The 144,179-nt window shown below is 42.4% G+C and overlaps 1 protein-coding gene and 1 long non-coding RNA gene across 2 annotated transcripts; both read left to right on the top strand.

The window, feature by feature from the left end:
* The first annotated feature begins 44,144 nt into the window (after positions 1–44,144).
* TMEM47 (transmembrane protein 47) lies at positions 44,145–80,657 on the top strand. The gene is made up of 3 exons (XM_027825542.3): positions 44,145–44,609; positions 63,257–63,397; positions 75,494–80,657. The coding sequence occupies exons 1-3, from the start codon at positions 44,384–44,386 to the stop codon at positions 75,670–75,672; spliced, it is 546 nt and encodes a 181-aa protein (XP_027681343.1). The 5' UTR covers positions 44,145–44,383; the 3' UTR covers positions 75,673–80,657.
* A 15,412-nt stretch (positions 80,658–96,069) lies between these two features.
* Positions 96,070–112,213, top strand: LOC122464049. The gene is made up of 3 exons (XR_006287893.1): positions 96,070–96,208; positions 110,734–110,740; positions 112,203–112,213. It is a non-coding gene; the product is annotated as an uncharacterized LOC122464049 (long non-coding RNA).
* The last annotated feature ends 31,966 nt before the right edge of the window (positions 112,214–144,179 follow it).

The following is a 144,179-nucleotide window of genomic DNA, read 5'->3' as shown; positions in this document are numbered from 1 at the left end:
TGTGTGTGTGTGTGTGTCTGTGTGTATGAATGAACACTACAAAGTCTGGGGGGTCACTTGCAAAATGTGGACCTCAATCTGGGTTTTGATCTGAGCTTTCTGACTGAACCTCTGTCATTTCATTTTTTTTAGTTTGATTTGTTTTGCTCTCTGTTATGTGTATTATTCTCTTAAGAGCTCCGAATTTGTACTATCTACAATGATGGTTAGCAATTATGAAATGGAAATGTATCTTTTTTCCCCCCAAAAATCTTTGACTATGGAGACCAAGTCATCATACTGTAGCTTTTTTCTTTGACATCCTTCTGATAGTGCCCAAATGGGGAACTATGAAAACAAAATGGCTTGTCTTGGAATAAGTTTAATTAACTTGTCCTCCTTCTGCTGACTTGGCAGCACCATAGGATAGAACCTAGAAGGACCTATACAAATGGTGGCTGTTTATTTTGTAATCTCAGTGATATTTTGGTGGCTTTTTTTTTTAAATGTTTGTAGTCCAAATAACAAAGTCCAAGTAAGTTTCAAGGCAGATAGAATTTTTGGCTCTAAAATAATAGATAGAAGCCCTTCAACTTGGATGAAGGATAAATTGTTTATTAGGACATCTCAGAGTCTGCGTTTGGGTGAACTTGATGAAGCTATTAATTACTTTCTATACTTAGTGTTAATAACACTGTCACCATAAGCTTTGTTATTAAAAATGTAAATAGAATACTTAAGCTGCATTAGTACTAAAAAGTTTAAATGCAACAAGGCTTATCACATTCATAGTTTCAATGACCTCTAAAGGACAAATGACAGTGGAAAATGACAAAAATCATAGATTTGATGCAAAAACAGTTAATTGTTTTTGTGTATTAAGGTTTCACACACACACAACTTTTTTCCAAGTCCTAATTTTGTGTTGTTTTCTATGTTGGTGTATTTCAGATGGGAGTGTAAATATATTTAGCAAACAAATACATGTAAGCAGTTTATATTAATGACTAGTCTTCTCAATCCTGTTTAAATTTAAGATGAAGGTAATGTGAATGAAAATAGGGGAGAAGGTGACACGTGGGAGCAGAGGCAGTTAGAAGGAACAGAATAGAGGAAACAAAAGTCTAATTCCTATGTCTAAATCTTTAAGTACAGTCTGTTATTTGATCAAAGACCTTTGGTTTCAGTTGATATAGTATCTTTCTTCATATTGATGTAGCAAAATTTTTTAAAATATTTTTTATTTTATAAAATCCCAGACTTTCAGGGTTTATGTAACATGTCTTTAAAAACAAACACAACAGCAACAACAATAGAGTTTGAAATTTGGCCCCAGTCCAGCAATGAGCTCTGCAGGGGTGGAATCCTACACCCTTTGGCTTCCACAGGACTGTTCCTGGGCTCAGAGGTCTGCCTGTGCATAGCTTATTTTAGGATAAGGGCTTAAAAAAGGAAGAAAAGATTTTTGGGATTTTTTTTTTCTTTACAAACAAACAATCCCTGGATCCACCTCTAATTCAAAAACTCCTGTTCCATTTTCAGACAAAAATCTTGCCACCCAAGAAATGAGAGCATTTGGGTAATTTGAATACACTTAATTAGTCTATAATGGACACTGATGCATTTGGGTAATTTAAAATGCTGTAAAAAATCTGTGGCCTAACTCAACATTGTCATTATACTGCTCATTGTATCTCCTTGGGACATCACTGTGAGCTAGATTAGAACAATCTACCCTAAGTGGCTGCATGTAGGTGCAGGACGGGGTCTGAATTGTGATTGAGTCACTGTCTGGTCCCTGCTTCCCCCCCTTGTGTCATGGGGGGAGTAAATTTTGCAGGCCCTGTTCTTGGCACAGGTTACTTCCCCCTTTATGCAAGCACAGCTGTACCAGCCAGGATGTTCTGGGGCAGGGGATAGAGCGAAGTTTCTACTCATTCCCCACTCCCACCCACCTGCTTCCCTGTCCATCTGAAGGTGGGGGAGTAGCGGCCATGATGAGACTGTTCTCCTACTCACAATATTAGTAGCAAGTGCTGGGGCATCAAGGGTCTCTTTCTTCCCCTTAGATTCCCTGCATGAACAAGGGTCACAATCCAGCCCAGTGGCTGCCAGAATAGACTTCCTATCCTACTGCTTCAAAAGCATGGGTCTCTACACCTTCACCTGATGGAGAATCTCTGTTATCAATATAGAGTGGTGGCATATAGTTGAGAAGCTCTTGAAGTTGTGGGCAGTGGTGCCCATGCTCAAAAGCTAGTAAATTCCAGTGTTCTTTAGGAAGCAGCAGTTAATGCATAGCAATAACTACATTTGCATGTCACTTTATAGCAACAAGCATCCTCTTTGCACTATGCTTCTGATTATGGATGCAGCAGTACTGAGTAATGAATCTAATGGCAGTATTGCTAGGCCACAACTGCACACATTCTTTCCCCTGTACAGGATGGTTATAACAGTGGGGTTAGCAGTTCAATACTGGATCTTTTCTTGTTTTATTCATGCTCAGTAGCAAAGTGCTAACTACTAACATTGCACTTCTAATGGCTGTCCAAAGCTGTTACGAAAACATGCCCAATCCGCTCCCTGTCAGAGCACCTGTAGCAAAAGTTTAACCCACTGGTATGTGTGTGTTTTACCGGTCCACTTCTGTGCCCAATCCTCAAATGACATTAATCTCTTACAGCCCCAGCTACGGGAGCCTTGACGTTTTAGTAGCCCTTGCACCAGATAAATCTTTATTGCTCAAGTGCTTTAGCTCACCTGATATTTTGGTACGTAGCCAACAGTTAAATCAGAAAATAAATTGAAGCCCATGGTCAAAGTCATCTACCTAATAATAATGCACTGGGATGTCTGCATTAAATATCTTACTTGGAAAGCATCAGTTAGAGAAGATCTCTAGGGGTCTCTAGAGCATGAATCAAGAGAGAAAAGTGCTGAAAAATTGGATCTACAAAAGCCAGCACACTAGGTGGTGATTTATGTAAATACAGAATCATTGGACTAGGGGGACTTGGCCCTTGGCCTCCCATGGGGGTGCCCTAATCATCAAGCTATAGAGTTAGTCTCTTTCTCTCTCTCTGATCCAATGACACTTTACTTATTTGTACAAAGTAGAACAGTTTCAACAGACTAAACCGAGGGAGCCTCACATCAGAATATCCCATAGCCCAGTTGTCAGGACACTCACCTAAGAGGTTGGATTCTTCAACTCCTTTCTCCCCATCAGGCGGGGGGCTGGGCATCTTTTAACCTCTGGGTTAAAAGTTATACGGTGGGCACCACCACTTGCTCCTCTAGCCAGATTTTAATGGGGTCTGACGCAGTAGGTGTACTCTGGATTGGGCCCTGCAGAGAAGATATGCATTTGCCTGCCTATCCCCCAGTTTGTGGATCAAACTGGGGCTGAGGTGGCAGATAGACATTTGGATACCTGGAGTGAGGCAGCAGTGCACATGCCCAGAGACAGAAACTTATGCACCTAGGAAACTGTTACAGCAAAAATTTAGGTACCCTGTGAGTTCTGGTGCATACAGGGTTAGGTGGAAGCTGAACTGGGGTTTTCTGGATTATAAACCCCCAGTTCAGCTGCCACCTAAGGTTTGTGCATGCCCACTGGCAGAAAGTCAGCTAGGTCCTGATACTACTAAACAGCTTGCCATGCCTAAACTCTGGTAAGATTCACAAACTAAGCATTCCCCTACCTATCTTTCCCAATCTGCTGGCTGTGCTCAGAGCACACCTATCTGCACAAAAGGCAATCAGTAGTTTTAGGTTGATAGCACTCATTTGGGGGTGTGGTGGGGGGACAGATAGAGGTTTGAATTTCTACTCTGCCTGATTTGGAGCAGAGACTCAAATCCAGGTTTCCTACCTCCCACTTGAGTGCCCTAACCAGTGGGCTATTAGATACCCTGGGGCAGAGATCTCCCAATCTGTCATGTTAAAGCTGTTACACTTTGTATGAAATACTTTAGTAAACATTGGCTGTGAGAGCAATGCTATAGGCTGGCAGCTAGGGCACTTACCTGGGAGGTGGGACACCTAGGTTCAAGTGCTTGCTCCAAATCAGGCAATGTGGGGATTCAAACCTCAGTCTCCCACATCCTAGGTGAGTGTTCTAGCTATTGGGTATATAGGTGCGATAGATTCCAAGGCTAGCAGGGATCATTGTGATCATATAGTCTGACCTCCTGTGTAACAAAGGCCATAGAACTTACCCAAAATATTTCCTAGAGCATCTCTTTTTGGAAAACATCCAGTCTAGATTTGAAACTTGCCAGTGACAGAGAATCCACCACGACCCTTGGTAAGTTGTCCCAATGGTTAATTACAGTCACGTTTAAAAATTTACACCTCATTTCTGGTCTGCATTTGTCTAGCTTCAACTTCCAGCCATTGGATCATATTATACCTTTCTCTAGTAGATTGAAGAGCCCATTATCAAATATTTGTTTCTCATGTAGGTAGTTATAGACGGTAATCAACTCACCCCTTGACTTCTCTTTGTTAAACTAAACAGATTAAGCTCTTTGAGTCTATCACTATAAACCAGGTTTTCTAATCCTTTAATCATTCTCCTGGCTCTTCTCTGAACCCTCTCCAAGTTATCAACATCATTTTTTAATTATGAGCATCAGAACTGTACACGGTATTCCAGCAGGCATTCTCTCAGGTCATCCCAGGTAACTATACAGGGTGCACTGATGTTGGCTTATCAGTTTTTTGTGAACAACCAACTGACTTGGTTAGGCACCTCCCTCCAGTCCAGAGTCGGATGCCTACTTCCCTTTTGAGGGGTTGGGGCTTAGGACACATGCCCCTCTCCTCACCATTGCCTACTAGCTCACTTAGGAAGCTCCCCACTTAATATGCTGGATTTTGTGAATCTCTTTATTAGGCCTATTTAATAATATTAAATTATTATTTAATTCTCCCATACGTTCTATGGGGAAGCTGGGTGCCTAATTCAGGGTTGTGAATTCCACTAGCCAGCAGGGAGTTGCAATGCCTAAATTTACCTTGTGAATCTAGCCCCATCAAACTAAAGCTCATCATTGAAGATATAATGTAATGTAAGATTTAGCTATGTATAAAAATTCAAGGGGTTGCTTTAATGGCTCAGGCCTGGTCTCTCAGGGATTAGCAGTCTAAACTGGAATAAGAGATCTGGGCCTTGATACTCAATCTCCGTGCATTCTTAGGACATGAATAGTACTTCAGGATCTGCATGCTGAGCCCCTCTGAAAGAAAGTGTCCTATGTTGCTCTGCTGTGACTGTTCTGAGGTTTATAGGAACTGTTACAATGAGATCCTAGTAGATCCAGCAGGATTCAGAGGACTTCAGAAGTGAGGAAAATGGAAATATACCTTATTGAATATAAAATGGAAATTTAAAACAAAGTTTAAAATAATATAAGGCTGTGACACAAAACAACACAAACCACAGGATATTTAGGCTGTGTCTTCACTAGAAACGCTGCAGCAGCATAGCTGTAGCGCTTCAGTGTAGACACTACCTATGCTGATGGGAGAGGTTCTCCCATCACTGTCGTTAATCCACCTCCATGGGAGGCAGTAGCAAGGTTGATGGAAGAATTCTTCTGTCAGCCTAGTGCTGTTACGTTGGGGGATAGATTGGCTTAACTTCATTGCCCAGGAGTGTGAATTTTTCACACCCCTGAGTGATGTAGCTGGGTCAAGCTAATTTTTTAATATAGACCTGGTCTTAGAGCTAAAACCTTTAGCACCTAAGCACATCTCAGCACCCCTACAGTCATGTTCTTGGTGTGTAAAGTTGTGTTTAAGTGTTGATGGTCCAGATTTAACTATGCATTTCCTTCATTCTTATTTTGTGCCATTCTTTTAATGTCCTTTTTTTACTGGGTGTATAATAAGTAAACATCAACCATCTGTTGTACATTAACAATTTTAATCTTAGTGCATGCAGTGATGCCTGGCTAAATGGCCTTTTGGACTTGGTTGCCAATATCAGCAGGATGAGTCTGATAATTAATTGACAAGGGTACATAATTGATTGTCACAAGTGGAAAAGCACCAATTATAGTGTACAGTGAGAGAAGCACCTTCAGAGGCTGAGGCTTCTGAGCTGTACAAATGTAAATTTTCTTGGCTTTAAAGGATGCAATGAGAGCCTTAAAACACTGTCAAAGAGTAGCTGAAAGAGGAGAATAAAAACCCAATGAGGAAAATCAAATCGGAGCTGTAGACTGGCAATAAAGTGTTGGCGAATTAGCACTTTTCCAGGCCCAGTTCTCAGCTGCAGCTTTGACAGCATGCAATGAACAATGCAAGAGCCTCAAGTGGAGGCAGGTGCATCTAGTAATGTGTGCTGTCACCATCCAAGTGTAGTGACAGGACTCTTGCATCAGTTGATAGTTGAGGATCAAACACTGTAAAAGAAAGTCTTGACAGCATTGAGCATTACTCCTAAGCTTATTCCACAAGGTCAAGGTGAGGGGAAGCTGGGAAGGACTTCTCCTTCTGGTCTAACTTGAGACACTTGGAAAAGGAGTAGGTAATTCTGTCACAATTTCAATGAAAACTGTGATTAAACTCTCTCACAGACCGCACCTTCTTGAAATAACTGCCTTGTTTTGATTAACTTCATTAAGGAAAAGTGAAAAAGAAGGGAAAGACCTCTCCCATGTTGTGGGAGACCAGGCTCACATGCACCTTTTGCTCCAGCCACAGCCCACTCAAGAAAGAAGTGCAAATGGCAATTTCATGGGGAAAAAACAGAAATGTTTCACCACCACCCTGCTCTTTATCTGCAATGCCATTAATAAAGCTAGAGCAGTAGTACCCATTCCATCCAGAAAACATTCAAAAATTATTATGATCAAACCTTGCAGAATCTATTATCTATTATTTCAGACAAATTACACCTTTTGAGGGAAGCTACCTGCCATTGCCTTGTGGCTACCCGAAATTTCTCCTCACATGTCACCACAGTATCCTCACAGCAGAATGCAAACACAGCAAATTGCAACAGAGGAGAAAAAACAAAAATGCCAGAGGGCCATGCATTCTGCAATTGGGAATAGGATATATATGATTGCTATCTTTTTCATGAATAATGGATCAGTGAATTGGAATAGTGAAGCAATACAAAGGTACATCTTGGGGTACACGTGCAGAAAACTGCAACCTGAATCTAAAGTCAAGGAACAACATGTCCACTGCTTTCCCCTCATCAATTAGATTAGTCAGGCATGACTTGCCCTTGGTGAATCCATGCTGACTGTTCCTGATCACTTTCCTCTCCTCTAAGTGCTTCAGAATTGATTCCTTGAGGACCTGCTCCAAGATTTTTCCAGGGACTGAGGTGAGGCTGACTGGCCTGTAGTTTGCAGGATCCTCCTTCCCTTTTTTAAAGATGGGCACTACATTAGCCTTTTTCCAGTCGTCCGGGACCTCCCCTGATCGCCATGAGTTTTCAAAGATAATGGCCAATGGCTCCACAATCACATCCGCCAAGTCCTATAGCACTCTTGGATGCAACGCATCCAGCCCCATGGACTTGTGCTCATCCAGCTTTTCTAAATAGTCCCAAACCACTTCTTTCTCCACAGAGGGCTTGTAACCTCCCCCCACCATGCTGTGCTGCCCAGTGCAGTAGTCTGGGAGCTGACCTTGTTTGTGAAGACAGAGGCAAAAAAACCATTGAGTACACTAGCTTTTTCCATATCCTCTGTCACTAAGTTGCCTCCCTCATTCAGTAAGGGGCCCACACTTTCCTTTACTTTCTTCTTGTTGCTAACATACCGGAAGAAACCCTTCTTGTTATTCTTAACATCTCTTGCTAGCTGCAACTCCAGGTGTGATTTGGCCTTCCTGATTTCACTCCTGCATGCCCGAGCAATATTTTTATACTCTTCTCTGGTCATTTGTCCCATCTTCCACTTCTTGTAAGCTTCTTTTTTGTGTTTAAGATCAGCAAGGATTTCACTGTTAAGCCAAGCTGGTCGCCTGCCGTATTTACTATTCTTTCTACACATCAGGATGGTTTGTCCCTGTAACCTCAATAAGGATTCTTTAAAATACAGCCAGCTCTCCTGGACTCCTTTCCCCCTCATGTTATTCTCCCAGGGGATCCTGCCATCAGTTCCCTGAGGGAGTCAAAGTCCATTTTTCTGAAGTCCAAGGTCTGTATTCTGCTGCTCTCCTGTCTTCCTTGTGTCAGGATCCTGAACTCGACCATCTCATGGTCATTGCCTCCCAGGTTCCCATCCACTTTTGCTTCCCCTACTAATTCTTCCCAGTTTGTGAGCAGCAGGTCAAGAAGAGCTCTGCCCCTAGTTGGTTCCTCCAGCACTTGCACCAGGAAATTGTCCTCTACATTTTCCAGAAACTTCCTGGATTGTCTGTGCACCGTTGTATTGCTCTCCCAGCAGCTATCAGGGTGATTGAAGTCTCCCATGAGAACCAGGACCTGCGATCTAGTAACTTCTGTTAGTTGCCGGAAGAAAGTCTCATCCCCCTGGTTCGGTGGTCTATAGCAGACTCCCACCACGACATCACCCTTGTTGCTCACACTTCTAAACTTAATCCAGAGACTCTCAGGTGTTTCTGCAGTTTCATACTGGAGCTCTGAGCAGTCATACTGCTCTCTTGCATACAGTGCTACTCCCCCACCTTTTCTGCCCTGCCTGTCCTTCCTGAACAGTTTATATCCATCCATGACAGTACTCCAGTCATGTGAGTTATCCCACCAAGTCTCTGTTATTCCAATCACATCATAATTCCTTGATTGTGCCAGGACTTCCAGTTCTCCCTGCTTGTTTCCTAGCCTTCTTGCATTTGTGTATAGGCACTTGAGATAACTCACTGATTGTCCCTCTTTCTCAGTATGAGGCAGGAGCCCTGCCCTCTCGCACTCTCCTGCTTGTGCTTCCTCCCTGTATCCCACTTCCCTACTTACCTGAGGGCTTTGGTCTCCTTTCCCCGATGAACCTAGTTTAAAGCCCTCCGCACTAGGTTAGCCAGCCTGCTTGCGAAGATGCTCTTCCCTCTCTTCATTAGGTGGAGCCCGTCTCTACCTAGCAATCCTTCTTGGAACGCCATCCCATGGTCAAAGAATCCAAAGCCTTCTCTCCGACACCACCTGCGTAGCCATTCGTTAACCTCCACGATTTGATGGTCTTTACCCCGGCCTTTTCGTTCCACTGGGAGGATGGACGAGAACACCACTTGCGCCTCAAACTCCTTTATCGTTCTTCCCAGAGCCACGTAGTCCGCAGTGATCTGCTCAAAGTCATTCTTGGCAGTATCATTGGTGCCCATGTGGAGAAGCAGGAAGGGGTAGCGATCTGGGTCGAAGGCCTTAAACAGACAATAGAAATGGGCTGGGAGCAATGAGAGTACAGGGGTAATGTTGCAGCAGCCTATCCCACTGAGACTGCAGATGGCTACTTCAATATGAGCTGCTGCCACCTCTGCGTTACTTCCACCTTCAAACCAGATACACCAAGTTAGTTATCAAATTTGGAGATAAAAATGCATGAATTTCTATTGCCAGATCCTTGTCAGCAGTGAAGGGGAAGCATGGATGTTTTCTTCCATCTCCAGTGTGCTAGGTGACAGTTGTCTCTGATGCTACCTGGTCAATAAGGTGAAACGCCAAGCCTAATATGATGCTAAAGCTTTGCACAGCTTTGACAGTGCATTTCTCGGAGGGGAAGAGAGTGACATAGCTAGTTCTTCAGAAATATTCCTTTGTCCAACCAGTATCTGTCTTGCTATGACTGGTTTCTATTCTGTATAGCTTCTTATATCATGTTTGTCATCTGCTTTTCAGGGGCTGATTTTTCTAGATGTTGTGACATCTTGCCAATACAGCCTGCCAGTTTGCTTTGCTGGTATTTGCAGCTCTGTTGATTTGCTTATTGGCATACATCGGATGAGCATGTATTTATTCAAAAGAATGTTTACAGGAAGCAAGACTGTTCAGTGCCAGTATCAGTATTTATTTATGATACAAAAGTATTCACACTGGAAATGCTTTCAAAAACAGTCTTACAAGCTCTTACTTATCTGTGGATAATTTTGCAAATGGGAGGGGAAAAAAAGGACTCCTCCTCTCTAGAAATCATAAGTCATCCAAACAGGGAACAGCTTATATGACCAACCACATGAAGTGAATCATCGGCTAGAATTTATTCGTACAAAGTAATTGATGGATCGTTTCAACTAATGAGCAGATGAAGATCACGACCTGTTTTGGATAACTTGTGAACAGAAAGAACTACTATATTTGTTGGATACATTATTTGCAATAAACAATTCCACCAGTTCTGTCCTGGTCAACCTAAGAAGTGCTTTTTGACAGGCTGAAGACAACTTGGGCATATTGTCCAAATTTCTTTCCAGCGCATTGGAAGCAAAGCAAATTCTGGAATGTTTACTGAAGAGAGTGTCTTTTCTGTGAGTTTATTTTTATTCCTTTTCTTATTCAGTTGTGTTGAAAGATCCTATAATTATCTTTTAGTGCTGATTTACTTGGGGAAGATTGATTAGCACAATCACTCAATGTAAAGCAATTTTCATCACCGAATACTAGATGGTTCCTTTTCCCACTTGATTAGCAGTTCTTCTGCAGGTTACATGGTCAATGTAGTTCTATAAATACTGCTTGCTAAAGTGTGTGTTAAAAGACAAATCCATACCTAAATTTAGTAATCATTAAATATGTATGTGCAATACGTGAGTGTGTGTATTATAAATAAATAAAGTGAAGCTCTTGAATTGTGGCTTAGGCTTTGTATGTGAAGTTAAAGATTTGGAACTGAGGATAAGGTGTCTTTCTCTCTCTCTCTTTCTATACATATCTTTTTGCTTGATCTTATCATCCAGCCCCAGAATAATCAGAAAAGAACACTTTGCTATGAACAGAAACTAATTTACACCTGACAATACAACCAGTTTAATACGTTTTAACTCAGGAATTGTCTCTTAGATTGGTGTTTTATTTGGAATATTTGTATATATGGCTGACCTTACATGCACTGGTGCCCTAGCTTCAGAAACCGTTTGGCACCCCCAACCTACTATCTGACCTCAAAGTTAAAAGAAAACTATATCTGTCTGTATCTCAATATATTTCAAGTTACATGGTAAGTACAATTCATAGCTCATTTTTGGTACTATAAAAACAATAAATAATAGCCTTGCAAAAACTTTTTAAAAAGAATGTTAAGTTTGGTCAGGTAAAGACACATTAGACAATACCCAAGTTAAATGTACAACCTTAACTCTGCTTCGTTGTGAATTTGCATTATCACACAGTTCTTGAATTGTTATGTCCCATATAACACCATATAAGTACAAAGGTAGTGTAGCTGCATTCACAGGAACATTAGAGCTTTCCTTAGGTGGAATTCAGGGACTAGCTAACTTGCTTATACATTTAGATGGGCCAGACAAATTTCACTATCACTCTGTTATACTTGTATGGATTGTTCTTTTAAGTGGTATACAATATACTTTTCATTTAGACATTACTAGCAGAATAGGTCCCTGGTCCCTGAATGGGATCTCTAGGTGCTATTATAATGGAAATAATAGTGTAATTAAAGACAGTGTGCTAATACGTATGTTCAAAAACAGAGTTCAGATTGTGCTGGCAACCTTAGACTTTTGCATTTCCAAATTTCCAGGAGATTATTTTAACATGGCTTTTTGTATGGAATTTCCTATGCTTTAAAAAAATAGATGTTATGGGTAGACACCAGAACATACCTTGCCAAGAGTGCACTGAATGAGGCAAAGTTCCTTCTGTTTGTCCCTCCCCTTAAGTTGCCCTCCTACTTTTCTTCTTTAGACTCTGAAGCACCTAACTCTACTCTGTGTTGGGGTGGAGAGGGATTGCACTCAGATACCCTTCTTCATTGTAGGGGTTGGTTCAAGTGAAAAGTGTCCCTTGTGTCTCACGGAAAAGGGAATGTTCATGATCTGGATAATGTGTCCTAGGGAAATGCAACACACTGATAGCCTTATTGCTATCAGAAAGGGTGGCAGCATTGATTGGTGGAATCTACAGGTTAAAGAATCTGTTGAGGGGGGAAAAAAGGAAACCTTAAAAAAATGGTAGGTCAAGAACTTGAGCAGTGATAAAGTGGTGTACGTGAAGGCAAAAAAGGAGGCCAAAGGAAGTGTTGCATTTGCTATAAGTATGGCCTGTGACAAGCTATATATCTGACTAAGAAGACCAAGAGGGAGAAAAAATTATCAATAGACTAATCAAGGCAAAGGAGAAAATAATGAGGGATGTGAACAAGTTAACTTATGTTAGAAATGAACATGGTATATTACAAATGAATGGAGATTCAATCAAAGTTTGGAATGACTATTTTGAAAGAGTGATGAATGAGGAGAACCCAAGTGAATAACTTAGAAAATGTCAGCCAAATCAGGCGGGATAGACTGTTTATTGGAGGAAGAGGTTGCAGAAGCATTTAGGAAAATGACAAAGGAGAAAGCATCTGGGCCAGATGAAATACCAGTGGACGCTCTGAAGTCATTGGGAAGGGAAGGCATCAAGTATCTTCCAAGTCTGTTCACTGATATTCTTAAAAAAAGGAAAATGCTGGATGAATGGCATAAAAGCTTTGTGCTGCCTATTTTTAAACAGAAAGGAGATACTACACTGTGTGCTAATTATCACCCAATTAAACTGACATCACATGCTATGAAAATATGGGAGAAGATTATTGAAAAGTGTCTGCATGGAATAGTTGAAATTTGGAAGGGTCAGTATTGCTTCATGCCAGGAAGGAGCACAATTGATACTATATGTGGTTAAGCACTGGAATAAATTGCTAAGGGAGGTTGTGGAATCTTCATCATTGGAGATTTGTAAGAGCAGGTTAGAGAAACACTTGTCAAGGATGGTCTAGATAATATTTAGTCCTGCTATGAGTGCAGGGGACTGGACTAGATGACCTCTCAAGGTCCCTTCTAGTCCTACAATTCTATAATTCTATGATCAATATTTGTGCGATGAAGTCTCGTGGAGATGTTCAAAGAAAAGGGAGAGCAACTTGGCATGGTCTCTTGGTACATGATCATACATCTTGTCCAGGTCCACAAAGAACTAGGTTCTTGTTTAGTGGTGTTTTGTATTGGAGAGGTGAGCCACCAGGATACGTCCATGACTTCGGTCGTCAAAATTCAATGGGGCTACAGTAGGGAATTTCCAGTAAATGTTGGCCTACATCGGAGGAGCAATTGTGAACCCCTTTTTGTTTGTGGTTGTCATGGATGTAGCAAGTGAGAATCTACGAAGGGAGCTGCCTTGCAATATGCTGTTCGCTGCTGACTTAGTGATATGTGCAAAAGATTTTGAGACCCTGCAAGCCAATTTTGAATAGTGGCAAAATAGCCTCAGTCTTACCAACATTCACTAAGTCCAGCCTGCTCAGAACTATCATAACTGAGGGAGGAGGACTCGCCATAAAGGATATTACAGGCAAAGAGCTTAGGTCTTCTTTCTTTCTTCTAGGATCAATGGTTGATGATGATGGTGCTCTCCTGAGTGATGCCTGGTATTGTAATAAAGCTGTGTGGAGCAAATGGTGGGAACTGACCGAAGTTCTTTGTGACAAAACAATGCTGATAAAGTTAAAAGGTAGCATGTATAAAGCTGTAATTTGACCCATCCTAATGTCCAGAACACAGACTTGGCCAGCCACTAGAAAAGAAATCAGTATGCTTTCCACCATGGAAATGACAAATGGCCAAATAGCTGGACACTCTATGACACAAAACAAAATGAGGTTGTAAGAGGCCTAATGAGGGTTGCTCCCACTGAAGACAAGTTGAGGGAGGCTAGGCTATGTTGTTACGGGCATATCCAATGGAGACTTGAGTTATATTGGTAGATGGTTCTTGCACTGATTGTGAATGGAAGATGACTAAAAGGGAGACGAAAGACTCAGTACATGGCTGGATATCAGCAGGCCTCATAAAGATCAATCTGCATGACAGCCTTGTGTGCAATCAGGAGTTTTGGAAGAAGGCTATAAAAGTCACCAGTCCTGAATAGGAAAGTGGCAAGAACGAACATATATAAGGCCCTACTTGAATCACACAGCCTATCTATCATCTTCCATCTATCATCTATCTATCGGGCCTACTTGAATCATGGGATGCTCTTTAAATAATTGTGGCTGAGTTTCGGACAAGACATGGAAAATCGCAGAAAAGTAATAATGGACCTTTATTAATAGTGATAGTTTGGAAAAGCCAAAGTAAACCTATTGGTTTAAGAAAAAATTGCTGGAATGATATAAACTCTCAAGTATTATGTTATGCCTGCTAATTTTTTTGATAACCAGACATTTTGCTGGAACTATATTACATTCATTTTAAAAAATAAAGTGACAAGTACAATATAAAATTCAGAAGACTTTAGCTTTTTACATTTTACAGGCATTGCATGTTGGTGTCATACTAATTACATACTCAAAATGTATGCAAAATTGTGGACTGTGCAAAGTAAGCTAATTAAAATCAAAATTGCAGTAGAAACCTAATATTGCATGATCTGCAATATCGCGAATGAAGTAGGGCCTGAATATCCCTAATTTCAGTGAATCCATAAGTGCTGCTATTAGCTATTATTTCTTTTAGTCATGAGCACATAATTATATTATATTTTGACATTGCTTTTAATATCTTTCACAAGATACAACCATACTTTCATAGAGTGCAGGAGAACCTCAGTAATTTGCACTAATGTCTGAGATGAAATTTATATTTACCAGACTACTGTAAATGCACTAATGAAAGCAAATGGATGTTATAAAAGAATACAACCTCACAAAAGATGCATTGTTCAAGTATTTATCAGAAATGTGATTACTAAATTTAAAAAATTTGAAAAAATAAACCAAATTGTAAAAATAAGGTATATATATATTTATGTTTACACACACACACACACACACACACACACACACAATGGGACGAATTTTCAAAAGGAAGGCCTCTTCTTTTGAAGGCACAATTGCGACCTGAAAAAAACTGGTTTCAGAGTAGCAGCCGTGTTAGTCTGTATCCGCACAAAGAACAGGAGTACTTGTGGCACCTTAGAGACTAACCAATTTATTTGAGCATAAGCTTTTATGAGCTACAGCTCACTTCATGAAAAAACTGTACATTCAATTGGATTGCAAGTGCAACTCTGAATTGTTGCAACTGTAATTACCTGATTGTGCATGCATATCAGGTAGTTAGAGGCACAAGCATTTAGATTTGCAGGGAAGAAATGAAGCTGTAAGTTTTATGGGCACAAAATAGGACTGAAAAAAGGGAAGCTGGGGCTTTTGGCCTTTTGAAAATTTACCACACTCTGTCAATATGTCACGAACAATATTATGGCAAAATCATCTTTCTAGCATGCATTTACTATTCATTTCATTCGTATTCTTTAACTTCTGACATAGTCTTCAATCTATTATAGTGGAGCTTAAGCTAACAATAAGACTAGGATCCCTTAGTGAGTCTAGACTACTCAATTTCTTCTTTTATTTTAAAAAAAGCTTTTAGTTTTTATTTACAATAGTACTGACAGCCTCCTAGCAAACACCCTGTAGTATCGTTTGTGAAAGTAATGAAGTTTTAGTAATAGAAACCTTCACTATAGCACTTTGCCTGTTAAATTTATGCTAAGAAAAGGGGCGAGTACAAAAATAAGAATTATCAGATTTCTGCATGAGCAAAATGAGAACTGGCGAGGTTCTATTAAATTGTATGTTTTGCAGTTACAGTATATTTCAGATAATTAAGAGAGTTCACTGTTCTGTCATGCTTTGTGTTACTTACAAAATCTTTGATCAGTGGGTTTCACTAATTTCAGATCTTGCAGTCCAACCTCCTGTGTGGAGCGTGATCTTCCTATACACTAAGCCACTGGTTCTCAACTGTGGTCCACTGCTTGTTCAGGGAAAGCCTCTGGCATGCTGGGCCGGTTTGTTTACCTGCTGTGTCCTCAGGTTCAGCCGATTGCGGCACCCACTGGCCAATGGGGGCTGCAGGAAGGGCGGCCAGCACATCCCTCGGCCCGCGCCGATTCCCGCAGCCCCCATTGGCCTGGAGCAGCGAACCGCGGCCAGTGGGAGCTGCGATTGGCCGAACCTGCGGACATGGCAGGTAAACAAACTGGCCAGGGGCTTTCCCTGAACAAGCGGTGGACCACAGTTGAGAACCACTGCACTAAGCCAACTAGGAATTTATCTAACTTAGTTCTGAACATCTCTAATGAGGGTGACTCAGCTCTTTCAGTAGACAGTTTTATTTTTCCATTTGCTATTTACTTTTTCTGCTAAGAAATGATTTCTTATATCTAACTTGAATCTTTCCATTTCTAATTGCAGGCCATTACTCCTGATTTTGCCCTGTAAAAGACAGAAAAATAGCCACTTCTTTAATCTTCTATTTAGAAGTAAAAAAACTATAAGATTTTCAAAGGTGATTAGTAAGTTTGGATGCCCAACTTAAGACACCTTAAAAGGCCCTGATATTCATAGGGCTAATGCTCCCCTTCACTGTGTCACATGGACACTCCAAAATTGATGGCTATGCCCCCAAATCATCAGTCACTGTAGAAAATCTTGGCTGTAACCTCACTAAGACTATGTCTAGACTAGGGGTGTGATTCCCAGGACACACCAGCACACTCCTGCTATCTTGAACCAAGCTAGCACACTAAAAATAATAGTGCAGCCATGGTAGTACAGGCAGTGATGAGCAGAGGCCTGGTCTAGCTACCTTAAGTACAAACGTGCCAGGCCTCTGTGGGTATGTACTTGGGGCAGCTAGTCCATGCCATTGCCCATGGTACTGTGGCGTTATTATTTTTTCAGGTGCTAGCTCAATGAGAGCTATTGAGAATATGTTTATGCAAGCTGGGAAACACACCCCTACCTCCAAGTGTAGACATAGCCTTATAAGACCAACTAGCTAACCAGAGCTTAAAGCTTTGGATGGGGAACAAGTTCAGCACTGCTGTTCTTGATGCCAATCTTCTGTTGAAGCCAAGGGTTACATTTGGTCTTCAACAGGGCTGAGTTAATTCTTCCAAAACAGGTGTTTTTTTTCAAATATTCAAATTTTTAAATAAAATCATCTATTTTCTTCTAACAAACATACTAATGAACTAGTTTCATTTCAGCTTGAATGTTACCCAAGAATACATTTCACAAAAGCAGGAATTTCAAATTGCATAACTAACCATCAGTTCAAATGCTGAACTGCAGATTTGAATATGCAATGTGAAATGTGTGCTGCATATGATTAGTTGCAGCAGACATCCAGTCAGGGAACAATAACTGTCTGTCTGACTTGATCATGGGGGGAGTTCAAACTTTCGCAACAAACTCACTGAACAGTTGGCAGAACATTAAAGTTTGTTTGCTGAAGAACTTGGGAAATAGTTCTGAACAAGTACATATGAAAATTTAACAAAAAATTAGTTAATTATACTGGTGACAGGACAAGATCCTGCCCGTCTTCTGTCCGGTCTACACAGACTAGTCAGAGACCTTCCGTTGTTAAACACCACGGTGTAGTTTATTTGCACTGCTCTTCCCACCACCTTATCCAAGCTCCATATCATTTACAGCACCCATTGCTCCTCAGCCCTCCACCAAGGAGCAGAAAGGGAAGAGATCTCTTGGTTCTGGCTTTGCTAGCCTGCCTCTCCCACTAGCACTTCCTTCCTGTGCTGTCTTCTAACCTCTGTGTTGATGTGCTAATTAGCTCCTTTGTCCTCCCCAGCCCATTCTAATCTGCTAATTAGGCACAGTCAGGTCCATGGGAGGGAGTAAATTACTTGGTGTTTAAGTGATCAGAGCGCTGGCTTAGCTGATGGTTCCCAGCCCTTGGCACAGTTCACCCCTCTCCCCAACACCTGCCCCTTTTGTGGTATGAGGGAGACCCTGGTGCATATCTATCTCGAGTGCACCAGGTTGCAGCCCCTTTTTTGGCTCCTCCAGAACCTTCTCCTTAGGTTCTGGCTGCACTTTCACCTGCACCTTCTGATTTATGATACCCTCTTCATGAACCTCTTACTGGTGCTGGCCAAGGTGGTCATCTGTTCCACCAGGAGGAGGATGCTGGATGAGGAGCTCTGCAGCTGTGGGTACTATTTTCATTCCTCCCATCAATCATGTGTCTGGGCAGAGTTCCTCTGGGCTGCATCCACTGGCTCCCTACACACCTTTGAGCAGCAGTGGGCACTATTCAAGGTTCTCTGCTTGGTGTCCCCTTCTGGCTCCCTGATTTTGAACCTGTAACCCTCACTCCTGGCCCTGTTTTTCATTTGTTGACCCCGGAATTATTTAATTCCTGTGTTCAGTAGCTCCTCCCCTTAGGATGGGGGATGGGCTTCTATCACAATACTCCACCAAGCTCTTCTCCTCAGCCTCAGAATCATGTTTCACTACACCATGCTTATTTGTATCAATCGGTTTTTAAATGTATCGATAAATCACAACAGCTTTTCCACCAACTGTCTGGCCTCTCAAATCATGGATTCCACTCCTCCCAGATTTCAGATGACACTAAACTGGGAGGAGAGATAGATATGTTGGAGGGTAGGGATAGGATACAGAGGGACCTAGACAAATTGGAGGATTGGGCCAAAAGAAATCTGATGAGGTTCAACAAGGACAAGTGCAGAGTCCTGCACTTAGGACGGAAGAATCCCATGCACTGCTACAGACTAGGGACCGAGTGGCTAGGCAGCAGTTCTGCAGAAAAGGACCTAGGGGTTACGGTGGACGAAAAGCTGGATATGAGTCAACAGTGTGCCCTTGTTGCCAAGAAGGCTAATGGCATTTTGGGCTGTATAAGTAGGAGCATTGCCAGCAGATTGAGGAACATGATTATTCCCCTCTATTTGACAGTGGTGAGGCCTCATTTGGAGTACTGTGTCCAGTTTTGGGCCCCACACTACAAGAAGGATGTGGAAAAATGGGAAAGAGTCCAGTGGAGGGCAACAAAAAATATTAGGGGGCTGGAGCACATGACTTATGAGGAGAGGCTGAGGAAACTGGGATTATTTATTCTGCAGAAGAGAAGAATGAGGAGAGATTTGATAGCTGCTTCCAAAGAGGATGGATCTAGACTGTTCTCAGTGGTAGCAGATGACAGAACAAGGAATAATGGTCTCAAGTTGCAGTGGGGGAGGTTTAGGTTGGATATTAGGAAAAACTTTTTCACTAGGAGCGTGGTGAAGCACTGGAATGTGTTACCTAGGGAGGTGGTGGAATCTCCCTTTTTAAGGTCAGGCTTGACAAAGCCCTGGCTGTGGTGATTTAGTTGGGGATTGGTCCTGCTTTGAGCAGGAGGTTGGACTAGATGATCTCCTGAGGTCCCTTCTAACCCTGATATTCTATGATTCTAACTTTTGCTGCTTTAACTGATGTCACATAGATTTTAAATTAACTGCATTCCATTCTGTTAATGTAGCAAAGAAGAAAATGCCTCGTTTGGTCTGCGAATAATGTCTCCTTTGGTCTTCTGATGTTCAGAAGAAAATAGAAACACTTGAAGTAGACATCAAAACTGTGAGCAATAATACCTAAGCCACCTGAGCTAGGGTTGAGAGTTTAAAAGCTCTTTCTAGTGTTCAGATAAAGGACAATTCTTTGTTACATAGCAAGATTGAAATTTCAGCAAATAATAATAAAAGTTGCAATCTAAGAATACTGGGATTTACTGAAAGAATAGGAAGTGGATACACTTTTGAAAAATATTCCATTATTTTTGGATAGTCTCTTGAATTTTAAACAATTCCCTCCTTTAAAAGTGGTGAAATTACTACATAGTCCCATGATGGGGGTAGATTGTGTAACTCTTGAGCCATTTCAGTGACACTGATGTGATTGCTTGTTTAAGTGCTCACCAGTTGTGACTGAGGGTAGCATCATAGAATTGTAGGACTGGAAGGAACCTTGAGAGGTCCTCTAGTTCAGTCCCCTGCTCTCAAGGCAGGACTAAGTATTCTTAGGAAATTCTGTGAGGCACAGCACAGAATCGAATGCAGAAGGGGCAGCCTTGGCAAGGTCAAAGATGGATTTATGCCACCTTTGTGTCCACCAAATTTTGTGCCAGGCTACAGGCCTTCTCAGCCACCAATGCGACTTAGAGCATCCCGAGGGGTTGCTGTATGTTACTGCAGCCTTCTGTGGCTTGCTGTGGACTGTTCCATTCTGTAGTACGCTCTGACTACGTTCCCTCTCTCCTGCCTCCCTCCCCCCACAAAAGACCATACCCAGCATGCTCTGGGCTGCTCAGGAAGTTGGAATAGGGCTCCTCCGTCCATGAGGGACCCTCTTAAGATAAGGCTTGTTCCTGAGCAGCTCCCTTTGCAGCTTCTTTGCACCACCAGGGGAAGAACTGGAGCACTCTTTGTCTGTCTGTGTAGGGATTACACCGTCAGAATCCGGTTATCTTTTTGATCAGCTGAGGGACAGGGATACAATAGGTCATTATAGACATTCAGGAAAAGAGAGTGCCACTTTTCCAGGAATGATAGGTTCTTATATTGCTGGAGTGTACACCGCCATCTTAGGTTTGAAGATATACACTTAAGTATGTTAGAACATATTTAACACGGAAACTGAAATACCAGCTGTGATTCCAACTAGGATGTGGATGATTGTTCTGAAAGGGCAAAAATAAAAATGCATTTTGCCAAAGATGATGCTAAATGGATGTGTTCTAGACGTACACTGACAACTGCATTTTAGTGATGGATGAGGTGATTCGTGTGTGTGTGTACACACCTGTAAAGCCATTCGGTCCTGATCTTTCTTCCAGTGAAATTATTTGGGGTTTTGCCATTGTTTAGTTACAGCAGGCTTAGGCCCTTAGTTACCATAGGCTAGATCCACAAAGGGGACCTTGGCTCAGCACTGCACCACCTAATTTTTAGGCACCATCCATTAGGTGCCCAGGCTCTTTATATAGTAGCTGGGATTCATAGCCATGCATCCTCTCCTAGAGTTAGATATCTATGGCAGATCACCATTTCCTTGCAAAAACGGTGGTGATGGCAGTGTCCCTGCTTATGTCCAGTGACTAGAGCACTCATCCAGTTCAACTTTCCACTCTGCCAGATATGGAGCAGGGACTTGAATCCAGGTATCTGCCTCCGAGGTGGGTGCCTTGATCCCTGGGCTACAGAGTATTTGGGGCTTGTTTTTTGTCAGTGTCTCCTGTTGAAAAACTTCCACTTTGTATATCTAATTACATATTCATTGGGTCACAGAGACTGTGGATAGCATACTGACATGGGAGAGCTACCACTGTGTTTTGTGCAGGCCCCAATCCACTAGATGTGCTCCAAGGTTCTCAGAGCTCATCTACTGGATTAGGCCCTGCAGGTGATATAGGAAGGGGAATGCCTAGTTTGAAAATCCTGCCAGGGTTTAGGCATGAATTAGGCCCTGGGTGTCAGGATGTACATGGCTATATGCCTGGCCAACAGCAGAAATTTAGGTGCCTATGGGATGCTGGAAGCAGTAATGTAGGTGCTTAGGGAATTTAGGCACATTCAGGGGTAAGCGGCAGCTGAGCATGAGTTATGAGGATCCACATTTGGGATTTAGGTGCCTAAATTCCTTTGTGCATCTTGGTCAAAGTCTAATTATAGAGGTCTCAGAGGGAGAGAGAAATATTGCTGATGTTTTTTTAACTCTAAAAATTACCTAAACTAGCTTTTCTATACCGAACAATGTGATTTTAATGTACAAGATCTTCAGACCTCCTAAAGCAAGAAGCAAGGGCTATCGATCTGTTTGGAAACTAGAAGTCACCTCTTTCCACTAGTATAAATCTCCCACTTAGACTTCAGACCTGCCACTGGTGTAGGACTCACTATTGCCTACTCTGGGCCTCAGATAAGAGAAATGTTACAGGTGATACTTGTGATGAAAGAAAGAGATTTCTCTAGTGTGTGGGTTTTGTTTTTGTTTTTAATGGCAGCTGTTTGCATCTGCTCACAGATTTAGAATGTTATAACAAACCTTGGGGAAATGGACGAAAATAGGCTTACTGATGAGCTAGGTAGTTTCACCAAGAAATTTACAGATCTACAGGTATTGCCACCAAGAAAAATAAACCCTAATGCTGATGCCAACACAGAGGCCTCATTCCCACAAATGCTGCCTTTTTTAAAGGGGATACTTACTGTTGGATTCCAAATGTGGGACACTGAGCCTTCTAAAATTGTTCATTTTTAGAGACATAAATAATAGCGGAAGAAACCTAAAATGAAAGGGTACCCATTTTTCTAATGTTTAATGTCATGCCTAAGCATTTCTGATGCAATCACTGACCATAATAAACTTATGGCAGATATCAGTGCATTGAAGTTAAGCTCAAGTTAACGTTAGCAACAACCTTTGTAATAAATGTTAATTTGCAGGAATAGCTTGAAGTGGTGTACAATATTAGGACTCCTTGACATTAACTATACTAGTACAGAGGTTAAGCTGTTTGTGTGGTCCTCAAAAGAAGTATTCTAAAATTGCTCATTTAAGGCACAGCAACTGTCTTCAGTGACATACAATTGCCCCCTTATTGGATCCAGTTCACATTCTTCAAATGAGTAGGTATGATAGCAACCCTCTGTTACTGCCACTCACAGGGACTAGAGATGGGTGAATTTTTTTTGCCAGATTCAGGTAATCCAAAACACTACATGAATTCATGTCAACTTTGGTAGTATCCTCCCCACCGAACACCCTGGTGATTAGTACGCTCTCATGGGATATGGGGGACCCAGGTTCAAGTCCCTTCTTTAGATCAGGGACTTTAACCCAGATCTCCCATCTTAGGTGAGTGCCCAGACCAGCAGTACAGGGTTTTCGGGGGTGGGTGTCTCTTTGTCTTTCCTGTTGAAGCTGTTCCACTTTGAATCAATAATTAAATATTTATTGGAGCAGGGACTGGAACCCAGCTGCCCCTCCCCTTCTGTGAGTGACCTAGACACCAGATCACAGAGTCATTTTTCACTCACACGCTTTCTCTCTCTCTGGCCCAATGGATATTTAAATACTTAGTACAAAATGGAACAGCTTCAATAGGAGAAACTGAGAGCCCCCCACTATAGCCTGGGAGTTAGGGTAGGTTTCAGAGTAACAACCGTGTTAGTCTGTATTCGCAAAAAGAAAAGGAGTACTTGTGGCACCTTAGAGACTAACCAATTTATTTGAGCATAAGCTTTCATGAGCTACAGCTCACTTCATCGGATGCATACTGTGGAAAGTGTAGAAGATATTTTATACACACAAAGCATGAAAAAATACCTCTCCACACCCCACTCTCCTGCTGGCAATAGCTTATCTAAAGTGATTACTCTCCTTACAATGTGTATGATAATCAGCGACACTGCTATGGGTACCCGCATGGCCCCACAGTATGCCAACATTTTTATGGCTGACTTAGAACAACGCTTCCTCAGCTCTCGTCCCCTAACGCCCCTATTCTATTTGCACTATATTGATGACATCTTCATCATCTGGACCCATGGAAAAGAAGCCCTTGAGGAATTCCACCATGATTTCAACAATTTCCATCCCACCATCAACCTCAGCCTGGTCCAGTCCACACAAGAGATCCACTTCCTGGACACTACAGTGCTAATAAACGATGGTCACATAAACACCACCCTATACCGGAAACCTACTGACCGCTATTCCTACCTACATGCCTCCAGCTTTCACCCAGATCACACCACACGGTCCATTGTCTACAGCCAAGCTCTGCGATACAACCGCATTTGCTCCAACCCCTCAGACAGAGACAAACACTTACAAGATCTCTATCAAGCATTCTTACAACTACAGTACCCACCTGCGGAAGTGAAGAAACAGATTGATAGAGCCAGAAGAGTTCCCAGAAGTCACCTACTACAGGACAGGCCTAACAAAGAAAATAACAGAACGCCATTAGCCGTCACCTTCAGCCACCAACTAAAACCCCTTCAACGCATTATTAAGGATCTACAACCTATCCTGAAGGATGACCCAACACTCTCACAAATCCTGGGAGACAGGCCAGTCCTTGCCTACAGACAGCCCCCCAACCTGAAGCAAAATCTCACCAGCAACCACATACCACACAACAGAACCACTAACCCAGGAACCTATCCTTGCAACAAAGCCCGTTGCCAACTGTGCCCACATATCTATTCAGGGGACACCATCACAGGGCCTAATAACATCAGCCATGCTATCAGAGGCTCGTTCACCTGCACATCCACCAATGTGATATATGTCATCATGTGCCAGCAATGCCCCCCTGCCATGTACATTGGTCAAACTGGACAGTCTCTACGCAAAAGAATAAATGGACACAAATCAGATGTCAAGAATTATAACATTCATAAACCAGTCGGAGAACACTTCAATCTCTCTGGTCACGCAATCACAGACATGAGGGTCGCTATCTTAAAGCAAAAAAACTTCAAATCCAGACTCCAGCGAGAAACTGCTGAATTGGAATTCATTTGCAAATTGGATACTATTAATTTGGGCTTGAATAGAGACTGGGAGTGGCTAAGTCATTATGCAAGGTAACCTATTTCCTCTTGTTTTTTCCTACCCCTCCCCCCAGACGTTCTTGTTAAACCCTGGATTTGTGCTGGAAATGGCCCACCTTGATTATCATACACATTGTAAGGAGAGTGGTCACTTTAGATAAGCTATTACCAGCAGGAGAGTGGGTGTGTGGGGAGGGGGGGGTGAGAAAACCTGGATTTGTGCTGGAAATGGCCCACCTTGATTATCATACACATTGTAAGGAGAGTGATCACTTTAGATAAGCTATTGCCAGCAGGAGAGTGGGGTGGGGGGAGGTATTTTTTCATGCTTTGTGTGTTTAAAAGATCTTCTATACTTTCCACAGTATGCATCCGATGAAGTGAGCTGTAGCTCACGAAAGCTTATGCTCAAATAAATTGGTTAGTCTCTAAGGTGCCACAAGTCATCCTTTTCTTTTTGGAGTTAGGGTACTTACCCAGCATGTACAAGAGCTAGGTTCAAATCCCTGTTTCAGAGTGGGGATCTGAATCCAGCTGTCTCATCTCCCAGCTGAGTCCCCATATCACCAGCCAATTGGCAGTAACAGAATTCCCATGTGCTTTGACTGTAAATCTAGCCTGAACTATCATTTGCTTAAAAAAAAATCCAAAATTGAAATGCAATGTTTTGGGTCAAGCAAAACTTTTCCTTTGACCCAAGAGGAAATGTTTCCCAACTCTTTGATTTGCCAAAAATTCCCAGAAGATTCAGTTTTGAGTTGACCTGAAATGAGAATTTTCCCCCCAGAATTGTCAGCATACCAAAAACAGTTATTCACACACAGAGCTCAAACAGGGACACTGAGATTCCAGTCAATAAGTTCACTCATTTTTCATTATTTTCACATTTCAGTCTGCCTAAGCTATTTTGTTTAGTTGCCTTTACATGTTCCAAATTAACAAATCAAATAATATTTGTATTCAAACAAACAATTTTGCACTGTAGACAAGTTCCTATATCTTCTAATTTATTTATCCTGAACTGTATCAAGGTTAATACAGTTATGTTAAATTCCATTGCCTGTGGATGTAATTATGAAAAAATTAACTTCAGACATGCACTGTTTAACAGGAGCCTCCAGCAGGTGCTGCAGCTGGATGCATGTTGCCATATTAGAGTTGTCCCACTCAGGTATAGCCATTAATCTTTACCAGACTGAAAATGAAACATACGCTTGATGCTGCAACACAGCAGGGCTCACTGAAAGGGGAAAGGATGGAAATATTATTAATATTATTTAGCTCCATAGCACTACACATGTGCATGGTACTTTACAAAGAAATACAGATGCAGTGAGTTCCTTACCAAAAAAGCATACATTCTAAGTTAAGACAAGACCAAGAAGAAGAGAAACTCCCTTGATATCCATGGCATTCCACAACAAATAGGCAAGTGATGGGGTGCTTTAAAAACATAACTCAACAGACTGCTGCTTTTGTAACCCACACACACTGCGTGTAAGAGAGAGAGTGAGAGCGAGCGTGCTCTGCAACCTTAGCTAACAACAGTATGGCTTGTAGCTTATTCAGTACAGACTCGTGCACTCAGCTCCCAAGGTTCGATCCCACCCACTGACAACTGGGGTTTGTTGGTGTTACACTTTGTCTAAACTAATGTCTGTCTTCCTGGGAGAATAAGATTCCCTTCTTTAAAAGGATGAAGATCTTAGCCTTGTGACCCAGCTAATCATGTCCTATTATTGAAGAAAGCCATATCAGGAACTAATTTATTGAGTGTAATTATTCAATACACATGTAGAAAACAAACATGAGCTTCCTAAAGGGTATAGTCAATAAAGGAAATGCCTGTTTAACTGTGAGTTTATAGACATCTCCGTCAGAGACCCAGAATCAAGAGCTAGCACTCAGGAACAGTGAGAATTTGTGGTCCTCTGTGGAGAAAACTTTGGGTCCACAAACCAACAGGGTATGTGTCCTTTTACTTGTGTAAAATAGCTATTATTATTATCAGGTAATAGCTATTACCAGCAGGAGAGTGGGGTGGGAGGAGGTATTTTTTCATGCTTTTTGTGTATATAAAAAGATCTTCTACACTTTCCACAGTATGCATCCAATGAAGTGAGCTGTAGCTCACGAAAGCTTATGCTCAAATAAATTGGTTAGTCTCTAAGGTGCCACAAGTACTCCTTTTCTTAATGGTAATATGGGTAACAGAACAATGCAACATCGGTGCTATGCTTTTAGGAGGGAAACCTCTTAACCTGGTTCCTCCCCTCTTATCCCTGACTTTAGGATAGTTTATTCATATAAAACTGAACCAGTGTAGAATCATATTGGGTCTTTGCACATCACCAGCCTTGGAGTATTTTTTTTAATAATAGTGACAGCTGTTTCAGTGGCAGTTTCATCCATTTAGATTAATTTATGTGTACTGCCCCTCTTTTTTTTCCTGCTTTTCTGAAGATATCTACCCAAGAAATATGGGGTTCTCAGTGATCTGCAGGCTATTACAAAATGAACTTTTTTTTGTTGCATATGCTACACTTTGTCCCTTTCACTTTACAATGTGTCCAGGTGTGGTTGGGTGTCTTGCCTCATCTTCCACAGTAGTTTTGGTGTTTGTTTATTTGACTTTCCCTCCAGTAAATACTCTTTGTCCTCCCACTTTTTAGTTCTAGACGATTCTTATGTTAGGAGGTTAGTCTCATTGCTTGTTTCGTTTGTTTTTCTCATCTTTACTGTATCAGTGTTATCTGATATGGTGCCTCCTGCTGCTAGAATATAAATTGTAGTACTCTTTCTCTATGGTTTCTTGTGCTCTGACTTGAGTTATAGCTTTCACTAGTATCAGATATGGTTTATTGAAGATGTTCTGACAACTTATTATCCCTTACGTGTACAGCTATCCTATCTTTTATTAGTTCTTCTTTTGAGGCTCCCTATTCGCAATGTTCAGCAAGACTGTGAACTGCTGTTATGAAAACGTCAGCTGTTTCCTCTCATTCCTGCAACTTCCTATTAAATTTGCCCTTTTCCTATATAATATTATGCCTACCTATAAATCAGGGATCAAATGCCTCATTCACTGGGGGGAATCTATCTTTTCCACATCAGTGAGGAGTAACAAATGTAACAAATCATCTGCAGCCCGGCCAAAGGCCAGTATTAGGGCATTTAACTGGCATTCTTCTGACTTTTCTATTAAACCATCTAGAATTTTTCAAATCTTTGGATCCAGTTAACCCAGCCATATGAGTTTCGACAATTGAATACTCTGGTGCAGTCTTTTGGACTATGGGTTCCATTGTTGCTATTTTTTTTGAAGCACTAGCAGCTTCTGTGCCTTTAAGTTTGCTGCTATCTTTAGTATGTTATGGAGATAGGTCTTGCCCTTATTTTTTGACTTTGTAGGCAGTCTTGAAGTTGTATTTATTTCTCTATACAGCTTCTGTTCAGGCTCCTTCTTCATCCTTTAGACTTGATATCTGGCTTTCCTTTCCTTTCAGTTCCCACAGTTGAGCATCTTTCTCTTCTTTTTGCTTTAGTTCTCCCTGTTACCTTCCCTGACTTTCAAACTTTCCCCATTAGCGTACCCAGTTGGCAGTGAGGACTGTTCTTTCTTTCTCCATTCTCTCCTTTTAGAGAGAGGGATTCAGTCACTCCTGACACCATGTTGCTGAAGAAGAGAATACTCACACAGATAGCATACTTCTAGGAGAGAAACATCCCCTTGCCCCAGAAGTTCCCCAAATCTTTACTGAAAGTTTCCCTTATTTCCTAGTCCTTTCCACCATTTAGAAGCCAAGACCTTTGTGGTTCCAGGATTGGGTCAGTATCCATTTACCATAGTGGCTACTCTTATGCATTCCCTTATTTTACTTATATAGCAAACAGTGCCGGTGCTAGGCATAAGCAGACTAAACAATTGCTTAAGGCCCCAAGCAACACAAGGGGGCCTCTGTTCACTTTTTAATACAAAAACTTGCCTATTTTTGTACTGGGGGGATATTTTTGCTTAGGGCCCCAAATGGGCTAGCATCGGTTCAAATATCAAATGCAAATAAAACATAATATCAACCAAACACAAATGAACACAGCCAATTAAAACACACAAGTGGAAATGTCTAGAGTGGAAGTCACAGACATTTGGGACAGATGGGAGGATTATTTTGCTGTTTCTTAGATGTCTGTCAGCAGTCACCTCCGAATCTCATTGCCACTTCCTATCCTCACAACAGTCCCATCTCACATGGGAAGCATTGTTCTAGTTCTTTCTTTCTCAAAAGGACTGAGTGAGTTTCCCTACCAGATAAAAGGATAGGAATTAAACTGAGGTCTCCTTCATATCAGTGCAAAGTACTGTCACTAGGCCAGCTCCTTCTACTGTTTTAAGTAAATTTCGTAACTGTAGTTATTAATTTAAGAGCTTTTTCTAAATAAGAAATCATTCTGAAAAAAAATAAATACATTTGGAAACACACCGTCTTTTGCTTCAGCTGGAGTGGGCACAGCAATAAATTTAAAATGACAAACTTTAATTTACATAGTTTTGGAGCCAAGGACATGGAGTGACTCCAGGTAAATATGAAGATGCTAGTTTATTATGTCCATTTACCTTTGTTCATACATAGCACCATCTGATGTGCTAAACAGAAATATCGGCACTAAGGTAAAGTTGTCTCACAGCCCAATGAGGCTTTAAGATAATTATGGCACAGCCAGCTTGGATTTGATCCCAAGCCTCACAGGATAACACAGGGTTAAACATTTTTTATAAAATGAAATTTTAAAAGTTTACAAAACTTCATAAATTAAAAACTTGATCGCTTTAGATCTCCATATTAGATACAGTGTCATTCTTAAGAATGTTAATCAAGAATTATGGAAAACAACTTTGAAATTCATGCTTATTTTCATTGATGATGATAAAGCTATATTCTGAAGTTCTAAAATGTTTCTGTTCTTTGCTAATTTATATTTTTGTACTCTATTGGTTGGTTCCCACAGTGTTCTCTAGAAACTTTATATTTGTTCAACCAGGGTAACCTGTACTTGGTTCACCAAGGCATTTAAGATTGTCAAACTTTAAGCAGTCCCACTAATTTCCCTGGGATTACTTAATTTAGGCACGTTCTTATAAATACCTTGGTGAATGGAGGCATACATTTTCAGTTGTTTCCTACTAGCTGTGGTAACTATAAAAATCTTTCCCCCAAAGCCAAAAGGGGCTATCATTCACTGGAGACTCTGGATTTGATTCTCGTTTCTACTAAGGCCATGGTGGTGGCAAGTTGGGTATGTGTAGCTTCATGCCACAGTGAAAAGCAGGCTGTGTTCACACTGTGGTGTGTCGCTACATGAGGCAGTGAAAAGTTCTGGCCGGGGGAAGGCAGTGGGGAAAGACTTGAGCAGCGTGGAGACAGTGGGATGCTACACTGCTATGTGGGAAGCACTGCTCGGGCGTGCAGAGAGACATGTAGGTTACATACCTAAAGTTTTGGCATGTGTGTTCTCTACTCACCTAGGTAGTGCCTCACCATCTACACTGCTATTTATACCCATGCCATGTTAGTCTGTATTTGCAAAAAGAAAAGGAGTACTTGTGGCACCTTAGAGACTAACCAATTTATTTGAGCATAAGTGCAGACATAGCCTCAGGCACCTTGATGCCACGGTAAGCTGCCAGAGTGGTGCAAAGATACTTGGTTGTAAATAAGAATGTAGCTCTATCTTCCTTTAAGATTTTTGATATCTGTGCAGAAATAGAACTCCATTATCTATTACTTAGTAACACTGAAGAGTTCCATATAAAATGGCTTGTACTTTCCCACCACGCTCTCTTGTACTGCAGACAGCTTTTAAACAAAGTAGTGTGGTTGCACTGAAGCACAGAACACAAGATCAATAACCAGGGTTAATTTCAAAATGAACAGATTACCTTAGGCTTCTGTTCTTAGCATGCCTTTGGATATACTACCTCCGGTCAGGACTCAAGAGAGAGTGCAAAACAAGCAACACTGGTGCCAACAGTTGGCCATGGTCCCAGTGCAGTCCCAAAAGAATATAAAGTTTTAAGGATTAAAAATATATTATTTCTGTAAGTGATAAAGGAAAGGGAACAAACTCAATGCAGACTGGAAATTAAAGAGAATATTTGATGATTCCTTCTATATTAAAAAAATACCAGTCATTTGGAGTCAAAAGTCAAAAATGCAATGATACGGTAGAAATCTTTTCATATTCTCTTCATGCTGTGCTATGAGCCTGATCCTGTATTCCTTGCATGCTCAGAACTGTTTAAATGAATAAGAGTTCATGATGTGAAAGGAATGCAGAGCCCTATCTATGTGCTTTAATTTCCATGCTAGTCATAGTGATTTTTCTTCAATCTATCATATATTCTATGTATCTATAATTTTCTTTCAGTCAATGACTGCCGTAAACTTAGTATATCCAGTGACACCTTTGAAAGCAGATTAGTTACATGGCCCTGGTCTTGTGATACATGTGTGCACTGGAGCATAGCAATTTCCCCTTTTAAATTGGTTTGTACTAAAATTAGTCATTTAATTTCAGATTCTTTGCTAATTGTGTGTTCTGGCTCTGTAAAAGCCAGCTAACTGTTCACCTTGACAAATGTACAATGATGGAGAAGATATCCAAGGGTGCTTTGAATTCTCTCAGTAGACAGGGACTGTGCCTGGCCCCTTTGTTCCTCTATCTGGGGAAGGAAATGAAGGAAAAAGGAAAAATTCCAAGTTGCACTCAGGGTTTTCTTCTAACTTCTGTATTGGGAGGCATGCAGCTTGAACATCCACATACTGCAGGGAGTTCAGCCCCCCCAGGCCAGAGAGACCCGAATAGTCAGAGGGGAGAGAAAAGACTTCTGACTGAAAGCTCTTGCATCCACATAACTGCTCTCTGACAGCAAGGCTTCCAGAAGAGCTGTGTTGTGAGGCATGGGCTCTCCCAGATATTACTGCTTTTCAGTACCTCCTGTTTGTCATTGCTTGGACTGCTTTTCCCTGCAGATTTTGGATGGCACTAAGTGGCCCCCAATTCCAGGCTCTCTTCTTCTGCTCTGTCCTCAACAGTGGAACTGGAACTCTGCAGAGCCCTGGTTGAAGGTTTTTGGCAAACTGTGGTGGAAGGAGGAGCATGGGACAAAAATGAACCTCCCTTCTCCTCCGCACTTCCCAGCTGGGATCTGGACTTGGATCCCAGCCTCTCCCAGAAACGGAAGCACAGGGTTCACTATTACTCAAGTTCTCTTACTTTCTTTCTTTTGTTGGGATAGCAGATTAAAAACTAGTGTGATAATACACTGGCAGTTTTAGATTTGGCAGGTGGGAGAAAGTATGTTGGGCTGGATTGATCACTGCATTAATCCAGTTTTATGTTAGTGCAACGTGGTTGCCTTCAGTGGAGTCACATGAGCATGGTGTAACTGAAGCAGTGCAGCAGTGAATGAATCCCTTTATTTCTTGGGTTCATTGTGACAGTTCTTGAGGTAACCAGGACTGTGTTGACTTGTTACTCCCTGGCTCCAGCATGAGGAAGTCTTGCTTGTGCTAACTGGGTGCCAGCTTCCTAACATCAGCCTTTTAGCCACTCAAGCACTCTCCTCTGGGCTATGCAAGCCCTGTCTTTGCCTTGCAGGTTAATAATAGGTGCACCAGAGTCCCCGAGTCTCCTTGAATCATTCCCGTCTGATATCCAGCCCCTGACACTGGCTACTCAAAGGAGCAGTGTATCCCACTTTATCAGTTTTACCTTAAATCACTGCTCCTGTACAACACACAGCATATGTGAGCACTTATGAAAAACCAAAGTAGGTTTATTTAAGAAAGAATTAAGGTTCAACTTGAAATGAGAGTGCGCTGGAAAAAATGGTTACAATACCAAAAAAATCATAAAACCTAGGGCCTATACCTTATTAAGTTATCTTTCCTAACTAATAAAGTAGGTTTGTCCCTCTCCCTCCTCTCCCCCCCGTCACCCCCCCCCCCCCCAAAATCAGTTTGTTGCAGATCTAGCTGGCTTCCCAGGAACCAGTGTACGTTCTTTCACACTCTAGAAGATGTTTACTCAGTGAAGGGATACAGAGTGCCTCTTCCCACTCTGTATTACACTGAAACAGTCTTTTGTCTGTATTCATAAACAGGGCAATTAATGTTCTAATGTTTGTTTTTTATATCCAAGTGGTTTTGATTGTTTGCAGTTGTCTCTCATGGTTTTCCACTGATAGTCTTGGGATTGAGCACAGCTAGACAATTGAGCCTTGCATTATATCACTGGCTAACCAGGACAGGGTGACAACTCTCTCCTGCTTGAATGGACCATCACTGAGACATAGGCCCTGTGGCTAATTTTTACATCCAACACCATAAAACATATTTTTTCAGTGTAGCTGTGGTATTCCTTAAATATTACTCATACCCACATCTTGCAATGATTGAGTCTTGACAAGTTACACGCTTTCTGTAGATACCTTACTGTGACACTCTGTATCTCGGGGGAACACCCTCCACCCCCATGTTCATCCTTATAATATGATTGTGTGGTATCCAATGCAAAGTTTGTCATGTCGGGTGTCTTCAGCGGGCTCAGGATGCACTGAGCATTGTTGTTATAGTAAAGTTATACGTTATAATTCCATGTATATAGTTAGGAGGCTGAAAATGTGTCCTCATGGCTTAAAACAAGCCCAGGTAAAACTCTCCAGGAACAGTGGGGCAGTTCACACCTCATCAGGGCATGTATGGGACAAACCCAGCCCAGTATCATAGGAACAAAGGACACGGGCCTAGGCAGCAACAAAGAATCTGTTGGACTCTCCAGTGAGTCACCCCCCTTCCCTTGGTCATTCAGGGACTACAATGAGGTAATGCTTACCTGACCCTGAAAGGGGGGCCAAAGCCAAGAGGAAGAGAGAACATGATAAAAGGGAGAGACATTTGCCATGCTCTTTCTCTCTTTTCCACCTCCATCTACTGACATCACCACCAAGTGACTGAAGCGCTGATCAAAGGGGAGAGCCTGGCTGAAGGGCAACCAGCCAGCCTGTGGTGAGATACATCTAAGTTTGTAAGGGCATTGAAAGTGTTAAGATGAGCTTAGAATGCGTTTTGCTTTTATTTCATTTGACCAAATTTGACTTGTTGTGCTTTGACTTATAATCACTTAAAATCTATCTTTTGTAGTTAATAAATTTGTTTGTTTATTCTACTGAAGCAGTGCGTTTGGTTTGAAGTATGTCAGAGACTCCTCTTGGGATAACAAGCCTGGTACATATCAATTTCCTTGTTAAATTGATGAACTCAGATAAGCTTGCAGCGTCCAGTGGGCATAACTGGACACTGCAAGACAGAGATTCCTGGGGTTGTGTCTGGGACTGGAGATATTGGCTAGTGTCATTCGGTTGCACAATCCAAGCAGCTCACATGCTAGAGGCTGTGCGTGAACAGCCCAGGAGTGGGGGTTCTCACAGCAGAGCAGGGTAAGGCTGGCTCCCAGAGTCGAGGGTTGGAGTGATCTAGCAGATCGGTGGTCCAGATAACATCAGGGGAACGTCACACTTACATGTTATCTTTTATGTGTAAATACACTGCAAGATATGTTTGGTGTAGTGATTTTGACAGGTCTCAGATGAGAGTTGTTTGCAAAGAACAGGGGACCCTTTGCCAAGGGGTCTCTGGCTCACACTTGCATTTTAAGGGGTTTGGAAAGGTGATCACTTCAAGGAACTAAAATGATTAAAATACATTTCTAAATGGAACAAGTTGACAACTGCCATCAGTTTCATTTTCAGTGCATGTTCCCTCATATTGCTTCATTCAAAGTCTATGCTAATTTTTAAACAATAATATTTACATATAACACATGGCTATGACTGCTAGAGGGGAATGAGTTTGGGAACATGTTCCACCAAACTTACTTTCCCTACCTGATCCCCTCTTTTAAATAATAATTACAGGATTAATGAATTTCCCCTTCTGGTCTTTGGCATTTTTGATGTGGCTGTTCCATTGATACAACACAGGGATAGATCCTCATTGATGATAGATCAAATGTATCTTTGCTTTATTGATGATACTAGGGGATTCTCCATGGCCAGCTGGAGTCCTTTCCTTTATGAAATGGCTGGAGATTTGAGCTACATGCCTAAATGGACAGTGGAGAACTCTCTTCAGTAAACAACACAAATAAGTTGAGTAGCTAGCTACATGGAAAAATGACTCACACTCATTTAATTTCTGGTTTAAAACCAATTTTGAAATTTGAATTTTGTTGGTAATGTTTAACCCTGAAAATAGAGCCCTTTCTAAAAGACTGATGAGTAATAAAGCTCTTAAAAAGTAGATAGAGATGAAAAAGCATTTTTGTGATCTCATTTCCCTAAAGACAATACTTGCTGAAACTTTGTATTTGATTCTATTTGAAATTTTTCAGGATCTTACAATTTTATCACCATAGATTTTTAGCCACTGTACTGATGATTGCAAATTTCCCTTTACTTTTATTTTTACCACTTCTTATATGACTGAGAGAATCCAGTGGAATCTTGTTTATTAGTAGCCTTACTATGAACAGGATAGCAACTAGTGATGCAATTTACCATTTGTGGACTCTGTCAAAAACATCTGATGACTGTCATGTGGAAGAGGAAGGAGTCAGAAAATAGAGTTGTAGGACTCTTAGTTATCTTATTCCGAATATGCAATGTGTGCAGAAGTGAACTTGATTGATGGGGAATGTAGGGAGACACTGAGAGGAAGACTGACAAGAGGAAAAGTACTCTAAAAAGAAACCTAAGTATTGCTTTCCCTTCCAACTATTCAGTACAGAATTATAGCATCATAGATTCGTAGGACTGGAAAGGACCTTGAGAGGTCATCTAATCCAGTCCCCTGCACTCAGGTCAGGACTAACTATTATCTAGACCATTCTTGATAGATGTTTATTTAACCTACTCTTAACAGTCTCCCAGGAAGGAGATTGCACAACCTATCTAGGCAATTTATTCCAGTGCTTAACACCCCTACTAGTCAGGAAGTTTTTCCTAACATCCAATCTAAACTGCCCTGGCTGAAATTTAAGACCATTGCTTCTTGTCCTATCCTCAATGGTTAAGGAGAATATTTTTTTCTCTCTCCTCCTTGTAACAACCTTTTATGTACGTGAAAACAGTTATCATGTCCCCTTTCAGTCTTCTCTTCTCCAGACTAAACAAACCCAATTTTTTCAATCTTCCCTCATAGGATATGTTTTCTAGACCTTTCATCATTTATGTTGTTCTCCTCTGGACTTTCTCCAGTTTGTCCACATCTTTCCTGAAATGTGGCGTCCAGAACTGGACACAACACTTGAGCTGAGGCCTAATTAGTGCGGGGTAGAGCAGAACAATTACTTCATATTTAGTTTGTGATTCACTATGACCCCCAGATCCCTTTCTGCAGTACTCCTTCCTAGGCAGTCACTTGCCATTTTGTATATGTGCAACTGATTGTTTCTTCCTAAGTGGAGTGCTTTGCATTTGTCTTTATTGAATTTCATCCTATTTACTTCAGACCATTTCTCCAGTTTGTACAGATAATTTTGAATGTTAATCCTATCCTCCAAAGCACTTGCAACCCTTCCCAGTTTGGTATCATCTGCAAACTTTATAAGTGTTCTCTGTATTCCATTATCTAAATCATTGATGAAGATATTGACCAGAACTGGACCCAGAACTGATTCTTGCGGGACCCCACTCGATATACCCTTCCAGCTTGAATGTGAACCACTGATAACTTTCTGGGAATGATTTTCCAACCAGTCATGCACCCACCTTATAGTAGCTCTATCTTGTATTTCCCCAGTTTTTTAATGAGACAGTCAGATGAGACAGTATAAGAAGCCTTATTAAAGTCAAGATATACCAAATCTACCTCATCCCCCCCATCCACGAGGCTTGTTACCCTGTCAAAGAAAGCTATTAGGTTGGTTTGGCATGATTTGTTCTTGACAAATCAAGGTGATAAATAACAGTCAGCATGATTATCTTCTAGGTATTTGCAAATTGATTTCTTAATTATTTGCTCCATTTTCTTCCAGCGTACTGAAGTTGATTGGTTAGTCTCTAAGGTGCCACAAGTACTCCTTTTCTTTTTGCGAATACAGACTAACACGGCTGCTACTCTGAAACTTGACTTATCTGTAATTCCACAGGTTGGCCTTATTTCCCTTTTTATAGATTGGCACTATATTTACCATTTTCCAGTCCTCTGGAATCTTTCCCATCTTCCATGACTTTTCAAAGATAATCACTAATGGCTCAGATGTCTCCTCAGTCAGCTCCTTGAGTATTCTAGGATGTAAGAGTGGGAGTATGTTCCTTATTCCCATTTTACAGATGCAAAGGCTGAGATATAGAAGTGTGAAGGACTTGTCCAGGGCTATACAATGAGTTAGCTGGTAGAGCCAGGAACAAAACTCTAAGCTTCTGGCTTCTATCCATGTCTTGAGAGTAGAGCTGGCTGGAAAACAAGAATTCCGTTTGGCAAGGATATTGGCTATTCTAAGATGGGTTGATCTCTCTCTCTCTCTCTGGTTTTGACCAAAAATTCAAAGTTACATTAAAAAGTTAATGACCAGCTCTAATTGTGAGTCCCCACATAGTACTTTATTCAAGTTGTAAATTTTTTTTCTCATTGCCTTTTACTAGACCACCCTAAGCTTGCAGATTTGAAGGCATTGTTTTTATAAAAACAAAAAATAACAGTAAACAAGTGTGCAGTCTCTAAAAGCCATGCCACCTCTAATAGCAAGTGAACACCAGAAAACAAATGAATTACAGGCAAAAACAGAGCAACATCAATTCAGCCAATGAAAAATACATTTTTGTTCCTGCTTACAGGCACATGAGAAGTGCTGATATATGAGTGAAGAAATGTGCTCTGTCAGAAATACAAATGACAATGACTTAGGGGAAAAGATTTAAAACATTGTGAAAGAAATTCCAACAGGGATCAAATAGCAGAACAAATGCTCTTTCTTAAATGTGCTGACTATGAGGATTCATAGTAATGCACTTGACCATAAGGGGTGATGATATGTCAGGAGATAATAGATTCCTTATAATCACAGCTTCTGCAGAACAAAGACATCAAAATATATAGTAATAGTGCCAATCATCCCCATTATGGACTAACCATAGATATTCACTTTGCAATATGTGTCACTATAATATTCCAGGGTTTAATCCAGACCAGTGAGGGGCTGGATAACCTCAGCACTGCAACCTTGGGTGCCTCACAATTCCTTGCTGATGTAGCTCCCATCTAGGCCACTCACAAACAGCCTTCCAGCATGCAAGTCACACCCTAAGTATCTGTGTGTAGGTGCAGCTTCCCAGCCACTCTTCAGTCACACTCTGGCTTCCATCAGCTTTGGTTACCACATTCAGGGTGACCCCAACACACTCATAGTCCCAGATTTCCCCCACAAAATGTGTGTTCTGTGCTGCTCTGTCCAGTCCTCCCCTTTTGTAATAAAAAATAAATATAAAACGAGCACCGTATACTTTGTAATTCTGTGTTGTAATTGACATCAATATATTTGAAAATGTAGAAAACATCCAAAATATTTAAATAAATGGTATTCTATTATTGTTTAACAGTGCAATTAATCACCATTAATTTTTTAATCGTGTGATTATTTTTTTTAATCACTTGACAAACCTACTTACAAGGCACGTTTTGTACAAAGATTATTACAATAGTGTGTAGGGTGTGAATACAAGGGTGCATTCTATCACAGCCACCAACATAACCATTTCCTATCCTTGCTACAACTTCTGTCTATTTCGGTCATAAGATAGTTCATGCTTCATCTCTTCTTTTCACAAGGTAGCCATACTTTGGCTTCATCATGGTCTTCAAGTTACAGTTCACCTTATGTATTTTTTTCTACTGCCTTCCATGCTCATACTAAGCTAACAATTTTCTATGCTTCTTTCTCAGTATTTCTGCTGCGAGTCACTCTGTTTTTGCTCATATGTCATGGCTAGTAGGACACTAGTATCCAAAACTGGTGGTGGGTTTTTTTTTAATAAGCAAAAAAGGCAGTAGTTCTTCATGACACCATTAAGGGCTTCCCGTCTAGCCTGCAGTGATAGATTCACCGTGGGTAAGAACCATGCCACTCCTTCAGTTGGTAGCATGTTTCCTGTTTGGATGAGGGGGAGGGATAGCTCAGTGGTTTGAGCATCGGCCTGCTCAACCCAGGGTTGTGAGCTCAATCCTTGAGGGGGGTCTCCTGAGGTCCCTTCCAACCCTGTGATTCTATGATGCTCCCTGGCTTAAGAATCTAACGTGGTACAACAAGCGCTAGCAACGTCGGCCACAAATAGTGCTGAACTGAAACACAAAGGCACTTTACGCATGGCACCAGACGTAGGGGAAGACTGTTATGTTAGAATAACTATTCCTACCATCTTAGGGCCCAGTCCTGCAACCCTTATGCATTTGTGCAGTTCTTATGCCAGTAGCCCCTCTGAAGTCAATAGAACTACTTGCATGAGCAATACTTGTGTAAAAGTGGCGAGGCTGGACCCTTCGCAGGACTACTTCTTACAGGCAGTCGTTATACAACGTGTTGATCAGTGGGAATGGAGTGCACTTAGCACCTTACTGGAGTGGACACTAACTGGCAAGTGCTGCTCTCCTGAAGTAAATACGAGTTTTGCTTATGACTTTGATGGGAAAAGAATATCTGTCTTTGTCAGTTTCCCTCTGCAGTGTGTGTATGGGTAAATCACTTCAGCTTTTTGCTGACAGCAGAGGAATATTGACTTAGGATTCCTGGGCTCAAATCCAGGTTCTGGTGGGAGTGTGATATGGTTAGATTCTTCTTCCTTCCTCCCCCCATCCCCGCCTCCAAGCTTGTCTCTCACCCCTTCTACTCCTATCTCCCGCATCATAACTCCTGCCACCCTCTCCTGCTGTCCATCCCCCAACCAGCTTCTGTCTTTCTGCCTATACCCCCTCTGCTTCTATTCTACCCTTCTTTCCCCATCCCTTTGAATTCCAGTGGGTCTGTTTCCTCCATCTTCTCCTGGACACTTCAGGGGGACCCATAGGAAGTACAGGGAAGACTGTTTCCCTACCCTGTGTTCCAGAGCCCCATACCACAGCAGCCCGGAAGGGCGATTGCAGGAAAAGGAGAACCCCCGCAGCCCTGGGTGGAGCATGCTCCGTTGTTCATGCACAACACTATCCAGTCACAGACAGGAGTTGTGAGGGATGGAGTACAGTCAGTGCCTATGGAATCTTCAGAGACTTTAGCTAAACACTAGCAAGTCTCTATGCAGCATGTGCAAACTGAGACTTTTCAAAAACCTTACCACTTGGCCATATTTTCATGGGGATGATAAAAAGCACATTTCTGGGAGAATTTCTCTTTGAAATTTCAAGTCCCTGCACATGCGTGGAGGTGCTGGAGCTTCTCAATGAAACAGATTTTTTTTTTAAACATGGGGATGATAAAAAGCACATTTCTGGGAGAATTTCTCTTTGAAATTTCAAGTCCCTGCACATGCGTGGAGGTGCTGGAGCTTCTCAATGAAACAGATTTTTTTTTTAAACATGGGCAAAACCAATTCCCCCCCACCCCCTAATCTCATTCATGGAAATGGCCTAACCATTTTAACTGAAACTTTAAAAAAAAAAAAAAAGGCAGCCTGAAACAGACACCTGACATGGAAAAGTTCAGTCCAAACTGTAAAAGTTATAAGCAACTCAAAAGAAGGTCTTACAATGGAAAGTGCTAGGCCAACATTTCTCAAATGCGGCCACCAGGAGCTTTTCTTGTGGCCACAGCCTCCTGGGCAGTGACTTGGGGGGGGGATGGGAGGAGGGAGAATGGGGTGGGGAAGGGAGAGAGCAGTGGACCCTCCCTCAGGGCCACCAGCAGGGAATGGACCCTGACCCCTCATGGAGCCACAAACACTGGAGGAGCAGGCAGCCAGTGAGTTCCCACCTTCCCGGGGCAGTGAGGCTCCAGCTTTGGGCTTCAGCTCTGGGGTGGCGGGCGGCAGGCTTCAGTCAAGGAAGGGGCTTTGGGCTCCAGGTGCTGACCCTTAGCTCACCACCACCCCCACATCGCCACTGGCCCCTGCTGTCTCCCTACCCACTTCACCATCCAGGGCTTACTTTGTCCCCTGGTTTGCCTGGGTTGAGTAAATCTGCTGTGAAAATTGATATTTGTATATTAGTTAATATCACTTTTCACTGCCTCCCAGCAAGCTAGTAAGTCTGCTGTGAAAAGTGATATTAACAAATATTACTTTTCACAGCAGCAGACTTACTAACTAGCAAGTCTTTTTAAAAAAGGCAACCAAAGAAGCAAAAGAAACAACAAAAAAAAACCAAGAATGTGCAAAGTACCTTGTTTGTGTTTCTGTTCTGTTTAGATCCAGTAAAGAATAGAGGCAACTGCACATTATTTTTATTATTGAGTTTGCAAAAAGAAAATCTACATAAATAAATTACGATGATTTGGACATGTATATTTGTTTTTCTTAAGTTAATTAAGTATTTTAGGAAAGATTGTCACTCTGAGCCCACCAAAAAATTTGTTGTGAAAACCCCTGAGCTAGGCAACACTAAAGACAGCATGACCATCTCCAACTATAATACATACAATTTCCCTATGCTGCTAACATTTTGCTGACATTTACCCCACTCTCATGAAATTGTGGAGGAAACACTGAGCCGTGATTCTTCATATCATCCCGGTTTGGAACAGTGTGTCTAGCTTGGCCCAAGTACACTCTTCATCCATTTTTAATCCTGTTCTCATTTTCTAATTATATTTCCCATATTCTTTTAATTAATAATTATTATAAGATGAATGTAATGCTGAGGTTCAAGCAAGCTGATTGGCTATTGTATAAATGACTTCTACCTACTAATTGAAACTGCCCCAGTCATTAAAAAAATCCATATACCTATTTCACACTCCCTTCCAACTTCATCCTAAAATAGCAAAATGATTCAAAACAGGGTATTTCCTTGGGATTAATGACTGGCCGAGATTAATGGGCTTCAGCTGTACTTCACAAGGACACAAATTTCTACTACATAGAAGTAAAAATCTTAACAACCTGTTTAAAAAAAAAACCTTTTAATTCTACTGTTATGATTTGGTTTTCACCTTGAGCATTTTGAAATGGATAATGGTATGCTGAGGCACAGGGGAAATTGTAGAGTCCATGAATCTCCTTGAAAATTAGAAATGGTTGCAAAATATGACAATTATATGTACTGCAATGCACCTACATGTTACCAGTCAAGAACCAGACTCCATTGTGCTAAGCACTGTTCAGACCTATAATGAAAAGACTGTTTCTGCCCCCTAAAAATTTAGAATCTGAGTAATATGATCCCCGTCCCTCCATCTCTCTCTCTGGGCTTGACTATAGGAACACCTAGTTCACAGCACACTGGGAAGGAAATCTAACTCGCACTAGTCTGCCATGCACTAAGTGTCTGTGTGGACCCTGCACGCTAAAAGTTTGGTAGTGTGCTTTGATCTGAACGGATTTTGAAACATCTCAAGAGGATATAAATGGAGGAAAACAGGAATTTGGGAGAGGGGGGTTAGGTTGTCATTTAGATTCTGATCTCTTACCTATTATGTCACTGGCAAAATTCCTATGGAGTTCAAAAGAAGCAGGAGGAGGCCTTTTAGAGAAAAAATGGAGCTTTAAAGAAAGATGGATAACTTGCATGCAAAATAATTAGTATGGCCTCGGGAACAGTTCCTTGTATTTAAACAGTCTGATTATTGCTTCCTTGAGGTGCTTTCTCCCACCTACCCATTTTTCATAGTCCTACCTCAAATGTACATATAATGATATACAATCAATATATTTTTAAAAATCTGGAACTTTAATCAGTTTATTAAAAAAATAATCCTTGCTTGACACCAGAAATGTTCCCAGGCTGTTTCCATCTTTCTCCTGTAAGTTGATTTGGAAAGTGAAGTGAATAGGACCAGTATCAGTGTTTAATAATGACTCAAAAACATATGCCCTTGACATTCACAGCACTATAGTGCTAATTAAACACACACACAAATGGAAACAAAACTGCCCCACAGCACCAATAATTTAAGACTGAATTTGGGGTAAGAGATTCAGTTAAAGAGAGGGAAATGGAAAACACTAGCCTACATTTGCAAGAAAAGATTTAATGTTTCAGTTTTTGAAAGCCACACACACACCCTTTGGGGTTTAGAAGAGGCAGAGGGTTTCATCCTTAAAAGAATGAATTATAGTCGACATCCTTCGCTGCTAATCCTGAACCAGAAGTGTTCTTTCATTTCTTTGTTAATATACTTTGCAAAATAATTGTGTTTGAAGTAGGCCTACCAGTTGGGGGCTGTTAGCCTTACTTCCAAACATAGCTTCAAAGACATTCCTCCTCACTCTTGTTTTCGTGCATGTCCGCCGGGTTCATTTCCCTTCCTTCCCGAAAGTGATTCAGACTAGTGTCCCAGAAAAAAAAAAAAAAAAAGGGGGGGGGGGAATCGTCAAATCTGAACCAGACTGTGACAACCCCCCCCCCCAGCATTCTTTAAAAAAACCACGATAGACGGTATCTTTTCAAGTGTGGTTCTGGTGGATTAGTTCTCACGAAATGAAATTTAGGGTTAAAAAAAATCTAACTACTAGATTAGCAACTGCACAATCTCCTTTCACGCATCACAGATGCTTGAGATCATAGGTGTAAATCGAGGTCACCTCCCACCCAAGTTATGAGCGGAGAGTTCCGGGTAAGGGGTGTCTGGGTGGGGTGCAAGGGGAGATCTCGTCTGCACGGTGCTGTACTTTCTTATTTGCACGGTCTCTCGGAAGGGCTGGCAACTTTTCCCAGAGAAACCTTGTGTATTTAATGGTCCCGAAAGGGTTTTGTTTTGTGTCTGAACAGCTTGCTAAACAAATGAATCCGACCAAATTAAAAAGAGAGAAAGAAAACCCCTAGGTGGCGTAAACTGGAAAACGGGATTGATTTGGAAACGGTGCGAATAGATTTCCAAACTGCTCAGGTTCAAATCGCCCCCGGGAGCAGATCTCTAGGGGCTGCCAGGCACAGCCGAGAAGAAAGGGAGCAGGGGACGCAGAGTGGGAGCGAGGGGTGAGCAGGGAGGCTGCCCAGGGTGGGGAAGGGGAGAAGAGCTAAAAGTTCCCAGAAACTTTATCGGGGGGAGGGGATCGCAGCGAACCAGGCGCAGGAGCCGACGGGGGGCGGGGGGGGGGGGGGAGTTAATCTGCGTTAACATCCCTGCACGGCCGCCCCTTTCCCCACCACCACGGCCCTCGCAGGAGCCAGGCAAACCGGCTGGGGCGACTCTCCCCACAATTGGCTGGGGAGATCAGCGTGTGCCGGAGAGCAGGGCAGGGCCCGGCGGCTCGCCGCCTTTCCTTCCCCCGCTCCCTGGAGGAAGCCCTGGGCGTGACGTGCGTGGCTCGGAGGGGGGCCCCGGTGCAAGCTCCCCCCCCGCCCCCCCGCCTTCCCCAGACGAGGGGAGGGAGGAGTGAGCTGGGCAGAGCCGGGGAGCGGGGCTGGGCGCGCTCAGAGAGCCGGGGGACTGGCGGGAGCTGCTGCTGCCGCGGCCGCTGCTGCGCGTGGTGACCGGGGAGGGCTCGGGGCAGGGGTCCAGCTTCCCGCCCGGCCCCGCTCCCCGCCGCGGGGCTCTGGGCTGGCTGCAGTTCACCAGCGCGGCTCCCCCTCTTGCCGGGCCGGTGTAGCGGGCGGCGGCGGCGGCTCTGCCCCGGCCCCCATGGCTTCAGCCGGCAGCGGCATGGAGGAGGTGCGCGTGTCGGTGCTGACCCCGCTCAAGCTGGTGGGGCTGATGTGCATCTTCCTGTCGCTGTGCCTGGATCTGGGAGCCGTGCTGAGCCCGGCCTGGGTCACGGCCGACCACCAGTATTACCTGTCCCTGTGGGAGTCCTGCCGCAAGCCCGGCAACTTGGACAGCTGGCTCTGCGAGTCCACCCTGCACAGCGGTGAGCTACAGCATCCCTGCCTTCCCGCTCCCCGGCAGCTCCCCCTCACGATCCCCCCCTCCAGCCGCCCGTGTCCCCCCGTACCCAGCCAGCACCTCTACCCCAAGTCACTCCGACCTCGCCATCCCACCCTCCACCGACCCGTATCCAGCACCCCACCCTGCAGCCGTCCAGAATATCCCCCCATACCCAGCTTGCCCACCCATCAGATCCTAGCCATTCCACTCCGCCCCTCCGACCTAGCACCACATTCCAACCCCAGCCCTTCCACCCTGCACTGTATCCCCCTCTGCCTGCCTATCTGCCACCATTGTCTCCGAATCCCAGTCCCCCTCCACAGCCAGACTGCATCCCAGTCTCCCTCTCTGCTGCCTGGCCTCCTCGGTGCTGCATCCCACTCCCAGCCCTCTCCTCCCTCTAGAGATGCGTCCCAGTCTCCCTTGTCTCCTTTAGCGCTGCCTTCCAGGTTCCACTCGGCCATACTGCATCCCCGTCCTGCACCTCTGCTCCTCCCCATCCATCTCGCTAGTTCCAAATGGATAGAAAGTGGTATCTGTGAATAATGCATATGTGCAGAGAGCGCCATGTACCTCTCATGCCCTTTCTCTATTTTGTGGTCAGGGAGGCAGGAGCGGGTTAAGAATGGGTAGTTTCTGTAAATCAGCTAGGTGGCTGCATTTGTCTTTGTTATGCCAAAAGGTCCTGAGTTTTGGTTAGTTCTGGTTTTTGACCGGTGGTGGTTGTTCACCAAAGAAGGAGCAGTTCTTGGAGAACAGGGGTTATATCACTTCTCCCCTCCAAAGTGACCAGCAGGATCTGCCTGTAAAGTTGGGGCTTTCAGTCCAGTGATCTGCAGATCAGCCTAGGGTGACCAGATAGCAAGTGTGTAAAACCGGTCTGGGGTAGGGGGGGTAATAGGCATCTATATAAGAAAAAAGCCCCAAATATTGGGACTGTCCCAATAAAATCAGGACATCTGATCACCCTAGATCAGCCTACAAGAAATAGTTTTGCTTTTTTTTTTTTTTTTTTTACTTTATCCTGAGCAGACTCTGGATTCTGTCATCCTTTTGCTCCTCTCTTCCCCCCTGGTTATGTGCTTCCCTTCTTAGAAAGTGTATGTCTTTTCCAGGAAAAAGAATGAGCAGTACTTGTGGCACCTTAGAGACTAACAAATTTATTTGAGCATAAGCTTTCATGGGCTAAAACCCACTTCATCGGATGCATGCAGTGGAAAATACAGTAGGAAGATAGATAGATAGATATATACACACACACAGAGAACATGAAAAAATGGGTGTTGCCATACACTAAGGAGAGTGATCAATTAAGGTGATCACTTTCCTTATTGTGTGTATGGCAACACCCATTTTTTCATTTCCCGGTCTATCTATCTATCTATCTATCTATCTATCTATAGCTATATATCTTCCTACTGTATTTTCCACTGCATGCATCCGATGAAGTGGGTTTTAGCGCATGAAAGCTTATGCCCAAATAAATTTGTTATTCTCTAAGGTGCCACAAATACTCCTCGTTCTTTTTGCTGATACAGACTAACACGACTACCACTCTGAAACCTTTTCCAGGAAAGCTACCCTACCTGCAGGGCCGCCGACAGGAGAGGGGTAAAAGGGGCAGCAACGTTAATGTGCTGTCACTGCCCCTTTTGCCCCCCAAGGGCCACCAACGTGGGGGGGGGGGGGGGGCAAAGTGGAGAGCTGCCCTGGGGCTGGCGATTTAAAAGGGCCTGGGGCTCCGCCCTTTAAATCACCGCCAGAGCTGGACTGGCGCGGACCGGGCAGTGTAGAAGGGCTGTCTGGGGGAGGCTGACCCCCAGCCCCACCCCTTCCGCCCGGAGCCGGGCCCCCATACCTGTATGTCTTTTATTTTACTTTCACCCCTGCCTTTTGTCTCCTTTCATACTCCTTTCGCCCTATTATCACTTCTCTCGTTTTGGTTTCTTGGTGTTTCTTCAACTTTTTGTTCATGGATGGGGGGGGGAGAGGGGACACCTTTCCTACTTAAAACTGCTTGGGATACTCAGAAACGGTCTGTGAATGAAACAAACAAGCTGTCTCTTGGATTTCACTCATTTAAAAAAATCTGCTCTCTTACGGGTTTTTCTAGGCTTCATTGCAAAAACTTCTGGAGTCCCAATGGAAACATTTACAAGTTAAATCAAAATCTGCACAGAAAAAACTGCAAAAGCATCCATTTGGGTCAGTCTTTGCCCTCAGATTTTTGGTAACCATGCAGGGAAGAAATCATTATCTGTTTGCCTGGTTTTGCACTGTATGTTTTTAATGCATGGATTTCTTCTTTTCCTGGTTTCTCTGAAATCTTTTTGTAGTTCTCAGAACCAATCTAAGCTCTGCTTGAAAACAATATTACAGAATTCCCCTCGTTGGTTGTCTTAAATTATTTTATTCATTGTCAGTGTCTGGGGTAACATTTGGTGGGGTTTAGTGTTATTTGTTTTAGACTATGTAATGCAAAAATTACTCTCAAAAATGTCATCTTGGTTCAGTTACCAGGGAATTTAAACAAACTTTGGAGGACAGCTTTCTTTTCTTTCTTCAGTATAAATGTAAATTTATGTAGGAATGTCAGCTTCGAAGTGTCTCCTTAGCAACGTGAATCCTTTGCCCCTTCTCTGTCTCCTGAAATAATATCCCCTTGATTGCATAAAGACTTTTCAGATGGCTTTATCTCCCCCCTTTTCTTTCACTGTGTGTTTGCCCCTTCCCCACAAAAGAATGTGGAGAATTAAAAGAAGCTGGACAGTGCAAAGCAGCATTTGAGGGTTGTTAATCTGTCTCTAATTGCTTTGTCAGTCATCTACCTTTTCTATTTTTATGGAAGACAGAGGGAGGCAGGTGGGTGGAGAAAGGGGGATGGGTTAGGATGTCAAATGCAGTCTTGCTGGACAGTGCATGTTAAAAATTAGGACAGATCTGCTGCCCTCGCCTGACCCTTTCTCCACCCCTTGCAAAAATTCTTGACTGTTCGATTCTATTCCAGTTCTTTGAAACAGCTTTGCTCATTTTCCTTTAAGGAGAGCCAGGTTTCACAAGCTACTGGGGAAGAAGTGAATGATTGTTTTATTTGAGGTGACTAGAACAAGACCTTTACTTTCCTCATGTTTGGCACATGATCCTATTCTCAAAGGGAACCTGAAATATGAGAAACTGAGCTGTTCTTTCTGCCCCGCTTCTCTTTAGAGCCAGATACAACTCATTAAGGTCAATGGAAAGGCTCCTGCTGAATTCAGTGAGAGTTAGATCAGACCCATATTCCATGACATCATGTGTTCTTGCTTAATATTTGAAATGCAATTTCTTACTACGTGAAGAATATTAAGCAGTATAGTTTGGAAACTTTTGTCATAACTAGACTTAGGGTTCCCAACTGCTATCAAAAGAGCAAGTTTGTTGTGTTTGTAGCAAGGAATTTACTGAGAGTGATTGCATGGGCTGTAGCTGAAAATAATCCCTTTTGCCTGTTTTCATCCATGCCAATGCTTCCATCACTTGGCATACAGTATACATCTGTTCTTGAGGATTTTTTTTTTAATAATTTTAACCAAGCACCCCATGTCTTTCTTAGCATTGTTATACTTAGAGCTTTGTGAATACTTCCTAGTATTGCCAGCCCTATGTGTTCAAAAATCATGAGTCAGGCCAACAAAATCACGAGATTGGCTTAAAAAGTATGAGATTTTTAAAAAATGTAAATACATTTTAGGGTTCTTTGTATTTGCCTCCTGGCTTTTGAGTCTTTAGGGTTCACTTGGGTGATGTTTTCAATTTTTTCTCAGCAACCCTGAGGGCTAGAACCTTAATTTAGTTTTCAAATGAAAGTTGATATTCTTACCTAATCACACATCTCCAGAAGCTGGGGCTTTAAGGAAAAGTCACAAAGTATCACAAGACTTGCAATACAATTGCAAGAGTTGGTTATGCCAATTTAGTATTTTAGGAGTTGTGCTGGAATACAAATTTTGTCTGGGGCAAAAACTTAACATGCAGAGTTTTGCCTATGTGCAAATATGCCTGTAAATTTTTTTTAAAATTCATCCTTCTGATTTTTAAATATGTGGGACTAACACCAAGGATTTACAGGATTTGGATGCTTTCTTTGGCTTTATTTTTAAACAGAATCTTGCAGATTATTATTCTGATGTGGGTTAGGCTCTTTTTAAATTGTAATGTGTTTAAGGCAAAAGAAGTCCATGTTTAAATAGGGGTTATTGACCATGCACACTTAATTTTTCATGACTTTTTATATAATTAAATGCATCTTATATAAAAATGGTATGGTATGTCTAAATAGCTTGTTCTGCAGAACCATGAGATACTTGGGTTTTTTTTTTTTTTTAACAGTAGACCTTAGCCAATATAGTCTGTCAAATCAAAAATACATAAATATGAACTGGTAAATAGATCAGTTCTGAAGGAACCATTTATAGCAGGTAAACATTGTGTATTTTGGTTTAAATATAGACACATGTATTTCATAGACCAAAATGGCTCATTGGGGAGCATTATGGCTTATTGCATCAATAATGCACATAAAACTGTTTATGAATATAGTTAACAAGTGTAAAGCCATATATATTCTTTTTAGTAAACCACCTAAATACACATATTTGCCACATTTAATTTCCCTTAAGAAAATTATACTCTTTACAACTTTCCATGAAGGTTTAAAAGACAAAACAACCCCAAGGGAATAAATACAACAAGGTCTTTATAGATCTTTAAATTTAGTAGTCAGAAGTTATTGAAGATAAGATGATAATCCATCCTTAACTTGGAACATAGTGCATATTAAAAATTATTTAACTGTAGATTTATGCTTAAAATCCTATTCTAATGTAGTAAGCTGTTCTTAAAAAAATAAAGTAGAACTGACCTTGTTTGGTGTCAGATCACTTGCATGAGTTTAACCTAAATTATACAGTAGGTGAAAATTTCTGAACTAACATGGTCAATAGTCTTGGATGACACATACATGCTTATTTTGAACCTGATCAATTGTTTCAAAGCAAAGTTGCTAGCTCAAAAGTGACTTTGTCCTTGGAAGCTATGGATCTTTGCGTTAAGTGAGTGGTATTGACACATATTTGCAGCAAGATGCGTAGTCACTTCAGTATCCTTTTCTGGCTTGCTATAAAGTAGCATAAGCAGAACAAATGTAATTTTATTAAGTCTTAAAAAAAAGGTAGTTAAACAGGAATGGAAAATTAATACTCAGTCCCATTGCTAACAAAACTTTTGTACATCCAAAAAAAGTTATATGCCAAAGTAAATAAAACACAATTTCTCTTTTCTGCCTTGAGAGAAAATTGATTTTTAGTGATTTTTCTTTAGATTTCCATAATTCCAGAACATACACATTTCCCGCACCCCCCAAAGGAATAATACTGCCCTATAAGGATACAAACATTTTTAGCATTCTTTTCTGTCAGTGGCAGAGAAACATTAATCCTCATATAGTAATTCAATAGATCAGGTTGGAGCTTAGGGTCTTGTTGGGTTATTTAATCCATCCTTCAACAAGATCACCTCTTTTAAATTGGCAGTTTACGTGGACTCAGCACGAAAGTAAAATACTTACTTCAAACCTGCCACCAATGAAGTTCTGTTAATAATAATAATAATAAATTAGTATTTATATAGTGCTTGAAACATATTTGAAGTACCTTAGAATCACTAACTAATTAATCATCCCAACAGCCCCATGATGTAAATATGTTCCCTGTTTTATGGGTAGGAAAACTGACAAAGTGACTTGTCCAAGACCGAGATATGGCTAACAGAACCAGGATTAGAGCTCAGGACCTTTTCACAGCAAATCCGATGCTTGTTCTTCTAGGCTACACATGTTCCCACTACAGCATACCATGAAACACACTGTTTCAGGCCTTTTGGTGTGACATAGGCAAACGTTCTCCAGTCACCCAAGTGGGAAGCATATACATGGAACCCAGCAATATTCTCACTAAGCAAACACACATGGGGTGTGTGTGCATGTGTTCAAATAAAGAAAGACACCCAACAGTGTTTTTTAAAGCAAGAAAAATATTTTCAATAAAGTTCCTCCTAACCTACTTCAAATTACTGCCACTGCTTTTGTGCATTATCACTTTTACAATGATAATGCTTATTCTTCTATTAAAGTGTGCTTATTTGAAAGAAAAAAAAATCTGGTTCCAGATGCTCTTCTGCTCTTAAAGCTAGTGATAATAGAAGTGGTTAAATATTTGATGAGACTTATATTTAGAACCAAGTGGACTGTAACCTTGGCCAAAGATGATCACATAGGATCCAATCTAACAAGCAGGAGCGAGTAGGGTCTGTCAGGTTGTATTGCTACATTCATTTTTTGCTTGCTCCAGATTAGTAATATGAAGACCATCATTTTGATGGAAAATGCTCTTTGCGCGATTTTGAAGTGCTAATAGTTTTTCCACAGGGTACATTGGAATGAGTTTTACAAATGTTAGGAAAAAAAATGCCCGTTCGCTTTAAGCACTCTGGTAATTCTGGTAAATAATGATAATTCTGGCAAATAATGACATTCATACTGCAATGTGAAGTGTATTTCTCTCATCTTCCCCGCCCCCATTTCTAGTTGTTGAAATATTATAAGCCAAATGCAGTGGTGTGTATATAGGAGCTCAGAAAAGGAGAGATTAGATTCTTTTTACCTTGAAAAGTAGTCTTCAGTCTTTGTCTCCCTCCTTTTCTCTGCACTAGCCACATTAATTCTAACGGTTTCTAGCTTTCTGTAATTATTGGAATGAATGCCCAGCAATTATTTTTAACACCGTAAACATTCTATAAGAATCTCAGCGCAAGGTCATGTATCTGGTGCAGAAAATTCCCAGGCATACATTACGTGGTGAATAAATTATAGATTACATGATTTCCTGTAATACTGTGCTTGTCTTGTAGTCTGAAGATTGGTTGGCTAAGGTAATGTCTGATGTATAGCACCTTTTAAAAAAAGTGTTAAGCATTTCACATCAAGCATATCTTCTTTCATCTGATGAAAACACTTTCTTCCTCATCACTTAAAGAATAGTCCCACAAGGTCTTAGAAGCTTGTGTTCAGTGGGGTTGGAAAAGCAAGAGCAGCTGGCTTAAAAAGGAAACTTTGTATCCAATTGTTTTGGGGGATTTTTTTATTAAATAAAAATTAAGTTTTACTTTGCTTGGAAGCAATACATCAATGGCCAAATGATCAAGTGCATGATACATCTCAAGTTGTTCATACATCTGTAAACTTATGCATCCTGGTGCCCCCCCCCCCCTTTTTTTTTTAACATGCAAACCTATATTATTTACAGACTACTAGATGCTAATATCTTTGGGATAGATTTGACTTTCTTCTATGAAGACTAAGGGTAAATGATTAGAGCTAGCTGGATACATACAGCACAGCGCCTTATCATAGAATATCAGGGTTGGAAGGGACCTCAGGAGGTCATCTAGTCCAAACCCCTGCTCAAAGCAGGCACAATCCCCAATTTTTGCCCCACATCCCTAAATGGCCCCTTCAAGGATTGAACTCACAACCCTGGGTTTAGCAGGCCAATGCTCAAACCACTGAGCTATCCCTCCCCCCTAACAAGCAGCAATCACACCCATTGACTGCAGTGTAGACATATCCTAAGTCTAATTGAAAATCAGTGGGACTTAGGCTCCTAAGTCATCTAGGTGCTCTTGAAAATTGTACTGCAAATTCTGTTTGTGTTATGTGAAACTCCTCTTGTCTTAGGCCCTGGTCCTGCAAGCGGCTTTGTGCAAATGGATCTTTGCACAGACCCCCACTGATTACAGTGCCATTTCGGATAAACACAGGGTGCTGCCTATATGGGGCAGTGTTGTATTAATTTAGATGGAATAAATGGGCAAAAAGTGTTAATGTAACCCAGTCACTGTCAAACATTAAACATGTTAAATATGGTCCAGGGTTTGGCATGCAGAGACCTTGGCATTGTGGCATACAAACCATTAAAATTCTTTTAAAAGTTTTACTAAAGATACAGGAATGAATAAGGAAAACCCGTTAAAGCATTTGGAATGTAAAATAAGACCTTTATTTTAACAACATTCCTTATTCTCTTTCCCTTTAGCTGGAGAGAATCTTGCAAGGAAAACCCCCCTAGTTTGACAGTCTTTCTGATGGTGTTAAAGATTGGGTGGCCTAGTGCCTGGTTTTCGACTGGAAAGTCTGGTTGAAAATGGGACCTGATAGTGTCCGGTCAGATCTATTGACCGGACGCCCAAAGTCAGCTTACTGCAGGTGTGGGAGGCAGGGAGGCAAGTTCTTCCCAACCCGGGAAGAGGTGGGGGAGAGAGGGGAAGAGCAGTGAGCTACAGGGGGAAGGGAAAAGAGGAGTGAACGGGGGCAGGGCTGGAGTGGGGACTCGGGGAAGAGACGGTCAGGGGAGGTTTCCACCACTCCTGCTGGAGTGTCCGGTTTTTAAATATTACAAAGTTGGCTATCCTAGTTCAAGATAGTAATAACTGTCCTCCTGCAGTGGTTCTCAACCTACGGCCCGCAGGTCACTTGCCGCCCAGTCAGCACACAGCTGCGGCCTATGTGACATCCTCAGGGCGCGTAGTATCTATATTGTGTGGATGCGGCTCAGATAACACACAAAGAGCTGCGTTTGAAACCCACAATGGTAAATGGGTTGAGAACCACTGTGAGAGAAGAAGTTAGTTACGAAGGGGTGAAGCTGCTGCTGCTCTTGCAGTCTGATCCCATTTCATCCCAGGTGGTGATTGGAATTAAGCTGGAGCCGGCAGAGGTGGCAATGCCATTTGGGTCCCTCTTTCTGGTTCGATCTGGTTGGGAGATCTCTCAGAATTAGGATGAAGAAGGTCTGGGATCACAGCAAATGGTGGGGATGACAGTGAAGATCACTCCAGTAGCCTCCCTCTGTTTTTCCATATTTTCCCACCAAAGTCTCTTTGTTTAAGGACCCACAGAAGGAGTGATGGATAGAATAGCCTATCTCCTCATTATTTTTTCCACCAATTAGACCTAGTCTCTGATACAACAATTTTGGTTCACTGATTTCTGGTTTCACACTTTTCTCATTTACTAAGATTTTAGTTCTTATTTTCTTGTTTACTATGATTTTAAAAGTCTTGAATTATATCAGTAGATCTTTTTGTTTGGATTAATTCACTTGTTTTCTCCCTTCCACAACTATTCCCATCAAAATTTATTATAGATTATTGTTGACATTTTATGAACTTTTATCTTTTACAGTTCAGCTCACAATTCGGCTAAATTTGTAGGCCCAACTATCACAACAGCAGTTTGTAGAATGGGGGCCTTAACTGGCATTTTATGTGGGTAAAACAAGTAATATTTGGATCTTTGTGTATAAAATACTTAGTCCTGCCTTGAGTGCGGGGGACTGGACTAGATGATCTCTCGAGGTCTCTTTCAGTTCTATGATTCTATGAAAATGATAACTCTCCACCCCTTAGCTGTGAATCTTAAGTACAAAAATATATTCTGGGCCATTTTGTTGAATTAATTAATAAATATATTTTATTTTAATATGCCTTATTTGGAGTTTGATATTTAATAAAATAGCTATTGCCTCCAAGTTTTCTTGTTCAAAGATAGCAGCAGAACTTGGTGGTATTAGATATTTGGTTTGTAAAAATACTTCTGTCTTTTCCCATGAATGGCTGCTTTCAGTGCATTTGTAGACTTAGATAGCTGTACTGAGTGCCAAAATTCAGTTTCATGTCACAAACAGAGCAATGACTCAACAAAGTATTTGTATTCAACCCTAAGAAAACTGTTTATACAGCCACAATAGTGCAGGTTCACAGACAATGGCTTCATGTAGGCAGGATTGGCCTTAGGTAAAATATTCCCAAGTGCCTAAGAATCTGCTACAACATACAAAGATCAAAAGGGGCAGCACCAGTGATGCATGATGATGGGAACAATATAAGCAAGTAAATAGCACAAAAAAGTCACCTATAGTAGCATGGAGTGCCTGTGTAAGGGACTGCTATGGAGGTTTGCTGATGGAGTGACTTCACGGGGGTGTCTGTGAACCTCTGCAAGATGTGCAAAGGATCTGTGTGACGAGAGCCATAAGGAGAGATGCTGCAGATCCATCTTTATTTTGATCTTGTTGGCCCCAGTACTCTGTGCTCATAACTGGAGAGATGGACTGCATAGCAGACCCATGGCCTGGCCCTGGCTTGGTGGGGATGGAAAGGTCGGAAGTGGATTTCACGTCGCTAACAGCTCTGCACTCTGCCTGCAGAGAGTCCAAATAACCTTTCCAAGAAACTCTTTGCATGTACTGTGCGCCACTCATGCAGAGCCCAGATACTTGGTGTCTATGTGGGTGGAGTAATTTCATCACAAGAGCTTTGTGGTGGTCATGATATTCCTTTTCCACCAATAACTCCACTGACTTCAATGGAGTTACTCCTAATTTACTTGGGTATGAGAAGAGAATCAGGCCTAGCATGTTAGTCTTTGCATATGGATAATCTTAAGAAAAGAGATGACCAGTTTGCTGGTCAGATAACTTTTTAGAAAGGATACTCTACTTTGTTTTGCTTTAATGATGATTTGTTTCTTTATGGTTAACTTGTTTTTGGAGGTTTGTAAATGTAGCGAAAGGAGAGGTATATAGCTATTTATAACTGCACAAATCACTTGTTGACATTTTAAAGTAATTAGAAATGTCTCATCTTATTTGCTTTATTAGTTACTTGCTATCACACTCAGTGGGCTATACTTAATTTCTTTTGCGTCTGGTGTAGGAGTGTCAATAATTTTTCTGCATTTCACTTAGCACATTTTTTCAGGTTCATCATTCTTTGATCTAAATTCTGTATTACAAACTCTGAGGATGTGTACTGTTACTTTAAATCTGTAGCAGGATGCTAAACAGGAGGAGGCTGGGATGTGTCCTAGGTATAAGTTCTACTGAGAAGCTGAGAGAATAGTGTTAGAGAAAATACTATTTTCATTATTCTAATAAAGTTTCTTCTTGTTCAGCATTGGAAGAAAGAAATTCTTCCAATGTTTCATTACCACTGTCACAATGACACAAATAATTTCTCTTATTTCATTCCTTACAAGCAGAGGGCTCAGTGGAGAACTTTTGCACAAATCAAAGGACCCATCCTTGGCTTTATCCTATTTTCCAAAAGAGGTTAACTAAGTTTATTTACAGTATATGAAAGAGCTACTGTATGTTAACATTCAGTATATTATGTATTTTCACAACCGCATTCAATTCAGAGTTCTGTGGATAGAAAACGATTTTCTTTTTCAGGAATTCCCCAAAACACTGAAGAACTGAAACACACAACATTTGCATGGCTCTTTCACATATTTACAATGAATGACCTCTTTATTAAAAGGAAATACATTTTTTTATTCTTGGCAATTTGAGACATTTTATCCTTTTTTTATGACTTCTGCTGATATTATCCTAAAACTGAAGTATTATTTTGGCAAAGAAATTGAGCAGATAAAGCTATTTTTAATTAAGAATGAAGAACCTAAGCTGAGTGCTTAGGTTCACTTCACTTTACTGGGTAGCAGGGTGGAGAGTGATACTTTTCAAGGTCGAATTAACACCGTGCTTATAAATAGCTTAGAAACTGGCAGAATTTCTAAATAGATATGAAACTGAAGCTATGCTCAGATAGGAAAAGGCAAAGACTTAAATATGAGTTGCAAGTAAGTGATTAATGTAAAAGGGGCCAGGACTACTTATTTTTATTTTATTTAATTGAGAAGAGCACTTATATGTTAAAGGCTCATTTTCTGTTTTGTATGGCACATTCTGGATAATGAAAATATGTATGAAATTGTTCTGGTTAAAAATCACATAGACTTTGCAAATTTTGTGATACCCCTAAAATAATAAAATTATTACTAAATCTTTGTTATAAAAACACCCACCAGGATCAGTGTAGGGGTGATTGTTTCCTATGGCATGTATAGTGTGTCCCCTTAAGGGCACAAATCTACATCTAGATTTTCAAATACATTAGTAGCTGTGCATTGAAAGAAGTGTAATTATTGGGGCTGCTCAGTACACCAAACGCAGCGTGCAAGTGCACCACAACTTGGGGGCAAGCTCTGTTGGTGCTTCAGTAGTTAGGCCTTGCAGGTGCTAGCCCTGGCGGGTCCCAGTAAGTACTAGGCCTGGCAGGAAAGGGAGAGGTTGCAGATACCTGAGGAACACAACCTGGGGCTAGTCTAAGCTACTGTGCTGCATTGGTGCGGCAGCACTGCTTCTGCTGAAGATGTGGTATGTCAACAGGAGAGCGCTCTCCTGTCAGCATAATTACTCCACCTCAACCAAAGGAGGAAGTTATGTCGGTGAGAGAGTGTCTCCTGCCCACTTAGCGCTGGTGTGGACAGTGCTTAGGGTGATGTAACTTGCATCGCTCAGAGGATAGCTTTTTCACCCCCCCGAGTGACGTAAGTTACATCGCCTTAAGCAGTGGTGTAGACAAGCCCTTAAACAATTACAGTTCTAGTGAACAATGGAAGTTCTTGTTTGGGCCTCTGGGGCAGTCAAATCGAGAGACAGGGCTCCTCATGCCTAGTGCCTGAGGTGCCCTTTCCAGTCCAGTCTCTATTTGAGCGCATAGGAGCTTGCAGGGTTCTAGGCCAGGCTCAGTTACTGTATCTTATGGGGGCCTCTCTGGACTGGTTCTCTGCCCAGCTGTTGCTTCTCCCCCATAAGTACCATGCAGACCTACACCTGGCTTTATCGTCCAGCATCCCAGCCTGGACACAGGCGGCTCTGTGTACAGTCCCTGGGGATTCCTCTCTGCATCTAGCTTCTGTGCAGCTTCTGGCTAGCCATGCAACTTCTGCTTCAGCTTCCCTGACCTCAGTGGCCATGTAGCTGCCACTTCCAAACAGAGTCCAGCCGTTTCCTGGTTCAGCACCATTCCCCTTCCCTGGCCAGGGGAAAGGAGATATGCAGTGGGAAGAGGGCTGATGGGAGTTGTAGTCCCCCTGCTTAGCATATCTATCCCAGAGGCATTTCATGAGGAATGTATAATTACATACTAGGTATGTTAATTGTGATCAAGCAGGTGGGAATTAAAGGACACATTTAATGTAATAATTCTGTACTTGTTACTAACAACAACTTAGATTTTTAAAACTGAAAGAATTTTAAAACCTAATTTACTTTTCTTTTTTCATTTCTCTCAGCTTGTCCAGTGAAAATCAGTTAATTCAGTTTCACTTTTGTTCATGACCAATTTCAGGTTCTGAGCATTGCAATGTTTGGGTTGCAAACACTTTATGAGTGAAAATAACTGTTTTCTTTTAAATGTTAAAAATACCCTGGAAATATTTCAGGTGGGTTTAGGTTTTTAAAAAGCTATTCTTTCAAAATTTGGGTCCAAATTTAAGGAGAACATTCTTTTAAATCCCAGATTATATAAGATATCTACTATTTAGGCATAGTGAAAAGACTAGCACAATTTCTAACAACTTTGTTGTAGTCACCAAAGTCTTGCTCTGTTCGTTGATGTGTAATGTTGTGTATCTTGCTGTGATGTACTGTACTATTACAATGTAGGTGGATCATGTTTCAGAACCAATACAACTAATACTGGTCAATAAGGCCTCAATTTTCAAACTGTCAGTCACATCCATCACTTTATACATGTGAGGAATCACACTGGATTTAAGGAACTACTCACATATATAAAAAGAAAAGGAGTACTTGTGGCACCTTAGAGACTAACCAATTTATTTGAGCGTAAGCTTTCGTGAGCTACAGCTCACTTCAAGCTGTAGCTCATGAAAGCTTATGCTCAAATAAATTGGTTAGTCTCTAAGGTGCCACAAGTACTCCTTTTCTTTTTGCTAATACAGACTAACACGGCTGTTACTCTGAAACCTCACATATATAAAGTAACTCCTGTGCTTGTTTGCATGATTGGGTTTTAAGTCTTTGAGGAAGCAAATTTTGCATGTCTCTAAAATAGACTTTGTAGTGTAATACAGGGAGTCATCACTCTTAATCATTTCATATATATATATATATATAAATGGTATGAAATAATTAAGCTTAAAAAGAAGTAATTTTATACTATTTTATTTTGTACTGGTAATGCATTCATGTGACATCAGCTCTTAAGTACTAGTGATATAATAGAAGAAACAGAGAGAAGAAATCTTGCTGTTAACTGATGTTCTTGCTTTGTTACCATTTATTATAAATTATTTCACTGCAATTCCATAGATACATGTAGTATAAAAAAAAGAGTTCCTTATAAAACGGAACATATATTTATTACATAAAACTCTCATTTTTAAAGGCATCTGTTCCCATTTTTGTTTTTCTGTATAAAAGCGGTCCAACAGTCTGCATATTCCTTTTAAAAATATTATTATGCATGTAGGATGAAATTCCCTCTGTACAGAGAGCTCTGAAGGCCCATGTTCACTTAAGTCCCATTTAAGCTCTCCTTTGTCACTAGCTGCAATAGCCTTCAAAACTTGAGGATTGAGATTTTTTCTAAGGGGATTTTGATGCATCACTCTCGTTTGGTCATCTATGCAAATCTCAACCCAAGATTATTTTGTGCACTACATAACATTTGACTGTGTTTCATATTGTGTCATCAGTTTTTAAACAGAACTCCCTATTGAGTCCAATGGGGAGTTCTGCTTAAAAACTGATGTTACTATATGGCCCTGTGAGTGGAGACTTTATGAACCAAGATACAAAAGAGGCAGTCCCTGTTGGAAATCTCCACCTCTCCCCAATACATTTGAGTCCAGAATTCTGCCTGTAGTTAAAATAACTGTCCCTCAATTAATATTTGGGAATGAATAGACAAAATTGAAGTTTTGCTGTTCTGAGCTGATTGTCAACACCACATTCTCAGTCCCCATGTCCTGGAAGTCCATTCCACTTGACTAGTCCAAATCTCTTAGTTTGGAAAATGGGTGTTTGTCAACATTGATTTGTCTGCTTACAGCCCACATCAGTAATGAAACATGGTGGTATCGTTGTTTTTAACCTTTCCAAAATCCATAATGTGTCTGAACTGGTGGCTAAGATGTTAGCCCAAGTTCTCATCTTGGACTTGGACTATTGTTACCACTTGATTAGTCTTCCTGCCTCATCTATTACCCATTTGCAATCCCTTTGGAAAGCAGTAGCATTCTTAATTTTTTCATCACCTTGTAGCTCCAGTGTCACACATCTTTATTTAAGGAGACATTCTGGCTTCTGATCATCCTGAAGATAACATTGTCATGGAGTCCCCAGGCGATGCGCTGGAACTGCTCCCTACAAAGCCAGGCAGGATTCTGGGGAAGTCTCCTTTCTGTGAGCAGACTGTCTTCAGGACACACAGCTCACACAACTTCCACCTTCCTGGGTCTGACCTCGGAGCATTTGGCATCCTCTGCCCCTCCGTGCGTTTCCCACAGCGAGTCCACCCAGGTGGGGTCCTGGGGAAGCCAGAGGGTCCTGCACCCCAACTTCGCAGTCAGACGTGACTCTCAGCCAGCCAGTAAAACAGAAGGTTTATTAGATGACAGGAACATGGTCTAAAACAGAGCTTGTAGGTGCAGAGAACAGGACCCCTCAGCTGGGTCCATTTTGGGGGGGCAGTGAGCCAGACAACCAAGTCTGTACTTCACTCCATGTCCCCAGCCAGCCCCAAACTGACTCTCTCCAGTGCCTCCTCCTCTGGGCTTTGTCCCTTTCCCGGGCCAGGAGGTCACCTGATCTCTTTGTCTTCAACCCTTTAGCTCTCACCTTGCAAGGGGGGAAGGGCCAGGCCATCAGTCGCCAGGAAACAGGATGTTGGCCATTCTCTGTGTCCAGACCCCTGCACACACCTGCCCGCTAGGGCTCTGCAACGAAAATACATCCTTATCCCACCACCTAGATACTTAAGAACTGCATAGGGGAAACTGAGGCACCCCCACAATATTCAGAGGAAACATTAAGAACAATCCCGCTTCGTCACAAACATGTAATCTCTTATTATTTGTAAGCATTTAAAATTTCCATTCCCTAGCTTCTCCATATGTATGCAATTTGATTTATACTTGCACTCTTGGGTGGGCTTTACGTTCTGGGTGAGAGGAATTACATGTCTTGTCTTTGTACCTGTGCAATTTTTAAGTGTAGGGTTTTCTCTGATGTGGTTCCATGCTGGTGGGATGCTCCTCCATTTGATATCTGTAGGTGTTACTATGTTTATATATTCATTTTGTACAGTACTCTGTTACTGTGAGAGTGTCTTATACATCAGTAACAATAACCATTTAACAAAAATTATAATCATTTACAATTTTCTTTGTCATATCAGTATTAATCAGTCAGTCCTTGTAACACTCCTGTAGGTAGATAAGACAGTATTTCCATTTCACTAATAGTAAAACACAGAGAGAGAGAGAGAGTAAATGACTTCTTTAACTGCATACTGAGTCAGGGTAGGAGACTTGAAGAGTTCCTGGTTCCCAGATCCATAGGCAGTCCAATATCTGAACCTCCGTCACCGAGGACCTGTCTTCATTGCTGCAGATTTTTCTAATGTGACTGCATCTATATAGTTACACTGGCGAAGACCCATTAGCGAAGAGATGCTCCACTCATACATGACTTACTGGTGATTTACTGGGCTAAGTCATGCGGGTGGTAAGTCCCTCTTCAGGTTATTGCAGAGTGTCTACTTTATGGGTTTGAATCGGTTGTGTACTATGTATATATTGTTTTTATGTAATATGTATTTACACTCTTAATTTCTTTCATTCATACTGTAGGTGTCCTTCTAACTAATTGTTGAGACCCAAATGTGCTTAATTTTGAACATATTTTGTTTGCTTGCCTTTAAAAAAAAAAGTTAAGGGTTCTGGGCAATTTATTCTTCTTGATTTGATCTTATTCTGGTAAAGTTTGATCTCTAAATCCATGCTGAGAATGAGGTCCTAAATCAGTTCTTTATTAACTTTGTACCAGTCATACACTTTGCTTTTCTATTCCAATTGAAATATCAGCACTAGATGTGCCAAGGAGTGAGAGAGCCAAAGTTTCCATAGCTCTTTCTGTCCCACTAACTCATTGTAGGGATTTGTGTTGGTGATTATCTCTCTTCTAGTTCTGAATGACTGGAGTTGTTGCTATGATCCTCTTGCTTGATCTGTATTGTTGCAGTGGGACTAAGGTTGAAATCTGCTTCTTTGCAGATGGTCAGCACGAGGCCCCTTCAATTTTAGATTAAACCCTCAAATTAGGATTGCCTGGCCCTCCGCACAGGGGTGGATTTTGCAGTGTACAGAAATGCATGATTCCAGACTGCCAAGATGTTTTGAATTATCACTGAGCTTCAGATTCTTAAATCTTGGGTCAAGTGCTGTATCTATCTTTAGAAATCTGACATTGGTACCGTCTTTGCGTTTTGTCAAATCTGCAGTGAAAGTGTTCTTAAAATGAACATGTGCTGAATCATCATCCGAGACTGCTATAACATGAAATATATGGCAGAATGCGGGTAAAATAGAGCTGGAGACATACAATTCTCCCCCAAGGAGTTCAGTCACAAATTTAATTAATGCATTATTTTTTTAACAAGCATCATCAGCATGAAAGCATGTCCCCTGGAATGGTGTCTGAAGCATGAAGGGGCATATTAATGTTTAGCATATCTGGCACATAAATACCTTGCAATGACAGCTACAAAAGTGTCATGCGAATGCCTGTTCTTACTTTCTGGTGACATTGTAAATAAGAAGTGGGCAGCATTATCTCCCGTAAATATAAAGAAACTTCTTTTTCTTAGCGATTGGCTGAACGAGAAGTAGGACTGAGTGGACTTGTAGGCTCTAAAGTTTTGCATTGTTTTGTTTTTGAGTGCAGTTATGTAACAAAAAAAATCTACATGTGTAAGTTGCACTTTCACGATAAAAAGATTACACTAGAGTACTATTATGAGGTGGATTGAAAAATATTGTGTCTTTTATCATCTTTACAGTGCCAATATTTGTAATAAATATAATATAAAATGAGCACTGTACACTTTGTATTCTGTGTTGTAATTGAAATCAATATATTTGAAAATGTAGAAAAACATCAAAATTAATAAATTTCAATTGGTATTCTATTGTTTAACAATGTGATTAAAACTGCGATTAATTATGATTATTTTTTTAATTGTGATTTTATTTTAGTTAATCGCATTAATTGACAGCCCTAGTATTAACCTTTATTCTACATTAGGGGAAAGCTGTGATTTAGACTGGACTAAGCTAACACATGTTAACTAATCCTGACCTAACCTTGTCCTTTCTCCCTAAACTGGAGAAAGCCAAAGACTCAACTCCAGCAGTTGCTACTCAGGCAAAACCTCCACTTGAATCTTGAGAAAGGATTGCAGGATTTGCCTTTTAACTTGCATCTATCATATGAAGCATTTAAAAACTCCTGAAGGATTTGTACTTATTTAAAAAAAAAAATGGTTGTGAGTTTCCTCAGGTCCTGATATGCTCTGTACCCGTCCTTCATAGTTCTCCTTTTCCTCTGTAGGGCAAGTGTTTGTTGTTTTGCTGAAATTGTTTTTATTTCTTTCTCTTTCTAGACTGGCAGATAGCGACTCTCGCTTTACTTTTGGGCGGTGCTACCATCATTCTCATAGCTTTCCTGATTGGTCTGATCTCTATCTGTGTGGGGTCTCGGAGGCGGTTCTACAGACCACTAGCGGTCATGCTCTTTGCAGCAGGTAAATAAATTAATCACTTCCAGAACTGTGTTTAAAATTTTATTCGTACAGCTTTACTTATATGCAGTAGATGTCCACTGTAGTCATACAGAGACATTTAGTTTGTCTTATCCCAAAAATACTTAATACTATTTAGCATATCAATTTTGTAATATGTTAATAATTTTTACATTTACACTCTTGCAGCTTCTAAATCCAATGCAAATAAATATTGTCTGAAGTACCTGCTGCATGAGGGACTGCAGGGGATAATTCAAAAGTATCAGCTTTTTGAGGAGGTTATTTTGTGTTGCCCCATGTCCCCCTTTATTCTTCTTGAAGCTCATTCTGATAAATTTTAATGTTCTTTTTTAAAATTTGAGATTGAAAAATCAATTCATAAGGGTGAATGAACCCTTGAAGCCATAAGGATGAAAATAAATAGGATTAAATTTTAAAGGTGTTTGTTTCTGCTCCTGCACCACGAGAGGAATTAATTTAATTGTTTAACTCTTAATTATTAATTTTAACAGTTGTCATATACTTTAAAGCTCTTCTTTGATTTTCAAAGCACCGAAGTGGAACAGTTTATGCAGAGATACACGGAGACCTTAAGAAAGACCTTTGAAAAAAAAAATAGGCCCCAAGAATTCTGTAATAACTGCCATACCAAATCCTATCCTATTATGCATTCTGGTGTTTTTCGGCTTGGCCAGTAAACGATATATTTCCCTCCGCCTGAGATCCACCAAGCATGACTTCCCTTCATCCTGTCAATCATATCTGTGCTGGAGCCAACAGATTAAGCCTCTCTGATAGCCCATAATGAAGAGACTGACAGATACATCTAGTCTGCTAGATGGGTTTAAAAAAAGCCATTTTCAAGGATATGAAAAGGTAGGCCTTCAGAATGTGGAGGGTATTTAGAGCTGAAACAAAGCTCTGGGGAAGGATCTTGCTGCCCCCTGCTGTATGTATTAATACAGTTGGCCTGCTACAATTTAGCAAGGATAGGGACACACTTTTATGCATGCATGTAATATTACTGTTTTCTTTCTCATTTGCTTTTACTGAGAAAATGCAAAATGGGTTCAGAAATCTTGAGTAGAAATGGATCTTTTTGATCTGTATGTGAATTAACTGACACATGCCCACTAAATGAATGCACTAGTCTCTTTTATTTTTTTTTTAAAACTCACCTTCAACCATAACATTATAAACACTCCAGGCAGTTAATTTCTAGGGAAATGGGATTATTGTACTTCTGGTGGTTTCTCATTTGGCCTTTGACTCCAAGTCTCATAATACTGTGCAGTAATTGCCCAGAAATATACTGCCTATCATGACTTATTGCTTAATTAATATGTTATTAAATTTGTAGCTTTTTCTTTTTTTATAAAAGCCTTGCTTTCTCTTTTCAGAGAGAGGGGGAGAAAGAATCCCAATGTGTTCCACTGGGATTAAAGTAAATTTGCTTGTTTATTACAACAGTTCTGCTCTTAACACTTACCTACATCATTATGACTATATTAAAGCTCTACCATGTGGAAGATAATTTACCTGTTTCCTTTACCCTAGGTTGTTAGTATTTAAGAGCCATGGCCCAAAATGTGTTGGAGGGAGGGATATGGTGAGGCTGAGGAGAGCTGCCCTGTGCAACAATGTTGCCTGGCAAATCGGTGGGAAATAGTTTTGGGATTTAATGCTGACGTTGTCATATGTTCCAAAGGGTCACAACTCTTCTTTCAACTATCTTTGGAGTTGGACAGAGGCCAGGCAGCACTTGCGAGACCTGTGATGCTATTGAGGACATCTAGGCTGGAGCTCAGAGGTGTTTTCCCTCCATGCAGATGTCTCTAGATTCAGATTGTCTTCGTGGATTTCAGAATATTTTAGAGGTTGGACGGTCCCAGCTCCAGGAACCTGCATGATTATGGTTAAGAATTTATTCCCCCTCCCTTCAGATGGAGATATCTACTCCAGGTAGAACAAAAGAAGTGCCTAGAGCCACAGACTGTGTGTGCTGGGGACAGATGAGAATGTGTAAGGATGGGAATCAGCCCACCCCATGTCACATGGTGGCCTCCAGAGACTTTAGATTCTGGACAATTGTTGAGGGCTTTTGTGATTGACTACCACTTTTTTATTTTTTTTCTCCCAGCAAAAGGCCTTAGCTAGTAAGTATGTGTGTGTAGTAGGATACTTGGGGAGCAGGAAGGCAGAAGCACAACAGGTAGTGAAGCAACCGCGGCTAATTATTGAGAGTGGGCCAACACAGGGCAGAAGGTAAGCTAGAACAGCAGGTCGGGATAGTTTACATGTTAATACACATCTGAAATTAACAATGGGTAAGTAGAGGAGCAATTGAGGACAAGGTATATTTAAAAAAAATAAAACCAAAAACAAGCCCCTCCTCTACAAAACACTGTGAAGCATGTAATATCTCACAGTGGAATCTTATAACTTTACATACTATGTGGCCACACATATTTTACCAAGACAATAATGATCAGCAAGTCATGAGTTTTCAAATGATCCCTCACAATTCATACTTTGTACAAGTTTTATCATGATCCTCTAAACGGCGTGGACGTAGGGGTACACACTGTCACAGTTTCATACCTAGAGACCTGCCTCCCAGCCCAAAAATCAGATTCTTCTCCTGCACCCTGCATAATCTCTTCTTCCAGTTGGAGGAGATTGGGCAGCAAGAAGTAGGGTCAGCCTTCTGCTCCCAGACAATGGTTGGCTAGAGAGCTGGCAGGAAATCCCACCCCTTTGATAAGTTTTAGGACTGAGTCAGGGATTTTCTTTAAAGGCCATCACCAACACCTTGAATAGTACCCGAAAGCCCTGTTCAGACTGTTTGGGACCAGTTCTAGCTGAGAGACCCTTCTCTCTCGCCTTATACAATTCCAAGGCAGCGGAGATCAGTTAGGAAATGCTTGCTTTCAGACACTGCATTTCAACACTTCATGACAGTGTGCTGGGCACACGCTCCCTCTCCGAGGGCCCATGTCTTTGAAATTCACTTCCCTTCTCGGCTCATTAGAATCCAGATCTAGTGATTATAAGGGCATGATGCACAGGATTTGGTTGACTTTGTTCTTAGTTGTTTCACATCGTATATCTTGCATGTCTGCTAATCTTTGAAATTACAGCACCTACCAGTTATTACTCAGTATGTGTGTGTGTGGGGTGGGGGGGGAGGTTGAGAAGTATATTTACATAGAAGTACCTCCATTTTCATAAACATTTTCCAAATAGAAGGCTGTATTGACTGTTGTTCAGCAAAATCTTCTTATCTTAACATTTTTGAACAAGATGAAAAAAGCTAGTGGATTACTTTTTTCCTATTTTCAGAAGTGTTGTTCTTCTGCATATACAGTGTTATATAAAATTCTGGTTCAAATGCAACTTCCGGGAGAGAAGTCTTGGAAGTGCAGTAGAATACTTCATAAAAACAAGCTCTGCAGGGTGGCCTGGACTTGAATATTTCAGTTTGTAACCAGGACTAGCACATTTTGAGTAGAAAGAGTTTATTTTAAGCTGTGTTTTTTTTCTTGGGCTACTGAACGAATCAGCGAAGCCAGGTCAGGATGCCAGGAAGTCAGACCAGGGGAACAAGAGCAGAAGCAGGATGGATCTCAGTTGTTCACACAGCTGCCTGTTCCTGTTGCTGGCTTATGTGATGTCAGCGGGCCAGTTGGCTACTCTGGGATTCTGCCAATGGGATGTCTGTCTCTAACTGGGGCTGGGCTTTGTGGGTTGTGGGTCAGACATTGTCAGAAGGCACCAGGTGGAGGGCTAAAGTGTGGCTGCTCTTGTAATCCCTGTGGACCTGTGTTTGAGGCCTGTGAGTCATGACAGAAACTTTCCTAAATGTACTGATTGTAAGCTTAGAGAAACAGCCCAAACTCATAGATCAAGACAGTTCTTAAATCAAAGAGAGCAGCAACAACCACCTGGAAACACAGCTAGTGACAACCAAAGTCAGAGGGAGATGCTGGATGCTCAGCACTTCTCCAAATTAGGTCACTTGTTTCACGGTCTGAATATGGATTTACAAACCTACCTTTAAGCTGCTATTTTTACAGTTGTAGCCATGGAGCCTGATGTTTAACTCCTGAAGAACTAATCAAGGCAACTTAATGAAGTCGGTGAATTAAACAAGTGAGAGATTAGAATAGCAAACTTGAGAAGAGTGAGAAATAGTTTTCTTTTAAAAGCTAAGGGCATGACTGTGATAATTCTGCTCATGCTGTGGAGTACCATACTTCACTCATGCTCTCATTACCTTCAGTGTAGAGTAGGTGGTAATAACTCAGTGTGAGTAGCAGTATCACAATCAAGTCCTAAATGTTGAGAGACCGGTTGGTTCAAGGAATAGTGTGGTTCTTTTATTTCCTTTTGTGCTTTCGATTAAGGACTGGATCCAGCAATTGGATCTATATGCATGGACTGTTCTGTCTGTACAATGTTCCAGTGGTCTGGGAGCAACAGAAGTAGGGAGACTACCTGTCTTGAATTGGGCGGGACAGTCCTGAAATGCAGAGTTCAAGACCCAGTCCTAGGCTGAATGACTCTGGGACAGCATTTGTCCCCAATTCCCTGCGGTGCTGCTCTGTGCTCAGGGGCAGTGCCAGCCTCCTCCTAATGTAGGAGAACAGAGGTGGGCCTTAGCTCCTCCTCGCCAGGCCAAAAGCCAGAGCCAGGCAGTCGTAAGAGCTGCCCAGGGAGCCCGGGCCACTGTGGGTAGCCCTGGACCCTCCACCTGGCCTGTTAGGCATACCCTGGGCAGCGGCCGGGGGTGGGGGAGGACATGGGCTGGGGGTTACTGTTGCGCCTCCCAGCCCCCCACCCTTCTGGCTTCTGGCCTAGCCAGGGGCAGGGCCTCAGGGAAGAAGAGGAGCAGGGGGCAGGGTCAGAGAGGGGGTGGGGCTCCTGCGTGTGTTCCACTTTTGTCTTTTGAAAAAGTGATCACCCTAAACAGAAGATCTTTACTGTTGATAGCTGGTGGCCCCAGAACAATCCCTAGTGGATGGGCATCCATGTGACAGAAATCTGTATCTACAGTGGCCAAAGAGAGAGAGAGAGAGAGAGAGGCCAAAGACTGATTGGCCAAGAAAACCCCTCTTACTTTTTGGTCTCTGTCGGATCTGAGATGCATTGGCAAGACAGGAGCAGTAGCACAGAAGCCAGCAAACAGAGCTGAAAACGGGAGTTTGAGTGGGAGTTGTAAGGGGAGTTTGGGGGAGGGACTGCATGGTTGTGGTGGGGTGTGTGTGTGGGGGGGGAAGGGAGGTTCCTCAACAGGAGCTTAGGAGGGAAGCCTATCACAGCTACAGAAGCAGCAGTAGTAGTGACTCAAGGAATGGAAGAGACAATGAAGATGACCATGGAAGCTGTGGCATGCACGTTATCGTGGAGCAGTACCTGAACAGTGCTTTGTCTGTATGATGAGCTGCCTGATAGAGCTGATGGTAGCGAAGGGCTGAGGTTTGGATTTTCAGGTAGAAAATGTGGTTGAGTTTTGAAGGGGATTTAAGCTGATGATCGCTGGAAGACGAGAGTAGGCTGAAGGGAACACTCAGGACTGGCAGATGCAAGCTGGGCTGGAGAACTGAGAGTAGATTGCTGGATAAGGAAAGTGGCCAGTGGAAGCATGTGATTACAAGAACTAGCCAGAGGAAAAGACTGGATACTGAAGGAGAAATAGAGCTCAGGAACAGGTTTGCTGAATTGGAAAATGAAGGGGCACAGCAGGCAGTAACAGACGGTGGAAGGGCAAGGAAGAAAGAGCAGCTAGTTCTACAAGAAGAGAGGAAAAGTCGATAGAAATAGCCAGAGTTCAGTGCCCCAGGAGGATATAGGATGACTTGCAGAAGACTGCAAGAGAGAACAAAAGATACGAAGACTTGCAGCCAGAAGGAATGGAAGGAGGAAGGCCAGAGAATTGCAACCATCAGGAAGAGGCAGGTCTATGTGATTGGGGACATCCTACTAAGAAGGACAGAGGGACCTGTCACCGGAGCTGATCTGGAGAACAGAAAGGTGTGCCGTTTGCTGGGAGCTAAGATATGGGAGCAGGAAATAATCCACTGATTGTCCTTCATGTGAGAACAAACGACACAACTGAATGCATCAAGGGAGAGTATGCCAGGATGGGGAAGATCCATTAAAAATAGAGACTCAGGTGATATTCAGTGGGATTCTACCTGTCCCTAGAGGAAGAGAATGAAGGAGAGAAAAGATTATGATAATCAACAGATGGCTCATGCAGTGGTGCTATAAGGAGGGCTTTGGGATGTTTGATCACTGGGAGGCATTCATGGACAGAGGACAGTTCTTCTGGGATGGACTCCACCTGAGTAGGGAGGGAAATAGATTTCTGGGATGGAGGTTGGCACAACTGGTTAAAAGCTTTAAACTAGGAATTCATGGGAGATGGCTGGGAGATGTTAATGCAGTCTCCACACGTGATTCTAACATTGAGTGGGAGGACAATCAAGTAAGAGAGGAGAAAGCAGTGGAGAAAGGAACAATAGGGTAGGAGAATGGACGTCAAGAGAAAAGAAAGTGCCAGTACCAATGACACTAATAATCAGGTAGGTGATACTGGCAGTAGAATGACCATACCTAATCAGGTGAACAATCTGGGTGAAGCCCAGCAGAAACAACTAAGATATCTGTAGGCCAATGCAAGGAGCCTCGGTAACAAAACTGAGGAAGTAGAACTTCTGGCACAGAAGAGAAACCAGATATAGGGATAACAGAAACACGATGGAACACTAGTCATGACTGGAATACAGGTATTGAAGGATATGTGCTGTTCAGAAGAGACAGAAATAAAGGTAAAAGTGGTGGAGTAGCATTGGATATTAATGACAAGGTAGACTCTAAAGAAATTAAGTGATAGAATGGATAAAACAGTCTTTCTGGGTCAGAATCACTTTGGGGGAAGAAAGGCAACAGAGGCTCCACTGGGTTAGTACTTGGGGTCTGTACTGGGATCCGTTTTGGATATGAATAGAGACCTCTTTAATATTTTAATGAAATAAATACTACTGGGAATTGTAAGATTATGGGAGGTTTTAATTTTCCAAATCTAGATTGGAGGACAAGTGCTACTAATAATGATAGGGCCCAGAAATTCCTGAAATGTGATGACTGACAGATTTCATCACCAAATAGTCCCCGAACCAACAAAAGGTGATGCTATTTTAAATTTGGTATTGGTGAGTAGTAAGGACCTCATAGAAGAACTGATTGTAGAGGACAGCCTTGGTTTGAGTGATCATGAGCTAATTCAGTTTAAACTAAATGGAAGGGTAAACAAAAATAGATCTGCAACAAAGGTCCTTGATTTCAAAAGAGCTAACTTAAAAAAATTAAGGGAATTAGTTAGGGAAGTGGACTGGACCAAAGAAGTCAAGGATCTGAATGTGGAGGAGGCTTGGAATTACTTTAAGTCAAAGTTGCAGAAACTATCTGAAAACTGTATCCCAAGCAAGGGGGAAAAGTTCACAGTGAAGGGTTGCAGACCAAACTGGATGAGCAAGCATCTCAAACAGGTGATTGAGAAAGCAGAAAGCCTACAAGGAATGGAAGGTGGGAAGGATCAGGAAGGAAAGCTCCCTCTTGGAGATCAGAAGATGTAGGGAAAAAGTGAGAACTGCCAAAAGCCAAGCAGACTTGGACCTAGCTAAGGAAATGAAAACCATAGTAAAAGATTCTGTAGCCATATAAATAAAAAGAAAACAAGGAAAGAAGTGGGATCACTAAGCACTGAGGATGGGGTGGAAATTAAAGATAATCTAGGCATGGCCCAGCACCTCAACTAATACTTTACCCTACTTTTTAATATGGGTAATGAGGAGTTTAGTGGTAGTGACAGGGTGGCTAATAGAAATGAAGATATGGAGGTAGAAATTTCCACATATGAGGCGGAAGTCAAACTCACACAGCTTCATGGAATCAAATTGGAGGCCCCAGATAATTTCCATCCAAGATTATTAAAGGAACTGGCACATGAAATTGCAAGCCCAATAGCAAGGATTTTTAATGAATCTGTAAATGGAGAATTGCTAATATAGTTCCTATTTTTAAGAAAGGGGGAAAAAAAGTGATCCAGGAAACTACAGGCCTGTTAGTTTGACCTCAGTTGTATGCAAGGGTTTGGAACAAATTTTGAAAGACAAAGTAGTTAAGAAAATAGAGGTGAACAGTAACTGGGATAAAATACAGCATGGTTTTACAAATGGTAGATCATGCCAGGCCCACCTCATCTTTCTTTGAAAAGATAACTGATTTTTTTTAAGCAAAGGACATGCAGTAGGTCTAATCTACCTGGATTTCAATAAGGCATTTCTTACAGTTCCATGTGGTAAATTATTAGTTAAATTGGAGAAGATGGGGATCAGTATGAAAACTGAAAGGTGGATAAGGAACTGGTTAAAGGGGAGACTATAACAAGTCAGACTGAAAGGTGAACTCTCAGGCTGAAGGGAGGTTACTAGTAGAGTTGCTCAGGGATTGCTCTTGGGACCAATTTTATTTAATATTTTCATTCATGACCTTGGCACAAGAAGTGGAGGAGTGCGCTAATAAAATTAGAGAGTGACACAAAGTTGGGAGGTATAGCCAATACGGAGGAGGACCAGAATATCTATCAAGATGATCTGCATGACCTTATAAATTGGAGTAATAGAAATGGGATGAAATTTAATAGTGTAAATTGCAAGGTCACATATTTCGGGACTAAGAACAAAAATTTTTGCTATAATCTGGTGATTTGTCAGTTGGAAGCGACAAAGGAGGTGAAAGACCTGGGTGTAGTGGTTGACCACAAAATGACTATGAGTCACCAATGTGATGTGGCTGTGAAAAAAGCTAATGCAGTCCTAGGATGCATCAGGTGAGGTATTTCCAGTAGAGACAGGGAAGTGTTAGTACCGTTATAAAAGGCACTGCTGAGACCTCATCTGGAATAGTGTGTGCAATTCTGATCTCCCATGTTTAAGAAAGATGAATTCAAACTGGAATAGGTGCAGAGATGGGTTACAAGGAAGATCAGAGGAATGGAAAACCTACCTTATGAGAGAAGGCTTGAGGAACTTGCCTTGTTTAGCCTAACCTAACAAAGGCTGAGGGGAGATATGATTGCTCTCTGTAAATATCACAGAGGAAGAGGAGTTATTTAAGTTAAGCACTAATGTTGACAGAAAAACAAATGGATATAAACTGGCCATCAACAAGTTTTAGGCTCGAAATTAGGTGAAGGTTTCTAACCATCAGAGGAGTGAAGTTCTGGAACAGCCTTCCAAGGAGAGCAATGGGAGCAAAAAAAAACCTAACTGGCTTCAAGACTGAGCTTGATAAGTTTATGGAGGGGATGGTATGATGAGATTGCCTACCCATGGCATGTCGCCCAAGTGTTACTGCTAGTAACAAATATTTCCAGTGGTTGGAGATGGGACACTAGATGAGGTGGGCTCTGCGTTACTACAGAGAATTCTTTCCCAGGTGTCTGGCTGGTGGGTCTTGCTGACATGCGCAGGGTCTAACTGATCACCGCATTTGGGGTTAGGAAGGAATTTTCCCCCAGATCTGATTGGCAGAGACCCTGGGGATTTTTTCACCACCTTCTTTCAGCATGGGGCATGCGTCATTTGCTAGTTTGAACTAGAGTAAATGATCGATTCTTTGTAACTTGACATCTTTAAAATCATGATTTAAGGACTTGAATAACTCAGCCAGAGGTTATAGGTTTATCACAGGAGTGGGTGGGATTTAAGGACTTGAATAACTCAGCCAGAGGTTATAGGTTTATTACAGGTGTGGGTTGGTGAGATTCTGTGGCCTGCAATGTGCAGGAGGTCAGACTAGATGATCATGATGGTCCCTTCTGGCCTTAAAGTCTATGAGACAGTGTTGGGTTGAGATTCATTGGCAGGACAATTTTGCACTATTGTTGTTGCAGTTCCTGTTCTGCCAGTAAATCGAGGGCTTTAGTCTCTAGTGCAGTCAAATTGGCATCTTTTGGTAGCACTAAAGCCATTTACTTAAAAGAGGAAAAGAGTGCACAGGGAGGACCTAAAAAGCAAAATGAAAATGATTTTTGTGCAATAAATGTTTAAACACCAGGATAATACAATTAAGATGTATTTCATTTTACTATAATTTTGCAATGTAATTTCAGACAGAATTCTGGAATTCAGAATAGTCATTTTTTAGTGTAATTTTAATCTGGCACTGGGCTCATAGAGGATTATCTCTAAATAGCGTTCTTATTTTTATTACATTTAATACATTTCTTTGTTTAAATAAATGTGGTGTTATATCAGATAGCTCTGTGCGTTCAACGATATATGACCCAATGCTGCAATTACTTAAGCATGTGCTTATCATTGTGGTTGTGAATAGTCCCACTGAAATCATGGGGCTGCTCCTGTGCGCAAAGTTAATCATCTGCTTAAATGTTCATGAGATCAGGGGCACATTGTGTATTTAGGATGAGAAAAGGCTGGAAATCACATTGCTCTGGTGTCTTTTCTCCTCTTGTGCACATGCAGTTCATAGAGTTTAAGGTCAGAAGGGACCATTAGATCATCTGGTCTCACCTCCTGCATAATACAGGCCATTACATTTCACCCATTTATCCTTGTATTGAACCCAATAACTGTTTGTCTCAATTATGCTAATGGTAGTTATGTACCTGCATTAGGGAAGGATGGACCATTATAAAACTGAGCTCTCCAAACAGAAAATTAGGTTCTTCATCCATGCACGCACACACAATGCACTCTCACTGTAAGCATATTCCATTTGGTCAGGATACAACACAATAGTTAACCAGGTTTATTGAATTCCATTGCAAATGTGTTTGGAGCATATACCTCTTGCTGTATGAAATCTTCTGACTCTCTCAGGGACAGTATCATAGAAAATAATGATTTTTAAGCATCTCGCTTCCTAGAATTTGCTCTGTTTCATCAGTTTTGAGCCAGAGCCAGACATATTTTTCCTCTCTGTATTTACTGTATGCAGCAAATATTTTTCCACATATTAGAGTTTTATGACTTCACAATAGGTGACAAGGCTTTATGAATTCCTTTGGTAATCCATATAATATATTATTCATCCTGATTATAGTAGGTGATATCTACATAATATATAATTCCATAAGAATTATATTGTAATTGGACATATTAATATCACATATTGCTCCTCATTTAGAATAAATTGGTTGAGTGTGAACTGTATTTCTTCAGGTTCCTTTATTCCTCCTCATCTTCGATGTGTTCTATTTATAGTATCCATTAGATTAGTCAGTTTAGTTTTATTACAGAGAAAATGCAAACTCCAGACTTAAAAAGGTAGAGAAAAGGAAATTGAGAAGAGATTGGTGTTACTTCAAATCTCCAGGGAACAAATAGAATCATATCATTATCCAATAGCAATAACATTTGTTCATCTCCTGGGGAATATATTGGAGTTGCTATACTCTCTATGGATTAAATAAAGTTTGTGTCAGTTTATTTTTATGTACAAGTAGAGCAAAATATACAAATAAAAATTGGACCAAAGGTATTTTTATAATTACTTTTTAAAAAATACAAAAAGGTAAATGACTTGCTTGTATATATTACCAAGTACCCTACATTTAGCCAATTAAATTATGCAGTTATGCAGCTTAACAACTTGTTAAAGCTGCAAGACTAAACAATACAAAATCAGATGGTATTACACAGAAATAACATGTTGGAGTGTGTCTGTGGGGGGAGGGGGTTAACAGTTTTTTTAAAAAGGGAAGGAGGAGATTGGAGGACGGACAGAGGGAGGGGAAAAGTGGAGAGGTGAGGGGGAATGGAAGTCTAGCATTATTTGAGCTATCTCAACATTCTTTACCCAAATGTATCAAGAAGCAGGATCCAAATTTCTTCCAATTCATGTAGTTGCTCTCTATGTTGATAGGCTGCTATTTCTTTCGCTGCTAACTCAAATAGGTTCATGTAACCAAAGGCATTTTTAATGTGAGTGTTGGTAATGTAATGTTTGTGTTTTTATGTAAACGAGTAAAACCCTCTTCTGACTTTTGGTTAATTTCTCTTTCAGTTGTTCTTCAGGCGTGCAGCCTAGTCCTTTATCCAGTCAAGTTCATCGAGACAGTCAACTTGAAAATATACCATGAGTTCAACTGGGGCTATGGCCTGGCTTGGGGTGCAACTATATTTTCATTTGGGGGTGCCCTCCTTTATTGTCTGAACCCTAAGATCTATGAAGACTACTACTAGTACCACTTTAGGTTGGGGAAAAAAAAATGAAATAACAAAAGGGTTACTCCATCTTTTCTAACTCGCTGTTTTTTAGAATACTTGTGGAGCATTAAGCAGTCTGCTCTGTTGATTTAATAGCCTTTGCCTTTTGGCCGCAAACACTATAACTAGCTTTTACATCCATTTAAGAGAACTGCAAAAATTAAGATTACTGATCTTACACAGGCAAACGTTGCAAGCTGCTGATACGTTAATGTCATTTTTCTTGACAACAAGCGAAGGATCTACATGACAGCGATCATTGTGAGGGACGTTGCTGGAGTGAAAATGCAGTGCCTGCATCTGCCATCACCTGCAGGGGAGCAGCTGGCATAAGCTCCATTTAGAAGTTTCCTTATATCATGGAGGATTCAGATGTCATGATAAGCAGGTGGTGCCATCTTATATCAATAAGTGCTGTTGGGCCCTGGTCACTTGCTAGAAAAAAGCTGTTGAGAAATTAGTTGCAAATGACCATGTGTTGGGGGCAGTGAATGTAAATGATCAATGAATTTCCTAATGTCTGCATTGGACAGTTTGCTGAAAGAAAACCCGGGAGTTTATGCATTAGCAAGCCACATCTTCCCTGCCAACTGTGGCAGATCCCTGAAGGGAAGTCAAAACCTGGAGACACGTGCTTCTAATTATGTGGCTGGAAGTTGTCTCAGCTCTGAGTATTGTGGGGTGGGACGAGGGGTAACGGGGGCCTCAAATTTCCCTGAGGCAAATAAAATGCAGGTATGAGCTGCATTTGTCTTCATGCCCTTTTAATTTCCAAACTGTGCAGTAGAAATGCATAAATAACAAGTCCAACTATTTTTATAGAAGGCATTTGTTAGTATAAATGAGTATATATATATATAAAATATATAAACATATGCAGAGGAAGAAACACATTACATCTCAAAATGGTAATATTTGCTGTGGTGCAGTGGTTAAAGCACTAACTTTGTATGCCTTCTTAAGAGTCTTGGATCGCTATCTCCATTTTGGGTCAGTAATGCAAAATAAACATCTTAAAATTGGTTGCTTTCTCTGTATGCCCTTATGCTCTGTTTTGATGGGAAATATCTAAAAGGTCATATACATTTGAGGTGGAATTAGATCTAAAATAGCTAGTTGCTTGATACTTATTACAAGTATTTATTTTTTTTAAAAAAAGCTGTTTAATGGAGAGAGACTACCACTTTCTAGAAATCCAGTTAGTTTCTGTCTCTCATTGAAAGAATGTAGCTGAGATCTAGTTACGTACAGTATAAAAATGTTATCAGTACAGTATGTACTCAAATATTTGTTTCAGAGTAGCAGCCGTGTTAGTCTGTATCCGCAAAAAGAACAGGAGTACTTGTGGCACCTTAGAGACTAACAAATTTATTTGAGCATAAGCTTTTGTGAGCTACAGCCCACTTCATCAGATGCATTCAGTGGAAAATACAGTGGGGAGATTTATATACACAGAGAACATGAAACAATGTAACAACATGAAACAATGGGTGTTACCATACACACTGTAACGAGAGTGATCAGGTAAGGTGAGCTATTACTAGCAGGAGAGAAAAAAAAAACCAAGCAAACCTTTTGCAGTGATAATCAAGGTGGGCCATTTCCAGCAGTTGACAAGAACGTGTGAGGAACAGTAGGGGGGGAAAATAATTATCACTACAAAAGGTATTTTTTTTTCTCTCCTGCTGGTAATAGTTCACCTTACTTGATCACTCTCGTTACAGTGTGTATGGTAACACCCATTGTTTCATGCTCTCTGTGTTTATAAAATCTCCCCACTGTATTTTCCACTGCATGCATCTGATGAAGTGAGCTGTAGCTCCTGAAAGTTTATGCTCAAATAAATTTGTTAGTCTCTAAGGTGCCATAAGTACACCTTTTCAAATATTTGTTTTTCTCTGAGTGTAAAGGTTGATTGACATGCGTCTATTTACTACTTGCTGAATGTTTCCCACTTAAAACTTCCAGAGGCTATACAAATGAAATGAGACCCAAATTAAACTAGGGTGGAATTTTTAAATTGACTTACACAGCATAACTTTTATTTTTGTTTAATATTTGCTTATTTAGGTACTTTGAATTAATTGTGAACATATTTTTATACAACTCTAATATACAACTTTAGAAATAATTATTTTTGTTAATTGAGAAATTTAAAATATATCCTAGTTGGGCCTCTGTAAGAACAGGGACTTTGAAGCTGTAAAAATGCTTTCGTATTGTTGATGTATTGCTGATTCTGCAAAAGGATTGCAGAATTACTTAACATTAGGACCACATCCTATAGTATTAAATGTACTTGCCACAGTTTACAGAGAGAGGCAATTCAGCAATAGGTATAGAAGAAGCATAAACCTGTTTGTAGCCTGTTGTTCTTTAAAGTATTTCTGTCAAACAAGACCCAGTTCTTAGCCAACATAGGCCTCTCTGGGAGAGAATGTATAATATCACAGGAGAATAGTCCGCATCAGCACTTTTCCCTGGATCAGTGATGATTAGCTAGACTAGGATGACAGAGCAAAATGATAGCTTCACTTAAATGTTTTTGTGCATCCTGCTGAAGAGCGAGGGCAAAAGGACATGAGGGAAAGGAGGAGAGCACCTTTCACTTTCTTGCAGGCAGCTGAGAATCTTTGGAACTCTGCATTTTTTCCTGCGTGACTTAAAGCCGAGGCCTGGCATGTGGTTAACTGCAAATCTTTCTGGACTGCAGCGTAACGCTGCTCTTATTTAGCTGCATTAGGAACATTGTGTGATGGAATGGGAATTAGGCTAATTTTAAGAAGCCTACTGTGAGTGGATATCTGTTCCTTTTTAGGGGACCAGTGCTTTGGTGCTGACCGTTACACAGCATTTTGCTTTGTACAAGGAGAGGAAGCCGTACAATGCTAGACCTATGTCATATCTACTAATCTTAATAAGCTCCCTTTCTCTTTCTGTGTAGCTAGAGAGAAGATATTCAGTGGGCTATTGCATATACACATAAGTTGCACATATACTGGAGAAAACACAATTCATAACATAAAAGGCCTTAGGCAAAAATTTTCAAACTTGAGTGCCTAAAGTTAGGATCCTGTATCCATATTTAGGCATCAAAAATCGGGGGGCTTGATTTTCAGAGGTTCTGAATACCTACAACTTCCATTGAAGATAATGGGATCTACAGGTGATCAGCACATAATCACATAATCAGTTCCCTGCCATTGCAGCGGCCGTGGGCATTGGTGGCATCTTGGTCTCTTCTGTTCTCTGCATGTGGGACAAAGTTTAGTTTCCTGAGGACTGAAATGTTTTGTTCTAACTCAAAGGCATCTGAGTGAAATTTAATGGCCTGTGTTATATTGATCAGTCTAGCTGATCTAATGGTCCCTTCTGGCCTTAAACTCTATGAAACTAGTTGGATTTGTGTGTGGGGAAACTTCTCAGAATCAGGTCCTTTTTATTTAGGAGCCTAAGCATGGAATTAGGCACCTAATTTTAGCCTATGCTGCTGCTTTTTCCCCTACCATGGCCAAGATTGCCAAATATTGAATGTTTTGGCACCAAACTAAAAGTAAATACAATGTAAAGCTGAAATATTTTTTCTACCCATAGAATAAAACACTCCTGTGTTGGAGTGTAGTTACAATAGACTTATCATTTTTATATATTATTCTTATGTCATGCCTTCATCATTTCAGTTATATTTGGCTTTATCTCAATAGCAAGGTAATTTTTCACACCACAAACCCATTGTTTCTCTTCCAGATATATATAGTGAACTTGCAAGCAGGGCTAGTTATTTTTATTTTTTAAGCTTAAAGTATACTATCTGGTGCAACAAGTACCAACCCACTCTTTTGAATTTCTTGCACAACTACATTTAGCTTTTGTAAGTTCAACATGTAAATTTTAAAGACATAAATATAGAGACCTATGTGTTTGAAATATGAATGATATATGGATTAGCATGTAACTGTATATTATTAAACATGCAATGAACTAACTGGTAAGTGAAGTCTAATCTTATGGCTAGCAATGTAATTTATTCAGACTGTATTTTTGTACAGAACAGTGCACACTAACCTGTTGCCTGTGTGTCCTCTATAATGCCTAAAACTGTGCCTAGAGATTTCATTTGTCTTTACAAATCAATCAACTAAATACTTCATGCTGTTGATGGTATTAGTTTCTCTAATGTTGTTCTCTGTTTATTTTTGGAAAGTGTATGGTATGTTTATTGAATGAATCCGTCAAAATGTGGTTCATTTTTAATGGTCATTGTTAGGGGGAAAAGACAAGTTTTTTATCTAAGCTGTTTTAAGTTTGCTGTTTTATTACCATTTTTGCATTTCACAACTTTTGTAGCTTACAAGAAGTTATATGTGAAAAAGTAATTAAAATAAAAAAAAGGTTACCCTAACAAAATGCACTTCTTTTTGCCCTGTGTACCCTAACAAAATGCACTTCTTTTTGCCCTGTGTAGAATATTTAAACACTGAAAAGTTCTGCTGCTGTTTTTGTCTGTGTTCACTTAAATGAATTTGTCTGGCACTTAGATATCACAATAAGGGCAGGTTTATAAAAAATATAGCCAAGTTCTGCCCTCGTTAGTATCCTGTGGGGTTGACTGTGGTATACATCTCGGCACTATTCAGCCCCAAATGCCTTTATGTCATATGTTGTAACATTTGAATGACAGAGCCCTTTAATTTATTAAATAAAAAGCAATGTATTGGCATTCAGAATGTACCACTCCAACTACTTCAATGGTAAATTAATCTGTGATATTCAATATTCTTTTCCGTATTTCCAGATTATACAGTGCTATTTTCTGTATGAACCTGAAGTATGTGTTACTTTTTCACTTTTTGAATAATCTTTTACACTATTCTTCCCTTTTAACCTGGAGGGGAGTATTGAACTGTGTGTTAAAAAGCACAGCTTAAATAAAGAAAACGTGTATTATGATTTCCATAACATTCAGGTTACAGCTTGTCAACCTCTTTCTCACACTGGTAAGCTGAGATCTACTTGAGTGCACTCCATGTGAAAATGCTCGTTTCACCTTGCAAACATAGTGCAGTGTGCAGCATGCCACAAAGAGATGGACAGTGTTGGCCACGCTTGCATCCAAACAGTTTTGAAGGCAACACCATCTTGCTTTGAATCTGCCAAATGTGCACTCAGCCACCAGCCTGCAACTGCCAAGTATTTTATTGAGCTTTCTTTTGCCAGGTTCTTTGAGCTCAGAGTACAGTTTCATGAGCCATGGCAGGACAGTGTAAGCAGGGTCCACTGTCATTAGTGGGCACAGAGACCCCGTTGATGATCATGTCATTTGGAGCAAATAAGGTCCCTGCTTGTCCAAACAGGTAAATGCCAGATCTTAGCACCATGGCATCATGCATCTTGCCAATACAGCCTGCACTGGTGTCCACAAACCTGCCCCTTTGGTCGGCCAAGGCCTGCATAGCAATTACGGATGTAAATATTGGTTAAAAAAGTTAACCGGTTAAAGGATTAAAATGATATCAGTTGATCGGTTAGCCGTTAACTGATTTCATTCCGCCAGTAGCACGGCGAGGGGCAGCAGGGTTCCCGCCGGGGCTGGGGCCCTGCCGGTCCACTGCAGCTGGCAGCTGGGGCTGCTGCAGCCCACCCGCTGGCACAGTGTGGCCAAAGCCGGAGCTCTGCCAGTGTGGCCAAAGCCGGGGCCTCTCCAGCCCACCGCTTGGGTCTGAAGTCCCACCAGGGTTGCTCCAGCCTGCCTGGCCTGGCGCGACTGCTGCTGGGGTCACGCCAGCCAGCCCGATGCAGCCAGCCACCAGGGTTAACGGCTAAGGTCCTGTTAACAGTAAGCCGAATGCATACCAGTTAACCGGTTAACCATTTACATCCATTTACAACCATTACTAATAGCAATGGAGTAGTATCCTACAAAGGATACTTTATAGGATACTACTCCATTGCTATGCACGCCTGGGCGACCAAAGAGTTGACATAGTTGCTTGCTACTTGTGGAGGGCAAACTGTGGGCACATGTGTAGCAATTGTAGCCATGGTGCAGTTTGGGAAGCCTATTCTCACAAAGCCAGCAGTTATTTTGGGCACATTAGTTTTACCCATCACTTTTGGGTAAACCACAGTCCTAATTGCATCACAAGGCTCCATAACGCAAACAGTTGACTTGGGGTCTGTAGTAGTCTGGGGTAGCCAGCTTCCAGATGTCCACAGCAGCCTACTTCTGGAGTGGTATGGCCTCCCTCGTGTGGGTCTCCTGGCACGGGGGAGTTGGTGCATGCTCCTCACACAGCTACACAAAGGTGTGTTTCCTAATGCAAAAGTTCTGGACCTACTTCTAGTCATGTCACATCTCCATGACACTGAGATCCCACTAGTCTGTGCTTGTGACCCTGCTTCAGAAACTCCAGTCTGTGTGGAGTATTCACAGCTATGGCAGCACACATCAGGTGCATCAGCTGTTCCAGAGCTGTACCTCGCTCCGAGACGGTGAGGCATTCATACGGCTGCAGCGTGGACGTTAGGAGGTGAGCTTGGCAAGTGCAGGTTCATGGGCTTGGATGCCCAGAGCAGGGTACACTATGCAGCGCAGACATATCCTGAGTAACTGCTCTCCAAAGCAAAAAAGGGGTGGATAATCTGGCCCTCAATAATTTGAAAGGCAACAGACCTTTTATGGAGTATGGATGGATGGATGAGAACTACATCTGGGCACATGAGAGGGTGTGGAAATGAAGTGGTGGGAAAAGAATTCAGAAGAGAAAACTGGGCCAATAAAAGAGGAGGACTGGGATTCCTTAGAAACCTTGAATTTTAGAAGAGAGGGACCGAGGGGTAGTAGGAAGGTAGTAATAGTACACTAGAAACAAGAACATATATGCTGCTGGAGTGCGAGATGGGAACATGGAAACAGAAGATGTGCATAGGTTCCATCCTATGGATTGTGAAATCCTTCCAGCTCCAAAGGGATGATGAAAAATGCCCTTCAGAATTATTTTAAATAAAATTTGCCACTTCAAAAAACGTATTTCTATATGTTTTGGGAGTACTTCCCCACAACAAGTTTCATGATGTGGAAATTCTGAAATTCTAAATTCTGACTGAGTATATAGTAGAATGTTGTTTTCTTCTGTCTCTCTTATTTCATTCCTCTCATTTTCCTTCACATTTACTGAAATACAATAGTCAGAAACTTATTTTCAAACACAAATTGGCTTCAAACTGGCCACTGGAAATTAAAGGGGCACTGAGGTTTGACAGGAGGGTGCATTATCTCCCAGAGGAGTGCTACATATTCAACTAATAGCTCCAACAAATGTTTTGACCTGCTAAGGGGGCCATTCTGATATAGATGTGCCAATCTTTTGACAAATGTGTATAGTGTCAGGCAGATGAGGCAATTATACCACTCTTGGGTGGGGGGACATGGGGTAGGGCAAGGGGTTTTTATGACAAACCTATGAAACTTTATTGAACTAAATCTCCTATAATGAGTGAATGAGTTCTCAAAAGTTAATATAAAGATACAAAGAACCTTCCCCTCCAGCTAAATGTTATAATAATTACACTCCCCATTTCCTATTTTATAACTGTGCTTCTTTTTTCACTCATTTTTCTCTCCTCCTTTAGGGCCAATGCAGAGTTTATGCTGCTCTGATAGTGAAAAGGGGCCAGAAAAGCCACAATGTCACCACCAGGGAAAATCCCCAGCATAGGGCCTTCCCTCAAAGGCAGAGAGATGGCATAGCTGACTCTACATCACCCATCCTCCCAGCCCCAGCAGATGGCATGTGCTCAGGAGGAGGGGGATAGAATGCTCCTAATCTCGATTGCTGTAACGTATTCTGGGACAGGTGGAAAGATGGTGTGTTTAAGGAAGTGAACTGGGACCCAGCATACCTGGGTTCACCTTTTGGCTCTGCAGCAGACTGCCAGGTTGATCTTGGGTGAGTCACTTAATCTCTCTGTGCCTTAATTTCCCCGTCTTCAGAGTAGGGAATAATAGCATTTTCTGACACTCTAAGTGTTGTGAGGATGAATACATTAATCTGTTCGATGCACTTAAGACTTGTCTATATCAGGTACCTTTACACCAGTACAAACCCCCCAGTGTAGATTCAGTTCTATTCTCTATTGGTTCTTATGCCGTGCTTGTCACTGTAGTATTGTGTATCTTTCAGTACTGCAGCAAACAATGGGACTAACATCTGTCACCCGTTTGTTCTCATCCTCTCCCCAGAGGGAGGAGAGTGTGGTAAAGTGTCTTGTTCTGGATTTTTTATTTACATGTTGCTATATATTTATGGTAGAAAAAGCAAAGTCAAAGAAATGCACCTTACACTTAGAGCAGAAAGTGGTGAAGTTTGTGATGGGTCTTAGTTTCTGTTGGAGTTCATGCCACAGTCTTGGGCTGATGCCTGAGAAATTTCTGTCTCTGCAACACCAGTGTTAAACTATTTTAAACTGGGATAAGTCACAGCAGCGAAAATTCATTTTACATTAGTGCAGTGCATCTACACTGGGGTTTGCACTGGTGTAGCTAGACTGGATACAAAAAGCCATACAATGGACAAGTCCTCAGATATTACAATGGTGGGTGTGTGTGTGTATGAGACCGGGTGACTGGATGGGCCACACTGAAGATGTTCTACTCAGGGCAGACTGCAAAGAATAGGGCAGACAATCCCGAAACTGGTGGTTTATTCAATAATTAGATTCACCAAGCCAGTAACAAAATAGCTTCTGTAGTACCACGCTGGTTATCAAGAAGCCAAATACAGTCCCCTTTAAGCATGCCAGCTCTTGTCCCCCACCTAGAGAGCCAAGTCTAGTATAGTGAGTGGTTATTGAAAACCAGATTCATCATATGTTAGGTCCACCTGTCCCAAAGGACAGGACACCGATTCCCAGGTCAGTATGAGTTTCAAATCTTACCCAATAATCATGCAGATGCCAATCCTTTAGTAACTGAAGGTTTTAATAATAAAAGGAAAAAGAAGGAAGAGCACTGCAGTTGTTAAGATATCAATATACACACAGATATGTAGAAAGTCCTCTGGTCAGTTTCATAGCTGAGATGGTGAGGCTGCTGATTTGTAAAAGTCTTTCTGGAATCAATGTAAAAGGTTCTAGTCCACTAGGCAATCTAGGTGTAATGTTTGTTCAAAATTTTCCATGAGAATTCCAGGATAAATCCAGAGTAAACCTGGAGATCTCAGTCTCGTGCCTGAGACCTTTCTTGTCAAAGTTTAAGCAGACCTGAGATTAAAAAGGATCAGGCCTTTTGTTCATAGTCTTCTAACAAGCTGATAAACTTCTTTACAGCAATTGTCACAGCAGGACCTTTCCCCGATGAAGAATAGACAGTGCAGAGTGTTGCTATTTCCTATGCATTCAGGTAAATTAGTTGTATTCATTAACACAATGCAATTAGCCATTCAAACAATCAAGGCAGTTCATTATAACATACATAATTAAGCTGAAGACAATGTAAATAATATTATTAATTCCTATAGAATCTTACATCTTTGATCTTTGAGACAATAGAATACAGCAATGAAGCATTATAAGACAGGAACAGGATTTTAGCATCTACAAGCTAATTAGATCACATTGTTAAACTTCTAACAAGATATGGGTAAACACAGACAAATGCACTTAACATCTACCATTGATTTATATTACTACAAATAAATGGGTTAATGATTGCTGGTCTAGGACATCTCTTTGAAATTCACATACCAGTAGATTGTCTTGATTACATTTCAATGCCTCTTGTTAAAATGTTATAGGTCATACACAAGTTGGGCAGTTTGTCAGTGTCACAGTGTGTGTCCCATGTAAGTATATATCTTGATAATAGAAAAATTAGAGTAGCCCTGAGACTGCTCTAATTTAGATTGGGATGAAATACCCACCTTCCCCAACACCCTAAATTCCTGTGCTGAGTATAGCTGTGGCAGGAGGGAAAATCAGAACCATTGCCTTCATCTCTTGTAGTTGAGGCCAATTTCTGTTTTATCTCATAGTAGTTCATTAAAGAGGAAAATATCAGGTTAAAGAATATTAGAATCATAGAATCATAGAATATCAGGGTTGGAAGGGACCTCAGGAGATCATCTAGTCCAACCCCCTGCTCAAAGCAGGACCAATCCCCAATCAGATCATCCCAGCCAGGGCTTTGTCAAGCCTGACCTTAAAAACTTCTAAGGAAGGAGATTCTACCACCTCCCTAGGTAACGCATTCCAGTGTTTCACCACGCTCCTAGTGAAAAAGTTTTTCCTAATTTCCTAATATCCAACCTAAACCTCCCCCACTTCAACTTGAGACCATTACTCCTTGTCCTGTCATCTTCTACCACTGAGAATAGTCTAGAACCATCCTCTTTGGAACCACCTCTCAGGTAGTTGAAAGCAGCTATCAAATCCCCCCTCATTCTTCTCTTCTGCAGACTAAACAATCCCAGTTCCCTCAGCCTCTCTTCATAAGTCATGTGTTCCAGACCCCTAATCATTTTTGTTGCCCTTCGCTGGACTCTCTCCAATTTTTCCACATCCTTTTTGTAGTGTGGGGCCCAAAACTGGACACAGTACTCCAGATGAGGCCACACCAATGTCGAATAGAGGGGAACGATCACGTCCCTCGTCCCTACTTATACATCCCAAAGTGCCATTGGCCTTCTTGGCAACAAGGGCACACTGTTGACTCATATCCAGCTTCTCGTCCACTGTCACCCCTAGGTCCTTTTCTGCAGAACTGCTGCCTAGCCATTCGGTCCCTAGTCTGTAGCGGTGCATTGGATTCTTCCGTCCTAAGTGCAGGACCCTGCACTTATCCTTGTTGAACCTCATCAGATTTCTTTTGGCCCAATCCTCCAATTTGTCTAGGTCCCTCTGTATCCTATCCCTATCTGCCACCGTATCTACCACTCCTCCTAGTTTAGTATCATCCGCAAATTTGCTGAAAGTGCAATCCACACCATCCTCCAGATCATTTATGAAGATATTGAACAAAACCGGCCCCAGGACCGACCCTTGGGGCACTCCACTTGATACCGGCTGCCATCTAGACATGGAGCCATTGATCACTACCCGTTGAGCCCGACAATCTAGCCAACTTTCTACCCACCTTATAGTGCATTCATCCAGCCCATATTTCTTTAACTTGCTGACAAGAATACTGTGGGAGACCGTGTCAAAAGCTTTGCAAAAGTCAAGAAACAATATATCCACTGCCTTCCCTTCATCCACAGAACCAGTAATCTCATCCTAGAAGGCGATTAGATTAGTCAGGCATGACCTTCCCTTGGTGAATCCATGCTGACTGTTCCTGATCACTTTCCTCTCATGTAAGTGCTTCAGGATTGATTCCTTGAGGACCTGCTCCATGATTTTTCTGGGGACTGAGGTGAGGCTGACTGGCCTGTAGTTCCCAGGATCCTCCTCCTTCCCTTTTTTAAAGATGGCACTACATTAGCCTTTTTCCAGTCGTCCGGGACTTCCCCCGATCGCCATGAGTTTTCAAAGATAATGGCCAATGGCTCTGCAATCACAGCTGCCAGCTCCTTTAGCACTCTCGGATGCAACGCATCTGGCCCCATGGACTTGTGCACGTCCAGCTTTTCTAAATAGTCCCGAACCACTTCTTTCTCCACAGAGGGCTGGCCACCTACTCCTCATGCTGTGTTGCCCAGCACAGCAGTCTGGGAGCTGACCTTGTTCGTGAAGACAGAGGCAAAAAAAGCATTGAGTACATTAGCTTTTTCCACATCCTCTGTCACTAGGTTGCCTTCCTCATTCAGTAAGGGGCCCACACTTTCCTTGGCTTTCTTCTTATTGCCAACATACCTGAAGAAACCCTTCTTGATACTCTTAACATCTCTTGCTAGCTGCAGCTCCAGGTGCGATTTGGCCCTCCTGATTTCATTCCTACATGCCCGAGCAACATTTTTATACTCTTCCCTGGTCATTTGTCCCATCTTCCACTTCTTGTAAGTTTCTTTTTTATGTTTAAGATCCGCAAGGATTTCACTGTTAAGCCAAGCTGGTCGCCTGCCATATTTACTATTCTTTCTACACATTGGGATGGTTTGTCCCTGTAACCTCAATAGGGATTCTTTGAAATACAGCCAGCTCTCCTGGACTCCTTTCCCCCTCATGTTATTCCCCCAGGGGATCCTACCCATCAGTTCCCTGAGGGAGTCAAAGTCTGCTTTCCTGAAGTCCAGGGTCCGTATTCTGCTGCTTACCTTTCTTCCCTATGTCAGGATCCTGAACTCGACCAACTCATGGTCACTGCCTCCTAGATTCCCATCCACTTTTGCTTCCCCTACTAATTCTTCCTGGTTTGTGAGCAGCAGGTCAAGAAAAGCTCTCCCCCTAGTTGGCTCCTCCAGCACTTGCACCAGGAAATTGTCCCCTACATTTTCCAAAAACTTCCTGGATTGTCTGTGCACCGCTGTAGTGCTCTCCCAGCAGATATCAGGATGATTAAAGTCGCCCATGAGAACCAGGGCGTGTGATCTAGTAGCTTCTGCGAGTTGCTGAAAGAAAGCCTCATCCACCTCATCCCATGGTCCGGTGGTCTATAGCAGACTTCCACCATGACATCACTCTTGTTGCTCACACTTCTAAACTTAATCCAGAGACACTCAGGTTTTTCTGCAGTTTCATACCGGAGCTCTGAGCATACTGCTCCCTTACATACAGTGCTACTCCCCCACCTTTTCTGCCCTGCCTGTCCTTCCTGAACAGTTTATAACCATCCATGACAGTACTCCAGTCATGTGAATTATCCCACCAAGTCTCTGTTATTCCAATCACGTCATAATTCCTTGCCTTCACCAGGACCTCCAGTTCTCCCTGCTTGTTTCCAAGGCTTTGTGCATTTGTATATAGGCACTTGAGATAACCTGCTGATCGCCCCTCATTCTCAGTATGAGGTAGGAGCCCTCTCCTCACAGACGTTCCTGCCTGTGCTTCCTCCCGGTATCCTGTTTGTCCACTTACCTCAGGGCTTTGGTCTCCTTCCCCCGGTGAACCTAGTTTAAAGCCCTCCTCACTAGGTTAGCCAGCCTGCTCGCAAAGATGCTCTTCCCTCTCTTCGTTAGGTGGAGCCCGTCTCTGCCCAGCACTCCTCCTTCATGGAACACCATCCCATGGTCAAAGAATCCAAAGCCTTCTCTCAGACACCACCTGCGTAGCCATTCGTTGACTTCCACGATTTGACGGTCCCTACCCCGGCCTTTTCCTTCCACGGGGAGGATGGACGAGAACACCACTTGTGCCTCAAACTCCTTTATCCTTCTTCCCAGAGCTACGTAGTCCGCAGTGATCCGCTCAAGGTCATTCTTGGCAGTATCATTGGTGCCCACGTGGAGAAGCAGGAAGGGGTAGCGATCCGAGGGCTTGATGAGTCTCGGCAGTCTCTCCGTCACATCACGAATCTCAGCCCCTGGCAAGCATCAGACTTCTCTGTTTTCCCGGTCAGGGCGGCAGATAGATGACTCAGTTCCCCTGAGGAGAGAGTCCCCGACCACCACCACCCGCCTCCTTCTCTTGGGAGTGGTCGTCATGGAACCCCCAACCTCAGGACAGCGCATCTCATGCCTTCCAACCAGCGGAGTCTCCTTCTGCTTTCTCCCCCCAGACATATCTGGTCCACTCTCCGCAATGGTACCTGTGGAGAGAACATGAAAACGGTTACTTACCTGTGTCTTACCCGGACATTCCCCCTTCTTCTTCTGGAGGTCACATGTTGCCAAGCTTCTTCACTGGCCTCTTGGCTCCGCTGTGCATCCTGCTCTAAATCTTTAGAGCTTTGTGCCTGTAGAAGCATATCCTGACTTTTGTCCAGGAAATCCTCAGATTCTCATATGCAACGCAGGGTCGATATCTGTTACTCCAGACCTTCAATCTTCAATTAGATAAGTTAGATATATTTAAGCAGGCAGGGCCTGATGAAATGCACTTTAGGATACTTAAGGAACTAGCTGAAGCAATCTTGGAACCATTAGTGATTATCTTCAAGAACTCAGGAAGGACGGGTGCAGTCCCCAATGACTGGAGAAGGGCAAATGTAGTACTATCTTTAAAATGGGGAATAAAGAGAGCCTGGGAAATTATAGACCAGTCAGCCTAACTTCAATACCTGTAAAGGTACTGGAGTGAATTAATAAACAATCAATTTGTAAGCATCTAGAGATAATAGCCAACATATATTTTTCAACAACAAATCACACCAAACCAACCTCATTTCCTTCTCTGACAAGGTTACTGACCTACTGGATTGGGGAAGATCTGGACGTGTTAGATCTTGATTTTAGTAAGACTTTTGACTAAGTCCCACATAACATTTTCATGAGCAAACTAGGGAAATGCAGTCTAGATGAAATTACTTTAAGGTGGGTGCACAATTGGTTGAAAGACTATACTCCAAGAGCAGTTATCAATGGTTGGCTGTCAAACTGGGAGTACTTATCGAGTGAGGTCCCACGGGGGTCTGTCCTGGGTCTGGTACTAGTAAGTATTTTCATTAATGACTCAGCTAATGGAGTGGAAAGTATGCTTATAAAATTTGTGTATGACAGCAAGATGGGAGGGGAGGAAAGCATTTTGGAGGACAGGATTAGGATTCAAAATGATGTTGACTAATTGGAGAATTGGTCTGAATTCAACAAGATGAAATTCAATAAAGACAAGTGCAAAGTACTACACTTATGAGGGAAAAATCAAATGTACAACTACAAAATGGGGAATAACTGGCTAGGTGATAGTGCTGCCGAAAAGGCCCTGGGATTATAATGGCCCACAAATTGAATATGGGTCAACAATCTGATGCAGTTGCTAAAAAGGCTAGTGTTCTGGGGTGTATTAACAGGAGTGTCGTAGGTAAGACACAGGGAAGTAATAGTCCTGCTCTACTTGGCAAAGATGAGGCCTCACCTGGAGCACTGTGTTCTGGGCGCCACACTTCAAAAAAGATGTGGACACATTGGAAAGAGTCCAGAGGAGAGCAACAAAAAATGAGAAAAGGTTTAGATGACCTTATTTATGAGGAAAGTTTAAAAAAACTGGGCATGCTTAGTCTTGAGACAACTCATGGTAGACCTGATAACTGACTTAAAATACTGCAAGTATCTGTTATAAAGAAGACTGTGTTCAATTGTTCTCCATGTCCACTGAAGGTAGGACAAGAGGAAATGGGCTTAATCTTCAGCAAGGGAACTTGAGATTAGGTGTTAGGAAAAGCTTTCTATAAGGATAGTTAAGTACTTCTTAGGGTATGTCTACACTACGGAATAAGGTCGAATTTATAGAAGTCGGTTTTTTAGAAATCGGTTTTATATATTCGAGTGTGTGTGTCCCCACAGAAGTGCATTAAGTGCATTAACTCGGCGGAGTGCTTCCACAGTACCGAGGCTAGAGTCGACTTCCGGAGCGTTGCACTGTGGGTAGCTATCCCACAGTTCCCGCAGTCTCCGCTGCCCATTGGAATTCTGGGTTGAGATCCCAATGCCTGATGGGGCTAAAACATTGTCGCGGGTGGTTCTGGGTACATATCATCAGTCCCCCCTTCCCTCCCTCCCTCCCTCCGTGAAAGCAAGGGCAGACAATCGTTTCGCGCCTTTTTTCCTGAGTTACCTGTGCGGACGCCATACCACCGCAAGCATGGAGCCCGCTCAGGTAACCGTCACCTTATGTCTCCTGGGTGCTGGCAGACGCGGTACTGCATTGCTACACAGTAGCAGCAACCCCTTGCCTTGTGGCAGCAGATGGTACAATACGACTGGTAGCCATCATCGTCATGTCCAAGGTGCTCCTGGCCGCGTCGGCTGGGAGCGCCTGGGCAGACGTGGGCGCAGGGACTAAATTTTTAGTGACTTGACCAGGTCATTCTCTTAAGTCCGGCAGTCAGTCCTATTGAACCGTCTTATGGTGAGCAGGCAGGCAATATGGATTGCTAGCAGTCCTATTGTACTGTCTTCTGCCAAGCAGCCATGAGATGTGGATGGCATGCAGTCCTTCTGCACCGTCTGCTGCCAGCCAAAGATGTAAAAGATAGATGGAGTGGATCAAAACAAGAAATAGACCAGATTTGTTTTGTACTCATTTGCCTCCTCCCCCACCTAGGGGACTCATTTCTCTAGGTCACACTGCAGTCACTCACAGAGAAGGTGCAGCGAGGTAAATCTAGCCATGTATCAATCAGAGGCCAGGCTAACCTCCTTGCTCCAATAAGAAAAATAACTTAGGTGCACCATTTCTTATTGGAACCCTCCGTGAAGTCCTGCCTGAAATACTCCTTGATGAAAAGCCACCCCCTTTGTTGATTTTAGCTCCCTGAACCTAACCCTGTAAGCCGTGTCGTCAGTCGCCCCTCCCTCCATCAGAGCAACAGCAGACAATCATTCCGCGCCTTTTTTCTGTGCGGATGCCATACCAAGGCAAGCATGGAGGCCGCTCAGCTCACTTTGGCAATTAGGAGCACATTAAACACCACACGCATTATCCAGCAGTATATGCAGCACCAGAACCTGGCAAAGCGATACCGGGTGAGGAGGCGACGTCAGCGCGGTCACGTGAGTGATCAGGACATGGACACAGATTTCTCTGAAAGCATGGGCCCTGCCAATGTAGGCATCATGGTGCTAATGGGGCAGGTTCATGCTGTGGAACGCCGATTCTGGGCTCGGGAAACAAGCACAGACTGGTGGGACCGCATAGTGTTGCAGGTCTGGGACGATTCCCAGTGGCTGCGAAACTTTCGCATGCGTAAGGGCACTTTCATGGAACTTTGTGACTTGCTTTCCCCTGCCCTGAAGCGCATGAATACCAAGATGAGAGCAGCCCTCACAGTTGAGAAGCGAGTGGCGATAGCCCTGTGGAAGCTTGCAACGCCAGACAGCTACCGATCAGTTGGGAATCAATTTGGAGTGGGCAAATCTACTGTGGGGGCTGCTGTGATGCAAGTAGCCCACGCAATCAAAGATCTGCTGATATCAAGGGTAGTGACCCTGGGAAATGTGCAGGTCACAGTGGATGGCTTTGCTGCAATGGGATTCCCTAACTGTGGTGGGGCCATAGACGGAACCCATATCCCTATCTTGGCATCGGAGCACCAAGCCGGCGAGTACATAAACCGCAAGGGGTACTTTTCAATAGTGCTGCAAGCTCTGGTGGATCACAAGGGACATTTCACCAACATCAACGTGGGATGGCCGGGAAAGGTACATGACGCTCGCATCTTCAGGAACTCTGGTCTGTTTCAAAAGCTGCAAGAAGGGACTTTATTCCCAGACCAGAAAATAACTGTTGGGGATGTTGAAATGCCTATATGTATCCTTGGGGACCCAGCCTACCCCTTAATGCCATGGCTCATGAAGCCATACACAGGGAGCCTGGACAGTAGTCAGGAGCTGTTCAACTACAGGCTGAGCAAGTGCAGAATGGTGGTAGAATGTGCATTTGGACGTTTAAAGGCACGCTGGCGCAGTTTACTGACTCGCTTAGACCTCAGCGAAACCAATATTCCCACTGTTATTACTGCTTGCTGTGTGCTCCACAATATCTGTGAGAGTAAGGGGGAGACGTTTATGGCGGGGTGGGAGGTTGAGGCAAATCGCCTGGCTGCTGGTTACGCGCAGCCAGACACCAGGGCGGTTAGAAGAGCACAGGAGGGCGCGGTATGCATCAGAGAGGCTTTGAAAACCAGTTTCATGACTGGCCAGGCTACGGTGTGAAAGTTCTGTTTGTTTCTCCTTGATGAAACCCCCCGCCCCTTGGTTCACTCTACTTCCCTGTAAGCTAACCACCCTCTCCTCCTCCCTTCGATCACCGCCTGCAATAAAGTCATTGTTGCTTCACATTCATGCATTCTTTATTCATTCATCACACAAATAGGGGGATGACTACCAAGGTAGCCCAGGAGGGGTGGTGGAGGAGGGAAGGAAAATGCCACACAGCACTTTAAAAGTTTACAACTTTAAAATTTACTCAATGACAGCCTTCTTTTTTTTGGGCAATCCTCTGTGGCGGAGTGGCTGGTTGGCCGGTGGCCCCCCCACCGCGTTCTTGGGCGTCTGGGTGTGGAGGCTATGGAACTTGGGGAGGAGGGCGGTTGGTTACACAGGGGCTGTAGTGGCAGTCTGTGCTCCAGCTGCCTTTGCTGCAGCTCAACCATACACTGGAGCATACTGGTTTGGTCCTCCAGCAGCCTCAGCATTGAATCCTGCCTCCTCTCATCACGCTGCCGCCACATTCGAGCTTCAGCCCTCTCTTCAGCCCGCCACTTACTCTCTTCAGCCCGCCACTTACTCTCTTCAGCCCGCCACCTCTCCTCCCGGTCATTTTGTGCTTTCCTGCACTCTGACATTATTTGCCTCCACGCATTCGTCTGTGCTCTGTCAGTGTGGGAGGACAGCATGAGCTCGGAGAACATTTCATCTCGAGTGCGTTTTTTTTTTCTTTCTAATCTTCACTAGCCTCTGGGAAGGAGAAGATCCTGTGATCATTGAAACACATGCAGCTAGTGGAGAAAAAAAAAGGAACAGCGGTATTTAAAAAGACACATTTTATAAAACAATAGCTACACTCTTTCAGGGTAAACCTTGCTGTTAACATTACATACATAGCATATGTGCTTTTGTTACAAGGTCGCATTTTGCCTCCCCCCACCGCGTGGCTACCCCCTCAACCCTTCCCCCTCCCTGTGGCTAACAGCGGGGAACATTTCTGTTCAGCCGCAGGCAAACAGCCCAGCAGGAATGGGCTCCTCTGAGTGTCCCCTGAAGAAAAGCACCCTATTTCAACCAGGTGACCATGGATTAGATCTCACTCTCCTGAGGATAACACAGAGAGATAAAGAACGGATGTTGTTTGAACGCCAGCAAACATACACTGCAATGCTTTGTTGTACAATGATTCCCGAGTACGTGTTACTGGCCTGGAGTGGTAAAGTGTCCTACCATGAAGGACGCAATAAGTCTGCCCTCCCCAGAAACCTTTTGCAAAGGCTTTGGGAGTATATCCAGGAGAGCCGCAAATGCCAGGGCAAAGTAATCCTTTCACATGCTTGCTTTTAAACCATGTATAGTATTTTAAAAGGTACACTCACCGGAGGTCCCTTCTCCGCCTGCTGGGTCCAGGAGGCAGCCTTGGGTGGGTTCGGGGGGTACTGGCTCCAGGTCCAGGGTGAGAAACAGTTCCTGGCTGTCGGGAAAACCGGTTTCTCCGCTTGCTTGCTGTGAGCTATCTACAACCTCATCATCATCATCATCTTCTTCGTCCCCAAAACCTGCTTCCGTATTGCCTCCATCTCCATTGAAGGAGTCAAACAACACGGCTGGGGTAGTGGTGGCTGAACCCCCTAAAATGGCATGCAGCTCATCATAGAAGCGGCATGTTTGGGGCTCTGACCCGGAACGGCCGTTCGCCTCTCTGGTTTTCTGGTAGGCTTGCCTCAGCTCCTTCAGTTTCACGCGGCACTGCTTCGGGTCCTTGTTATGGCCTCTGTCCTTCATGCCCTGGGAGATTTTGACAAAGGTTTTGGCATTTCGAAAACTGGAACGGAGTTCTGATAGCACGGATTCCTCTCCCCATACAGCGATCAGATCCCGTACCTCCCGTTCGGTCCATGCTGGAGCTCTTTTGCGATTCTGAGACTCCATCATGGTCACCTCTGCTGATGAGCTCTGCATGGTCACCTGCAGCTTGCCACGCTGGCCAAACAGGAAATGGGATTCAAAAGTTCGCGGTTCTTTTCCTGTCTACCTGGCCAGTGCATCTGAGTTGAGAGTGCTGTCCAGAGCGGTCAAAATGGAGCACTCTGGGATAGCTCCCGGAGGCCAATACCATCGAATTGTGTCCACAGTTACCCCAAATTCGACCCGGCAAGGCCGATTTAAGCGCTAATCCACTTGTCAGGGGTGGAGTAAGGAAATCGATTTTAAGAGCCCTTTAAGTCGAAATAAAGGGCTTCATCGTGTGGACGGGTGCAGGTTTACATCGATTTAATGCTGCTAAATTCGACCTAAAGTCCTAGTGTAGACCAGGGCTTAGTGTGTGCACAACATGCCTCGGGTGACACATGACAAGGATTCATCACTAAATTTGGTCTGCTGGCTGGATCATTAGCTTCCCTGTCCTGGGCCGGGTAGTGATGGGGAGTGCAACGTGAATGCTGATCCATGCCCCCTCCCAGTTAAGAACTGGAATGGCTTTCAAGGAAGTTTGTGGAATCCCCATCATTGTAGGGTTTTAAGGTTGGACAAATACCTGTCAGGGATGGTCTAGGTTTACTTGGTCCTGCCTCTGCACAGGGGGCTGGACTTGATGACATCTTGAGACCCCTTCCAGCCCTACATTTCTATTACTCTAAATTAGAGGTGGGCAAACTACGGCCTGCGGCCACATCCGGACTGTGGGACCGTCCTGTCCTGCCCTTGAGCTCCTGGCCCGGGAGGCTAGCCCCCGGGCCCTTCCCTGCTGTCCCCCCTCCCCCGCAGCCTCAGTGCGCCGCACCGCCAGCACTCTGGCCCGCTGCTCCTCCCGGGCAGTGTGGGCGGCGAGCTCCTGCCTCTCTGAGCTGCATGGGAAAGGGGCGGGGAGCGGGGGGTTGGATAAGGGGCAGGGGATCCTGGGGCAGTCAAGGAACAGGGAGCAGGAGGTGTTGGATAGGCGTGTGAGTCCCAGGGGGGCTGTCAGGGGGAGGGGGTGTGGATAGGGGGCGGGGCAGTCAGGGGACGGGGAGCAGGGGGTGGTTGGATGGGGCAGAGGTTCTGGAGGGGACAGTCAGGGGACAGGGAGCAGGGGATGGTTCAATAGGCATGGGAGTCCTGGGGGTCCTGTGTGGGGGTGGGGGTGGGGGTGTGGATAGGGGTTGGGGCAGTCAGGGGACAGGGAGCGGGGGGGTTGATCGGGAGTGGGGTCCCAGGAGGGGGCGGTCAGAGGACAAGGAGCAGGGGGCATTGGATAGGTCAGGGATTCTGAGGGGGGCAGTCAGGGGGCGGGAAGTGGGAGGGGGCATAGGGAACGGGGGCTAGGCTGTTTGGGGAGGCACAGCCTTCCCTACCCAGCCCTCTATACAGTTTTGCACCCCAATGTGGCCCTTGGGCCAAAAAGTTTGCCCACCCTTGCTCTAAATGCTTATTTAAAAAACTCTTTACAGGGGTTTTCCTTTACACCATCTTTGTTTCAGAATCAATGCTGCTGCACTGGTTGTTTTTGGTTTTGGTTTTTCTTCAGCTTCTTATTTATTTTCCTTATCAACAGGAAAGAGAGAAACCAGCATGAGCTGCTTGGGAATCGACAGAATGAGAAAGCTGGAATGAGAAAATGGAATGCTGACTTTATCTTAGTATAATGGGGTTCAGTGAGAAGTTTTAGTTCTGTGCAATACATAGTTGAGGGCTTATTTAATTACAAAAACATCTGATAATAAGTAAAAGGATTAGCAACAGAGAAATATGCACCCCTCACACATTTTTTTTTCTATTTATATGCTGCTTGCCATAAAATAAGGAATATTTCTTACAGGATTTCTGTTTTAAAAAAAGTGTAGGTGTGGGGGCTATAAAAAGGTATAACAAAGCACTTCTAAGTTGATATATTTTGAAAGGAAACCTTTGTCATGTGTAATTTCTGAAGCCTACCTGGAAGCAGTTTAAATTATTGTTTCAATAAAGATTGCTTAAAGAGAAGCCAGTAGGGCTTCCTAAAGGACTTAAATCTAGCTATATATAACAGAACAAGAAGTCCTGCATGGAAAAACTTATTTCCAGTGTGAAACATTTCAATAGCTTTGAGGCTGTTGAATTCAGTAAATTCTTTTTTTTTTTTTCAATCCCACATTGAATAGCCATTTCGATGTTTAAAGTAGAAGCATGAAGTGTTTTCTGAGAAGTGGATCGTGCACAGTGAATTAAAACAACTTGCAAGAAAGGGGAAAGACCTTTCAAGGTAGGGGGGGGGGTGTGTGTGTGTGTGTGTGTGTGTGTGTGTGTGTGTGTGTGTGTGTGTGTGTGTACAGATTGCACTCCACTTGGTTGCAGACAACCTTTACACTCCACTTGGTTGCAGACAACCTTTACCTGATTTAAGTGAAGGGGAAATATATTCTGCTCCAAACGTCTTATAATTCTAACACACATGTACACCTTTTTATTTGTCTGGCAGTATTTAAAGCAAGCAAAGGGGGACAGCATAGTGATTTAAGCCTCAGGTTTTTAAATACCCTAGGCTCTCTGAAACCACAGGTTCTGTTTTATTCTATATAGGTTTTTATAGCATGCTCCAAATCCCAACACAGTCAGCTCATTCCTTCATCCTTGCAAGGAAGTTTGAGTTCCATGCAGTTTACTCTGTGTGGGCCTCTTTAAAATCTGAGGTCCTGTCTGTTCTGCACAGGCATAAAGAATGTATGGCACTTTTGGGGAGAAAAGGGGCGTGGGGTTGTTGTTTTTTGCCCGAATTGTCTCGCTCTCTTTCCCCTGCTATTTTATACTGTGCTGTGTGCTTTTGGCACAGGCACCCCACACCAGAAGTTCCTGAAGACTACTGCTGTTATTATAGGACTCTGTTAGTAATTGCTATAGTGAAGTTTTCAAAATTGTTACTGAGGCATTCACCTTCGATTTTCTATGCTGATCTCTGTCCAAGAGTGTGATTTTGTGTGTTTGGGTAAAGTTCGAATATAAACACATTCCATTGCTTTTGATTTACAGGGGAGTGGGGATTAAAAAACTTTTCCCATTGTATGGTAAAAAAGTTCTGAATCCTACTTTTTCTTGAATAGTTACAAAAGAGTCTGAAGTTTGGAACTTGGCATGAGACTCAGTACTCATGGGGAGAGCTAAAAATACTTTATAAATGATTACAAAAACATTTTGGAGCATGCTCAGTAGGTTTCTAAGATGTTTGCAGTCGAATGAAACCTACAGACTTCATAGGATCACTGCACACTCTGTTTGCCTAGCCCCATAGCCATAGAGGGCTGCTGCTTATCAAGTGCTTCTTAGGGCAACTTGCATGAAGAAGATTGTAATGGGGTCACTGAAATGCACACGACACAATCCTAAGAACAATCTAACACTGACAGGCAAAAATTGTGCACCAAAAGAAAAGTTGAATGGTCTTCCGGAATATTCTATGCACGTTAAGCTATTGTTTTTAGAAGTGTCAGGGTTTTTTTTTTTTTCTGTTGCAAATATGTGCTTACAAAGGTATTACACTGTAAACAGATGTTTGCTATTCTGTTAACCAGCCCTTCAACAAACAGTCTGCAGTATATATACAAAAAAGATAGTAAGGAACTCCTCTCTCCTGCTTCCTGTCCACATCAAGATATGGGAACTGCAACAAACGCATAAGTTCCAAGAGCATCCATAACTAGAGATGTGCTGCCGATATTTTACTACGGGCTCCCTCAGAATTGTTCTGCCTCAGTCAGTGATGCTTTGTGTTCCATTTGCTTCTGCCCCACTCCCAGGCTCTAAATGCATCCTTTTCCTCCCATTCCCACCCCCGCCCTCCCAAATTAATCCTATAGTCTTCTCCCCTCCATTTCAGTGATCTTTGGCCTGCCATGCTTTCTGTGCACTTTACAGGGGTATTTCTAGATGACTCCCCTACCTGCAGCTGTTCCTCACAGTAACTGCTGTGGTGACAGGTGACTGGTCATCCAGAGAGTGGGTACCTTGTGGTGATGCGTGGTATCCCCTTTGGTTCTCGCGGTAGGCTCTTCCCTATCTGTCAGGCATCAGATAGGGAGAGTCGGAGAAACAGGGCTCTTAGGTCCAGAGTCTCAAAAATATTTAGGTCAGCACAGGCCCACCAACAGCGGGGGCAATTGCCCTGGGTCCCAGGTGATTTAAAAGGGCCTGGGGGCCAGTGGCGGTGGCTGGGAACCCTGGGCCCTTTTAAATTGCCCGGGTGGGCTGCAGGGCGTGGACCAGTGTGGGCGGTCCCGGAAATGACATATTTGTCACTTCCACCTGGAGCCCTGTCCCCACAGGAAGTGTTTCCTTTGTACATTTTTGTGGCACTATGGGCTTCAGACTGCTTTCTCTCAAAATGCTAGATGTCTACTCTTGAAATACTCTGTGGTATTTCAGTTTATCACAGAAGTACAGTGATCAAGAAATTCCTAGCCTGCAGCAGAGAAAACTGGGGAATGGCTATTATTTTTTATTATTTTGATCACCAGTTGTGGTAACTGGTTTTCTGTGTGATTTTTTTCTACAACTTTCTCACACAGTCAAAGGCCAAAAATCATTAGGTCTGCATCTTCTCACTGCCTCTCAGACAACAAAGATGCTTTACTTCATCCCATCATGAAAATGAGATTGAGTGGACTAGGTGAAACATTAATTTCCATTATATCTCTACTTAATTCTCATCCAAAAGTGCTGAAAAATCATCAAGCATGACTCAGAGTTAGAAGAAAACGTTGCCATTTGTGGTTTACGTTCAGCAGCAGCCACACTTCATTTATCTACAGTAAAAATACTTGTGTATCTGCTTTCTTCCCAAGGATTCAATGCCTACTAATTATTATCGTATGTATATTAACCAGGGTTTTGTAGCTTTTCCTGTTTTGTGCACTCCATTTCAAATCTTTATCCCACAGCTTCCCTGCTATCTTACATGCTTACAGCTGAATATAAGGCTTCATAAAACTCTGGTGCAAATTCCTTTTTTTGTACATGGCCAGATTCTTGCAGATTTATTAGTATTGGGTAGCCCAGAGATCATACTCTTTAGGGGAGTTCTGTTTCCTGGGTAAAGTTCACAACTGAAATATACTGTTGTAAATTGCTTTGGTTTATAATGTTTCATTTGCCTCCGGTCACAAGCAGGAGAAGCCAAATGCCTTTATAAATGCAAGTGGGACTGATTACAGGCTCACACACAGATTATTTGACTTGGTATCACACATACCCCATACACATAACTACGGATGCTACAGGTACTGCAGAAATGAGACCACAGCCCTCAAGTTTGTTCAGTTTGGTCCAGTTTCCTCTCCCCCTCTTCTGAATCTTGAGCTTTCTCTTACTTGACTTATCAGTAAGAAATCCTTTTCTTACATTAAAAAATTTATTTTCCTCAAGTGTGCCTCCTTGATATTTACTAAGAAAAATGTCTGCTGCTTCATATCAGTAAGCTCAGAAGAGCAATTTATATCTTTGGCTGATTATTGAACGGGAAGAAGTAAATGTCCATTAGTCATGCAGAGTCAATCAACAAATGAACAACCCCCCTACTTACTTAACAGTAGAAATATCCTTTTCCTTTCCAGCTAGTCATGAATAATTGGTGATTCACAATTGGCATTAATGCTGAACATGGCCAATACACCTCGCTATGCCTCAGCAACTCTCTCCATGGTCCAGGGGCTTCCTTTATTAACAGGTCAGCTTGAGAATTGAGCTTGTTGAAGAAGTACAGCAGATAGGATTCCCAATCCCCTCCTAACCACTCTAGCACATCATCTAATCTTTGCAAGCCCATATAATTTTAAGATGAGAACTACCTACACATTTTTTAAAGATGTGGTCACACTTTGCTGATTTTGATCTTCCCCCACAAGCATACATTTCAAACTGATCCAATTTTTACTTTATTGTGGGAATCAGGTGGTTGAGATAATTTATTCGAAGTAAAGCATTCAAAACATTTATCATTACCAGTCAACAGCTAGGGTTTTTTTTTTTTTTTTTTTTATTACATAGTAAAGAGTTTTCCTCATATCTTTTACAGCAGCAGGGATATAGCTTTATACATTTGTTTGGAGATGTGCCTCGCTGCTGGCCCACTCATCCCATTGAAATTCAGATTTAAGAAACCTTGTTGTTGTTTTGTAACATTGAAATTCAGTCGGTAACACCCCTGACTCCTTGGTTGGTCTTGTGACTTGAAAGTAATGCTTAAAGTGTGGCTGTGCTCTGAAAGATGACTTTGTAAACATGGCCTTGTGAGGTTCCATGCTTGCTATGTCTTAGTGATTTCAGATGAAATTTGTTTAATTTACAACAGGGGTCGATAACCTTCGGCATGCAGCCCATCAGGATAATCCGCTGGCAGGCCGTGAGACATTTTGTTTATGTTGACCGTCCGCAGGCATGGCCCCCCCGCAGCTCCCAGTGGCCGCGGTTCGCCGTTCCCGACCAATGGGAGCTGCAGCTCCCTGATGGGCCATGTGCCGAAGGTTGCCGACCCCTGGTTTACAAGTAAAAATGATGCTTTTTTCCTAGCTGCCAGATCGGCACACTCACCCTGGGATATGAGAGTTAAGAGAGGCTCTTTCCTTCTCACACAATATCACTTGCAATAAAGATTCTGAAGGCTAAATTAGACCCACGTGTGAACCCCGATTGGGTGGGATTTTGAAAAGAGCCTAATAGAATTAGACTCCCAACAGCCATTGCAACTCTCTTAGGTGCTTTGAACATTTCATCCACTGCTTTCAAAAGACAGAAGAAGATGGCCTTGTGATTAAGGTGCTGGATTTGAAGTTAGGGGACATGCATGAAAATCCCGCCTCTTCCTGAAACTTCCTGTGTGTCCGTGAGCAAGTTGCTTAACCTTTCTGTGTCTCAGCTTCCTCCATACGTACAACAGGGATGATGAGACTATACCTTTCTATTTCCAGGGAGAAGATGTGGGCTTTGTGAGGCTAAAAACATTATTTGCTAGGTGCTCAGATACTACAATAATGGAGACCATATAATCACCTAAATAGACAGAATAGATCTCCAGCAGTTTAGCTGAGTTGAATTTAGAAAATAAATCTGTTGAAGATGCACAAGGAGGAAAGAAGCTAATTTTCTCTATGCACTGTGTTGACTCTGCAGGGCTAACACAGTACAAGCTTATTTTAGTCCCTAAAATGAGCAGATCAGACTCTGAAGAAGGAACCAGGCTTTACTCAGAGCAATTGCCCAAGTTTACTCAGTAGATATAAAAAATAAACTCCATGTGCTTCCCATTTTTTTATCCTGGTTCCAATCCTGCAACCTTTGAAGTAAATGAAGGCTTTTGGCATCAGCTCCAGTGGAAGTAAGATTGGGCTTCATATGGCTATATCTTTGCTGCTACCATTGCCGACATAATAGCAAAGTCTAATGAGGGTGTGTATGAGGAGCAGTGTGGGTGTCACTTAGTAGTAATGGGCTCAGACTCAGTTGTGTGCTGCACAGACAGCTATCCTTAAAACAGCTGCAACAAAACCTCACCAAAAAACAATTTGCACTTCACAGTAGGAATATAAGGGCCCTAAATCCCAGTAACAGTAGGTATGGTACATGAAGACAGGATCCCACATACACAGGCATGTCTCCCAGATTGTCACCGTAGCCTCGCTTTCATTTTGGATGGCTTTGTGAGTTTTATGAGGACAAAAAGGCTTTTAACCAAGGAGTATAGTACACATGAAGCTATGTCAAAATGCTCCATATTCTGGTGGTGTGAGTGTCTCCCCCAGTTTATAATTTCACTCAAACTCTTCCCACTGACAGATCCTCAGGCTTGTTTGGGTATTTTTTCCATCCATGATGTGGATTAGGTTTAGAAATTACTATCCACAGGTAGGGTTTTCCTTGCTCACCATAATCAGCCCTAGCATTGTACAGAAAGCAGAATTGTCCTTTTTACGAAAATTATCCTTGTTCTTCAACTCTTGGTCTGTTTGAAAGTTTGTATCACAAGAAACGCAGCAGAAACTAAGTAAAATTGTAACAGGCCATTGAAAGAGAACTGAAGGAGTGAATAGCCGGTGAGAATCATCCAACTGAATATCCCTTTTTAGCATTCATAACGAGTAAAAGAGCAAGGAACGTGACTTGTGTATGTTTATAAAGGGCTGCCTTTAATTTACAGCACTCTGTAAACAGTTTTTAATAATCATGCTAATCCAGGCTGGGGCTGTGGAAGGATTTTAGAATTGGAGATTCTAAACACAGGCAGATTGACACTATAGCAGCTGTTAAGGGAACTGAGGAAGCTCGTAACAAGCTGGAACTTGGAATGACATGGATTGTGCTTTGTCCTGATTTGGCTTTAGGGAATCAAACTTTCTTAAAACTGAGTTGGAATCTACATGTATGTCTAGAATAACCAGGCCAAATCTTTAGCTAACGTAAATCAGTGTCAGTTGAAGTCAATGATGCTACAACAGTTTACCCTGGCTGAGGATCTGGTATCTTGAATTCAAAGGATTTTATTATACCCAGACAGCTCTTGAAGCATTCCAAAATAAAGGGATTACAAATAATTTAATTTAGAACTCTGTGACTAAACTGCAACTAAGTCTTCTTACTCTGAGTTATTTTTCTAATTGTATTCTTGAATTCATGTATAAGGATTTACATTCCTTGCATGAACATTTGCTTTTAATTAACAAAGAATATGTGTTAGCTGCAAGGAGTAAAATCCTGAACCTAATAGTTTACAGTTTTATCTCCTGCAAGCGTCTTTTGTGAGAATTCCTATTTGCATTGCCTTATTAAAAGTGTCTAGCATATAACAAGAGACAATATAACAGGAAACAATATTAAAAGCACAACTGTAAACTATTCCGATGCCAAGGAAAGGTAGGAAGAATAGTAAGAGGCCAATATGGCTCCATCAGGAGCTCTTTAATGACCTGAAAATAAAAAAGGAATCCATAAAAAGTGGAAACACTGTCAAACTGATAAGGAGGAGTAAAAAAGAACAGCCCAAATATGCAGGGACAAAATCAGAAAGGCTAAGGTACAAAATGAGTTATACCTGGCAACGGACATAAAAGCAAGAAGAAGATGTTCTCCAAATGCATTAGGAGTAAGAGAAAGACATAGGAAAGTGCAGGCCCTCTACTTAGCAGAGAAAGAGAGCTAATAATTGATGTAATCAAAAAAGCCGAAGTTCTTAATGCCTATTTTGCTTCTGTCTTCACTAAAAGGTTAATGATGACAAGATACTCAACACAATTAATGTTAACAACTAGGGGGAAGGAATACAAGCCAAAATAGGGAAAGAAAATGTTAAAGAATATTTATATAAATTAAATGTATTGAAGTCAGCAGGGCCTGAAGCAATCTCAGAGCCATTAGCAATTATCTATGAGAACTCCTGGAGGATGGGAGAGTTCCCAGAAGGCTGCAGAAAGGCAAACAGAGTACCTATCTTTAAAAAGGGGGAAAAGGAGAACCCAAGGAATTATAGACCAGTCAGGCTAACTTCAGTAGCTGGACAGATATTGTTTCAAATTCTTAAACAATCAATTTTGTACGTACCTGGAGGCTAATAAGTTTTAGTCAGGAGTATTTTTAGTAAAAGTCATGGACAGGTCGCGGGCAGTAAATGAAAATTCATGGCCCATGACCTGTCCATAACTTGCACTATATACCCCTGACTAAAACTTGGGCGCGCTGGAAGGGGGGTGGGGGGCCCAGGACCCCCACTGGTTCTGGGGGGTGGGCAGCGGCAGGCAGCCTGGGATCCCTGCTGCTGCTGCTGGGGATGGGGGTGGTGACCTGTGGCCTGGGACCCCTGCTGGTGCTGGAGCAGGGAGAGGGAGGCTGGTGGGGCTAGTAGGCTCCCTACCTGGCTCTGTGTAGCTCCTGGAAGTAGTTGGCATGTTCCAGCGGCCCTAGGCGGAAGCATGGCCAGGGGGGCTCCGCACACTGCCCGTGCCCACAGTGCCCACTCCGCAGTGCCCATTGGCCAGGAACCATGGCCAGTAGGAGCTGCGGGGGTGGTAGCTACAGGCGGAGGCAGCGCGCACAGCTGCCTAGCCGCACCTCTGCCTAGGAGCTGGACATGCCGATCACTTCCAGGGAGCCCCCCTGAGGTAAGCACCACCCAGAGCCCTCCCGCATCCCAACCCCCTGCCTCAGCCCTGAGCCCCCTCTCACACCTGAACAACTGCTGCTGGGGGGTGGAGGGGCACAGTGGCCTGAGACTGCTCCAGCAGTGGCCGGTGCAGCTCACCTGGGAGCTGCCCAAGCTGCTCAGGTGGTCCCCGGGCCAGCTGCACCTGCCGCTGCAGAAGTCACGGAGGTCCCGGAATGTCACTGAGTTACAGCCTTAATAATAAGGATTAGTCAGCATGGATTTGTCAAGAACAAATCACGCCAAACCAACTTTATTTCCTTCTTTGATAGGATGGGGGGGAGCAATAGGTGTGATATATCTTGATTTTAGTAAGGCTTTTGACACAGTTCTCTAGCGCATTCTCATAAGCAAAGTAGGGAAAAGTCGCCTAGATGAAATTACTATAAGGTGAATGCACAACTGGTTGAAAGACCATGCCCAAAGAGTAGTTATCAATGGTTTGCTGTCCAGTTGGGAGGGCCTATCTAGTGAGAGGTTCTGCAGGGGTCAGTCCTGGGTCTGGTACAATTCAATATTTTCATTAATGACTTGGATAATGGCATAGAAAGTATGCTTATAAAATTTTCAGATGACACCAAGCTGGGAGGGATTACAAGCACTTTGGAGGACAGGTTTAAAATACAAAATGACCTTGACAAATTGGAGAATTGGTCTGAATTCAACAAGATGAAATTCAATAAAGACAAGTACAAAGTACTTCACCTAGGAAGGAAAAATCACATTTACAACTAGAAAATGGGGAATAACTGGCTGGTTGGCAGTACTGCTGAGAAGGATTGGGGAGTTATAGTGGCCCACAAACTGAATATGAGTCATCAATGTGATGCAGCTGCAAAAAAGGCTAATATGATTCTGGGGTGTATTAACAGGAGTGTTGCATGTAAGATACAGGAAGTAACTATCCTGCTGTACTTGGCACTTGTATGGCCCCAGCTGGAGCACTGTGTCCAGTTCTGGCCACCAAAATTTAGGAAAGATGTGGACAAATTGTAAAGCGTCCAGAGGAGAGCAACAAAAATGATCAAAGGTTTCGAAAACCTGACCTATGAGGCAAGGTTGGAAAAAAAGGGGCATGTTTAGTCTTGAGAAAAGAAGATTGAGGGGTGACCCAATAAGTCTTCCAATATGTTAAGGGCTGTTATAAAGAGAACGGTGATCAATTGTTCTCCCTGTCCACTGAAGGTAGGACAAGAATTAATGGACTTAATGTACAGCAAGGGAGATATAGATTAGATATTAGGAAAAACTTTCTAACTATAAAGTTAGTTAAGCTCTAGAATAGGCTTCCAAAGTAGGTTGTGGAGGGCTCATCATTGGAAGCTTTTAAAAACACGTTGGACAAATACCTGTCAGGGATGTTCTAGGTTTACTTGGTCCTGCCATACTGCAGGGGGCTGGACTTGATGACTTCTCAAGGTCCCTTCCAGCCCTACATGTCTATGATTCTATGGTAACATGTTCAGCATTTTTTAAAAATAGCACCTTATAAACAATCCAGCTAACTACTTGCATTTTGGCCTTCCCATCTTGCTTTTAATTTACTATATATTTTTTTTAAATGTCAGTGTTATAGGGTTAATTAGTCTCTTGTTCTTCAGCAAGTGTGCTTGAAGGAGACTGAGCTGAGAGAAAAATCTGCCCCCCTATTCCTCTAGGTGGTGAGGACTCTGCAGTCTGATGCCTACAGCACTTCATAAAATGTTAAGAATACTTTATAAATTCCCTTCCCCACCCCACTTTTCCTCCTGCATGATTTATGATATGGATTATGTTTATATTTAATCTATTGTAATGATACTTGCCAAGAATTCTGTGGGCTTTACTTCTGTTTATATAATTGTTGACTAGCAAATAGCAGTGGTCTAGTTTCCTGCCGCTCCAGTAGGAAGGCATGTGCAATTACAGCACCAATCATTTTTGACTTATTTTAACTCTTTGCTTTTCTCTCTTTAAACATCTGGTTTCCTTTTTACTAATACATTTTAGAATTTCTATCAAGAAAAAAAAAATCTCTGCTATCATCCCACCCGAACATCTTCTGACAGAAAAATCTTAATCTTCTGTGACACATTGGTTATCATAAATAAGTCCCAATGTAAATGCAAATGCTCACAGTGAAGGATTATTACTTAGTGAAAGGAAATGCAGGTGTAAGGCAATTGGATATTTCAGAGGTTAATTTAATATGGAGCCTTTCATCTGTAGGTCAACCATTCATACCTGATTGAAGTCAGAAATGATATGAAAACGTTTACCTTCTGATAGCTGTTCGGTGTCCTATGTGAAAGGAATTAGGAGTCTGCAGTCTGGTTTCCAGTCGACAGGTGTTAATGTTACTAAGTCACTGCCACAACTGGTACTAATAGTGCCCCAGCTGGCAGTCTCAGCAGAGAAGTCAAATCCATGAGAAAATGAGCTTCTCTGTCAACTATAGAAGTTGTCCTTACAGGCCAGCATTATGGTACATCAGCTGGCCAAGATGATGATGATTGCTCTTCCACTGACCACGCTGTACCTATGGGAAAACCGAGTTCTTTGGTCTTGAAGTCAACAGGAGTTACTGTGTGAGCAGCACTTTTGATATTTGGGTCACTTATCAAGTGTCTAAATATGGATTTACAAGCCTACATTTTGGCATCCATGCTTGAAAAGTCTCAGACCATGATTTTCAAAAGTGACTAATGGTTCTGGGTGTCTCAAATTTTGGGTGACCAAACACTGTAAGGTGCCCTGATTTTCCGAATGTGCTGAATACCCCTCCATGAAACCCATCAAGCTTTTTCAAGTTGGGTATCCAAAATTGAAGGTACCCAAAATGACCAGTTACTTTTTAAAATCTTGGTGTTGGTCTAAGGTAGATTTATGGAAGCATAGATGTGTGGACAGGAAACTATTGATTTAATAGCCAAAGAGTAGTGTTTATGCTTGACAATTCATAGGAGGAAATTCAGGCAAAATTATATTGTGGAAAGGGAAATCTCATTTAATTTACTGAATACAAACATATTTGGTCCCTAATCATATAGACTTTTTCTGTATCATATAAGGTTTGAATTGCTGACTAACTAGAAGGTTTTACTTGTTTACCTGCTTATTAAGGCCATTTAGCAATGTTTTCTATTGTGAATTTTGGACTTTTTAAAAAGGATCAGATCCTTACAGAACAGTGAAACAACAATATACATTCAGATAAATGGACTTGGGTTGTCTGGACAATCTGAAAAAAAACCATAAACAAAATTGCATATAGCTGCGGGTGAGAGAATTTCACAAAGTATTCCATGTAAATTTATTTAAATTGGTAGATATGTAGCATACACTTTTTTTTTTTAAAGAGGACATTAACAGGTATAGATACAGTGTGATTTTTGCTAGCTGCTGTAAATTAGGGTGACCAGATGTCCCATTTTTATAGGGACAGTCCTGTTTTTTGGGACTTTTTCTTATATAGGTGCCTATTACCCCCCACCCCCGTCCCATTTTTTCACAGTTGCTATCTGGTCACCCTACTGTAAATTGGCCCTGTGAACATCTTTACCTGGCACCTTTGTGTACCCTTTCATATGTCCCCATTACCCTCCTTCCCCAATGTAATAACCAACGTTTATTTTTTGTGTCTTTTTACCAGTCTGCATCTTATATTTGGGGCTCAATTCTGTAATGTACTGAGTGTTTCCTGGGAGGTATGTAGTGCACTCAATGCCCACAGGAGGATTTGCCGGCTCCTGCTTCCATTGAAGCAATGACATATCTGTCATTGTTTTCATCAGGAACAGGATCGAGCCCTAGAAAGAGTTTTCCTTCAGGGTTGTGTTTCTCTTTTTCAATGGTCAGTTGTCTCCCCTTCTCTCACGGTGGCAGGAATTACATTTCAGAAACATTCATTCTTAAGGTGTTCATTTTAATCTGTAGGATTCAGATGCTACATGATACAGTGTTTCTAAACAGTCAGTGTGCATCAGTTTGCAAGCAAAGTACTTGTTCGCCTTTTTTCCTTTCAGCCACAAGACAGATGAGACAGTCTTGAAAGACAGCAGTCAGTCAATGCATAACAAACTCACAATAAACTGGGTCCTTGCCCAGCTTCCTTTTTGCCTTACTAATTTTTTTAAAGAGAGCCTTCCATAGTCTCCTTTCCTGACATTTTATTATATTTTGCAGGCCTTATTCACCCATAGTTTGAATTTGGAGACCTTCCAGCCATGCTGCAAAATCCATCTACTTAAATTGTTTTTTTCATGGGGGTTGAGGATACGTTCCCAGAATGATGGGGGGTGAAAATGAGGGGTTTTTTTTTGTTTATAGATGGCCCACTGAATTGAGTTATTTGTTCCAGTTGTGTGTTTGTTTCTTAATGCTGCTGGGGTTATGACCTTGTTGCACCATTAAATTATGACAGAGCGACTGAAGATCTTGTATAGGCAATCTTTTTGTTATTTAAATCTAAATAAATACATGAAATTCACACTAATTTTAAAAATCCCACTGTATTTATTAGCAGACACAACAAACAAATGCTAGTATGGGAGTCTCAGAATGATTTGTGATGTCTTGTCTGAAGATTGCTATACAATAGAATCCACTTAATTGGGATCCTTATAAATGGCACGCCAGGGGATATATTTAATGCAATGCATTTCCGTGACCCTAAACAATGATTAACTGGCACACCAGCTTGTGAAAAATCAATTTATACGGCACACCTGGTGTTGTCGAAAAGCCTTGTTGAAATAGTTCACAGGTGCAAATTGGTATTTGAGAGGATATGTCTCTTGCTGTGTGGCCCCCCTTGTTTGCCGAGTGCTTAATTTTTCTTCTAGGCTCTGTTATGGCCTCTAAAACTAAATAAACCAATCGTAAATTAATATAGTTTCTAAGATACTTTGTGCAGAGCTTATTTTTGAAGCAATGTATAAAACAAAAAAGGATATATGCTGTACCAGCACCATGTAGTCCTCTGAGCCATTGATAATCGTGGTTAATTGACATGTTTCTCTTTCCACCGAGGTGCCCCAATTCTCTTGTATAAAAAATAAATTATATATAGATTTCCCCTCTGGGCCGCTTTGCCTGCATTGATTTACTTTATTGGATTTACCCAGCAAGTCTTGCAAAACTCACTGTGTTAAAAGTTAGCCATATCATATTTACAGTAGCAAGGCTCACTGTGGTTTTAATTACGAAGTTGGCCTAATTATGGATACCTGCTTCTACAGCTCGAATTGTATCCCCATGTATTATCCAAAAGTAAATAATATAATCTCTCCCTTTCTAGTTCTATTTTCTATATACTGTGTTAGGCGATAGTCCACAAAGTTATTGATTCATTGATTTTATCCTTGCGTTTACTGCAGTGTGTCCTAGTTTATGTCTGGGGAGTTCAAATGTCTCATTGCTACTAGTCTATTTCTTTTCACACAACACTCTTTGGTTTCTGACATTCCTTTTGGATGTTGCTCCTCTAAATCTGTGGCTAGGGCTCTAGAGACAAAGAGCTCTTTGTGCTGGCTATTGGTGAGCTGGAGGAAGAGACGAGGGCTAGATTCATAAAGGGATTTAGGCACCTAACTACCACTTCAGGCACCTAAGTCCAACATTTAGGTGTCATTGGCATCACAAAACCACTTCTTAGCTGTCACTTAAAATCCCTAGGCATCTAAGTTTCTGCCAGTAAAGCCCCTGAAGTGCCTAAATTGACACTGCCCAACAGCTTGGTGCCTAAGCCCTACTGGGATTCGCAGATTAGGTGTTTCTCAGAGTCAGCTCAAGACAATTTGCTGCCTTCCTCCTATGCTCTTGAACACAGGTTCTCAACCTGGGAGGGACTTAGTGGGGGGGGCACAGCAAGCCTTCTGATGGTTTGGCAGTTACGGTAGGCATTGGGGGGGAGAGCACTAGGTTACAGCACCACTCATTCAGGTTTGGCCCAGCTGTCCCTCCATCATAATGGGAATGGCCATCTGAATTTGAGTGAGTGATGTTGTAACCTCGAGCATGGGATCGCAGTGCCACTCAGGTTTTGTCTGGCTGTTCCTGCTGCCCTAGGCAGAATCTTCCACCCTAGACCCCTGCCTAGTTTGCCTATAGCTAGCACGGCCCCTGTGTACCCCACATACCCTGCAGTTTAGGCCCAATCCAGTATGCATGCTCTGAGAACTTCTAAACCCACACAAAATGGCAGCAGGAGCTGCTGTTGTCCCTCCATAGCTTTTAGCTCAGTGGTTAGAGTATCCACCCAGGCTGTGGGAGACCTGGGGTCAATCTCTACCTCTGCCTGATGTGGAAGTTAGGGAGGTTCAAGTTCAAATCCCTTCTCCACAAGAGTGCTCTAATCACTGGGCTACAGGGTGTTTTAGGGCTGGTTGCTCTCTGTCTCTACTGTTGAAGCAGGCATTGGGCTAGAGAGAGAGTTGGAATGACCCAATATTAGGCTCTGATAGAGGCCTCCCTATGGGATGGGGGAGCATGCAGATACTGGACACAGTGTTGGTATATAATACTCTAAATAATTTTATTGATTACAATATAAACCCCACTCACTCCACATTCACCCTCCTTTCATACTACACCAGAATCTGAAGATCCAAAGGAAATCCCGATGGCCAGTCGAAATTCAGTCCGATCACAAGGCGTGGGGAGCCCCACGTTACACGCCTCTTCTTTTTCAGGACTCTAGGTCAGTGTTTGACTCTAACTTCAGCTATAGCAAACAACCTTTTTTATACATCAGTCCATCACGTTATTAGCTCTTTGTCTGTTTACTAAGACTTCCATCCATAACTCCAGATGAGCAGTTCCAGACAGGCCGCCATAATCAAAGACATTCCATTTCCTCTAATGGACATGACAAAGTTTGTTTTGCACAGACAATTCTTGACCACTCATAATCTTAAATCCTTGCTGCCAGCACGCAACTCACGTCAAGCATACAGCATTTATACTAGGCCCATATATCCTATAATGTATTACAACATATGCATCACAACAGTCCCCCTTTTGATACATGATTAATAACATTGGTTATTGTAAAAAGAACGAGGAGTACTTGTGGAACCTTAGGACTAACACATTTATTTGAGCATAAGCTTTTGTGGGCTAAAACCCACTTCAACGGATGCATGCAGTGGAAAATACAGTAGGAAGACATATATATATGCACAGAGAACATGAAACAATGGGTGTTGCCATACACACTATAATGAGAGTGATCAATGAAGGTGAGCTATTATCAGCAGGAGAAGAAAACCTTTTGTAGTGATAATCAGGATGGCCCATTTCCAACAGTTGACAAGAAGGTATGAATAACAGTAGCGGGGGGGAGGGGGAAATAAGCATGGGGAAATAGTTTTACTTTGTGTAATGACTCATCCACTCCCAGTCTTTATTCAAGTCTAATTTAATGGTGTCCAGTTTGCAAATTAATTCCAATTCAGCAGTCTCTCATTGGAGTCTGTTTTTGAAGTTTTTTTGTTGTAATATTGCCACTTTTAGGTCTGTAATGGAGTTACCAGGGAGATTGCAGTTTTCTCCAACTGGTTTTTGAATGTTATAATTCTTGACGTCTGATTTATTTCTTTTACGTAGAGACTGTCTGGTTTGGCCAATGTACATGGCAGAGGGGCACTGCTGACACATGATAGCATATATCACCTTGGTAGATGTGCAGGTGAACGAGCCTCTGATAGTGTGGCTGATGTGGTTAGGTCCTATGATGGTGTCCCCTGAATAGAGATGTGGACAGAGTTGGCAATGGGCTTTGTTGCAAGGATAGGTTCCTGGGTTAGTGTTTTTGTTGTGTAGTGTGTAATTGCTGGTGAGTATTTGCTTCAGGTTGGGGGGCTGTCTGTAAGCAAGGCCTGGCCTGTCTCCCAAGATCTGTGAGAGTGAGGGATAGTCCTTCAGGATAGGTTTGTAGATCCTCGATGATGCGCTGGAGGGGTTTTAGTTAGGGGCTGAAGGTGATGGCTAGTGGTGTTCTGTTACTTTCTTTGTTGGGCCTGCCCTGTAGTAGGTGACTTCTGGGTACTCTTCTGGCTCTGTCAGGCTGTATCACTTTTATAATTTTGGAAGCAGCTCAGCTTTATATATATTTCCTGTTCCAAAACTCCTTGCCGTTTTCTTATTTGACAGTACAAACACAGCATGACAAAAATTAATAGAATCATTAACATGAACAATATAAAAATAGGATATAATGCTACATTCAGGAGGGCGGTGGCACTGGGACACCATCCCTTAAAGACATCATGCCAATGGTGGACTGTCAATTCTTCCCCTTCTTTTCCTAATTTTAATATTTGACCATTATGCAACAAGATACTTATCTTTCCCAGCTGGGTAGATTTAGATACTTCCTTTGCATATTGCTTTATTTTTTCACTTTTATCAACCAATTCCTCCCATTGTTCCCAATGTACCCCTAAATCAAAGGACCAGTCCCCATCTTTTGGTTCCCAAGCAATTTCCTTCTTTTAAGAATAAGGGTCCCCGATAAACAATTCCTTCAATAATAACTTCTGTTACATTACATTTGCATGACTGAATTCGACCTTTTTCTTTCATATCTCCCCAAAATATATATTTTTCATAAATGCACCCATTGCCTAAATCAAACACTCTTGTGCCATTAGGGGCTAAATACTGTATTATACATTGTCCACTTGAATGGTTTGGATGACATCCCTCTAAAGACCAAGTTGGCTCTGGGCGCACACATTTATTTTGCCCGCACTCCTCACAATGTTTTACCAATTCCACCAATTTATAGCCCCCCTCTTCTGGATCAAATGTGTTCCACTTATTTCTATTTGCCATAATTCTGTGTTAATAATCTTCGGCAGCACCCAGGCCATTGCCGCTCTTTTGTTTTTTCCAGTGTTATGTAACAGCATCCTGCCCTTTCAATCCCCTTTTAGAGTGGTCTGATTCCAATTAAACCCAAGGTGTTTCTTTCATCCTATAATTCGTTGTCTCCATATATGGGAGTCTTTGAACAATTCAAAGGGCCATTGCCTGTTACTCAGTATATTGACTATCCTCTCTATATACTGTATCCCATAAGCTTGAATTTGTATACATCATATTGCTAATGCAGTCTTGTTTTTAATTTCTGACACACTCAATAAACTTGCATTTAAAGATGCTTCCAAGACTTGTATTTGTTTTAACTGGGGCACTACATTCCTTATTCCTTGCTCAGATAATGTGCCAAAATTTTGTATTACATGTGTCTGTATGGCTCCCAAAATCTCACCCAAGGTTGACATTTTCCCTCGTATTGTCTCAATATCAAACAAATTCAACACCCCAACCCCAGCACCAATGTCACCCACAATATATTCTCCTATACCTCTTTTACTTCTTTTTAGCTCCATCTCCTCATTGTTGTTGCCATGCTAGTAACAGAGGCAAGGCGTAGGGTGTACACTCTGAATGTTGTGCACTCACATCTAATTGCGACTCCTCCGACCAGATTGTTTGGTCCACAATAGTTGGGGCTTCGATTACTTTCCCCCTTCTATATGGATGTTCATCGCCATAATTCTTGGTGCTGTTTTATTTACTGGTATTTGATTAAGAAACACAAAATACCTACCTTATCCCCAAAAGTATATTCCCCTATCGATTTTCCTGAAACAGCTCAATTTCACCATTATGGAAGAATTTACCATAGCATTATACATCCACACTTCGAGAGCCGCTGACTCATTCTATCCCACATGGACATTAGCTAATTCTTTTTCATAAATCACATTCAGGGTAGTTACAATAAATCCCAAATTCCAAAAAGTGCAATTCAGGATGCTTATATTAGGGTTATTTTCATTATAACTAAATGTAAATGTCAACCAGCCCTCCTCTTTTATAATATAAAAATACCTCCATTGCTTCTTGAAGTCCTCTGGTTTTAAATATTCCCATGTTAAATTCTTACCATTTTCCCACAATATTTCAGATTTCACCTCAAAAGGTTTTCCCTCACATCTGTCTTTGTTTGGTCCCGTTTTCTCTATTGTGTCCCATGGATAGTTGAACGTATTTATCCCTTTAATGCATCCTCCATTTTAGAGGTGCTCCCATGTGTATATACTTGTACCCCTAAACTTCCCCAGATACTTACAAAACATAAAAACCAGAAGCTATAGCCCCACCCTTCAGGATGCTATTGACTTTCCTGTTTTTCCCAAATCATTGCTGAGAGTGTTAGAACTTTTACTTTAAAATCAATTTTCATTCCCTGCAAACTTTCCCCTTTTCTGGTTCCACTTTTGCACTTTTGTGTTGAGGTCATAGTCATTGTTCCATAAGAATAATGTCCTGTGCCTCTGACTCTACTACCGCAAGAGCTTTTGTTAAGTCTTTGCTAAACCCTTCTGTCTTCGCTTGAGCTCTGGTATTCTTCTTCCTAAAATGTAAATCACACAACACAATCTTTCCACCAGACAAATAATGCAAAGCAAAGTGAGCATAAGCAGCAACCCAACTGCAAATGTCGTTGCACCGTATCCACACTCCCAATCCAGGATCTGTTCGGGATATCCTCCAGTGCAGCTGGGTATTCCCCTTTTATTTCTGTAAAACAAACCAAAAGATTATCTAATTTTTGGGCGATAACTTTAATTGTGATGTGTGCACCCATTTCCCCTTTTCCCCCTTGTTAATTTGCACTACAGTGGGGAAATTTTATTCATAATTGAAAATGGTCCAACCCATTTTGATTCCAAGACATGATCTTTTGGTGTCAGCCTCAGATACATTATCTTATCCCCTATGTTCCACAATTTCATATCTTGAGTGGCCTGTGAGTCCACATATTCTCTTGCTTTCTCAGTTGCATCTGTTAATCTAAATTCCATTTTCTTAAGTTCAGTCAGTAACTATTTAACCCACTGGATAACCAATACTTCCTCTACTTCCCCTTCGCCTGGGTACAGTAGAGGGCCCCACAGTCTCATAGGCCTTCCAAAGAGAATTGGGTACAGCTGGTACTCTGTACCTAACTGATCAGTACTTCGAATCGCTGCCAACACCAATGGTAATTTCTCATCTCAATCTTTACCTGTCTCCTGTACCACCTTTCGTAGAGCCTTCTTAATCATTTGATTCATTCTCTCTACTGATCCTGATGATTGAGGATGGAAGGAATGTGTAACTGCTGCTTTATACCTAAAGTTTTCAATAAACTTTTCACTACTTCCCCCACAAAATGTGGTCCATTATCCAAAGCAATTACTCTCGGAGTTCCATACCTGTTAAAAACAACTTCCCATAGTTTCTTAGCTGTTGTCTCTGCAATACGGTTCTGGGTAGGAACTGCCTCCACCCATCCAGAAAAAGAATCCACCACCATCAGCAAATACTGATTTCCTCTGGAAGTTTTCGGCAACTTATCAATATAGTCCATTTGTATCCTACTCCACGGCTCTACAATTCTCTGATGTAAGAATGGCCCCGCACTAGGTGTTCTATTGCTGTCTGCCATGCATTTTATACAATTTTTAACAAAACTTTCTACATCCTCCCATACTCTAGGCCAAATTCCAATTTGTTTTACCTTTAAAAGCATATTCTCTATTCCTTGATGTGCCATGGAGTGGCAGACATTAATAATTTCTTCCCTTTGGGTTTTTTCAGGTACTCACTTTACCTCTCCTGTCTTTTTGTTCACTGCATATCCCCCTGTACCCTCCAGTTTCCCCATTTTTCTTCTGGCTTAATCTCCTGCTCTATAGCCTGAGCTCTAGTAACCACTGCAATTCCCAAAGGCTCTTTTGCTGCTATCTTGGCCAAGGTGTCAGCGTTATCATTCCAGAATTTCTCGCTCCCCTCTCACTTTTGATGGCCTTTATGTCATATCTTCAGTTTCTGTGGATTCCTTTTTAACCAATTTTAAATTTGTTTCCAGTCTTCCTTTTGGACCAGACTTTTTCCCTCAGCTGTTTCCCAATTACTTCTTTTCCAAGTCCCAATCCAATAAAACAATCCTTGTACTACAAAAACTGAATCCATGTAAATGTTCAGGCAATTCACTGCCCACATTCTCCACCAAATGTTAGGCTCTGATAGACGCCTCCCTACGGGATGGGGGAGCACGCAGATACTGGACACAGTGTTGGTATATAATACTGTAAATATTTTTATTTGATTACAATATAAACCCCACTCACTCCACATTCACCCTCCTTTCATACTACACCAGAGTCTGAAGATCCAAAGGAAATCCTGATGGCCAGTCGAAATTCAGTCCGATCACAAGGCGTGGGGAGCCCCACATTACACGCCTCTTCTTTTTCAGGACTCTGGGTCAGTGTCTGACTCCAACTTCAGCTATAGCAAACAACCTTTTTTATACACTAGTTCATCGCGTCATTAGCTCTTTGTCTGTTTACTAAGACTTTCATCCATAACTCCAGAAGAGCAGTTCCAGGCAGGCTGCCATAATCCAAGACATTCCATTTCCTCTTATGGACATGACAAAGTTTGTTTTGCACAGACAATTCTTGACCGCTCATAATCTTAAATTCTTGCTTCAGCTGCCAGCACGCAACTCACATACTCATGTCAAGCATACAGCATTTATACTAGGCCCATATGGCCTATAGCATATTGCAACATATACATCACAACACCTGTAGCTCAGCAATAAGGGAACTCACCTGGGAGGTGTGTGACTGTGTTGCAGTCCCCTTTTTTCTATGAATATTTATTTATATATAGTGGAACAGCTTCAATGGGAGAGGGACCTGTCCAGGTTCCTATATGTTGCTCATCAGTGTGGAGACAGGACACTGCACTGGAAGCCAGGACAGTTGGGTTCTGTTCTGGCTTTGCCACTGATCATCTGAGTGATCTTGGGTAAGTCACTTCCCCTCCCTGTGCCTTTGTTTCCCCTCTCACCTTTTGTTTGTCTTGCACCTTTAGACAGTAAGATCTTCAATGCAGAGACTGTCTCTTACTAGGTGTGTGTGTACACTGCCTAGCACAATGGGTCCCTGATCTTGGTTGGGTCCTTTAGTACTGTGGGATTTGAGCTCCTCTCAAAATGATATAGTGGTTATGTAAGCATACCTCTCTCTCCCTCTCTCTCTTTCTTTCCTCCTCTCATCAGTGGCTAGACTTTGTTTATTTTTCATTTATTTTGTGTATCTGGGGTTATTGTGGGAAGGCTAGGCTGAAAAATCGGGTTTGAGGCATTGAGGTTCATTGTCGGCCTGACCTGTTCCAAGAGTTCCAGATTAACATGCCAGGCTGAGCTCAGTGGTTGCCTGTCTAATTTGGGGTTCAGGTACATTGTCAGTGGGGACTGTGGGGAAACTTGTACTGCTGTTGACTGTAGTACCTGATCTGGGTGGTAAACAATGTCTTAGGATGGGGATGAGGGGAATGAAAATGTCAGATCCATTTAAGCATATGGTAATTTCTTTGTTAATGCTCTTGAACTTTTAAAAACCATGCACACACAAACAGCATGTCGAGATTCCCACAAAAAGTTTGTAGTTCACTTATCTTCATTAATATATGTAAAATATGGCCCGACTCTCCTCTCATTTACACTGGTGGAACTCCATTGACTTCATCTGAGCATCTTGTGGCGTAAGAAAGGAGAATCAAGCTATAGTATTATGTGAGGAGTTCTGAATGTATCATATTCAGTGGAAATGGACTCATAAGGCTAATATTCCCTGGAGGGAATAGGGAAACAGGGAACACAGAAAGTTAGGCTGGAAGCAACTCAGCCATGTGGATAGAGAAGTGTACATTGTTTAATAAAATTCCACGTGTTCAGCATAAACTACATTCAGTTTCACACTGTGTGAATGAAACACAGAGCACCTACTGGTAGCGCCAGTGGTCACCTATAGCCTCTAACTAATGCTGGGATCTTGGTTTAGCTAGTACTGATTTCCCTTGGTTCTACAGTGAATATAACACCTCACCTGTCACCTGTTTTATCTGTATTTGATACTTTATAGTATCTTGTTGCTCTCTTTTTCAACATAATCTGAATTTAAATGAAATCAAATATCCTGTGACTATTTTTATTGTCCCACCCCTTATCAGGTGTGGACTAGATGCAGACTCTGGACAGACACCAGGAGGAGCTTCCCCTCTAGGCTCCTCCTCTTGTAAATTGCAATAATATCACCCCTGAAGATGCAACAGCGGCATCCCTGTAGAAGAGAGCCTGTTCTCTAGAGGAAACAGAGCACTGGCTGTCTTCCACAACATGTCCTCAGCCAGGGCCTTTGCCTAGAGGAAACCTTACTATAGAACCAAGTAGTTATGGAGTCTGAGAAAATTCCTCTCAGTTGTTATATATGATATAAAAAGGCTGAGGGCTATTTCATTTGATCATTCATTACCAGTGGCAGAGGATTTTAAAATGCACAAGCAGTGCCATGAACTTTCTTGCTCTGCTCTTGAGCCAAATGAAGTTTGGAGTTTCCCCCAGGTCAACGGAAACCCCATATAAATTCCACAGGTTCCTTAGATCTCAAAAGGTCAATTGCCACTGCATCTGAGTGGCATACAGTGGCAAACAATTTTCCATAGTTGCCGAAGGTAAAGATTATCTTGGTTCTTGGTTACAATACTCACCAACATTAAGTCCATCACTTTTAACATGGAAAGGGAACGTGCTCAAGTTAGAATGGCTAATTTTTTTCAAAACTACCCTGAGTTCAAACCAAGACAGGACTAAAAAGAAAATGTAAAATTAAAATAACCTGCCATTCTGGATTATCCATAATATTACCACGATGCGCCCAATAATGAAACAGGATACCTCTTTCCTGTACTAGCCTTTCCTCATGAATATAGATATGATATCAGGAAATTTAAGGGAGGCTAATGCAGTTGACCGTATTGTATTGTTAATTGCAGTATAATGCATTTTAGATGAAATGTGAAAGGATGGAAAGTTTAAAAATAACTTCAAGTCACGCAGCCAGTAGACATTTATTACAGACATTATTTATAACTTTCAAAAAAAAGCACTCTGCTACTTGTTTATCTTAATCAGATTTGTTTCTTGGATGCCAAAATAAGCAAGAACCCTTTTTAATTTGTGCAATATTCCTGCAAATAGAGGAGATGTGCTCAGCCACTGATAAATAATTCACTTAGGCTTGAAACCAGTTTCTAAATGCTGCAGACTCTTCACTGCTTTGTTAACCTTGTCCTATTCTGGTCAAAGGGTTATGAGAAACAGATCACAAGCGGCACTCCAATCAGAAAAAAAAGGGTTTCTCTCTTTAAATTACAGCCATGACATCACACTAAGTTATTCAGAGCATGCCAAGTCATTTTATATTGTGTCAAGAGACAGCTCAGTTTTATTTCCTCAAAACACTGCCCATTTTTGAAGACAGTTGGTTTTCCTGCTGCTTGGAAAGTGTGTGGGAATCTTACTGCCCTTACACATTCCTGATTAATCTTGGGAGCTGGGATCTCCCAATTCAAGATGTTGACAAAGACACATATTAGCACTACCAGTGAGAGTTTCTTCCTGACGCATCAGGGTCAGAGAGTTAATGGTCAGTGTGTCATTAAGGCTGTGCCTATATTAGACTTTTGCCCCCTAAAATTCCCTGGAGTACAGAAACCATGGACCCTCTTGAGGTGTGCATGTGTACATGTAGAATGGTTGTGAGGTTTTATTCACATCTGAGAGGCAGATACAGACCCAGAGAGTTGGCATCTAAGGCATGGTACTTTGGCCCAGATCCTCTAAGATATTTAAGTGCCTAAAAACCTTTGAGGCTCTGGGCCTTCCATCTCACTTTCCCTCTTAAAAGGAAAGAACATTGACTTACATAGCGTGACCAGAGAGCTCCAGGAGAAGCTAAGACTTGGGAGAGTTTGAATTGAGAGAGGACATCTGGAACCCTTTAAAACTTGATTAACAAAGATAATTACATTTCAATGCTAATGAGGGAAGTATAAAGAGAAGGCAGCCTCTAACACAAAGATCTGCCAGGGAAACTGCTCCTTTGCAGCAAACGGAAGCTATTGGCAGCTGTGAGGATCAAGTCCAAATGCTATAGGTTGTTTTGGTTGTTTATACAGTAAGCCAGTGATGTGAATGAGCTGTCCCCCCCTTCTGTTGATAAACTGGGGGAAAGGATCTCACAAGCAGACTATATTTGTATAGACATGCCTACTTTTCAAGGAAATCAGCAGACATACCTGCTTTGCCAAAGTGATAAATTTTGGCTGTTTGGGGTTAAAATTCCCTTAAGTCTTGGATGCAGGAGTAATGAAATGTTGTTATCCTTATTTTTTTGACTAAAGGGCAACAGAATGGTAACTCAGTATGCCCAAACTGAGGGGGGTCACCCTAACTTTAACTTCACTCAATAAGTGGGGTGGAGGGGCGGGCAGGGGGAAGTGATGCTAAATCTAAGTGAAAGTCAGAAGGGGTGGGAATAAATATTTCTATTAGGGGGTGTGGTTGCTGTTTAAAAGTCCTAGATACTGTTTGGCTTTCCTTCTCCAATATTTAAAGACAGAGCTGATCATGCGCAAGTGAGAATCCTTGTTTCTTCTCCATGATCACTATAGTTGAAAGCAGTGATAGATTGGGCTAGTGGTTGAATCTTAGACCTGGTATGGGAAATGTGTGGGGGTGAAAGGCAAGATAGAGAATGCAGAAGCAGCATGGTTCCTGTTGAAATCACTAAGAACTGGGGTAAGTGATAGAACCTCAGAACATAGCATTGCAGCTAGAGGCAAAGGTGGCAGCTGAAGCTAGCTGTAATAGCAATGGTGGCATTGCTTAACCATACTCTGCCCGTTTTCTGAATGTACTCTTGGATTCTGGGATTTGCTGATCTAAAACAGCCAACCGTGAGTAGGCTGCAGTGGTAGGAAAATGTGAGCAGCGTGTTAAAGGGACATTCGTCTGTTGGACTTTCACACCACAAGGTGGGAAACTGAGGCAAAACACTACTGCCCAAGGTACTGTGGGGCAGGTGTTTACTTATTGTTTGCATATGTTGGAATCACTGGTGCAGTATTTTCCCAAATTAATGCTGCGTTACTTCTCCCCTGTACTAAGAGTTTTATTTTGTTCTACCCAGATTCAGCGCTTGTGAGAGCGGGGAAGTATTGGCTGTTAGAGGTACCCAACCATGGTGTTTAGAGTTCTCAGATTTCCTTGCGCTGGCTCTGTTTTGTAATATGCAGAAGAACCCTTAGATATTGAACCTGGCCCCTGTTGCTGCTGCTAACACCTGGCAGAAGGGTTACAGTATATCGATTTATTTTAGTAACCAGCTTGGAAGTGCCGGGGGGCTCTGCCTCAGAATTCATTTGTTTTGTTGATATCCAAACTATTAATTTAACTTTGCTCCATTTAGGAATTTTTTTCCTATTTTGCTTCAGAGGAGCCTTTGGTGATTTAGGATGCCTGGGATTTGGGGAGGAGGAATAGTTGTGGGATTTTGACCTAGCTACACCATGTCTCTAATATATTCTTATCATAGGCTAAACTCACTTCAGTCTCTCTGTACGCATTACAGTACAAGACTGATCCTCCTTCTGAATGCTGGGGGACTGTCCTGTCTTTCATGGGTCAGTCCCAGGCCCTGAAAGCTGATCTCAGGAAATACCTTATGAGACCTCATGACAGTGACCAACTTGTGGTGTTGTGCTGTAGAGAACATCATCGCATTGCAAGATGGAGGGCCAGATCCTGAGCTGGAGTAAATCAGCAGAGCTCCATTGCCTGCTGTGCTGATGGGCCCCAGCTCAGGATCTGGCTGCAGGACTGTTGTAATGACTTTGACCTTTACCAAAAAAAAAAAAAATCCTTCTGTAGTTCTACTTTGTCCAAATATGCTGGTGATCAGAGACCTCTAGCAGAGGTTGCCTAGGTGCAGTATTGTAGGTCCTAGTAGTGCAAAAACTTACACACCATCCTAGCTTTAAGCATGTGAGTAGACTCACAAAATCAATAGGGCTAGTCATGTGCTTAAAGCAAAGGTTGGGTGCAAGCGTCTGCTGGGTTTGAGCCATAGTCCCCCCGACCCTGAGAGTAAATGTCAGTATGATACCACGGCATTACATTCCTTTGTAATGTTGTTGAAGAGGTACTGAGACTATGAAATTACTGCAGCAAGTCATAAACGGACAATGAAATGACAAATCGCACTGTACAGAGCGAATGCCTAAAGTGCTCTATCATTGCTGTGCTCTTCGTTACTTTCAAAAACAGACAGGAAAGCAGTTCAATTCCAGAATTTTCACACCCAAAAAGCCAAAACAAAAATGGTTTCTAGCATTTACAGGCAAGCAGCTTGACCACACCCCCACGCAGCTGCCACAACTGCCAATCATGGAGGCAGGCACCCACAGCTGCAGCCAATGGAGGAAACAAGTCCTGCTATAAAGAGGGAGAGCACAGCGCAGAAATGGAGGTAGAAAAGGTTGGGACAATAAAAAGCAGGGAGGAAAGAACCAAATAAAAAACAACCTCACACAACTCCTGCACCTAGGCTGCTTCCACAAACACAGCCAAGAGGGCAAAGCAGACTGCTAGACTCAATTAGGGGTGAGGGTCCAAGAACCGCCCTGACTAGGGGCTAACGAAGGAAGGCTAGTCAACCTCTCAAGCAGGGACCTCTCAAAAGACCACACTAGGAGCAGGTGACAGATCCACAGTGCCTTTCCCACCCCTGTGTTACACTGAACCTGTCTTTTGTCTCTATTCATAGACAGGGCAATCCCTTGTTTGTTGTAACGTTCCTTTTTTATGTCCAAGTGGTTCTGATTGTTCATAGTTGTCTCTGATGGCTTTCCATTAATAGTCTTGGGATGGAGCAAGGCTACACAACTGATTCTTTTATTACATCACCAGCTACCAGGGTGACAACTCCCTCCTGCTTGAATGGGAAATCAGAGAGACATATTATTCTCTGGTGACTAACTTTTACATCCAAGACCATAAAGCATACTTTCAATATATATAGTCCTTAAATATTACCTGTACACACATCTTGCAATGACTATGAATTTTGACCAGTTACAAGCTTTTTGTAGATACTTTACATGCTATTCTTACTCTGCAAAACCTGTGTGTAGCGTAGTGAGTTTCAGGTCTGCAGCAAGAGATGTTTACAAAGAACAGGGGACCCGTCAACAAAGACCCTCTCTATCACATAGTCCAAGTATAGATAGAATCTCAAATGTTTCAACCACCATGTTGTCTAACCCTGCTAAGAACAGCTATGCACACAGCTGTGCTTAAAATGCTGGCAGTTGTAGGTGTTAAGACTGATGGAAACAGCTGCATAGAGACAGAGCTTTTCATTGCGTGCACAAGTTTTACTGGCACCACAAACCCAGGAACTATGCTACATATTTCTGAGCACCATCTATTGGCACTTTCTCTGTTAACTGTTTACACATATGCAAGCACAGAGAACTCCTGTACAGCATGTGCTTATGTTTTTGTGCAATGGTAGGAGATTTTAAGAAAAATGCCACAGTAGACAAGACCTCATATCTGCCCAAACAAGCATATCCAAACTAGTTATGCCCTCCCTGGTTGATATTTCCTTTCGGTTACATCTTGATTTCCAAACCACACAGAACAGCAGTGTGAATTTCTTACCACATTCCAGTGTAACGTAGCTCATGTTTAGTTCAGCGGCATGTGATCCCTGGTGTAGGCTATGTGAGGTATTCAACAGAATTTTTTTTAAAAAAGTCAAAATATGTCTGGTCTTGACTTAGTGGCACTTCCGTGACAGACATTCTTATAGATGATAATTTAAGCATGTGTAACAACTTGAAAGTTGGACACTATTATTATTTTTTTATAATTCAATTGACTGAAAACTGAGACCTTTTCCCACTGTTTATTGGTATTTCAAGCAGCAGTCTGGTTAGAAGAAGCCATTTTGACTTGTTTTCTCACAGATGCTTGTATTTAGTGTGCTCTCTTTTCTGAGATAGACAAGGAAACATTTTCAAAGGATTATGGGGAAAGTCTTTGCCTCAGAACCCTGTGACCTGGGTGCAGCAGTAGTAATTGGCATTGTGCTATGTCATGTTACATCTTGATTGGGGTAAGGCCACTGACTCCTCCTTTCCAGACCCAGACCATCCTGAGTTTGGGGCAGTGACCCAGCCTGGCAGCTTTTCCCAAAGCAACATCCATCATGTTGGAGGTCCCTAACCCCCAAGACAACACTACTAGGTAAGGGATGTGTGTGTGGAGGGAGGGGTAGGTGTCTATTGCTGTGCTTATCATAGAATATCTGGGTTGAAAGGGACCGCAGGTGGTCATCTAGTCCAACCCCCTGCTCAAAGCAGGACCAATCCAATTTTTTGCCCAGATCCCTAAATGGCCCCCTGAAGCATTGAGCTCATAACCCTGCGTTTAGCAGGCCAATGCTCAAACCACTGAGCTATCCCTCCTCCTGCCCCACCCCCCCACCAAAAGGGGAGGAGTTACGTGGAGGAAGAAGGGTTCTGGAAGGATCCCCCACAGGTTTGGCTAGTGTTCAATGGTGTATCAGAACCAAACACGCAAAATGTTTAGGTTGCCTCATCGCTAAGTGTATATATGTACTTTTGCCATTGTGAGGTTGCTTCACTCCACACTGTACTTTTACATGTTATCTCTAAGTCACCTAGGAGATTACTTCTTCCTTTAATGATACTGCAGTAGCGGTCGGTTAGATGCTTATGGTAAGCCTCCTCATTTAAATGGGAGGGAGCTGAATGCTCTCTGTTAAGGGTTCCAGACTCTGGACTTCACTCTCTGCCTCAGTTTTGAAGCCTAGACTTAAAATGTCTCTCATTATTACAAGAATATACTGTTTAGTGAGCTCCAGCATTATCCTTGGCCCACAAAAATAGACAATTCCTGCCCAGAAAAGCTTCCATTCAAAGACAGACACACTGAAGACAGGAAACAGTGGGAATCCCAGTTTTTACATTTTGTGGAGTTTATTTTTTGACCTTGGAACCATAATAAAGTCCTATATCTTAAACCCAGAATGTACCATTGTGATCACCTAGTGTGATCTCTTGCATAACACAGGGCATAGGACTTCCCTGAATTAGTTCCTGTTTGAATTAGAGCATATCTTGTAGAGAAAAACATCCCATCTTGATTGAAGAACTGCCAGTGATGGAGAATCCACCACATCCTGTGGTCAGTTGTTCCAGTGATTCATTACCCTCATTATAAAAAAATTGCACCCGATTTCTAGTCTGAATTTGTCTAGCTTGATCCTCCAGCCGTTGGTTTCTGTTAGACTTCTGTCTGCTAGATTGAATAGCCCTGTATTATCTAATTTTGTTTTCCCATGTAGGTATGTATGAACTCTCATCCTTTTCTTTGTTAAGCTAAATAGATTGAGTTCCTTGAGTCTATCGCTATAAGGCAGGTTTTCTAATCGTATAACGGTTCTCATAGTTCTTCTCTGAACCCTATCCAGTTTAATTGCAAATTCATTCATGGGAATCACCAAAGAAGTGTGTGTGTGTGTTTTTTTTTAATGAAGGATAATTTTTACTTTATGAGTTTTTTTCTCCCTTAATAGATGTAACATTGTTAAAAGGCAGCGTTAATAACAACTATGGTGTATTACATAACTAATTCCCCCTTGTTTCTGACCAGAATCATGTGCTGCAGTATATAAAAGTAACATATTCAGGATTTTTTAATGAGGAAAATGGCTTTTGATCCACTCTGTTGCCCTGATGATTGAACTGAAGGGTCACAGCTGAGCAAAATTTTGTGTGTGTGTGTTTTGGAGGGTTGATTTGCTTTACAGTGAGACAGTGTCAGATTGGATTCAATGAACAGAACTCAGTCCTACCTATCAGGGACATTCTGCAGCAGTGCTGTGGGCTTGCTGTCTCCAGAAACTATTTTAACACTCAAGCTTTCACATAAGGCTCTTTCCATTTATCTCTAGCTTTTTCTTTCCCTAGACATTTTTTTTTTCTTTAGCATCTGATAAAACTGTTTCAGAAGGGAGATGAAAGACATTGATTTTCTTCTCACAATACAGCTCAGCTATCTGAATGAATGGAATAAGATAATATTTCCATTGAAAAGTTCAGGATGAACTTTCCATTGAAGTTGGAAAGTTCCATTGAAAAGTGCCGCAATATTGCAAAGTCACACCATCACATCTGTCAGCTGGAAAGCCTTTCCTTTGTGTTTTCCGGGTACTTTCTAATTGAAGACAAAATGAAAGGTGGTAATATCCTGCTCCTAGTTATTCTTTCAAGGGTGAATTGTAATCTTCTAATTTTATTTTTGCAGCTCTTGAGGGGCTTCTCCCCTTTGGGAAATATAGAGCTATTCAGTTGCTGAGGGAAGTAGGGAGGATGTTGCATAAACAGAACAAAATATTAAACAATATGATCCAAATGTTTCAAGAGTCTGATTAAACTAGTTATAATGTCATTTCCTCTCAAGTTTCTAATAACAATAGATTCTGGGAAGTGAACCCTAGCCTCTGATATCGGCCTTCCACAAATGTTTAAATAACTTTAACATGCATGTGAACGCCATAGCAGTGTATCAGCACTATCTGAGAGCATTGTTCAGAGAAGGGAAACGGAAAAGACTGAGAACATTGTGAATATGCTTCTGACCCAAAGAAAATGAGACTATATCTTTTTTAATAGATGGCTTGCATTTTCTTCTAGGAAAATAAGCCATAAAACCTATTCTTGTGAAATCTGATATTTTAAAATAGCTATTTAGAGACAAATTGTGTTTGATGCATAAATCTTGGATCATTCATTTAATCCTGAGCTAATGAAAACCATATCTGAATTTGCTCAATTAATTCCTGTCACAGAAAAGTGTGAGAGAGGAGCTTAGATAGAATACCCTGACTTTATTAAGATATTATTGAATGGTTTCCTCTCTCAGATATCCTGAAGAAACACAAATTAACCGCTTTATCACTGCAATGAGCACTTTAAAAATGTGTTAATTTAAACAAGATGTAGCTGTATTTCATCTCGTTTATTGTGATTCAATGCAAAGATTACACCTTAAATCTGTCCATGAGAGGAATCTCAGGAAAAAGTCAACACATCCATCCTCCATTAGCAGTATTTTAACATTGCTCTGTGGGCCAAAGTCAGAAGCACCATTTACAATATAGCCAACAGTTCCTTCTGCCCCCTTCTCCCCATCTGATTTATAACACTGTTTGTATCAATCATAACAGCAACACGGGCACAAGCAGCTCAGCAGCTAACATCCAGAATCAGAGTTGGCACTTGTGATGCTGGAGACACTACTTCATTGCAGTTGGTTCAATGACAAGCACAGTAAGATTGTCAAACCTCTGAGTGATGCCATTAGCTGCAGCATGGTTTGGCAGAATCACTTACGATTCTCGGGTGATTGGGAAGATGGATTGGCCATGCACTTGCCAACCTGGACCGAGTATGGCTTCCGAGGAAGAGTTTTGTCTTCTAACTATTGCAGCTCTCTGGCTGCTAGGAAGATTTAGAATAGCACGGTAGAGGTGGGGAAAGTAGAGGGGGAACAATTCTTCATTAACAGAACAGATAGGGAGATTTAAAATGTGCTGACATGCTCCAAACCTACTGATTGAGCTACTGATATTTATGCAATAAATAATTCACTGATATTAAATAAATCTGAATGCATAGATTCTTGTGGCAATCTTGCTGATGTATCAGTTGAGTGACAGAGGGTTAGGTATCAGGACTAATCTTTGGCAAGTGTTTGTTTTGATGTTAAAATTTATCTGGAATAAGGTAGGATGTGAATTTAAAGCAGATTAACTATTCCTTATTAACTCTCTGTGTGGACACTCTCATGCTGGGATAAGAGTGCCTTCTTGCGGATTAGCTTAATCCACTTCAAAGTGAGAGCTACAAAACAAGCCAAGTTTGAATAAAATTGGTTCAAACATAAGTAAGTTATGGACCCACAAACCTTCTGATTGAAACAAGTGGGGAATGTGTTTGTGTTTTTGTTTTTTTAAACCCATACAGAATTCAAAAAACACTCAGATAGAAGTTGCTCAGACTTTCAAAATTAAGCTGCTTTAGGCTGAGCCCAATCACTGATAATTTTATCTTCATCAAACCAGAAACTGAAAAGGTGAGGGGGGGGAAGGTTAATAACGAAAGTTGAACTTCAATCTTTTAAGTTGAGCAGTTGCTGCTGCAACTTCTATAATATGCATATGTTTTTTAAGAATTCTGGGCTTGTTGGACTTCATTTGGCTGCATCTGAACTGAATGGTACAGCAAAGCAGTGCTTGCAAACCACTCTGGCTTTACACCCGGTGTAACTGAGAGGAATCTGGCTTTGTGTTGATGCAAGGGATGGACGTACATAAACGTTAAAGGCTATTCATTGCAATACCTTGGTGCTCTATAGACCGTGTGCTTAGCTATTTATTGGATTTCATATTTGTGAAGGTATAAGGGCCAGTATTCTTCTGGGGCCAGAGCCCTGCGGCTGGCTGGCTGGCTACTGAGCCCCACTTGCTGCACCTGGGAAAAAGACCTGCAACTTAATTGGCTGATCCTCATAAAAGGGTGGAGCAGCTGCTGGAAGGAGCAGCTTCAAGACACAGAGGGGCAGAAGGATTGAATTCTGTGAGAGGGCCCCAGGCAGGATTTCCCCTGGGAGGGAGCTGGGGACCAGCCTGAGTCTAGCCAGGAGAGGGTGCTATAATGTAGGCTGTGTCCTTCACAATATGCTTATGCAGAGATAAGTAGAGCATTAAAGCTCTTCTGAGGAAGAGACCAAGACTTTCTGGAAGGTAGGTTTTTTCTGGTGGCTATTTGTCAATTATTTGCAGGCACAAAGTTCATTCAATAAAAATGTTTTACTTGCTCCCTTTCCCCACTCTTTCTAGCATCATTGTCATGAGATAACTAAATCTGTCTTTGGTTTAAGCCAAAGGATTCATCTGTTTTGTTTCAGACTTTTATCCTCCTTTTCCTAATTCTTATTGCTCCCGGTACCAGAATGGGGAATGAGGTGCCATCCTGTCATTTTACAGGACAAGTAAGAAGTTAACCATTTTGGAGCACTGTCTCACTAAAAGTTCTTTATTCTTCCCAGACTTTGATTTGAAACAAATATAGCAGGTTTCATAGGCCATAAAACATGCCACATATTTTATTTTACAAAAATCAGAATTGGTTTCTTGTGTCCCTTCCAGCCATTGCTTGATCTAAGTAGGATGGGGGATTTGCAAAGATGCTGTTGCTCTTGAATCACTTTATCTACATTAGGGACATTAAATTCCAGCATGTGTTTAAATTCTGCTTGCAGTTCAGAGTCTGCAGAATACAACATCATGTATAGTTTAGTTGCTACCTATGGGCCCTGTTTGGCCTTTGATCTTTGTGCAAAGCTACCATTATCATCAAGGAGAGATCCAAAGTAGATGGCTCTAACTTTGTACCCTAAGCCCCTGGACTATAAATACAACTGTACTTTGGCCCATTCCACCAAATGAATATGGTGATTGTCTACCCATAGGCGTCTACTTGATGGAGTAATACATTTCCCATTCACTAGGGTAAAGCTGTAAACATACAACATGAACAACAGGAGTCAGTGAGGATGGACACAAGCATTAGAACTGGCCAAGTGGGCCATAACACAAAACAAGAAGTATCCCTAACGGCAACAACCCCTATACCAAAACTGACATCTGTCTGCCCCCCACTACTCAAATCCAGAGCAGTTTAAATTTTCTGAATGCCAACAATCACATTTTAATCCAATTACCTGGCAGGCCCACTCAGTTTCCTGGCCTGTAGCCCTATGCCACCCTGAGGTCACTGGCAATGCCTCAAACCTTATGCCCTGGTACACAGGAAACCATCTGAACAATAAGCTCCCCAGAGTTAATGGAACCACTAAATGAGGCGCCATGGGGTAAGGAAAATGGGGCTTCTTTGGAACTACAGCCAGAGTGGTAATATCCAGTGATGAGCTGCCAAAATCTTAACAACCGGTTCCCTCCTCACGCCATGAGGGGGTCAATGCCCACCCCCTGACCTCCCTGGGACCCCTGCCCCATCCATCCTCCTCCCCTGTCCCCCGACTGCCCCCAGAACCGGCAGGAAGGTCTCGTGGGCCACCATAGTGGGTGCCCACCCCACCCCTAAGAGCCAGAGGGACCTGCCGGGGGGCGAGGTGGGGAGTCCCGGGGGTGCTTACCTGGGGCAGCTCCCAGGAAGCATCCGACAGGTCCCTCTGGCTCCTGGGGCTGGGTAGTGTAGCAGGTGCTTCCCCCACTGATCACATCAAAAGTGGTGCCTTATGCGCCGACTCCGTGGATGCTCTGGTGCTGGAGCACCCACGGGGAAAATTTGGTGGGTGCAGAGCACCCACCGGCAGCTCCCTGCCTGGCCCCAGCTCATTTCCGCTCCGCCTCCTCCCCTAAACATGCTGCCCTGCTCTGCTTCTCCGTCCCCACCATGGCTTCCCGCGAATCAGCGAAAGAGCAGGAAGCCGGGGGAAGGGCTGAGAAGCAGGCGGCGGCTTCGTGCTCAGGCCCAAGGAGGTGGAGGTGAGCTGGGGCGGGGAGCAGTTCCCCTGCGCGCCCCCTGGGTTACTGCAGTGCAGGCGGCACTCCTCGTGCCCCCCTGCCCCAGCTCACCTCCGCTCTGCCTCCGCCTCCCTGGGCCTGAGCGTGAAGCCGCTGCCTGCTTCTCAGCCCACCCCGGCTTCCTGTGTGAACAGCTGATTCGCCGGAAGCCGGGGGGTTGGGGTGGAGAAGCAGAGCAGGGCGGCGCGTTCAGGGGAGGAGGCGGAGCGGAGGTGAGCTGGGGCTGGGTGGGGAGCTGCCAGTGGGCACCCACCAAATTTTCCCCATGGGTGCTCCAGCCCTGGAGCACCCATGGAGTCGGTGCCGAAGGCGCCACCTTTGGCCGCTTGTTAAATTTAGAAGCCCTTTTAGAACCGGTTGTCCCTCGCAGAACAACCGGTTCTAAACGGGCTTCTAAGTTTAACAACCGGTTCCCGCAACCTGGTGCGAACCAGCTCCAGCTCACCACTGGTAATATCCATGTTATCTGCTGTAGTTGGGCAGAACAGGAAGAGGAAGAAGCCTACTTCCACCTCACAGCACTTTTATATCTGGCAGCCCTCCTTCCTTCCAACCCATCCAGGATTTATCCTTACAAAGGAGAGCTCCAATTGTCGAGCCCGTGGAACCTTGCCATTCTAGGAGATGGTGTTATACCAATAAAATAAAAACCAGCAGGATCTTATTAAAGGGGAAAAGGCAAAATACCACATTTATTGTGAATACAGAAAGCATCATAGTAAGCAGTTAGTTATAGCTATAACATTCCATTCAATCTCATGTTTATTCACACATTCATTCATACAAACACACACACACAGGTTCTGCAAGGTTGTTATCAGAGCTACCAGCCTTAGAGTTGCTCATGCCAAGCCACTGGCCAGGTGGCCTGGACATGAGGAAGGAGCAGGGCCTCGTCAGATGCTCATCTGATGCTCCTGGAAGTTGGTTTGCGGAATCAGACCCCAAAGTTCTCACTTTCCAGAGTCCATTTTTATAGGAATTTATTCCTATGCCAGTCTATGGGAATTGCCTCGTCATGCTGTTGCTGAATCAATCAGCAGATAGCACATTTCTGATGGCTCCGTGCTGCCAGATGTTATCTTGTTCTTTGGTTCTCCCATTCTTGAGGCTGTTGGGTGGATTCCAGTCTGCCCTCCGGGGGTCCTCTGGTTATTTCCACTTGACGCCTTCTTCAGCCGATGGACACTGGATTCTTAGGCTGGCACCTCCCTGATCCTTCAGTTATTATCCACACCAAACATCCATCCACATACATCCTCTATCTCTATTTTAATCACAATTGTTAACAAAGCGAGATGAATACAACAAAAGGGCGGGAAGTCTCTGGGTGCTGTTTCTGTTGTTACAGAGGATTGCTTTGAGTCTCTCTCTGTGTGAGTAGTTGTTGTTATAAAGTATTGCTTTGAAAACAGACTCTGTCTTAGAATGTACTAACATAATTAGCAGCTTGCAAGTTTCACACATAGAGGGAGAGAAACAGTACCAAAAACCAAGAGACCTCTTAATTAGTAATACCCTGGAATTTAAACTATGGGGAATCAAACTCATTTGTGATTTTAATACAGAACTTCTTTAATATGATCCAACAATGGCCCACCCTCACAGACCTATCCTTCACCCTGGCAGTGACTGCAATGGCTAGTGCCCTTTTTAATACAATAGAAAAACACCAGCACCTGATTCTGTTCACATAAAGTGATGTAAATCAGAAGTAACTCCACTGAAATCAATGAACTTTAATGTAAAATTGGTATAACAGGAGAATTGGGCCCTTTGTGTTTTCTTTTACTTTTCTTTACTATTTGTTTGCTCTTACAATAGGGCCCAGAGATACCAACCAGAATTGGAACACCCTTGTTCCGTGTGCTGTGAAAAAAATATATGAAGACTTGTTCCTGCACAGAAGAATTTATAATCTTATTTATTGAATGATTGATTCATCTTCCACGGTAGACAGAAATGGCAGATGAAAGAGTTGAAGATCAGAAGTTGGAACCAATACTTTATGCACAATCTAAATCTGTGGCTCATAATTTTGCTTCCCTTTTTTATTCTTTCTTCAGTTGCTTTTGAACTCAGTCGTGTTCTTCCTTTCTTTTACTGGTAACTTTTCTCATAGAAACACTTTCTGGCAGAAGTCTGCCTTCCAAGTGTAGAAATTTTCTAACTTTCATATGATGCTTCAAACAGGTGTTTGCTAATTTTAGGATATGCTGGTTTCGATCAGAACTTTGCATCAGTTCACAAAGAAGATGTGAAGGATAAAGGGCAATTATCACCAGCTTGATGTAAGAGGCTGTAATGAAAATGCTCAGAAGCTGCCTAGAATTTCATTATTAAGTGCCTGGAAAAAGGAGATCATTAGATATATCTAAGCTATTGCTTACTTGCTAATAAGATGGCTACATGCAGTAAAAGAAGACTGTGAGATTGCTGTGGAATTTGCCAAAGCTAGCTGGGATGTATGGACTAGTAAGGATTGTCTCTTTTGACATTGCTTATTTAAGATGGTTATATAATAATTATTCAAATACGTCATGATAAAAATTGCCTGTGCTCTTGGATAGCCTGCTTTGTCAGAAGTTCCTTCATACTAATAAATACAATATAGCTATCAAGGGAATAGCATGCTTATGATGTTAGTTTGACATCCATTCTTGACCATTTTTAAACTAAAGAAAATAACCTTACAGTTACAGTTTACATAAGTAGCTCTATGCTATCCTTGTTACATTTTGTTGTAGATCTATTAAATAATACCCAGCTACATGTTTAAAATAGGCAACCATTTATATAAGTGGTTACAGTTGTCTATCCAAACTGTCTTAAAGCGAAATCTGAGAATCGCGCCCGCACGCGCACACACACACACACACACACACACGAGTATTAACATTTATGCAACATTTGGAAAATTCCTTCTCAAGTGCATTTACTTCTATCCCCATGCCACTGGCACTCACTGAGCTCCCATGGTAATCTGAAATCATTTTGTGTTAATGGTGTCATTGCTTTGTATCCACTCAATGGATAGATATTAATTCTGAAAGAGAAACTTTAAAACTATTTAAATATCAAATAGAAATGTATTCTCAGCTGGTGCCTAGTGCTTTAGTTGGAGCTTTTCCAACCCCAGTAGAGCAGATTGAAGAAAGGAACAAAAATATTGCCACAAAAGTGTCCCAGTTTGTAATTTTAAAAATATGACCCCCTACATAGTTAGGGTGTAAGACCCTATTTGGCACTGAGCTCCATCACCTCCTCAGCTGAGTGGGACAGTAGAGGCAATTCCAATGAGTCAAAACTGGGATCCTGCTGCAGCAAAGAGGAGCAAGAGGGAGACTTCCATATAATACCAGGACAACTTTTCAAAGACTGAGACTAGCTCCACCAAAACAGAACTATTGTCAGTAAGCCCATGGCTTCTACTTTTGGCCCACTTTCCAGAAGACTGGGACTAGGAGGCAGGTCTGTCTATTCCTGCTGGATTAGAGGACACACATTCTGAGGAGACAGTTCCTCAAAGACAAATTGGGAAGGCCATTTAAAAAGAGCTGCTGGCCATGTTCTGCTCCCTGCTTTAGCCCCTGGTAGGGAGTTAGGGTTGCCAGGCATCCAGTTTTCGACCAGAGTGCCCTGTCGAAATCGTATCGCTGACCAGGCCATTAAAAGTCCGGTCAGCGGCACAGCAGGGTTAAGATAGACTCCATACCTGCCGTGGCTCCGTGCAGCTCCTGGAAGCGGCAGCATGTCCCCCTGCCATCTCCTAGGCATAGGAGCAGCCAGGGAGCTCCATGCACTGCTCCCGCCCCAAGCGCCAGCTCTGCAGCTTCCATTGGCTGGGAACCACGGCTAATGGGAGCTGCGGGGGTGGTGCCTGTAGACAGGGCAGTGCACAGATTCCCCTGGCTGTGTCTCCATCGAGAAGCCAGAAGGGGGAAATGCTTCTGCTTCCGGGAGCCACCTGAGGTAAGCCCTGATCCCTCTCCGAACCCCTCGGCCCCAGCCCGGAGCCCCCTCCTGCACCCCAAATCCCTCATCCCTGGTCCCATACCAGAGCCTGCACCCTCAGCCAGAGCCCTCACACCCCCACACCCTAACCCCCTGCCCCAGCCTGGAGACCTCCTACCACACTCAAAACCCCTAATTTCTGGCCCCAGCTGGAGCCCTCACTCTCTCCCACATCCCAACCCTTGCCCCGTCCCAGAGCCCTCTCCTGCTCTCTGAACCCCTTGGCCCCACTCCCGAGCCCAGAGCCCCCTCCCCCACCCTCACCTTCTTCAATCTCTGCTGGCTTCTCCAGCTGCTACGCCCACCCCTGGTATTATCTAGACATTGTCTAGCATTAAATGTCATATGAAGCCACATAAGACTCAGCAGATTCACAGACATCTCTCCAAATTAGCATGTGGCTTTGTCATTTGGAAGTCACAATATTTTGACCACTCAATAAGGAAGAAAAGTTTGCCTACTCTATATTTTGCAGAAGTAAGTCCCAAAACCCAGAGATGGATTAGGAATTTGTGGGGCCCTGTGCGCCTCTCCCCTTCCCCGGCGCTCCTGCCAGGGAGTGAGGTCAGGGCACAGGAGCTCATCCCACGCCCCGGCAGGAGTGTCGGGCAGACAGAGAGGAATGTAGGGGGCCTCTGGGCACAGGCACTGTTGGCCCAGTGGCTAATCTGCCACTGTCAGAAACTTCCAATGCACAATTAAACTGTGAACATAAATCACTTTAGCCACATTTGCTTTACCACATACATTGAAATTTAAGTTTTCCTGAAACTGAAAATCTATTAAAGCCCTTTCCTGCTTCCATAGAGGTCAATAGCAAAATCCCATTTAACTTCAATAGACACAACAGCAATAGGCCCTACCTTTGTTACAGTAGGTTTCCAGTTATCATTAAATAACGATTTAGAACCATCTTCCAATTGATTGTTTATGTACTCAAATTTCCAAATATAGCTAAGTGAAACACTTTGGATCTTGGCAAGAGTCCTCAGGTCCATAGGTATTTTTTAAGTGCAGCCACAAGCCCACCTAGTGAGATCTATGTCTCATTGCCATACCCACGTGTTCAAAAATCATGAGTCAGGAGGACCCAAACAGTCATGATATTGATTTAAAAATCACGAGATTCAACAATAGATATTTGGGGTTCTTTGTATTTGCCTTTTTTTGAGCCTTTGCGGGATCATGGTTTTCAAGCTTTTCGCTATAATCACATGGGTAAAAATGTACCTACTAAAAAAAACGAAAACCAAGATTCATAAGTACTGGTAATCCATGAGCTGTGACTTTACAAAAAACCCCAAACGGTGCAGAACTCCTGTATAATTGTGAGACTTGCCAACACTTTTTATTTGTTGCAAATACCTGTCCAAAATTAAAACTGTCTTAAATTCTGCCTTCCGTTTAATTACAGCTGTGCAAATGAATGAAACTAGAAACTACATGAATGAAGCTGAAAGTGGAATTTGGGCCCAGGTGTTCTTATCCCATGGGATTGCTACCTACAGTTCATACATTCAGTCATTTCTCAGGCAAAACTGAAGACAATGGGAATAGAGACAGGCCTACTGAACATAGCCAATAAATTTAACTACACACATATTGTTCAGCATCAAAGGCACCTAAGAAGCTTGATTCTCCACTGTCTCTCACCTTATGCAGTCATTTACCCCTGGGCAAATGGGTGTGTATGTGAAATACTAACAAATCATAATAGTAGTATCTTAAATTCCCACTTTTCAGTCACTTTAGAAAGGTTTGACTACTTCAGTCACTGTTGTGAACTCTGCTGCTCAGGGGTGAAGTAGACAGGAAACCAACCCTCCCTTTTAAAGCCCCACAAATGTTTGAAATTCCTTTTCCTGCTTGCCCAGCTGGGTGAGCACACCTAGCACCTCTGTATTGTTGAGTGTAACTGCCCAGCTGACCATGCTGGTTACCAGCTGAAGACGTGCTCCAGCTTGGAGTACACAGGAAGTATTGGCTCTCCTGGATCTGTGAGGAGAAGAGGCAGTGCAGACACAGCTCCGATCCAGCCATAGAAATGTGGACATCTGAGAGCAGATTGCTTGGGGGATGCAGGAGAAGGGCTACAACAGGTACCAGCAGCAGTGCCACATGGAAGCCTAGGAGCTGCGGCAGGCATATCAGAAGGGCAAGGAGGCTAACAATTGATTCAGTATTGAGCCACAGACCTGCTGCTTTTACAAAGAGCTGCATGCCATCCTGGGTGGAGGACTCACCACCATCCCCCAGAGCACCATGGATACTTCTGAGGAGCCTGAGTCACAGCCCCCTGCCATGAACAGCAAGGAGGAGGAGTATGGGGGACAGGCGACCAGGGGGATCCAGCTGTACAGTGAACCAGGACATGTTTTTGACTCCACCAGAGTCCAGCCAGTCCCAACCGGCAAGCATAGACAAGCCTGATGCAGGGGAAGGAACCTGTGGTAAGTGTGCAGTTTGTTTTGAAATCATAGGGATGGAACCACCAAAGTAGCAGGACACATCTGTCGATTTACTCTTTTTTAGTTGTTCTAGAAGAAGTAGTGCAACAAGCAAGAGAGATAAAGTTGCTGTCTCCTTTTCATTTCCCTCTAGATTTAGGTGGGGAGGGCAGGCAGAGGAGTTTGTTTATATGCATGGGGACGTCCTGTGAATCCGCCGTAGAGCTCTCAGTGAAACTTTCATGGGGGCACTTTGCAATCCCCTGACAGAGGTTTCTGGGGAGGGCTGCCTTATTTCTTCCAGTGGGAGGACACTTTCCCATGACACTCAGCGATTACTTCAGCAGGCACCACTGCAGTACACAGGTGAGCCGTGTACAGGCCCAGGTGGCATCATGGCACCAGCAGCAGCTGTGCTCTCCGACTCTGCTGGAGTTGGATATCAGCTATAATCACCACCGCCTGGAAAGCAGGGCCAGTATTCAGTTCCATTGCCCTATACAAGTTATTTCCCCCTTATTTCCCATCCCGAGGGCCATACTCACCATGCCTGGCACTGTGCTCTATCAATCCCAAGCAGAAGTGAGAATATAGTGCGTACAAGTTTTGGGGAATGAAGACAGTGAATTCATTATCTTACATTTCAATTTCCTTTGTGAATACTCTGACAATGGAACTCCTGTGTGTTGTATCTGCAGCTGCTGGCATTGCGGACTTCAGGGCCTCCCCCTCGAAACCCATGGAACCCTCGAGACAGATAAAGAGGAGAAAGAGGAGGACATGTTCCGGGCAATCTGGAAGCCAGTGCTGCATCAGAGAATGGGCACAGGGCCTGGAGGATCACCCTTGCAGACAGCATGGAAAAGGTTAGAGTGGACAGGAGACAAGCACAGGAAAAGGAGAGAGATGTGCAGCAGGAAACTTTTCCCCCTTTGCTTCACAGATATTATGCAGGACACAGCAGGCAGCTATAAGCATTGGGATATTTTTTTCAATGAGATCTAATCTCATAAATATGCAAGGCCAGCGACCCTTCAAATGACCAAATGCACATTCGGCTGTCATTCTGCACCTGCTGATCCTGTAGTTGAAGCACTATCAAGGTGGCTGGTGTATGGCTTCATGAGCCATGGGAGTAAGGGGTAGGCTGGGTCTCCCAGGATCGTTCTTGGCATTTCAACATTCCCAGTAGTAATCCACCCGTTGAGAAAGAAAGCCCTTATTAGCAACTTTCTGAACAGTCCTGTGTTATTAAAGATTCATGCTTCGTGCACCTTCCCTGACCAGTCCACATTGCTATTGGTAAAGCATCTCCAGTGATCCACCAGTGCTTGCATTACCATAGAAAAGTAGCCCTTTTTGTTGATGTACTCTGTGGCAAGTGGTCTGGTGCTAAAGTAGGGATATGTGTGCCATCTATTGCCCCACCATATTTTGGCAACCCCCGTTGCTACATAACCATTCACTATGTCATGCACATTGCCCAGAGTCACAGTCCTGTGTAGCAGGAGGTGATTAACAGCCCTGCCCATTTGCATCACAACAGCCCCTGTGGTGGATTTCCTGACTCCAAATAGATTCCTGCCTGACCAGTAGCAATCTGGTGTTTCCACAGGCAGTTGCCATTTGTGTCTCAACTGTCAGGGCAGCTCTTATTTTGGTGTCTCTGTGCTGGAGGGTTCGGGTGAGTTCGGGACACAGATAGAGAAATGTGGCCTTATGCATCTGAAAGTTCTTCAGCCACACCAGTCAGTGCTTCTTTGTCAGGCTCAGAACAAGCACTCCGCCATCTGCCACTGCTTGTGAATGCCACCCACAATTTTGAATTGTTTCTTTCTATGTCCCACTGCAATCTAGCCTTCAAGGAATCATCATGTTACCTGCAGCTCCTTTTGCAACTCTGCAAATACTGCAGGATCAGGTGCCCTGTGTTTGCGACACTCATGACAATCGTGCAGAGCTGTGCAGGCTCCATGGTTCTGTCAGCAATGGCAGGCAGCAAGGAGGGATATGCAAGTTTGTGGGGATTTGGAAAAGAGGACATGAAATGTTATGGGATGCTGATGAAAGTATGGGGTGGAGAACACTGCATTATGGGAAGTTGATCCCATGGTCCCAGTCAACCCTGCGTCACTTTTTTCGGCTCCATCAGGCATTGCAAAAACTTTCCAAAACACTCTGGTCTAAACTGAAAAGTTACGCCTACGTAACTATGTTGGTCAGAGGTGTGGGGGGGAAGGGGAAGAAAACACAGTGAGTGTGGTAGCTATGCTGAGCTAATTGCCAGTGTAGATATAGCAATGTTGACAGAAGAATGCTTCCATAGACATAGTTACAGTCATTTGGAGAGGTATGTCCCTACATGGTTCCTTCCGTTGGTGTAAGCCGTCTCTACAATATGGGGTACGTCAGCATAATTAGGTTGAGTTAGATATGCCAGTATAGTTTCCATAGTGAGACACACCCAGAGTGAATCCTAGAATTAAAAGCTGAGCTTGAATAACAAGGGTATTCAAATATCAGGAAATTCTAATGCTATAAAGTCATCCATTTAATCTTAATATCGTCCTTCACCCAAATAAACACTGATATCAGAGGGCTCAGTTTTCTTTTTAAAAAGAAATAGTAGTTTGCAAATTACAAAAAAAGCTCTGGAATAATTAAGCAAGGTAAAATAAAAAAAAATTGTAATGGTGATTATCTTGCCAATTAGCAAGATTGAGAGTGGATTCCAACCATCAAGGTAGGTTTCTGCTGTCCACATTATAGGAAAGCATTACTGTTTTCTTCATGTGTGGGTGTATTTTATGTTTGTCAGAATAGGTATCTGAAATTACCAGTTCCCTGAATTTAAGCACATTCATTTGGATGATAGGAAATCAGACCTATCATAGAGGGAGTGCCAAAATAATAGGCAGTGTGAGGAGAAAAAGTGAGGGCACCTTTGGCTGGACCTATGATGCAGTGAAAAAGCTAAAGATTTGGGATGTAGTGGAGATTCTAGGAGAAGGGAGAGTAGGAGCCAGGTACAGAATAAAGTGATTTGATCATTAATATATGTATCAAAATCTGTAATAGTTTTGACACAGACAGAGAAGTGGCACTCCAGTGTCTTACCAGCTTTCCCATGGTAAATTGCTGAACACTATTCCTGGTAGGTTGAATAAAAAAAAAAATGGTTTCAGAGTAGCAGCCGTGTTAGTCTGTATCCGTAAAAAGAAAAGGAGGACTGCTGGCACCTTAGAGACTAACAAATTTATTAGAGCACAAGCTTTCGTGAGCTACAGCTCACTTCATCGGATGCATACAGTGGAAAATATAGTGAGGAGATTTTATATACACAGAGAACATGAAACAATGGGTGTTACCACACCGACTGTAACAAGAGTGATCAGGAGAAGTGAGCTATTACCAGAAGGAGAGCGTGTGGGTGCGGGGGGGACCTTTTGTAGTGATAATCAAGGTGGGCCATTTCCAGCACTTTACAAGAACAGTAGGAGGGGAAATAAACAAGGGGAAATAGTTTTACTTTGTGTAATGACCCATCCACTCCCAGTCTTTATTCAAGCCTAAGTTAATTGTATCCAGTTTGCAAATGAATTCCAATTCAGCAGTCTCTCGTTGGAGTCTGTTTTTTGAAGTTTTTTTATTGAAGAATTGCCACTTTTAGGTCTGTAATCAAGTGACCAAAGAGATTGAAGTGTTCTCCGACTGGTTTTTGAATGTTATAATTCTTGACGTCTGATTTGTGTCCATTTATTCTTTTACGTAGAGACTGTCCAGTTTGGCCAATGTACATGGCAGAGGGGCATTGCTGGCACATGATGGCATATATCACATTGGTAGATGCGCAGGTGAAAAAGCCTCTAATAGTGTGGCTGATGTGATTAGGCCCTATGATGGTGTCCCCTGAATAGATATGTGGACACAGTTGGCAACGGGCTTTGTTGCAAGGATAGGGTCCTGGGTTAGTGGTTCTGTTGTGTGGTTGCTGGTGAGTATTTGCTTCAGGTTAGGGGGCTGTCTGTAAGCGAGGACTGGCCTGTCTCCCAAGATCTGTGAGAGTGATGGGTCATCCTTCAGGATAGGTTGTAGATCCTTTCCAAATGCAAACAGATGGACATCATAGCAAAAGGACTGAAGGTAAAATATCCATTACAATCTACATACCACACAGACTATGCTGACAGCTTGTGCCACACGCTCTCAAAAAAACTGCAGAACCACCTGATCAACATCCTCTACAGCAAACAGGGAAAGATTAAGAATGAGCTCTCAAAACTGGATACTGTCATAAAAAAACAACCTTCCACACAAACTTCCTCATGGCTGGACTTTACAAAAAGTAGACAAGCCATTTACAACACACACTTTGCTTCTCTATAAAAGATAAAGGACACTAAACTATCTAAACTACTACATGCCACAAGGGGACACAACAGTGGTTCCCTTAACCCACCCAACAATATTGTTAATCTATCCAACTATACTCTTAGCCCGGCAGAAGAATCTGTCCTATCTCAGGTCCTCTCCTTCTGCCCCTCCACCCCCACGAACATGATACAGTTCTGTGGTGACCTAGAATCTATTTTCGATGTCTCTGACTCAAGGAATATTTTCAGCACACCTCTGAACAACATACTAACCCACAGAGACCTTCCTACCAAGACTACAAAAAGAAGGATTCTGGGTGGACTCCTCCTGAAGGTCGAAACAACAGACTTGACTTCTACATAGAGTGTTTCCGCCGACGTGCACAGGCTGAAATTGTCTCTCCAACGACTGCTGAATTGGAATTCATTTGCAAACTGGATACAATTAACTTAGGCTTGAATAAAGACTGGGAGTGGATGGGTCATTACACAAAATAAAACTATTTCCCCTTGTTTATTTCCTCTCCTACTGTCCTTGTAAAGTGCTGGAAATGGCCCACCTTGATTATCACTACAAAAGGCTTCCCTCCCTCCCCTCTCCTGCTGGTAATAGCTCACCTTTCCTGATCACTCTTGTTACAGTCGGTATGGTAACACCCATTGTTTCATGTTCTCTGTGTATACAAAATCTCCCCACTATATTTTCCACTGTATGCATCCGATGGAGTGAGCTGTAGCTCACGAAAGCTTGTGCTCTAATAAATTTGTTAGTCTCTAAGGTGCCACAAGTACTCTTTTTCTTTTTACTAAAAAAAAAAAAAAGAAAATTCTGTGAATATTAATTTTCATTTGCAAACAACTTTTCTTTGGACATGTTTGCACCCTTTTTGTGTTTGCATTCCATCCATGCCATTGAGGTTTAATATCATAAATGCTCACAGAAAGCAAATGTTAAGGTCTCATGCTTGAATGCTTCCAGGAGTTTTAAATTTTAAATTGGTTTTCCACAAACATTCACACTTGTAAACTTGATTACAAGAGTTAAGTTCATCCACTCTGGGAAGAGAAGTAATGTGTGAATTCTGTAACTAGTCTCAATGGTGCAACATGGTCTGAATTTTGAATGGCTTTCACAAAGTGAAATTTGTGGGTGGGGGTGGGGGGATGTAGATTTTGAA

Source organism: Chelonia mydas, chromosome 1 (assembly GCF_015237465.2).
Source record: "Chelonia mydas isolate rCheMyd1 chromosome 1, rCheMyd1.pri.v2, whole genome shotgun sequence".
Lineage (NCBI taxonomy): Eukaryota > Metazoa > Chordata > Testudines > Cheloniidae > Chelonia > Chelonia mydas.
The sequence above is the reverse complement of the archived record's forward strand: the minus strand, read 5'-3'. Positions and strand labels throughout refer to the sequence as shown.

Coding starts and splice junctions, on each gene's coding strand:
- TMEM47 (XM_027825542.3), top strand. CDS start 44,384: ATGGCTTCAGCCGGCAGCGGCATGGAGGAGGTGCGCGTGTCGGTGCTG. Junction 44,610..63,256: donor CGAGTCCACCCTGCACAGCG/GTGAGCTACAGC, acceptor TTCTCTTTCTAG/ACTGGCAGATAGCGACTCTC. Junction 63,398..75,493: donor GGTCATGCTCTTTGCAGCAG/GTAAATAAATTA, acceptor TTTCTCTTTCAG/TTGTTCTTCAGGCGTGCAGC.